This window comes from Lissotriton helveticus, chromosome 6, assembly GCF_964261635.1.
Source record: "Lissotriton helveticus chromosome 6, aLisHel1.1, whole genome shotgun sequence".
In the NCBI taxonomy this organism is placed as follows: Eukaryota; Metazoa; Chordata; class Amphibia; order Caudata; family Salamandridae; genus Lissotriton; species Lissotriton helveticus.
The window spans coordinates 1,957,696,195-1,957,840,373 of NC_136067.1; the positions used below are offsets into that span (position 1 = coordinate 1,957,696,195).

At 46.8% G+C, this 144,179-nt stretch overlaps 1 protein-coding gene across 1 annotated transcript; it reads right to left on the bottom strand.

The window, feature by feature from the left end:
* Positions 1-750: 750 nt before the first annotated feature.
* CIMIP2C (ciliary microtubule inner protein 2C) lies at positions 751-67,283 on the bottom strand. Its single transcript, XM_078649976.1, has 4 exons — positions 67,117-67,283; positions 21,510-21,783; positions 16,655-16,767; positions 751-3,817 (listed from the first exon to the last, which is right to left on the bottom strand). Exons 1-4 carry the CDS (start codon positions 67,188-67,190, stop codon positions 3,784-3,786), a joined length of 495 nt encoding a protein of 164 aa, XP_078506102.1. The 5' UTR covers positions 67,191-67,283; the 3' UTR covers positions 751-3,783.
* Between the last annotated feature and the right edge of the window lie 76,896 nt (positions 67,284-144,179).

A 144,179-nucleotide genomic window follows, 5' to 3' on the forward strand; every position in this document is an offset into this window, starting at 1 on the left:
CATCACAAATGTAGCAGATGGCCGTTACCATATTACGTGTGCATTATACCATATGGTACTTGTAATAAGACAGATGGGATTTCCATCCCGTGTTGACAGTTTTCGATCAATCAAACTCTAAATGCAGTCCTAAGTGTTACATTCTTTAAATGAACATAATTGGATGCTCAGTAAATTATTTACCAGTATCTTAATTCTGCTGCAATTTCATTGCTGAATACAACAATTTTATAAGTAGTGTTGGAATTTGCATGTTGTCCCATTACAGATTTAAGGAGCTATATGTATGTGCTGATCAGAATGAAATATGTTAAGTACTCTTTGCATCCCAGGCAGACAGGGACACCTATCTGCCATTTTTCGTGTAATGAGAGGTTCTAAACTTTTCTCCAAGGAGGGCGGACTACGCTCATTCACATCTAGGAGAGATACAAGCACATCATGATGATAGAGTTATTGACAACACTACTTTGGCTTTTAGCAGATGAACACTACAGAGATCAGGTACTCAGAGCTCTTATCTGACAGTGCTCAATTTAAGTCAGTTTCAGTCAATTATTGTATTTATCCGGTCCTTTCTGTGCTGAATGGAGCTGAAAGAAAGATGGTCACAAGCTGAAAAGGGCTGCAGTGAAAACTTGGGTATTGTCTCAGAAGTTCCAAATTAACACTTCAAAAAGAAACACTTCAAAATTATTAAATACCTCTCAAACAGGATAAGATCTGAAAATTTAATGAAATCAACAAAGGTTTGTGAATGGAATACTTTAATTTCTGAATAGGAACAACACTAGGTACATTGCAAAAGCCCCTTTCTAGGATGTGATCATCACCCTTCTAGACCAGGATTAACTGAAATATAGAGTAATCAAAATAAAAAAAAATGTAGAATACGGCTCAGAACACATTCTTCAGTCAACATTGTACCCAGGATGAGGAAGGAAAACACAACCACAATACAACAGAAAAGAAAGACTGGGGTAGAAATAGGGAAGGCAAATAACTACACAAAATTTCCTGTTTCAATGAGATGGAGTGCAGTTTTTTTCGGTACACTTTTCAAACATATCTTTACAGCAGGACATGTAAATCTAATATTTGTCCCAAGGTTGATAATGAATAAAGACATATTTAACTGACCACTCTTGCTATCTGCTTGGTGGCTTTGAGCGATAATGTTTCGGCGGAGGAATACTGAGAATATTCTGCAAATGCTGACCACATGCAGTGTTCTCCGTGAAGTAATGCTATATTAGTACCCCCAGGCATGTTCTTGAAAGCTTCCCACCTGCCCTTTTCGGTGCTGGAAATGGCAACATGTTGATATTTTGCTTGGAGTTTCCTGAACAACTCTATAGTAAGATGTATTAACATTAGGGGGTACAGAGAAATGGTAAGTAAAACTAAGCAGGCCACTCCCACATGCATTTTAGGTGAATATGAGTCCTGTGACTTTAGACTTTAAGTATCAGGGCTTTGGCAGACTGCTTTGGTAATCCTGTACCGTGTGTTTTTAACTTTAGCAATATATGCACATTTGTGTGATAATGTCTGCTTAAATTATTTGCCTGCTTAAGCATTTAATACTATCTAATAAAATGGATTGAGCAGTACTACTTTCCCCATTTATGAAAGAACACATTGTTTGATTTGTACTTCTCTGGGTGATTCCAAGTCACAAGAAGTCATTCTTAGAATTGCAGAGTTGACCTCTTTCTATACAGTACTTTATGCATATGTCCAATTAGCCTCATTCTGTAAATACTGTGTTGAATTGATCTGAGTAAACTGTGCTTTGCTTTGTGCATTATTGATAAGGATGTCGAACAGAATAACCCATTCTGTCTTTACTGCCACAAAAATGTCATGTCCATCATAATGTCATTGTGCTGGCCATAGCTGCCGGCCTAGAACTATGCCTCACTGGATGACCGAATGACAATGGGACCGATTTGCAGCGGATCGTGAATCTGCACGCCTACACGTACTATCCCTTCGAGGTGCAGATTTAAGCATTTCCCCAATTTACAAAATTCAGCTGCAGTGTGCCTGGAAAGCAGAGCCAGTTGCTGCTTTCCAGGTGTACTACTGAGTGGATTATGGGATCTTTTTAAAGGCTATAACTTTCAGAAATTTCAAACTTCCCCAAAAATATGTGATAGTCTCTGCCCATGAAGGTATGTGTCTTATAGAATGCTGTGCAGATACTCAATGTTTCTAGTAATTAAAAAAAAAGCCCATTTGAATACCATTGTTGAATAGAAAAATCACAGTGCGCAACACTTTTCCAGTGAAATATAAGTTCATGGTGCAAATAATGTCATATACCCTGCCAATGTAGGCTTACAAACTGAGGTGATGAGAGCATTAAACATCGCCATCAAGAGAGAGTTACACTCTAGTTAAATGCATGTTTCTTATACCGGTTCACACCAGGTTTTGAGTAAACCAACAGTAATATTGCTGGAACTTTCCATGCCCAGGCCAACAAAACAACTTCGGTAGACTTGACAACACCATAAGTGTTTGATTGAAATGTCTTTATACTTCTGATTCTAACAGATCCAGCGTTGTGCATATACAGTGACGTAGATTGATTAAGGAAATGTACTTTCCAGTGGATAAAGTAGTAACACATTCTAGTTAAGCTGACTATTCCTTCAGACTAGCCCCTAAAGTTTGAATAATGTCTGCAGCTTATCATGCATGATGACACGGTTTAGTTAAAATCATCAATCTATACATTATTTTCTTTAAGGCAGCAAGTAGGAAGTAAATAATGATGAAAGCACACCAAGCTATGTCAACAAAGCAAGCCTGCTTCAAAAAAGTCAATAATCTATGCGGGTCACAGTACTTGTAAAAAAGAGCTAGAACCATTTCGAAATATGCACCAAATATGAACAATTTCTAGGACAACTGGAAAGCTAAGGATTTCCAGATTTTGAGTAACAGTACTTGCGTAGACTTTCAGTGACAAAAATGCTACTCTAAGTGTGTGAACCATGTCAAAGTGGTAAACATCGTACATTCTGGCGAAGCGCAAAAAATTGATCTTCACAAAATTCAAGAAAACGACCAGTCCATATAGTTCATTTTCTTTAAAGTGAGGGTGTCCATTGTGCTGGTACTGAAGGCCAAAGTAAACATGAGTCACATATGATAAGTACAAAACAAGGGAAGCTGGGCACAGTGGAGTGTTGTAGACTATACAACATGCATTTGTTTTTCTTAACATGGATAAATCTTCATATGTTGAGTTTTCAAGAGAACTGAGGTTGCCAATCTTGATGTTTGGACTTCCTTTACTGCTATGCTATAATTTAGTTCCTGCTAACTGTATATTTATGAACGTCAAAAGAGTAAATATTCTAGTATGAAACATATCTCAATTGGTTTCAGAATTGACTATGTTGTTGAGAATGGAGTGGTACCATTACTTTTTTTAATGTTAGTGGTTGTGGCTTCTGCGGTACATTAACTCCCAATTAAATATAAGTATTCCTTTTTGCAATGATCAAGTGATTGATCGAATACATATTCTTCTATTCAAATAATGTCCCAAATCTCCAAACGAACTGACTGGGACAGCTCCCCGTGAGATTGATCTGGCCTTCACACCATCACCTGAACACTCTAGCTTTCCAAAGTGTCTGCGTTCCTGTAAAATCACAATACATTCCATCCACTGGGGGCGCCATGGAGACACTGCGAGTGGGGCAAATGCCGCTGTTCTCTTTGGGAGCCGCGGTCAGGGCTCTCCCTTGGATTCCAGTCTGAGCTTTACAAGTTTTGTGAGTGGTTTGAGTTTGATAACCTACATTAAACAAAATGTTAAAAAAAAACATTAAACAAAGGTTATAAAGATAATTTTAAAAAAAACAAGATTTAAATGGATAATTTAATACTTGCATTAAAAATAATAACAGCCAAATATGTGCAAAACAAGAATGGGCCAGAGTTAAAAATATGGCATAGCCCAGATAGTAAACACTTAAAAGCCACAGCTTGTCATTTGTTGATAGACAGTTAATTCAATAAGAATGGCAAAACAGGTATCCTGAATTTCTTTCTCCTCAAACATATGTTTGCTTCTCCATATCCATCTGTCAAACTTTTGTCATCCTGTATTAATCTTGTGTGACGAGTGCTCACTTCCTTTGGCTTCCCTTTTCCTTTCCGAGCAACAATATAAAGTTTGCTAACAGGTATCCTATTGTTAGGCTTCTTTTCTATGTTCTCCCAACTTATTATTACACCCCTACTTAGGACCCTGGTTCCATGTCCTTTGGTTTCCTTGTGCTCAAGCCCATTGGTTCCTTTTGGTTCATTGCCTGAATGAGACTGACAACTTTTCCCTGCCTGATTCAGGCGGGTTTGGGGGTTGGGTGAATGGGGATGGGGGGAGGGGGTTAGTGGGTGGGAAGTTTTACCCCATCCTTAAATATTTTTTATTTTTATTGCATAAAAACCAATTCCTTTGTGTTGTTTTTTGATGATGTTTAAGTTCTACATTGCATTTTAACAAGCTTGTACTTTGAGTCTTTGTGATATATACAGGGGCATAGCTACCAATAGTCCAGCAGATGCAGTGGAACCGGGGCATAGGTGTGGGAGATGCTCACCGTAGCCCAGTTTTAACAGTTTTTACTTCTCAACCAAATTGTGGGGCGGTCAATTTTTCTTCTTCGCATTAGGCGCTATGGCGGTCTTCCCATGACACTGCATACGGTGATGACAGAGCCGCCTTCCTGTGCATTGATTTTAGTAGGGATGAGGTCTTTGCCACATTGTTCAAAGTGCTCGCTCTGCATCCACCACCTACGATGCTCATGACAAAGATCCTGCCACCTGGACTTTCCCTTGGTGGAAGTAAACAAACTATTATCCTAAGAGAGGTGGACTTTTGAATTCACATCTAGGTATGTTACAAATAACTGTACATTCAACAGACTACAATAATTTGGATTTAATATTCTTATGAAGAAGACATTCACATCCTGGTGCATGGCACAGTCATGTTTCATTCTTTAGAAACTTGCACCACGTTTCTTCAGGCACATATTTGTGCAGAATTTAGATAGAAAGTAAATAGGAACAAAGTAATTCACTTGAAAGGTGCAAAACAAAAGTAGTCAAATTGTCATCATCATCAAAAACTAATGTATTTCTTACATTTTTCATGCCATTTTTCAGAGAATGTTGATGGGTTTAGACTATACCGCAGTGTTACATACTGTACATGTGATAATATCAGATGGAGGGTGCAATGGTCATACTAGGACGGAATTGCGGGGCTACATATATATTTGATCATGCTCAAGAAGTAAATACATCATATATGTGACTATACCAGAGAGAGATGAAGCAATGACCAGGCATTCATGGGCTGAACTGCAGTGCTAAATATTTGTCACTATACCAATCGAGGTACAAAAGTGAAGAAAAGAAGCCTGCACTGCTGTTTTACATACATGTGATCATTCTGAAGCGATGCCATGCAGAATATGCATTTCAGTGTGCTACATATAAGTGGTCATGCTAATAGGATGAAGGAATGACCATACCAACTGAGCTGCAATAGTACACCTAAGTGATGATTCCAAAGCGGCCAAGGATCTGATGTGGAGCAAGAAAGAATTGTCGGATCACGATCAAGAAGTGATCCTTTTGGGGAGAGGCTATGGATTGCGTGTGTGTTGACTGCTCTCCAAGGAGGTTAGCTGGATGCCGTCTTGTATGGTGGTGGGAGTAGGAGAAGTGACAGTTTCATGGTCAAATAAACTACAAATCTATACTTCCCCAGATCTACTTAACTTGAAGATGTTTTGGTAGTCCATACTGCAGGTGCATTATTTCTGTAGCCTGATTTTTTTTTTTGTAGAACATGTTTATTGGCATTTTATATTATTACATACATCACATCTTTCATTGCCGATGGTTTTAGCTTACAAGTGATCCTGCATGAGGACTTAATACTGTGACATACTAGCATAGGGGTTGAAGGTTGTTGAGCCATGTCACTCAGTCTATTAATTGGCGATGACCCTCACGGGTCTATGTCCATATACAGGTAAGCTTCACATATGTTACTCGCCTCGTCACACTGGGGATGTGAGGTGCATTGTCTCCCCGCACGTGAGCTAGTAGGGGCTTTGAAATATCAGCCTTATTCTAACTGGGAATAAACTTGGGGTGAAAAACTGGGGTGCACTGTGTCTTATATTATTTCTGTAGCCTGATATACTGACAGCAATATCGTGACATACCTATGTGTTCAAGGCTTTCATAGGAGTTTGGGGATGTCCCTCATGGGTCGATTTATTGTCATTTGGCCTCCTCACTTTGATTGGTCTTCCTCCATCTCCCTGTTCTTTATGCTTGAAGTTGGCTTTGATAAGTCGTTTAGGATATGGGACTGGAGGACCTGTGCTGACCGGGAGACAAGATGTTCGCGAGTCTTCAGAGCTCCTGAGACACTCAATTCCTGGCCCACACATGTGACCTGGGATGCAGAGAGATCGCCGCTGTTGGTGCCATTCATGGGAATTACAGAGCAGATACACAGGGTTTTATAGCAGCTTTTCAACGGTAGTGGTTTGATTGGCACGCGTTGGAAAGCCATGATGGAGGCAGCCAAACTTGGCTGGCTAGGTCAGAGACAGGGCCGCATGGGGCAGCATTTCAGTGGTGATATCAGGTTGCGTGCACTGCATTGCAACAGAGGAATTATAATGGAACAAGCCCCATAAGCCTGTCACCTATACCCGGGACAGGGCATGGTCCAGACTCTCAACAGAGGACTGGGCCAGAGCCCTGGAATCAACGACCCCCGCTCCCTCAGAGGATCCTGTCATAGCGGACAGCAATTTCAGGAAGTGGATCTCCAACTCTCTCGATTCTATCCTCCCTATAAAAACCCGAGAAGATAAAAACGGAAAGACAGGGTCAGCCCCCTGGTTCAGCCCAGAACTCAGAACCCTCCGCAAGGAATGTAAAAAAGCGGAGCGACTGTGGAGAAAGGACTAGCTCCATTCTAGTAAGGACGCCTACCGAAGGTCGGTGAGAGCATATAAATCTGCTCTGAAACTTACCAAAGCTTCTTACTACGACGAGAGGATAAAAAATGCCACCAACTCGGCGAGAGAATCCTATCTCATTGCCAAAGAGCTCCTAAAAATACCACAACCCCCTCACTTAACAGGACCCTTCCGGACAGGAGCAATGAACTTGCAAACTACTTTGACCCCAAAATCTCCCACATCCTAGCCTCACTCCCGCAGCCTAGCCAGCTAACCTACAGGGACAACGCTTCGCCTGACACCCGTCCAGGAGACACCTCTCACCCACAGCTGACCGCTTTTAGAGCGGTTTCACTGGACGAGGTTGGAAAGACTCTGGCCAAGGTGAAAAGCGGCTCCCCGTGTGACCCTGCCCCTATGAGATTCCTGAAAGCAGTTGCCCCTGCGATCGTGTCCCCTATCATGGAGCTGATCAACACCTCGCTGTCCCAAGGCTCCGTCCCTCCCAGCTGGAAGGGGGCGGTAGTTAAAGCCCTTCTTAAAAAACCTCAATTGGACCCCACCGATCTGGCCACCTACAGACCGATCTCGCTCCTCCCGGGCATCAGCAAAATGGCCGAAAAACTGGTCAACGTCCAGCTGTCCCAGTTCCTGGAATCTAATAACCTGCTGCGTCGGTCCCAAACTGGGTTCCGTCCTGGCCAAGGCACGGACACTGCCCTCCTCGCAGTCATCGAGGAGGCAAGGTGCATTCTAGATTCAGGGGGGTCAGTGGCAGTGATCCTCCTGGACCTTAGTGCAGCCTTTGACACGGTGAACCACCGTGTCTTGCTCCACCGGCTGGCCAGGGCGGGACTCAGGGGCACCGCGTTGGCCTGGATAGAGTCATTTCTGTCGGGCCGTTCGTTCCAGGTCTGGGATGGCAACTCCCGCTCTGATTCCCTGCCTCTGACTAGTGGGGTGCCCCAGGGGTCCTCACTTAGTCCCACCCTGTTTAACGCCTATATGGCTCCTTTAGAGGACATAGTTGCCCCCTTCGGCATCAAGATTGTGAGTTATGCGGACGACACGCAACTGGTCGTCTCGCTCTCACATCTTGACCACTGCCCAGACAATCTCTTGCACTGCCTCCAGGAAATCCACCTCTGGATGTGCGAGTCCTCACTCAAACTCAACGGGTCTAAAACTGAAGTCATGCTGATGGGTAAGAAATGGTCAGCAATTCCATCATCTGTTTGGCCCGTTGCTATGGGTGAGGTGCCCGCCCCGAAGAAGGAAATCAAGAGTCTGGGGGTCTGGCTCGAACCAGACCTGTCCATGAAAACCCAGGCAACCAAAACAGCGGGAACCTGCTTCGGACTCATGCAATCAGTCCGTAAGATCCTTCCGCTGCTCCCTCCTCCATCTAGGAAACTCCTGGTTCAAGGACTGATCCTTGCACGACTGGACTACAGCAATGCCGTCTATTTAGGAGCCCCCGAAACTACCCTGGCCAAGCTACAACGTACCCAAAATGCGGCTGCCTGGATGCTGATGAGTCTTCCCTCTAGAGCCTCTGCCAGACCAGCGCTTAAGGCTCTCCACTGGCTTCCAGTGCGAGAGAGGATAGAGTTTAAGGCAATGTGCATCGCCCACAAACTCCTCAACGGCCAAGGCCCCTCCATCCTGAGAGACATGGTCACCCCGTACAGAGCCTCGAAATCCCTGCGTTCGGACAATGAGCGTCTGGCTAATGTCCCTAAATTCAAGAGGGTTCGCACTGGAGGTCGGCGCTTTTCAGTAAAAGCATCCTCTAGCTGGAATTCGCTCCCCCGCTGTCTGCGGCTGGAACCCTGCTACTTACGCTTCCGCAAACAGCTTAAAACCCTTCTCTTTCCCAAATAAGCCCATTTCCTCTTTTGGCCAACGCAAGTTCCTACAGCGCGGGGATGCCTCCGGGTCACCAGGCACTCTAGAAATCGTTAAATAATAATAATAATAATAATAAGTCATGATCTGACAGAAGTGTACCCTTTAGGACTGTGCTCAGCCTGGGAGTGAGCTGGAGAAGTTAACCATGTGCCTGATGGCTGGCGACTGCCTGCTCTCAGGACATCAGGGGTAGGGCGGCAAAATTGCTATCCAATGGTGGATCTCAGAAAGCTGGCAGAAATGGGATATTGGTGAAAACTGGAGAGGATGTGCATTTACCAAGAAGCAAGGCAGACCCTGTGCTCCTCTCTATAGGCCCTCCACACAGATTTGAGTGATACAATATTTACTGTGGCCAATGGAGTGAAGAATGTAGAGGACAAACTGGAAAGTATGGCTGGCAGACTCTTAGTGCAGAGTATTCTGTGGAAATCGCAGAAGGAAAAATAAAGGCGGTGGACGGAGGGTCATTAGACAATGAGGAAGAGTTGAAAGAGATCCAGACCTTCAGAAGTGCAAAGGAGGCTATGAGAAAAGGTTAATGATAAAATGGAGAGGAGATGATGGACGACTTTGACTGCGAGTTCTCTGGGTACCTGCAGAAGTTACATTTAAGTCTTTATCATCTGCCCGGTCTGCAGTTGAGCCGGGGTTTGATGGGTCTGCAACATACAGAGACAGCCAGCGGAGCCACAGGTGGCACAGTGATGTTGTCTGGGAATTCAATGTAGAGTAGAGAAAAATCTATAAGAGTCAATCCGTAAAAATGTGTTGTTGCTATGGGAATAGCAATTTCTCCTCTTCCTGGACTTACACCATGCCGCAATGTCGGGAAAATGGAACAGCTGAACAAAAAACATGAGATGATTGCAAAGGAACTTGTAGCGCCTGTGGGAATCCAGTCAAATAGCATGTATGTTAAACATGATGGTAAAAGGTTTGTTGTTTAACAGTTTGAGTAGGTGAGAATCTTCTTGGACAATTTCATACCTGATAAGCGCTGACTTTCTTTTGAGTCAGCGCTTTTGAAAAAGCCTGGGTGTGCTCCTCTTAAAGGCAGGGTGGAGGAGAAGAGGACATTCATCCTATATGGTAAACAAGGTTGTGGGTTCAGTTTTGTCTTCACATTTCCCTGTTCTCCTAAAGCCTTTGAATATTAGTTTTACCTACAGAGATTATTGTGGTGTGAAGGAGTATACACACTAGGTATTTTTACTGATTCCTCTGGAGTTATACCACTAGCCTTGAAGTTTGTAGGTGGCAATTTGTGATTGTCTCACCTAGCGACACACATTTGAGTCTAGAATAGAAGACCAGAGATTGGTAATGGGAAACAAAGTTCTGCAGGGTTTCCAAGCATCTCCCCTACAATATGTGTCGTATATTGGAGTTTGACATTTACTCTTCTTCATCTAGAGGCCAGTGAGCTCTTTCAAGGTTGGGTTAAATGGCACAACTGCCTCGACTTACAACAAAGACTGGCACCCTGGTTTGGACCCTCTGGGGTTCCTTGATCTCCTTTCTAAACTAAAGCAGTCAATATGATACCAGATCCCCGATGACTAGAAATGAGTGTTATGTCTGGTGGCGTGAAAGGGCTCTCTATAGCATTTTCAGGTGAAAGTTGATTTTACTTAGTGACAGGTGTGTGTGTTGTTAGGAAAAGAGTTCTTGGTTACCCAGACTGCCATGTTTTCACCTTCTCTACTAGTATCTAAGAGGACTTTGTGGGTGGGTTGCAGATGGGCTACTAAACACCTGTGTCTTGGTTGTGGCACAGCTATGGCAAAGGTTATGTCTCATCTACTTGCAGATGGGCCTTATTCAGCTAGTGATTTACCTTTGCTATTCTTTTATGTATCCCATCCAAACATGGACCTTTTGTGCCTGCAAAATACATGTGGAATTGCAGCTGGTGTCGTGCAATAATGTCCTCTTAAGTATCACAACTCAAGGCTGAAGAGTGTAGGTGATTTAGAGGACACTTCATGACATTATGTAACAAATTCTACTTTGTTGCCTCTGGTCTGACAATAAGGAAGGGAGACAGAGATTCTGGTGCGTGCTCACCAGATCCTATGTTGCTGATGGGTTGATGCTGTCATGTATGGGTTGGGTCTCTGCTTCTAACATTCTATTGTAAACGTATATTATTGATTTACCTCGAAGTTCTATCACAGTCGGTTCCTGGTTGCTGCACAGGGCTGTCTGTGGTGAATAAACCAGTCTCCCCTTCATAATGGTTTCCTGGTGTTTATTTACTACAACAGTTTAGTGTTGAGTGGAAATTTACTCTGATCTCTGATAGAGTGGGCTGACAGCCCTGGACTAGTCTGCAGTCCAGTTGATGGAAATGAAGATGTTTCACGACTCAATGTGGTCTTGGAGGAGATGTACAGCATCGCCATTAACGATCTTGCTTAGAGAGCGGAGCCTGAATCTGGGGCTGTAGATCCCAATTTTGTCGGGGTTTGCTTTTGGCTTGTCAACAGTGTGGTTATCATTGCATTCCTAAGCACCATCAAGACTGTCTCCCACTGAGAGGAGGTGTTTCTTAGCTTCACAATCACCGGGGCCAGGAGATCGGTTTGGTCTTCCGCTATGGTTGCCAGGCATGGGTTAGTCGACAGGTTGAATGTTTTTATCTTGTCCTCTGCAGGAAATCCTTAAAGGAGGCTTACTAGCGTGCAGGTCAACAGGGATGTCTGATTTTTGGGGACGTAATCCCACCAAAGATTGTTTGTGGTTTTCTCAGCTGTCTTCCTGTATCCTCACGATCTTTCCTAGGAGAAGACCAAGAGATTAACACACTGTTGAGGAGAAGAGGGTGCAGCAGCTTTGGCAGGTTACAGTTTGGTCACTTCTTGTGCTGGTTTGCTTTTACATCTGGTCCAGTCACATGAAACTGCAGCCCTGCCTATCCACACAGACTGTCCAGTGATGTCCTCTCATGGGGAAGCCATTAGGTCATCTGATTCCAGGCCCATCGCTGCAGCAGTGGGCAGGAAATTGACAGCAGAGCGCCTAGAGATGGAAACTGTGTAAAGTGAGAGCAACTCCCTGTTCCACACCGTCAGGCATATCCATGCAAAAGATTATGTGCAGAAGCATTCAAGATGCAACCTTTCAACAGGAAAAGCTGCAAAGCTCAGCCTGATTTAGAGTTCGTTATAATGGGAAATTATCCAGATTCTGGAGGTAGATGCTAAATCTGCAGGGGGTCCTAAATTGCTGAACTTTTTTCACAGCAATCACTTGGGAAGAGCAGATGCGGCCAGTGGGTTCCCCTCAGGCCTGACATATTGAGAGAAAGCCTAACACACTGTGACACAAAGTGCTCTCCAAAAATGAAGGGTGAGTGCTGCTTTCCTGGAATATGCAGCCTCGGCTCCATGCAGCCCTCTCTGTGGCCTTTGCTGTTGCAAAGCAGTGTTGACGAATATCCCTGTGTAAGGCAAAAAGCTCCCAGGACAATACGATTAAAGATAGCTACACACACACAGCTCGGGCATAAAAGAATGCTGCAGCAACTGCAGGCCGAACCTGCGAGGATAGAGCGCGCATTGATCCGGCAGGGCACCGGAGCGCCGTGTGGGGCTCTGGGGGGCACGCGCAGACAGCATGTAATCAAACACCTCATTAAATCCTCTGTCCAGGTTTTCTGCTCGGGGAGCGAAAGGTCACACCGCGCAGTTCTGCATTAAAGTCGACAGGCAGCCCCACGGAATACCTGGGGCAGGTGGTGACGTCATTGGAGGGGGGGCAGCTGACATGGCTGCCTTGGAAGGAGGACCAGGCCTCACAGGCCTGGCAGCTGTTCCCCTTTCAGACACGAGGCTGCCTCGAATTTCAGGGAAAAGCGAACGGTCCAGGGATCATGGTCTGGATATGGATTCCTAAGGTACTGGAGGAACTTTACTCAAAGCTCTGCACCATTCCAGCCTCGTATTCACAAGTGGGGTTAAGGATGTGAGCATATGTTCCTCCCTTCCGAGCAATCTATTTTAACAGATAGGATAATTCCTTGTTATGACATAGCACAGTAGAACAGATGTATTTGAGTGAAAGTGGTTATTTTATTTTCATTCACCGCTTTGCTGATCCATTTCACTCTTTATAATGTATTTGATTAGAGGTGTTTAGAGAAAGGAGACAGCCGACACGTGTTTCGCCCTATGTGGCAGGTTGTGCCAGGGCTTTCTCAAGGCTAATCGTTATGTTCAATAATTTCACAGTCCTGGGATAAATCCGTAGTTGAAGTGCTCCCGCGGTGCACTTCAACTACGGATTTATCCCAGGACTTATCTGAAACCTTTAAAATTTTGGATGTTTCTACATGTTGCGTTGAAACAAATTGAAATGTATTCTACCCTCGTCAGACTGTAAGATTATTGAACATAATGATTAGCCTTGAGAAAGCCCTGGCACAACCTGCCACATAGGGTAAAACATTTGTCGGCTGTCTCCTTTCTCTAAACACCTCTAATCAAATAAATTATAAAGAGTGAAATGGATCAACAAAGCGGTGAATGAAAATAAAATAACCACTTTCACTCAAATACATCTGGACTACTGTGCTATGTCATAAGAAGGAATTATCCTATCTGTTAAAATAGATTGTTCGGAAAGGAGGAACATATGCTCACATCCTTAACCCCATGAGGCTGCCTCGAGCAGTGTTGAGACAACGGGCGCCATGTTGGAGTGTTTCATTTGTAGAGCACCTGTACAGATATTGATTCCTTCTACTGCGGCTCGATGCAGGGTACCGCTAGGCCAGATAATATTCCCTATTATCACTGACCAGTGGCAGAGAAGGTGTTGCTGATGTTGTGGCAGTAAAGGCTTGTCTCTAGCTATGGTTTTCTGCTTTACATATTAAAAAATAGCTCAACAATTCTGGGGCCAAATTACAGATAGGGCCCGCTTTTCCTGTTTGCGCCGTGGCATACCTATAAATAGGTGCGCAGTGTGCAAATAGGGAACGTGCGTGCGCCCTATTATGAAAAATGCGTTGCCCTGAGGCCAGTCATGAACCGGTGCTGCCTTGGAGGTAGCACATGTAAGTGAAACACGGAGTGGCTGCTTCAAAGCCGCTCCGTGTTTCACTGTGCACGTGGCAACCCACATGCACTTTTAAGAGGAGAGATCTTCAGCAGGCGGGGTGCAGTGAGATGTCCGAGGGGTCCATAAGAGGCTCTTGACCCCCTTCAGAGGGCTGCCATTAAGGGGTGATTTGGCGGTGCGCCACCTTTTTGTGGTACTCTTTCAGAGCTTCTCCTGACAGCTTCTTTGCCTTTGCATCCGCGTCCGTAATACAACGCTGGCTCAGAGGTAGGGATTCCTTCATTTGCATAGGACCACACCCCTACGCAAATGAGTAAACGCCCTTTTGAGATGGCGCTGGCGCTACATGTGCGCCAGCTCTATCTGTATTACAGAAGAGGCCACACCAGCTTCTGTGGTGCCTTCTGTGATTCCAAAGTGCCCCGGGGGCACACAAAGCAGCCATCCTAAGCAATGACCATATATAGGGAGGACCAAGTGTCTGCATTTGACTAGACAGGTATTGCGCAAGTACTGTCTTCTGATGCACAGGCAGCTGGCATGTAGAAATCACATGCCGCCATATTGTATCACGCCTGTGGCACGTATCACATCTTTCCTCTGCTTAGTTATATGCCTAATTTTGTCCTGTCTGGTCAACAAAGCCTATGTATTCGTTCATGACAATGAAGAAATCACCTTGTTACTGTATTCTGATTGGATGTGAGTGTGTTTAACCCGTCTTTTGTGGTTTTCTGGCACAAAAGACCCGGTGAAATTCTGTGCTTTGGGCATCTTGCTATTTTCGCTTGGGCTTCCGTGATCATGTATAAATGGCGGTCTATGAAATGTGACAAGTTGTCTGTGTTTCTTTTATTTAGCTTCCACATTTCCCATATGCCAGACACAACATCTAGAACAAAACACTGATGGATACGGGACTGTGCCAGAAGGATTAGGAACACCGCGTCATCATTGATTATCAGAGGAGGGATGTAGTATCCTGTTTGATTTTACATGGAGTCCATCTTGTATTGTTTACATCCTGTGATATTCAATGATGACAGGGCCTGAGAAATGTGATCAAAAGTCTAATATTAATATTAACCTCAGACACCAATGTACCCGGCTGAATATTTTGTAATTCAGGGTTCGCGCAAGGACACCTCTTGGGACATGCATTTGAACTCCTGGGCTTTAATAACTCCCTTATGGCCATTGTTTTAAACTGCCACACATTAACCCCTTGAGTGCTCGTGACGGAACCCCTCCGTCACAAGCCACGGACGCGCTGTGCTGGTGACGGAGTGGTTCCGTCACGGCGCGCCCGCCCACGCTGCCGTGATTCCGCGCCTGCGCGGCGGTTTTATTGAGCGGGCGGGGCCGTGACGGAACCACTCCGTAACAAGCACAGCGCGCCCGTGGCTCATGACGGAGTGGTTCTGTCACGAGCATGGCGGCACCGCACCGCCCCCCCGACACCCAGCGCCGCGGCGGAATTACCGCCGCTGCCAAGGGGTTAAATAGTTGAGCAATGATAGAGGGGCTGGGATGCGGAAAGCATCACTAACGTCACATTGCACAGTTATCGGTGCAACTTCCTTGTCTCCCATCGCACAGGCACCAACATTTTATCTTTTTAAGCGTTTTCAGACTTTTTTTTTAAATGGCTCAGATGTTTTACTTATTTTTAATTCATTTCTAAGAGCTTTTTCATAGAGCAGACAAGGCCCTTCCCGTCATCAGATTCTGAAATATACACCACAGCTGTCAAGTTGCCTGCTTTTTTTAATTCTATTCGCCGGCCTAACAGACAAAATGTATCTCTAGACTTTAATGGAGTCACCCGCTCTTCAAACCTACATCACCTTCCAAAACCTTGACCTTAAAGGGATCACAGTCAAACACCTCACTTCACCCGCATTTCTGAGGCAAGAGGCAGACAGGTGTAATATGCAGATCATTAAATATAGAGCAGATATACAAGTGAAAAACACTCTTTATGCAAAAAGCATGAATGATGAGGGGAGGTAGCGAGTTGGTGCAGTAGTTCAGAAACAGAAAACAAGTAGAGAGTAGCCTACTTGTTAGCCTGTTCCAAGAAGTAAAAGAATCAATGTGCAAGCCAAGAGAAAGTAAGGTGCCTTGGGTCCCAGTTGGGTGATCAAGAAAAGCACAGCCTAGGAAGGGGTGTTCAGTATGGTGTAGAGCAACCCACAGTACTCATAGAAGCGGGGCATTAAAGATGGTGGGAGAGGTAATATACCACTATAACTGGAGAAGACTTTGAATGTTCATCCAATGTCATTATTCGGCTATTAATCAAGCAATCAATCAGAGGTTTGTATAGCGCAGCTACTCACCCGTGAAGGTCTCAAGGCGCTATGATTCTCATGTTATCACTCCTTCAGTGCTTGTTACCCAGATCCGAGCACACCACTAAACACCAGTTTATTAAACAGAGTAACATCAGACATGTGATGTAACTTTAAGGATAAATGATGAAGACACTGCCCAGAGACTCTCAGCGCTTTAGAAGGGTGGGCTTAAGCAAGTCTACCAAATTAGTTGTTTTGTGAAATGTTTGAGGGAGTATATAAGAATCAGTGACCAAATCTTTTTTCTAATGGTGCGTAAACTTACAGAGAAATCTCACTAGGCGCAGTGATACTCACAGTTGTTGTGGTAGCGGATACCCCTCCCGATTTTTCACGGGTAGCACAAAGTATGGAACTTGGGGCACGGTGCCGGTCTTATCTCGGTAATACTCGCGGTGTTTTTGAGTGAGCTGCAACAGAAACAGAGTTGAAACACGTCAATCGTATAAGGACCTTTGGTGCTGACAAGCCGAGGCAAAATTGAGGACCTCCACCCTTAATGCTGGTCAAATATATTTGAGAACAATTCTTTAATATTGGTGGATAAGAGAACTTAGTAAATAGCTTCTATTCTTTATTTCTTAAAGACTAGGTAACAGGAAAGCCCTGTGTCACTGTTAATCCAATGTTTTTAGGTCGAGCAGACCTAAAAAGCATGCGAAGCATGCTTTTGTCTGAAAGATCTTTTGCTGGCGTGTCTGGGGGAATGTGAGACGGTGTACAAGCACGAGCCTCTGCCGTCTCCGATTTGCCCTCGAGGGCACGCACGTCGCCGTGCACATCCCCTGCCTGTGATTCTCACCTAAACACGCAGTCAGGCACACACGCAGGCAGGCACACACACAGACGCAGGCACATACAAGCGCACGCACACACAGCCACACACGCACACGCACATGCACCCCCCCCCACCACACACAGCCACGCACGCACCCCCACCACTCACGGGCGCGCACACACACACACACACACAGATACAACCCCCCCCTCCCACTCACCGTGCTCTTTCTGCCTCGTCCGTGTCCCTCTCTCCCTCGGCAGCCATAGGGTGTGTCTCGGCGTGGGAGCTCCACAGCGCTGGTGGTCACTCGGGACGGGACCCGGGACTTCAGCTGCCTTAGCACCGGGGCTCCCTCTCCAGCAAAAAGCGCGCATGCGCGGGCAGCCCCCGCCCTCAGTCGCAGCCCAGTCCTGAGAGCTGCTTTCGGTTTCGCTGTAACTCTGTCTGATAATATTACATTAAATCCACGTACACTGTACGGTTTACGTACGTGGTATTTTTGTACATAGATTTTCCGTTTGTTCTGTTGACAGACACCCGTAGACCCGTTAAGAACTTTTGGTTTCCATTTTCAGGACTGATAAAAATATGTTGGGTGTCCGAACTTTTTCTATATTTCTTTTCAAAGGAATGAGAAGATATCCGTGCATCTCCCAACCTCTGATGAGTCTGGCATTACCCAAGAACTTTGTTTTTCTTTTTTTTGCAGTTTTATATAGCACAAATTGCTTATTGGAGCACTTTAAAAGAGCACCAGTTACACTACCCAAGAGGCAAATCCATTTGGTTTCATTTTTTTAGGCACGGTGAGATTAAGTGACTTGCCCAGAATCACAGCATGTTGAACCAGGTGGGCGGGGTCATGCCGGTGCTCAGCAGCATTTGCAATGCAATAGGTCTCGAAATATTAAAGTTTGTGCTATTGGCATTGCTAAATAATGCAACACCAATAGCTTAAACTTTAATAATGCGAGACCTATTGCATTGCAAATGCTTGTTGTTTCATGTTCTCAAATTCTTTCTGAGCAGACCTGTCCACATCAGAGTATAGGTCGACCCTGAAGATAGGAATCCGAGTTCGAGTCTCGGCAGGGACGTTCAACATCCTGTGATTCTGGGCAAATTACTTAATCTACCCGTGCCTAACAAAATAAAACAAAAAATGAACGTGTGTGTCTGTAACGCGACTGGTGCTCATGTAAAGCTGGTTCAGGACAGCACATGCAGACAGGGAGGGGGCTATCTTATTTTAATAGCCAGCTGGGCCCAAAACAAAGGCCTGATTTAAAAGGCTGTTAACCTCCCTTTTGTTCAACTTTCATCCTGACTGGGAGCTATCTGGAGCCTAACACCTACACACCAATGCAATTTATGGAAACATAGGTACACAAGTTGTTATCATTTCACAAATACTTAAGCGAAGCTATTAGAGGCAGGTTTTTAATTTTGTTTAACTCCTTATGTACGAAGTGTGCTTGCACTGTAAAAATGCGAGCTGTATCTGTCTGTATGAGTAATTACACAAATATTGATTTAACTTGCACCTACGAAACGTATTTATGTAATTCTTTTGTGGCACCACTCATCCTAGTATTGGGTGTCAGAGCGCGCTACAGCACATACATGGACACAATAAATCATACAAGTGTGTAAATCAATGTACATGAACTAAAACATAACAAAATGACAGTTATAAGGTGTTGGAATCATGTCTTTCCATATTGTTAGACATTTAAAGTTAAGAGCTTCTGTTTGGGAGAAACACAAAGTCAGTATATGAAATGAAGCACAGCAGCCCATGACACACTGCTAGATTGCAGGCCAACCTGTCCCTTCACAGACAGTCACTGATGGGATGGCTAGGGACAAGCCGCTTGCAAATGAGATTCCAGTAGCCAATCAAAACGGTCAGCCAGAAACACCATTTCTAATTGGTTGAAAAGATGATGCATAATACACCACGCCTGATGTGTGATCATTGATGTTTGCGACTTGCAAATTGAATTAAATTGTGAGTCGCAATTTGCAAGTCGCAAACATCAATGCACAACAGTATCAGAGACACTGTTTGCGATTCCCAATGGGGTCGCAAATTGCTTGCCTCATGCATAATAATGAGGCTGTCGCAATTTGCGACCCCATTGAGAATGGTTAGCACTCCCAGGGATGGTGGCCTGCTGGGGTCAGCAGACCACCATGTCTGGAACTGCTTTGTCAATAAAGCAGGTTTTTTAAAAAAAATGCAACCCGTTTTCCTTAAACTTTTAAAAAACAAAAGAAATTAAACTTTTTTAATTTTTTAAGGGCAGGTAGTGGTCACTGGGACCACTGCCAACTCTTAAAAAAATGTTGCACACCCATTCACAAAGGGAAAGGGATCCGCTGGGGACCCCCTTCCCGTTTGCGAATAGTTTACCACCCTCTTAAAGAGGGTGGTACACTACGAGTGTTTTGCGACTGCAAATGAGGTTGCAAAACATCCTTACATAGGGTTCAAACTCGCAATTAGGAAGGGACTAAGCATGGGCGGATTTTGCGAATTGGCAATCCGCGAAATTTCGTATTTACGGATTCGCAATCCGCAAAATCCGCGAACTCTCGCGAATTTTGCAGGTTCCTTTTTTTTTTGTGTTCGCAAGTGTTTCTGCCATTTCGCAAGGGTTTTTTACCAGTTCGCAAATGCGAACTTACTTGTCGGGTAGCAAAGGTCGCGACCATGTTGTTTCTACGTCTTTTTCATCACAGCACCTCTGTTTCACCACTGCCACCCTCTGTTTCACCACTGCCACCCTCTGGCTCACCCATGCCACCCTCTGGCTCACCCATGCCACCCTCTAGTTCATCACTGTAGATTATGGGGGGAAAAGCACACCTGCCCTGCCTCAACTGACATGAATGAATTAGGGGCTGATTAATGTGTCACTGAATTTGAACTTCCAGGCTGGCACCTGCTTCCTTATCTGTAATTGCTTTCTGTTGCAGTGTAATTTTTTTAACAGGACCTTTGTTGTATACTTGTAGCTATTCTCTGAGCCTGCTGTGAGGGTCAGAGCAGGGTCATAGAATAGTTGCAAGTAGGCAACTGAACTCTGAAGGGGCCCCTCAGGAAGCACTACAGGGAATGGTTACTAATGATAAGATTGAACTTTTGCACCTGCTGAGTGCTTTCAGTTTTGCAAAAATCCAAATATCCAGCAGCATCTACAAAAAGTAATCCTTCCAGGCACTACAGGGAATGGTTACTAATGATAAGATTGAACTTTTGCACCTGCTGAGTGCTTTCAGTTTTTCAAAAATCCAAATATCCAGCAGCATCCACAAAAAGTAATCCTTCCAGGTCAAGATCCAAATCTAAGTGACCAGCACATGAAGAAAGCACTGGGAGGAGCCTGCTGGACAGGAACAGGAAGTTGGAGACTGTGGGGCACTTCCTTCCTCCCCCCTCCCCCCCAAAATGGAAATCCTTGCAAAAAAAAAGTGCAGGCAAATGTCAACCTGAGGAGTTATTCTGATAAAAATCATAATGTTCAAGGTTTATGCTGCCTGCTGGTGGATTTCTTGTGCGAAATTGTAAATTTTGCAATCTCGCAATTGCAAAATTGTCGCTGCCCGCCGCATCTACGTGTTCGCAAGTGTTTACTCCCGCAAAATTGTATAGTATTCTAGTTGGCAAGTGCGACCAAGCAAAAAATCCGCTTCGCACGGATTTACGAATTTTCGGCAAGTTCGCGAGAGTTCGCGGATTGCGAATTTGCCAAAAATCCGCAAAATCCGCAAGCGGAACGGATGTTACGCCCATCCTTAGCAGGGACGCCCTTGGAACGCTCCCTCCTAATAGCGAGTCGCTAACCCTATGTTGCGAGTGGCTATTTATTACATTAGCGACTCGCAAAATAGAGTTGGTACATTGGGCTCCCTTTTTTTGCGGTTGCAAAAGGGCAAAATGCCCCTCTGCGACCGCAAAAAGCGGTCATTCATCTGGCCCCATGTGTGTTGATATCATGCGTGCCGTGGGCCAGTAATACTGGGAGAGACGTAACATTCCTAGCGGGCTCAAACATCCCGAAAGCGGGTCAGATGTAATGCTGTATGCATAGCTGATGCCAAGGTAAGATACAGAGACTGTATCTCTCTCCATGCCTGTCCTATTGTTCTTGTGTTTCACCACTAATTCTTTCTGTCCTTTCCCTCATACATCTTTTTTTCTCTACAAAAATATAAAAATAAATAAACAATAGGGGCTAGCTATACATACATCAATGTATACACGACTATTATCCACTCTTGGCTAACCCTGTAAAAGCGGTTGTGATTGTATTCTTAATAAAATAATAACATTTTTAAAAAAGGAACAGAAAGTAAATATCTGACCTTGTTGAACTCGTTCAGCTCCTCCGTGCGGTTGTAATCCACGCTGAACCTGGTGACCGTCGGGGCGTGACGCCATCTCTCCCAGGTGCGTGACCTGCTCCCCAAAACAAGGTCAGGGTCGTTGGAGTACACGGTGGGGAACTGCCCCCCAGTGGAATAGGGGCTCTGGCTGTTGCTCAAGGCGCTGGACCGGAAGTCCTGGAAGTACTTTGCTGTGGTGTTGCCATAGGTGTCACCAAACGAATACACTTTGGTTGGGACATGCCCTTGATACCTAGAAACACACAAAAATATGTGATCGGTGCCACTCTCAACAAAGTGGCGCTCATTGCTGTGTTTTTACCACAAATGAATACGTCTCGTTTTTTAAAATATTTAGAAACACAAAAAAATAAGAGAACAGTCTATTTTTTTCCATTGAGAAAATAAGAAGCAGACATTACAAACACTTTTTAATAAAACAATAATAAACGAGAGAAAGGGACAACGCCCGAAATTTCCGCCAAGAAACAGCCAATCACTTCCAAGTTCATAGTCATAGCTCAAGGCGTGCCTCTCAAAATTCACTCCCCTAATCAGAAAACTTTAAAACTCTTTGCTGCTCAAGAGTACTTATCCCATCAGGGTACCCACTCGATTACCCAGGAAGCTGCACACTCCTGGTGTGATCCTCTACCTATGTAAAACACCCGTCCCCCTTCCTCATTGCCAGAGTCATCGTAGTCAACCAGACTTCTGGTGAAGGTCATTCGGATGGACACTACTGTTGCGTTATTAGTGTATGTACAATTAAGGAACAAAAAAAATCTAATTAGCCTTCGAACTAAGGTGACCAAAATGGCCCAATGAACATATTTTTCTAATATTAAGGAAAGCCAAAGTGATGGAAAAATCACATTATATGCAGCCAGTGTTAAAAGGGCTGGTAATGTGATTCGCACAATAGTTATATAGATTTATAACAATTGGGGAACTGGGTGAAAGTTAATGGCAGTTTGACAAGGAATCTTGTGTCACTTAGGGCATTTATTGTTATTATTTTGAATGTTGAAACAACAGAGTGTACAGCTCCTAGGAGCAGAGGTGCACAGTCAGCAGTGCGACCTTCCTGGTCCAGGTGGCCTCAGAGCATCAGGGGTGGAGGCTTGGGGTGGTAAGATGTTGAGGAGAGGCGCACAGTCAATAGTGCCAGCAGGTGCAGGTGGCCTCAGAGCATCAGGGGTAGGGGCTTCGGCTGGTAAGAGGTTGAGGAGGAGAGGCGCACAGTCAATAGTGCCAGCAGGTGCAGGTGGCCTCAGACCATCAGGGGTAGTAGGGGCTTCGGGTGGTAAGAGGTTGAGGAGAGGCGGTGTGCGCACACTTCAAGAGGATTGCGTGAAGGGCAGTTATCTAAGCAAAAAGAGTGATGGATAATCAAGAGGCATGAGGATGCTTTCGAAAGGGGCAAGAAGCTCGAGCTGGCATCCTTGTGGTCTGTAGAGGAGTTCTGGAAGCTTTTTCTTCAAGGTGGCAACTCTGCTCTTGAGGGCAAAGAGATCCCGCGTATTGGTAAACGGCATAAGACTCACCAGGAAGAGTGACTGGATACATTGAGTTTAACTGACCAATTCACAATATAATATTTTTTGCCAGATTACCTTAGTAAGAGACACATATTATGACTGTCGCACATTTGAAATCCTCCTTATAACCTGTAAATGCCTTCATCACATGGGTCCTCGCTACACGACCAGGAAAATCAGACCCTGTTCACCTGCGCGAGATCCACGCAGCGGGACACGGTAGAAGCTTGCTGTCTCACGATACAATCTCAGTTCACGAGGTGGGGCGCGTCTCTCCACTTCAGTTCAGGTACCGGTTCCATGGACGCCTTGCCTATTGGTACCAGGTTCACACCTACTCATGTGGGCTTCAGAAACAAAAGGTGAAGACCCACTTATTTGGCTCTACAGTACCTCGGCCAGCACCACCAAAACTTCTTGGGCTTTTAGGCGCTTTACAAATGCTGCCGCTCTCACTCACTCACTCACCCACTCACTCACTCACTCACTCACTCACTCTTAATATGTGCACAAAGTTGTGCTCCTGTTAGGAAAATCCACGGCACAGGAAGGCTCTGGGAAATGTTGGTAATTGCAGCGAGTGGCCACAAATACAAATAAACACTATTTTTCAAAGGTGGAAAACATGTGGCATCATGAATATTATTGTGTTTCTGTTCTGAATCCCAAATATAGAGCATTGCATACTGGTATTAGACTTGGTAAATCACCAGGGCCCTTAGCTAAGTTACTTTCTAAACTATATCCTCAAGGCATGGTGTTACACAGTTGGCAATAGCTGCACAAGTTGAAATATATTGGGATGAAACTGGGGAGTGGAGACATAGGCGGTACATAACGGAGTAAGGGAAGAGGTGAGAGCCAGGAGAGTTTGTGAGACCTTCTTTTAGAAGGCGGGCGAGGGACCTATCATTTTTGGAAAGCACCTGGCTCCCTGTGGTGTATTCAGCTGGTTCCAGAGGAAGGCCATCTCTAGTTTGGAGGTGACACGTGTCGGTTCTGCTCAGAAGAAGGAGGGTACCCTTCACAAACGGCAGGAGAAAGCGAATGCCTGCCTTGGGGATACTGTGTTAGATCGAATGGGTGAGGTCTTTCCTCTGGACATTGATGGATCATTGAGAGTGAGCAGGGATACTTAGCTAGGCTAGCCTTTATGTACCTCGTTGACAAATTCCCGTGCCTAAAATCCGGACCAATGTAAGATTCAGGAGGCTGTAGGTGCACGGAGAGACAACTGAGCTCTAGCGTTCATCGTTACACTCAGTTGGGATGGAGGAGGCCTTAGGGAGGTCATCGCTGCTGGTCTCAGCCTCACCTATAGGGGGTGGTATGTTTGACCGGGTTGGAAAGTTCCTGCTTTCCTTTGCGTAGGCTTGACCGGGTTGGAAAGTTCCTGCTAAACCTTTGCGTAGGCTTGACCGGGTTGGAAAGTTCCTGCTAAACCTTTGCGTAGGCTTGACCGGGTTGGAAAGTTCCTGCTTACCTTTGCGTAGGCTTGACCGGGTTGGAAAGTTCCTGCTAAACCTTTGCGTAGGCTTGACCGGGTTGGAAAGTTCCTGCTAAACCTTAGCGTAGGCTTGACCGGGTTGGAAAGTTCCTGCTTACCTTTGCGTAGGCTTGACCGGGTTGGAAAGTTCCTGCTAAACCTTTGCGTAGGCTTGACCGGGTTGGAAAGTTCCTGCTAAACCTTTGCGTAGGCTTGACCGGGTTGGAAAGTTCCTGCTAAACCTTTGCGTAGGCTTGACCGGGTTGGAAAGTTCTTGCTAAACCTTTGCGTAGGCTTGACCGGGTTGGAAAGTTCCTGCTTACCTTTGCGTAGGCTTGACCGGGTTGGAAAGTTCCTGCTTACCTTTGCGTAGGCTTGACCGGGTTGGAAAGTTCCTGCTTACCTTTGCGTAGGCTTGACTGGGCAGTGTGCCATTGACCAAGATATTGTTGTAAAGACATTTGAGAATAAGGTTAATGGGCCTGAGGGTTAGTTCACCACTAACTAAGATCTTTAAGAGGTATTTTAGAATCAGGTGACTTACATTCTTGTCTGTCTACAGTGAGTATTACCGGGCCACTCCCTTCCCTCGTCTCAGGGTTTACAGACTGAGGGTGAATCGTGCTCAAGAAATAGAAAACCACACTAGCCCTTTAAATATGAAAGACATATTAGCCCCTCCTCTTTACAAGGAGATCCGAATGCCTGACCTGTCATCTGGAAGTCCTGTTTGTCTGTTTCCTGTTTCCAGCATCCGGTGCAGCTCTGAATCCAGGCCTTTTCCTTACTTACTTTGTTGCTTGCTGTACAGTTTTTCTTTAGTTCAGGGTGTACTGGGGAAAGGTTCTCTTACTCTGCAGTCTTTTTTCAATCGCATCCAAAAATTAATTTCATTTCTTTATTCTATGACAGCCAGGAAGTTTATATCCTGTAGATCTAGCGTTCCCCTGGCCCTTGAAGGGGATGGGCACACTGTACTGGTCTGTGCCAGTGTGGGATTTTTCTAGCTGTGTGCACTTGTGTTTTGTCTTTGTAAATGTATGAACCTAGATATCTACCTGGTGTAGCATTTGTCTGGTACAACCTTTTGTTCTCCATGCCTGTTTATTGTTCTCAGGATGCGAACATGTGTGATCTTGTTCATCTGTTGTCAGTTGTTTGTACTGGTGCCTTTGCTTGCTTATCTCTGACTACATGTTCCTTCGTTTGAACATGGCCTGGCAAGGAGGATGAATGGCAGTGGCCAGACCTCCAGTTTTTAGACTGCGGTACCCCTCCAGCCCTTCACAAACCTGCCAACCCTCCGGATTTAACCAGGAGTCTCCTAACAAATGTTTCAGTCAATAACAGTGTCTTTTTATCCTTCTTCAGCATAAAGCATCCTTGGGCACAACACCATGGGGGAAACCAGTGTCTTCTATTTTTTACTTCTAATTTCCCTCTTTTGTGTTCTCAGATGTAGGCCTGTATGAAGGGGCCCCCTCTAGGGGGCTAGGGTACCCCCCAGCATCCTCCCTAGCCTGTGCGTCATGTTGTGGGGAATCACTGAAGACGCTGAGCTCCGGGAAGGGGAGGCAGCACCAGTGCAGGCGTGAGAATCCCTGACCCGTACCTTGCATGAAAGACGTATAGGTTGTGCCAGGGAGCCCTCAGGATACCTACCCCTGCCCCACCATTCCCCACTATGGGTTTCCATCCCTTTAATTAAGGTGCAAAACTGCCAGTGGCCCTGGCGGAGCCTGGCAGGTGAGAGTTAGGGAGTAGCCCTGGATGTAAGGGGTGGGAAAACACTCAAGTATGGTGTGTGGAGTGTGGGGAAAATACGTTTCTACACCTGGAAAACCATTTCAAGTTGGATGAAAATAAGAAAAACTTGAAATAAGCTAATGCCCATTTCTGCCACACTTACACTGATGAATTACAGGCAGGAGTAAGTACTGGGAGGATGCAGGAGTCCATAATTTATGAGTACGCCTATAGATTTCTTAGAATCCCCTGCAAGGCAGAGGTCTACACACTTCGGAGAAGTCGTACAATGCACAGATTTCTGAATCTCACTCGTTTTCTTTCAGATAAACCCCATTCTAATAAAGAATTGTTATTTAAAAACAATATTTTTTGCAAGCCTGACAGCAGAGCATCAGAGAGAAGTCTCTTAAGTCATTAAAGTTCTTCTGTTCCTGAAATGAAAGTATCCACCCAGGGCACATTGGGAGAACACAGCAATAAAGGATTGATTGTGCTGCAGGCGCTGTTCCCTCCACTTGCTGCTCTCTGCTGCCTGGCCATGCATGAGGATGAAAGTAAGAGGAATGCAAGAGCAGGTAGGCAGCAGGCACAGCAGGAGCTGGAGTAAGTGTTTCAAAAGGTAGGAGATGGCCTGAAATGTTTACTGGTACTCAGCTATATCTATTAACGGCATGAATGCCAGTCTTGATCACTGGGCATGACAACGTAGCCGTATCGAAGGCGGTACAGCCGTGAACCTCCGCCCTACCTGGGACACTGGGTACTCGCCGCAGTGGAATGTTGGACTCCCAAGTCTCTGTGATTCTGCAGCTAAACATATATGAACCTCAAGGAGTGTGTACAACATGGATGCCAGACTTCTTCAATGGACATGACAACCTAGCCGTATCGAAGGCGGTACAGCCGTACACCTCCTCCCTAATTGGGACACTGGGTACTCACCGCAGTGGAATGTTGGCCTCCTAGGTCACTGTGATTCTCCAGCTACATGTATATGAACCTCAAAAGTAGTGTGTAAGACATGGATGTCACTCTTGATCACTGGACCGTGTCATTGCAAGCACTACCTAGCCGTATCGAAGGTGGTACATCTGTGAGCATCCTCCCTACCTGGGACACTGGGTGCTCACCACAACGAAATGTTGGCGCCTAGGTCTCTATGATTCTCCAAGTAGACGTATAAGAGTCTCAAAGGAGTGTTTACGACATGGATGTCATTCTTGATCACTGGACCTTGTCATCGCAAGGACTACCTAGCAGTATCGAAGGTGTCCCAGACGTGAACCACCTCCCTACCTGGGACACTGGGTACTCACCGCAATGAATTGTTGGCCTCCTAGGTCTCTGTGATTCTCCAGCTAGACATAGATGAGCCTCAAACCAGTGTGTACGAGATAGATGTCGATTTTGATCACTGGACATTACGTTCACAGGGACAACCTATGTTCGAATGTGGACAACTGTGAACCTCCTCCCTTCCGGGAACACTGGGTACTCACCACAATGAAATGTTGGCCTCCGAGGTCGCTGTGATTCTCCAGCTAGACATACATGAACCTCAAGGAGTGTGTACGACATGGAGGCGAATCTTGATCACTGGATCTTGTCATCGCAGGGACTACCTAGCAGTATGGAAGGTGGTACATCTGTGAACATCTTCCCTACCTCGGACACTGGGTACTAGCTGCAATGAAATGTTGGCTTCCTAGGTCTCTGTGATTCTCCGGCTAGACATATATGAACCTCAAAGGAGTGTGTTAATTGAGTTGATGTACACTAACTACTAAGAGCTGGAAAATGTTGTTGAGCAGGCATGGTTATTTACATTATTCAAGGTGCATAGGATTGTCTTGTCTTGGTGAGAGCTTCAGGCTTTAGAAGATACTTCCTGGTCCCACCTCACTATGCATCTCTCCCTTAGTTGTTTAAGTAAGTACGGGAGAGAATTCCTTTCAGTGTTATGCCTTTTAAAGGGACCATCCAGTGAGAAGAAAGAATCGTCTTTTCTTAACCAATCCGCTCTCGTCAACGGTCACCTGCATTAAGGGTTCCGGAATGTGACTTTATTTGGTGACATCTGTTCGAGTTATTAAACCTATTGTGCCACCATTCATTAGAGGGCCCCTTTAAACATAACAAAATTGATTCACCTATCCGAGAATACTACGGTGGATCACCAGAAGACACGGAGAGCCGTCAATCCAATGCATTCCTGCTATAGATTATGGCTTTATTTCTGTATGTAAATATTGAAACATTGATTGCTGAGGAAACATTTGGTACCACTTAGGGGAGAGAGTGCAGTTCTACTCACTGCATTGTGGCACATTTGCATATTCAAATGTATAGCATGAAATCGGATATAGAGCGCACACTAAGGCCAGAAGCTAGAAGGAGTTAAAACTCAAACAGACCCTTTTTTTAAAGATTTCTAGTAAAGGGAATCCCAGTGAAGCGCAGAACCATCCCGGGCCCAATGGTTCTCAAGTGTGACTTTCAATCTTCTGGATGGTCAGAGGTTGTAAGGCGCCGCGTGAGCTTCCAGGCTCTCAGCCTCATCTTTAATGCATGACTTGATTCCTGCTTCTCTCCACCAACCTGTGAAATGCTTCTTTACAATGATAAGCAATGCCACGCGTATCAACGGGTCCATCAGCGGCACAGCGGTGAGCCGACCATCTCAAGAAGACCTTTCCCACACGTCAACACAATGCACAAACGCATTACCGGGGAGGACACCAGGAGCGGTGCATTATGGGAGGCGTCCTTTTCAAATGGAAGTAGTGAGTTGCAGGAGTGAAACTGACACTCCAGCAAAATAGATTCCACCACTTCTGTTATGGCCGCCATACAGAATTGTACGTCCACTGACAGCATCTCACACGCAAGATGGTTTTAGAAGGTTACGTTGACAGTTTCCTCACAGTAGTGACTTACTGAAATTCTACCATGTCAGGGTTCATTGAATATATGAGGATGAGCTCTTAGTATATTAGCAAAGTAATGTTTATGGTATGATCCACTGGGAAAAGATTGCCACAATCCAAATAAACACTTACATATTTGTGTGTATATGTATGTATAGGCGCCTTTGTTGACTTCAATATTATATACTCTCAAGAGCAAAGATAATTAACAAAATATTAAAGCAAAAACCTACATTTATAAAAGGAAGGCAAATACCACTCTTTTCAGAAATGTATACCAGCTGAGCTCCTGTCAATGCATTGATGATGTTACACATGAATGTGAGTGGTGCTCAGAGCAGGATTTATTTAGTGTACGCAGAACACAGAAGCAGACTTGTATAAGGTCTTGCCATTTTTAGGATATGCAAAGTGAAAAAAGAGGGTCCAGACCCCCCACTTTGGGGTGTAGACTGTGATGGATTCCTGTGTGCCACAAAGGACTCCCCATAGTCTTTTTTTATTGCAGGTATAATACAGGGGAGCTTGCAATTTTTGTATAAAACCCCATCTCTAATTTTCCTGTTGCAGTCTGCTATCACAAGTCAAGTAATCTGTAATAAGAAAATTGTTTAGCTGCTCATTGTAATAAAGTGTTACAGTTGAGTTCTGGCATCACATTGCCTGCTGCCAAAGCCTGCAGACTGTGTGGAAGGAGCAGAATTACATTTCCCTCTTAAAGCTTACATTCTTGGTATTATGCTCCTCCATGTGAAAAAGCACGGGTGCAAATATGTAAAGTAAATTTGGAATCAGTATTGTGAAATTTACCACTTCAACATACAGCTGATAAAATGTTGCTAAAACAAATTGTATGCAACAATTTAACGTAATTCTCTTTGAAGATGAGCTATAGTTTTTCCTGTGTTGTAACATGCAGAGAGATTCCTGTTTTGTGTAATGAACTATATGTGCCAACGTTGAACATGCTACCAGATGTATTTCCTTTCTGCTTCGCTGCTCACAACCGTTCATTTCAGGAAAGAGAAAAGCAGGAAAACGAGTTCTTGTTTCTATTGTTTGAACAACAGGTGCAATTGTGCCACTACTGTGGAAGGGGGGTGGCGCAGTGGCCAGGGCGACTGACTCCTAACCCGGGGGCTCATGGTTTGATCCTTGGGGCCGGAGGCAGATCAGTCCAGCACCATGTGACTCTGGGCAATAGCTAGCTCAATCTTCCTGACGGCCCCCAGCACCTTGTGACACCTTCGGGTAATTGTTTGTGCTTTACAAATACTGGACATTTACATATATTATGAGGAATAAAATACCCTCTTACGTATGTTAGTCACGCTAGTCTCCTTAGAGTTCTATGACAGTGTGAAGGAACTCAGCTATATCGTCTTGGAGCTCCACAGTGATCTACAAAATCCTTATAATGTAAGTGTTGCCCCACATTTATGGCTTTTGGTTTGTTCAAAAACATACATTACACAAATCTCTCATAAACGATTTTTTCTCTTAGAGTTTAGCTGGTATATATGATTTAATTTACAATCATCTGGACACTCAGTTCTAAACCTATTGCTATTTTAACCCAGGTTTTTGGTACGGAATATGTAAACCTCTTTCTTACTTTTACGTTTTCTCTGTTTTACGGTTATTAATCAGGCCTCAAGTTTTACAGTATTTTACAGGCCTCCACTCACTTTTTTAATAAGGACAAAAGGGAACCTCATTATCTGTGAACAGGCCTAAGCAAAGCCTTAAGTTAACAAGAGAAGACTAATAGATGTGAATAAATCCCAAAACTTCATCTAAAAAAAGGATTTGTTATCTATGTTAAAACTGAATAATGAGACTCCTCTCTCCTGTCTCAGGGAGGGGCAGGCCAGTAGGGCAGGCGAGGGTACCTCGACGGCATCTCCTGAGGGGGGCTCCTAGACATGCGTTGGTTTCCAATACAAATATAGCCCTCTACAGACTTAAAGGCCTCCTGGGGAATAACAGAGTGACCAGTCCCGCTGGAAACCATCAGCAGGGCGGGCTGCCTGCTCTTATCCCCGGGCATTTCCCCGGTGGGCTGGAGCCTTTGGAGGCCGGATCTTTAGGGCAGGGGGTCCTCTTATCACCTTTGTCACTTTCATGGGTAATTACAGCAGGGGGTTCTTCAGGAAAGACAGAGAGGAAAGGGAGAGGAGAGAGAAAAGAGAGAAAAAAGAGAGAAGAAAAGCGAGAGATGAGAGAGATGAGAGAGGGAGGAGAAAGGGGTGGGGGGGGGATAATGGGGGGCTGTTTTGCCCATTTTTGTCAGAGCTGCTTTTGGCCTCACTGTGCCAAAGTGGGACCAGCTGACTCTTAGCTCAAAACACACCAGGTGTCCATGGCAGGCGTGTTTGTTAAGAGTTAGCAATTTTTGTGAACTTGTCGAAATGAAGCGGGCTGGTTCCTGAGCATCCATTTTCCTATAAACAAGAGCAGCGAGCATGCGGCAAAAAAGCGTGCCCCAGTGTCCAATGGTGGAAAGGTTGTTTTGAACACCTGCCTTTGCTAGAGCCGCCTCGCTTGTCCTTTATGAAAGACACGCGCGCAGACAAAGCCCATCTGGGGCCCGTGTTTGCCCACTGTGGGCCTCAGCCCTCACACAAAGGACCAGTGTTGTGCTGCACACAGGTGGGACCTCTGGCCATTTGTCAAGAATAAATAGAAAGGTCTGCGGAGCACGAACCCGTCTGCCTGGCGCGGGATACCTGCTCGCAAAGGCCGTCTTGAGCCTTAAATGGAGGCTGAGCATCAGGACAGCAGCTGCCCACTGACTCCAGCCAAAGATGGAAGACAAGCACTGGCACCCAGTGTGACTGACAGCTCCCAGGAGGCAGTCACAAGGCTGGGCTAGGGGCCACAGGACCAGTGAGAGGACACATTTATCAGAATACTAGGATCCCTCTGGAGCATGGGTGCAAGCGCTCTTCAGAGGCTTCGAGGAACTGCACTTGACAGAATGGGAGTGGCAAATATTAAAACTGGAGTTTAAAGTGGGGTGGGGAGGACACTGACATCATGGGCTCATGGAGGGGGAAATGCTTCTAATGAACATTGGCAAATATTGGCTAAAGGGTTTGAGGTTTCCCTTTTCTGTGGTCACTGTAAATTGTGCGTGCTGCTGCATTTTGCACTAAATTGAGGAGGAGACATTTGATCCATGTAGCATCAGCTAACTGCACTGTACTGGGTATCATGAGAGAAGGGAATAGCCTCAAAGTCATTCCTGCCTATCACACCATACGTGGTATTTTAACGAGTTCGGTCAAAGTCTGTGGCATAGTCCTGGTTTTTTGGCTACTGAACAAGAGGCATGAGATCATCCTCTGTGCTGGTCTCAGGCCAGAGGAAGAAAATTCCTCCCTTCCAGTGGTTCAGAACAAAAACAATCTGTAATGGTTCCCTTTTCCATTTAAGTTTGAGGAAGTCTGTGGAGCGATGTCTCTGGCTAACACCATCCAACCCTTTTATGCATGTATTTTTGGAGAAACCGCATATACTACTATAATATAGTGCTCAAAGCCTAGGCAAAGGCTAGCTTTGGGAGGAGGAATATTGCTTCCTGGGGGAAACCAGTTCTATGCTACAAGTACACTTTATATCTCCAAATGTAAAGAATGACCACGCCTATCCACCCACCCTTCTCCTCGTCGGCAGTAGCAATTTGATTTTTTGAACCCCTATCAATAAACGTGTATATCTTTCAGAAAATATTTATGGGTGTCATCTTTCTTAAAGGGTACCATGATGATAGCTACACTTAATGGATATATGGTGTTCACTCTGATCTTTTACTGCAGGCAGATATCCCCTTACAAGACTATTTCATGGCAAACACTTGAACCCAGAACCATTCCAACCCAACCCGTCCCCCTCTTTATTTATTAGCTCTGTGTGCTGAGCTGTCCATGACAAAGAACCTCTTCATCTCAAGACTCCAGCCCTATTTACAGATAAAAAGGTATTATCATGGCTGCCACATTTACCCCTAGCTTTGAGAGTATGTGATTACTTTTGAAAATACAAAAATCGCCTCTGAAACAAAACCACACAAATTCGATTTAATAACTTTGAAACATTAAATAGATGAAGTCTTCCTTCTATTATGAGTGACAACGTTTACCAACCCGAATTCCAACAACGGTCTATTACACAGGAGCCAATCTTAATATTTTCTGTAGAGTATGTAGAGAGCCTCTGTTAGAACCGGGTTATTAACACATTCTGGTTTAGAGAGTCTCTGCTCAATCCCTGGTAGATATGGCACAGCAGCAGGTGGTTCCCAAAGAAGTGTGTCTCAAATTCAAGACCTAAAAAGACATTTAAAATGAAGAGTGCAACAAAATAAAATAGCCGTAGTCTTTTATAAAAAAAAATAGAGAAAATATAGGAGCTAAAAGACACCAAATCGTTTGCGTTTAATGGCAAAGACCACGTAGAAAAATTAATGCGTTACTAAAAAAAACAGTTCTGGGACCTAGTCACGATTTCACGCCTGCCATTGTGATGCAACAAGGGTCAAATACATAAAGCAGCTCATCCTGGGCTAAGTTTTTACCTTTGATTTTGGTCTCTGAAATAGAAGTGAAATCCTTCGGTGGAGCAAGGCCCAAGGCTGAGGTTGGAAAGAGTTTCTTTGACATGCCACCCTCGAGGTCCCACTGAAGCCCTTTGGTTTTGGTACCAAAAGCTCTGAGCGGAACAAAACAAAACTGAATTTCGCCTCTCTGCAAGGTTTTAAATTCCGACTTCTTCTTCCAGCTTGGCAAGAGTGGAAGCTTTAGCTTGGCGTTGACCCCCTGTATTTGATGCTCTCCTCCCCCCAGGTCTCATATTAAAAATGTTTAACATAATAAAAAGGTTTTTTTCCTGGCTGAGGTGCTTTTTTAGGTCAAACCTAGAGCCAGCACGCAAGCGCTTCTCTGCGAGGCTTATTGTAGAGGAGTAGGTGAATAGAAGCTCCGCCCACTCTCCGCCCATATTTGCAATTGGCTTGTGTCATTGTCTGTCCTAAATGCTGGCTTCTGATTCGGCGATAGGCTTGTTAGTCCCTCCTTAGTACCACCTCCTCTTCATTTGTCACCTCCCATGGCGACTGGCCCCTTAACTTCGAGTGTTGCACAGTACTGTTATTTATACTGTGAGCACTATTTTCGTCAATGAGGTTCTCCTACTGCAGGCACAACGTGCTTTGTTGCCCTCTTCCCCTGCCCGCCAACCCTCCCTCCCGTAGTCTGTGCCTTCTCCCCCACCTCACCCCGCCCTCCCGATCTCACTGCTGCTGACAGAATACAAACATGCAGCTTAGCCAATTAAAATATTATATATCCATGTTCATCTATACTACTATTATAAAGCAAGAACTTTGAACCTTTGAGGCGGGTAAACTCGGGAATCACAGCACCAATCCACACACCCGATACATCATTGTAATCGTCAGGGTGTGCAGATGGACATAGGCTATATAAACTATAAAAATATGCGTTATTTAAAAAATGTACCTTAAAAAAAAAAAGTAGTCCCTTCGAAGTAGTGCCGGCCGCGAGCTGCGTGCTGACGTCAGGAGCGCGGGGAGGAGCGGCGTCCAGGAGCGGCGGACATGGCACGGGGGAGGAGCGGTGACGAGCGGCGGACAGGCGGTGAGGACCGGCGGACAGGCGGGAGGAGCGGTGACGAGCGGCGAGGAGCGGCGGAGCGGTGAACTGAGGAGCGCGGGGGAGGAGCGGCGGCTGAGGTAAGGCTCCGGGGGACCCATGGACAATGTCGGGGCAGGCGGGGGTCGGGCAGACGGGGCGGGCGGGGGCCCAGGCTGCTGGACAATGTCGGGGCGGGCGGGGTCCCGGGCTGCTGGACAATGTAGGGGCGGGCGGGGGTTGGGGAAGCCTGATTGCTCCCGGGCAAGGGCGGGACGGGCTGCTAGTTGTATTATAATTGTGAACCATTTCTAAAGCTACAGGCATATTTCTATGGATGTCATTTATGGGTCACCATGGGTCGCAGCAGCGACCACTGGTTTGCCCCTTGCAACACTGACACTGCCTTTGCGACCCTGGCCTCAGAGGTGGCAAAATCAGTGCCCGAACTCAAGGCCAGCTCCTGCTTATGAATGTCAGTTGGGGCTCCACTTTCCTTGTTTTCTGTCAATTTTCTATTACACTAATTGTGAATAAATGTATTATCCACTAATAATTTAATAAAGAATGGATTACAATTCGCTGATATGACTCTCCATGGCAGCTGAGGCAAGTAAAAAAGCTTTTAAATGCATGTTGTCTGTGTGCTTGCGGGTTAGAGTGTGTTTTGTGAGAGCAAGTGTGTTGGTTTTTTTTGGTTTTTTTTCTCCTTTATATAGCGCTCGAATCACCGGGGGGGCATCTCGGCGCTTTACTCAGAGTACTCCAGGTAGGTGGACGGCACAAGAAAGAGAAGGGAACCTAGTACAAGAAGGCTTTTAGCATTTTCCTGAAATTTAAGTAGGAGGGTATATCTCGTAGATGAGCTGGAAGACTATTCCAGTACTTGGGAGCCAGGAAGGAAAAGGCCAGGCCCCCAGATCTATGGCGCCTAATGCGGGGCACCTGGAGAAGCTGGAGTGTAGTAGATCTCAGGGAGCGACTCGGGATATACTTTTTTAGTTTAATTTGGAGATACAGGGGACCCTGTCCCTGGAGAGCACAGTAGGTCAGGCAGCAGATTTTAAAGAAGGCTCTCTGTTTAATCGGAAGCCAGTGCAGCTTTCTTAGTAGAGGACGTGATGGTGATCCTGACGGCATATTCAGGACCAACCTGGCTGCCGTGTTCTGAACTACCTGAAGTTTTTTCAGGGAAGTAATTCCAACCTCCGCCAGTAAGGCATTCCCATAGTCCATACGACTAAGGACTAAGGCTTGGGTCAGAGTTTTGCGGTGTTCCGTCGGGACAAAAGGTAACATTTTCCTCAGGAGCCTAAGCCTATAATAGCAGGATCCAGAAACTGAGGCTACGTGATCTTGCATAGATAGAGCGTGGTTAAGTTTAATGCCCAAGTTGTTCACACACTGTTTGGGTGTTGGTGATATGCCCAGTTGTTGTGGCCACCAGTCCTCCTCCGAAGTGTGTGTATTCGTAAGTATGGGTGTGTGAGTGAAAGTAAAGTTTAAATGGATTGCGATGTCACTTCCGCTACCCCATGCATGTTGGTGAACTGAGGTTCATGCATATATCTAGGGCTGGACTGGGAACTACCCTGGCTGATTGCTGCTCGTCCGGCCCTGGGAGCAGGGGGCGGGGGATGCTAGTAAAAAGCACTGCTCCTGCTTTTGTTACAAAACAGGCCCCCACGGCCAGAAAACCAGCCCACTGGGGAAACGCCTGGTGCCTGCGATGCCCAGTCCGGCCCTGCCTGCGTATATCTAAATATCCTGTAACCTGGCTACAGACGCGTGCTCTGGTGTCCTTGGAATCCGCTGCTCCCTGTAAATGTGAGAGCAGGAGCACTTCTTGCGTGTAATGATTAAAGCACCAAATGCACATTAAGAAGAATGACGGCATCATCATGTAAGTGGAAATTAAATCTCTCTGAAGGGGCCGCGTTCACTTGAAGTTGTCGAAGCTTTGCGCAGAAAAGAAAACGCGCATTCGATTTCAGCAGAGCTGTGAAGGGCCCACTTGGGGTTTCTTATCCAAAGTAGGGCCCTTTAAAATGCTGGCCATGGGTTGGCTTATGGGAAGCCCCAATGGCATTCCTGAACTACTTTCCTTTAACTTGCATCATGAAGGGAGCCCCATGTGTTGCTAAATCAAGGGTGTCGGGTTGTTGGGGGATTATTGTCAACCCTGCTGTTTTATAATACTGCAGCGAGGTTAAATCTATGTCGTGGAGAGAAGCAGAGGAGAGGAACCCACAAACACGGACACAGTAATTATTTTTTGCTTTTGAAGTAATGCATACTAGAGAGCAGAAATAATGAGCCAGTGACGTCTTAGTCTCTGGATTACAAACAAGTCGCCGCACTGCACAATGTCCACACTAATAAGTAACTGCTGAGCATATTAATGCAGTAAGATATGAGGCAGTTTTTAATGAGTTTAAATATTTCAACACTACACATTCATAATTACTTTATAAAAATTCTTGCTTTCGCACATTAGCTTTAAATTGCGCCATTTCTTCACTGGGTCGGGAAGGTTTAATTCCATGCAAGTCTGGTTTGGAATTGTGCTCCTCTTGCTAAGGGCTAATGTAGGTTTTGAGGTTTAAATTCTTGTTAAACATGAAGGTGCAGTCATTGTTGAAGGGTGATATTGTAAGATATTGAATGCATTCAGTCAGGCTCAGACTGAGGTCGAGCAATGTAAAGGGAGGAGGGCAAAATAACAACATCTGCATTTGAGTGGGATAATGAGAGGTGATGGTGTCTTACTAAGATTGAATTCTTTCTAGAATTTTGGAGAGGAAAACAATGTCCTGAGGGTGGTTACTCTCAAGTGCATTTTTGTCTCATCAGTGTTGAAGCAAAGCAGTTATAGGAGATGATGGAATGTTTTTATAAAACTACCAAGGGGTGCAAAGAAGACATTCAATGAGAAGGGGTAGAGTATAGAGGTACACCCCGTTGGAGAGGAGAAGGGTTGGTGCGGGAGGTCAATATCTTTAAAGACTGTCTGTGGTTGTTGCAGTATGAGGTGAGCCAGCTTATTACCAACACTCTGAGTCAATTATTTCACCGTGGACCATTGCGTACTTAGAATGTCTGACCATATTGAAAGCCACAAGAAGATCCGGCTGATGATGAATCTTGACCCAACTTTATTTTCCCCTGCTGTCTGCATAGTGTTCCTGAACAGATTACTTGGGTGACACAACACCACTGCAGCCCAAGAAAAGTTTCATAATAAGATCTATGTTAAATTCCAAAACCCAAGACAGATGCGGAGGCATCGAGTTCAATTTAGGCAAGAAGAAAGCTTGAGGGTGGTCAAGTTAACAAACAGCATGAAGGGATCCATAAAGTAATCTTGTGAGAGGGCGAGCGGGCAAATTTTGAATGTGATGCAAGGGAAAGGGAAACTATCTTTTACAATTAAGCTCCCTTACTTGCTTAACATCCATTAGTATGTGCTATAGTCTGAGCTGCTAGAAATTAGACCCTACTCATAACAAAACTATAAAAACATGGCCACCTAGGGACAATCTACACCAGACCAAAGGAAGTTGTAGCCGTGGCACGAGGGTCTCGCTCCAGCCAGGGCAAAATCATTCAGGCTGAGAATCGCCCCTTCGTCTAACCTGCAACCTTCATGCCCTCACTGACTGCCCGGATATCATCTGGGAGCGTTTCCCAACAGGTCTACGTGAACCATGTTTGAGAGATGATCTCCTCCTTGACAGACATGGCCGCCGTGTAGCCATCTTGCCCAAAGTGAGCGCTGTTTATTCTCCCTGAAATCACAGCCAGAGGTTGGATTGTGGGTCAGGGACAAAGTATCTTTTGGCAGTGAACCTTTCCTTTATACCGCTGACACCATTAACTCGCAATAGCGTTTTCTGGCTGCCTTCACACTTTGCCCTAGGGATACAGAACATCATGTCTCTGAAAGAAAATTATTGACTAAAATTTGAAATTGTGGGATGCATCTGAGATCTAGAGGCATGCCCTTCTTCCCTCATCAATGCCGGCCACAGCAGGAGCAAGGAAATGTGGAGCGATGAGTGTAAGAGATGGACCTTCTCATCACTTCAGTCCAGCCTCAGCCTGCACTTCTTGTTATCACTGGCACCTTGTAGCACAGATAGAAAGTGATGTGCGATCAGGCACCATCTGACAGGGCATCTGCACCTACAGGCTGCACAGCACCATTCCTGGCAGTCGCCGGAGCATTGAAGAGATACTTTTACTCTTTCTTTTTTCCAAGATGTCCAAATGCATTTGCAGTAAATTAGCTCTTCTGTAGTTGAGCCATCTCTGATGGAAGCTGAATTTAGACACTGGTTTGGAGCTTTGAACAGAATGACTGAACTTTCAAAAATGATCCTAAAAATGCAGGGTTGCAACACCTATAAAACAATGCAACGTGTGGCCAATCACAGTGGCTATTAATAAAGAGGTTTGACAAAGTCCAGGCAGGGCCTGGAGCCAGCTAGAGATGGGAGTTTGTTTCTTTCCATGGTAAGTGGAAGTCAGTCTGGTACATTTTAGCATGATTTGTTTCTGGTTAGTCAGAAACAAAAGTCTGCACCGCAGCACGCCACAGACTACTGGTTGAGTATCAGTCCACATGCAACTCTTGGACTGTTTGTCTCACAGTGATTCTGATTGGCAGCCAGCAGCCAATCAGAACAATCCCAATAGAGGTCGCTATTCTGCATGTCTGAAAGGACGGCCAGTCTGGTTCTTGACCACACTTATAGCCAATTAGAAGAGGTCAAAGTGCTAAGAACATTCTGAGTTGCTGAATGCAGACCCTCTCCGGCACGACTCCCAGCCTGTTTGTGGATCACGCTGAAGACCACTATCGTACAGTCATGGATGATGCCCTCCTGACCAAGATGAAGGTGACCCCTACCTCCTAATATTGCCAAACTGCTCATCTGTCTTCACCACAGTTGCCCATCGCCGCCACCTATGCACCTTGCATCCAGACCTGCGTGTCCAGCACCTACTCTGAAGCACAATCGCACCAAGACAGAGTTCCTGTCATTTGCCAAGAACAGCACCAGAAGCAGTGTTGACCTGGGTCAATGACATGAACCTAGACAGCACTGAACCTCAACTTTCACCGAATGCCAAGTCACTTAGATTAACCCTGGACACCAACCTCCTCGCCCTCAAGGAACACACTGAAAACACCAAAGATGGCCTGGTACCAGCTCTCTCTGTCAAAGAAAGTGAAACTGTTTCTTCCATAAAATGAATACAGAACTGTTGTCAACCCGTTGGCTGCGTCGAACGTTCAGCTCCAGTGCTGAACGTTCGAAAAACAGGCGGGGCAGCGTCGGACAACGGACGTGCGCAGCACTACCAAGGTAGTGCTCGCGATGACCGTTGGCCGATGGTAGCAGCCAACGGGTTAAAGCCCTTGTACTTTTTGCATCTGGGTGGTAGTAGCGCCCTCCTCCGTTATCACCCAGACTCCACAGTGGCACCACTTAAAGGGTTTCCACAAACCACTGCACGCCTGTTCCAGGGCCTGAAGAAAAACTGATCCCCTCACCCACAGGCTGATGAAACTCCACTGGCTCCATTTGCCGTCCCAAGCTATCTTCAAAACCCTCTGTATCCTTTACAAAGCCAATACACCCAGCAACCCTGCTTATCTTGCAGACAGGCTCACCATCTCTAGAGGTTCTTAGCATGCCCACAGCCAGGACACCATCAGCCTGCAAACACAGAAATAACAAAACAGCAGGCCTTTTCTATCTATGTACCAAGGATCTGGAACAACTTCCTGTATCCATCAGGACCGCTCCAACGCTTTTTAGAGCACATTACATTAACAGTCCATAAACCAGCTACCATTCCTATTACTCATTGGCTTTAAGCTTGTCTTTGACCCTGTGCAGTGCTCTGATGCCCTTAGGCAAGGTTTGCGTTACAGAAATACCACATAAATGCTGCTGCCAGACAGGAGGAATCGCAGGGGGTAGAGAGAGACTGCACTGGCTATATGTGGTGGTCTACGGAGGTGAGGAAAAGCCAAAACACAGATGGTTCTGTTCAGGCATGAAATCCACACTTTTCTCTAATCCACCTTCGGAAGGTTTCTTTAACCAAATTCATTCCATAGGCAGATTAGAAAAGGGTGGTTTAGCCAATTTCAGCATTTTGGTAAAATTATTTGCCTTACCCTATTGGAAATACTTTCATTAGTTCAGCCATCCTCTGACTGACTGACTGACTGAAATATTTATAAAGCGCTTGAATGCCGCGGCGTCTTGGCGCTATAGTACAGAGAAAGCGGTGAGGGCAAGTTTTAATGCAGAGAGAAAAGCCAAGTTTTCAGTGCCTTTCTAAAGCACATTTTGGATTTTTGTGAACGCAGTGCGGGGGGCAGAGAGTTCCATGATCTGGAGGCTTGGTAGGAAAAGGATTTTCCACCCCATCGAGCTCTCCTTATTCTTGGTTGACATACTAAGTCTTGGCCATCTGTCTCAACTGATTGTCCTCGCCAGGCCCTTCCATACATCACCCATGCTGCTGACATCTTCTGGCGCTGCGGTACAGTCCCGTTTACAAGTGCTAGTGCTCCTTGAAAGCGGCATTGTTTACCCACTCTACTTTAAATGCTATCACTCCCGGTACAAAAAGGACTTCACACAGTTGCTTACATGTACATTGGTCTCGGGTGACCACGCGTCCCGGATTTGCCCAGACGGTCCCGGTTTTTCACCAGCTGTCCCGGCAGATTTCAGGAAATTTAGCTTCTGTCCCGGTTTTTAGAGAGGGTCGACTGAAAACGGCAGGAGGTCTTTTTTATATTTTACAAAGCTGGGATAGTTATCTGTTGTAGTTATCTGTCGTTTCAAGTAAACAATTTAATTAACAGGTCAGGGTTTAAAAAAAAAATAATTGTATATATGTTCTAACTACTATAATCACAACCTAAAGCGCATGAGAAAGAGATAGATTGGAGTACAAAACCAACTAGGTTTGTATAAAAAGCCCTCACTCACCACCAGTTGGTGACATGCTTCATCATAGGGCCCCACCGGGAGAGGCCGAGTGCCTCCCCGGTGTGCTTCAACGCCAGATTTACTGCGGAGCTGGTTGTGTTTGTGGGGTGAGTTGGTGATAATGTTCTTACAATTAAAAGTGTCAGAATTGTGTCGTGCAAAAAGAAATTTTAACTTGGCGACCAATCGGACACGTTAAAAACAAGGTGTTGGAAGTGGGCCAAATACATTGTTTGGCTACTTCCTCTTAGTGGGGTTAGGTCAACATGTTTCTGCCAAAAATGGTGTATATTAACCTGGCATTCGTCAGGACCAAGAAAGCAACTAAACCTCTAAACCCTCCCTCTCCTTTTGATTATTTATATGTTCTAACTGCCTGTTATGTAATTCTCTACTGAGGAGCGCTGTCAATCTATCCGCTCGCTTGAACTAAAATGGTAGTCCTTCTTCTATTTTCATGAAATGTCCCGGTTTTTGGCTTTAAAATTCTGGTCACCCTACATTGGTCCCTTGTGCATGCATGAGAGATGCTTCAGATTAACTTATCACATCTTTAGCCTTTCAGGGCCTCTATCTTTGGCGAGCCAGTTCTGCAGGGATTGGGAACCCCAGGAGCAACAAGGCCAGCCCTGTAACAAGCACTGTCAGTTGTGTCTGGAATCCCTTGAACAAGGACCCCTGCAGGCTGCAGCCAGGAACCAATTCTTTAGGCCTTGACTTTTAGGTGGTCGTGTGGTGGAACAGTCAGTGCTTACTCTTGGAGAGGGGGTGCAGTTTTAGGATCGCAAATACACCATACACAAATAATACACAGTGAATGGATTTTCCACTGAGTTCTAATTTGTGGAAATGACATCACTGCAACAAGTTTAATAGTTTAGTGCCAATGCAGCAGATTAATTGTTCAATAATTTCTACCTAAATACAGGGAGCCGGTGAGTTCTTCTATGATGTAGACTTCTGCTTGCTTCTTAGTGTAGCACAGGACACACCTGAATGTGTGAGAACAGTAGTCATGGCCTACATACACACTGTGTATCTGATCTACAGAGACACTTCAGGGAATTCTGCATGCTTACTGTTGCCTTAGGATCAACGCGGCAAACTCTGGGCAGAAGAAACTGCTGTAGTCAGTCGGCATGCTTAGGCTGCAATGTCTTGGTTCATTGTCTCCCACAGGGTACAGACTGGAATGCTGCGGACACACTGGTTGGGCAGGCAACAACAGGCAGTCTCAACCAATGTGGACCAGGATGGGTCAACCTTTGTGGTAAGGCTGGTGACAGGGGCTTTGGGGGTAACAGAAACATTGGCATGCTTAGCCTGAGCACCAGCTTCTCTTCAACACAATCAAAACACATCGTTAGCCATAACTGACCACGTTCAATCCATATAGGAAACATAAGGAACGTCAACCCCTCCAACACTTGCAAGTTCCCGCTTGCAAAGTCTCTGGACAAGATAAAGGCAACATAAATAACATCTGTGTACAATACAAAGGATGACAATGTCATTGACAGAATGTAAATCCAGTAGAGCTCGGTGTGTCGATAGAGTGGCGAGGTGGCGTGGGGGAAGGGGTTACGGATGGACAGACCGACGGATAATGAGACAGTTTTTAAAAAACACACTTACCTGTTGCATCGCGCTCCTCACTACTGCAGGCACAGGCTCCCAGAGTCCACTGTGGCCAATCCATAAGCTGTTTTAATGCTACTGAAAGCAGCATCAGGATTGGCTGGAGCGCCAATGATTTGCACTCCCAGTTAGACTGGAGCCTGTGCCTGCTCTCTCCAAACCGGCGATGCAGCTCGCATTGGAGAGAGCTTTAGTGCGCATGACAGTTTGGCTGTCCTATACGGCCGGCCAGACCGTCATGACCACTGAATAGCAGAGCAACCACTCCCCCTCAGTGCCTGTTATCCCCCGGCCTCGCCCCAAGCCTTGCCTCCGAGAGCAAAAATAAAACGATAATACACAAGAGTTTATTATCGTTTTATTTTAATTTTTTTGGCCTGATGGCAGGTAGGGCAAAGCTTCTCCGCCATAGTGAGGAGCCGCCACTGTGTAATTCCCATATAGATGATGCACCCCAGGCTGCGGGCCTTTTGTTGTCCTTGTAATGCAATCATGATGAATGATTTGTGTTTACCATGGATCACTGTCACCAATGCAAACTGGCCGAGCACGGAGCCTGTAGCTAGTTACACTGCTGGTGACTTAGCTGCAGAAAGTATTGGCTGTGTGCACAGTACCTAATTTATTAATTCATGTTTTATATGGGAAAAGAGCACAATCAAGCCATATTAAATCTTGTACAAAATTCCTCTTCACCAGTTTCTCCTGGATCCAGTTGAGACTTCTGGGTTTGTGCAATGAGTTACAGGTGGTTTTAGCTGCGCCTTGTGACTTGCACCCAGTGGTGCCCCTTTTAGGGCACCACTGGGTGTACTTCTTTTTCTTTTTCATAGGAACTCTTCTCAGTAGGCACCGCCCTATATACCGGTGGGGGTTTGGGGGGTGACCCCACTTATGGCTGTATTCAGGTACACAAGTACCTCCTCCCAGTACCCCCACAAACTGGGGCAATCCCAAATCATGATTATGAATTTCCACATCTAAATGTTTGCGTCTGCGGCATGCAGAGGCCCTGTATGGCTGAATAGAACATAATGTGGTCTGGGTTAGGTACACTTGATGGATAATGTTAAATTGCGTCAGCTTGAACCAGGCATTAGAGGACGCATGTATGGCCGCCCAGGGCTCGAGTCGGGGGTACACGCAGGTGCACGGCGTCCCCCCACTCTTTTCACAGGGTGGACGCCGTCCCCCCTGCCAAAAAGCTGGGCCCCATAGAAATATGCTGAACGTGTCCCGGTGTAATTTTCAGACAACGGGACACGTTCAGCACGTGACATCGTGAGGTCATTTGCATATTGTCAGTCGCCCCACTTCTTTTGATAGGACTTGTGCCCTGCTTAGACTGTAGAGGAAAGTTCAACTTGACCCGCAACCAAGATGGCCGCTTGGTAGGAGCTCCCGTTAAGAGCTCCCAGTGCTCGGGATCCCATTTAGGGCTTTATCCCTGTCAGCACCCATCAGCCCTCACGAAAAGTAACTGGAAAAAACCATAAAAGTAACTGGAATAATACAAAAGTAACTGGATTGCCCCGGACTGCCTGTTTACCTGATCGATGGAAGCTTGAACATGCAAAGCCCAGAGATCGGCTGCTGAACACTCGCCTTCAGGTACCCACATCGCGCTGCTGGACTGTGCGCCTGAAAATCCTGGAGCCTGTTGAGCCTACACCTCCCCACGGATCATCGCTGCAGCAGAGGAACATCGGTGGAATCGGAGGGTTTAGAGAGACACCCCCTCCTGGCCGTTCCCATGGCAGAAGACGCCGGTAGAAGACGCCGGTAGAAGACGCCGGTAGCTAAGCCGGAACTGCAAAAAGGAGGAGACCACGAGAACGGACCCGCCCGCCCGTCCATTCCAAGAAATCCGGAGCACAAGCGGTCGGATACTGAACTGAGCCGGCCGGCACTGGCTCCTATCCAGTGGATCACCACTGCGACTGGACACGACAGACCCCCAACGCGCTGCCGGGACTGAGCGGCTGAGGCTCCGGGAGCCTGCATGCACTGGTGCGCGGAGCCTCGCAGGAGAAGAGCAGACGAGCCATCTCCACTGCCTACAGGTACAGCCGAGACCCCTGGTGTCCCGTACACGGCGGGAGCCTGCTGTCCTGCAGGCTGGTCGCCTGACTTCTGCTCCTGCCTGCCTGCAGCTACCACTGCTCAATCACGCTCACCGCCGCAAGCAGCGCTGGTGCCCCCGCTCAAGCAGGGTGCCGGGCTGTCCTGCGCGGCGCCTAAATCCTGCCCCGGGCTGAATCTGCACAACGCGGCGACATTTGGAGGAAGGTGAGCTGTATATTGTATAGAGGGGAGGCAAAGCGAGGGGAGGCAAAGTGAAGAGAAGGGAGAGCGACCCCATTCCCGGGGGCACTCTCGGGGTCAACGCGGAATTTAGCTCGCGAACCCCTCAGCTGGATGCACCCCGTCACCCTCTCCCCCCCCTCCAATGTAGGCAGTGAAAACTCGACAGTGAGAACTCCAATGTAGGCATGACGAACTCGAGACTCGTGAAGGTTTTTGCACGCAAACAATTATATTGAATGTGCAAAACCGACCACTACAGGGGTCCTTTACATGCAAGTTTCTATGCCTGCAAGATCTTATCTCTCCGGACAAAGCGTTCCTGCTCTCTTCACCAACTAAAATGGCGGGGGCCATAAAGAAGAGCTATAAATCGCCTCCTCTGCCCACCAGACGTCCATGAGGCTACATTCCAAAGGGGCAAGGGTTACCAAAAAAAGAGATAAGACGCTCTCCTCTCCTCCCTGCAACACTGGAGATGTTCTCTCCCCTCCCCACCAACGAACATAGATGAGGGACTAACCAGATCGGCCCCAGAGGAGAGAAAGGGAAACAAAACTCTCAAAAAGACATCCACAACAGACAAAGGACTACTACAAGGGAAGCTTGTCTCCATATAGGATACTCGGACGACCATCTTTGACTAGTCATCCACTGAGGTGGCCTGCTTAGTCTAAGGGCTACTTGTAGCTAATGCACCGATTGGTACTTCCTATTTTCCTGGCCGCAGTGATATGTATTACTATATTCCTAATTGTTTCCAGCACACTTCACTTTTTCTGCACCAATTGCAATCGCAATTGCTACCCATATATTACTGCCTCGTACAGTAGCATTATATTCTATATATTCCTAACTGTAGCTTGCACGTCCCACTTTATCGTCAACGGTAATGCACCGTTTGCTACCTCATACATTTTTCTTTTTCTTTTGCTGCTCGCTAATGCCACCTGCTGTGCCATTTAATCTGTGTCATCTAATCTATGTGTGCAATTGTATTCTGTCACTGTACCTTACTTATTTTTGACTACTCACTATTGGCACCCTCGATTGAGTTATTCTTTATGGTCTGCACAGTTAGTTTATTTTATTCATGTACTTTTCTCAGTGCTACATTTCATATTTTATATCTCATATATTTTTCGTTGCTGCTCACTAATGTCACTTGCTGGTTCATATAAGTTGTACGTGCAAGGGTACCCTGGCGCAGACTCACTGTACCTTCATATTATTTTTGATTTTTGACTAACTCACTATTGGCACCTTCGATTTAGATATTCTTTATGGTCTGCACAGCTAGTTTACTTTATTCAAGTATTTTTCTCAGTGCTACATTTCACATTTTATACCTCATATATTTTTCGTTGCTGCTCACTAATGTCACTTGTTGGTACATATAAGTTGTGTGTGCAATGATATTCTGCCACAGACTCCTGTACCGTGCGCAGTTTTTGACTACTCAATATTGTCACTCCTCACTCCTATACCTAAAATGTATTATCGTTGTTCTCACATAGACCTGTCACTGATGTAACCTGCACTTACATTGTCCCTTCCCGTATACACTGACTACTACCGCATATGTGTTATCTGCCTGCATTTTTCTGCACCCTTATATCCTTATTGCGCACCCTATACTTGTGCAACTCGCACCCATCTCAAGTGTTAACCTTGTATGCACCGAGTACTACCTCAAATACCTTGGCAACGCACTAGTGTCAGTCAATCCTGTATGCACCAATTACTACCTCAAATACGCGCACTAGTGTCGCTCCCAATTATCTCACTATTATTGTCTGCAGCGGTACTCTGCGCATAACATTACTGTGCACGCACTAGTATCACTTTAGGCCCTTGCAACTGTTTAGGACAGTGCACCCTCCCCCCTACACCCTCCCTCCTACACCTACCTAGATTGTCCTCCCATTATGGAACCTATCGGCAACCACACATACAAAATCAACTACCCACCGTCACTCCCTAAAAAAGCCGCTAAACGTTTTAAACACAACCTCCTGAGGTCCCACCCGGAAACTCCTTGTGCAGACACCTACTTCTCACCAGTCAATGGTTCACTGAACATTGATATTATCTTCCACACCACACGCAGAGCCCAATGGAGAAACACGTTCCGCACCTTACTCACCGTCGCCACCTCCAGGAATTTCGCGCATGGCCTAAAACTCTCCATCACTCCATCACAACTCTTCCCGGGCAGAACAACCATAACTATATACAATAACGGAATTATCCTAATTCAATCCACTGACAAGAACCTGGGACTACTAGACAACCTGTTCCCCACGTTCAAACAGCACCTCGCCAGTCATCGGACCCCCACTCATAGCACCCGCAGGCCTATCACCCCTGAATTCACAGCCCCCAACCACAACACTTCTAACCTAGCTCAACCACAAATCGACACGCACCTTCTCTCCACCCCCTGCACCTTAGACATTCACCCACCTAATGTAGCTACCTCGCACTCCACATTTACAGACATAGATCCCTCACACACACATTCCAGCGGCACCCTCTCCCCCTCCTACAACCTCACCTTGTCACCCTCCCATACCACACCCACTCCCGTCACCCCTGACACCACAGCCTCAAACCACATTCATTCTAACCCAGCCCAACCCCAAAACAACATGCACCTCTCCTTTACTCCCGACACCCCAGTCACTCACCCATCTACCCTCTCCCCCCTTACAACATCACCTTGTCACCCTCCCATACCACACCCATTCCCGTCACCCCTGACACCACAGCCCCAAACCACATTCATTCTAACCCAGCCCAACCCCAAAACAACATGCACCTCTTCTCTACTCCCGACACCCCAGTGTCTCACACATCTACCGTATCTACCTTCCTCCCGTCGAGCACAGACATAGATTACTTACCCTCTTACACCAACCGCCTCACCCCTTCTCCCCACACACTAGCCCTCATCCCCTTCACCGCCCCTGATACCACAGCCCCCACCCAAAAAGACATGCACCACCCCTTTACTCCCGGCACCTTAGTCATTCTCCCACCTACCGTAGATACCCCACATCCCTCAAGCACAGACATAGATCTCTCTCCCTCTTACAACAACCACCCCACCCCTTCCACCTACACACCAGCCCTCATCCCCGTTCCCCTCATCCCCGTCCCTCTCACCCCTGATGCCACAGCTCCCTCCCGCAACAGGCCTATTCTAGATCAACATCAGACCGACACACACAAAGGCAAACCCCACCCTTTACCCCCACCCATTCTCAGCCCCCACTTCCTCCCACTAACCAATCACACAGAACACGCCACCTCCATCAACTCAACTCGACCCCATCTACAATCCCACTCCCCTCCCAGGCTCACCCCCCACTACCCAACCTCCACCCCCGCCACCACTAATAAACGCCCATCCTCCACCCTGCACTCTACGCCCACCACCAATACTCTCATCCGCACCACCAACCTCTCCCCTATGTCATCCACGCCTGACCCTCCCATCCCCACCTCCACACATGTCCCACTGCGGACCACATTACGGCCTCACTCCTTCAACTCAAAGAAGACATGCACATCATCAAACAACAACTACTCTGTCTATCACACTCCAGTCACCCCCACCCAACACCCTCCACCAGATCAAACAAGACATTCACATCATCAAACAACTGCTCAGAACACACCCCAGACATCACTCACGCGTCTCCACCATCACTTCCCCTCCCAACTGGTCCCCCACCCGGGCGGCGAACTCTCGCACTCGACCCCCACCGCACTGGACCTCAATCCCTGCTCTCAATCGTGAAAACCGCCCCCATCGCTCCTGCAACCCTCTCTCGGACCTAGACACAATCATCCTCCTCCGCTCCTATGACTCAGCTCCCCTTAGCAACACACCCGACACTCTCACTGCCATACCTACGATTCACTCCAATCCCCTTAGACCCCCCACACTGAACAACAGAGTCGCTATCCACAGTAACCTGAGTAAAGTCCCCCTCGCTCTAGAACACCCTTCCAACCTTGACACACCCCGTCTCAAATGCACTCTCCTAAACTGCAGATCAGCCGCTAGACACTCCGCTGCTATCGCCGATCTCATCCTAAAATTGGATCTTGACTTAATCATCCTGACTGAAACTTGGCTAACAGAATCTTCTACACCTATAATGGACATTCTGGTTCCCCCCAACTACCACATCACTAGACTTGACAGGTCTGGCAATAAAAAAGGTGGCGGAATCGCAGTTATATACAGGAGCAACCTCTCTGTCCTGAAAGTACCTTCCCCTCCCCTACCCTCCCCAACGTCCTGTGAATACATCAGCCTAGATATTATCAGTGAGGGCAAACCGATCTGCACTCTTCACGGCGTTTACCACCCACCCGGTGACAACCTCACCTTCTCCCAACAAATCATGGACATGATCTCAACCAACTCAGGGCGGCAACTCACACAAATATACCTTGGGGACTTCAACCTCCACTGGAACGATCATAATGATGCGGTGGTAAAAGGCCTGAAGAATTTCCTTAACGCCCTAGACCTTACACAAATTTGCAACAGTCCAACACACAAGAAAGGCTCTACCCTCGACCTTATCATCTCCAAAGAGGCCTCTATCCAACTCGAATCTATCCAACCCTGTGACTGGTCGGACCATCATATTATCACGTTCTTCATCAATGAAAAAGTTAAATTTAACCCTATTCAATCCGCCGGGCCCAAAGTCTGGAAAAGAGACATGAAAAAACTAAACTCAAACTCTCTGCCCCCAAACAGCTGCAACTTACTACTTCCTCCGGCTGGTGTTAAGGACGTCCAATCCCTGACTGATCACTATCTTAACAATATGACCGCAATAATTGATGAAGTCGCACCCTTGCAGCTAAAAAAAGCCACCACAAAAATCTCCAATCCCTGGTACGACGGGAGTCTCAATGACGATAGACGCGCCATGCGAATGGCAGAGCGCTCCTGGAGATCAGCTCCCTCTGCACTGAACTTAAAAAACCTGAAGAAAAAGAGAAATGCCTACTTCAGGAAAATAAAACGATCAAAATCAGACTTCTTCAGCCGTCAGCTCGACCAAGCCAAAAATCGTCCGAGAAAGCTGTTTGAGCTTATCCGAACACAAACCAAAGAACAACCCCAACCTCTCAACACTATATGCAAAGCTCCCTCCTGCGAAGACTTCGCCTCTTTCTTTAACCAAAAAACTGACAACATAAAGAATGATCTCCTCATGGACGCAAGCCTCTATCCCAAACCCCACCGCATAACACCCACTAAACCAAAAAACAATGCAACCTGGTCAACCTTTGTCACCTACACGGAAGAAGAAATTGGCAAACTGCTCAGCACTCTGAAACCATCCAATCACCTCACGGACCCCCTTCCTGCTAACGCTGTCAAGGTCCTTACCCCGGCGCTCCTTCCACTCTGGACCAAAATTATCAACAGCTCACTTCAACAAGGGATCATTCCCGACTCCCTCAAAGTTGGACAAGTAACACCTTTGCTAAAGAAACCTACAGCCGACCCCTCTGACCTAAACAACTACCGTCCCATTACCAACATTCCGACTCTGGCCAAACTGCTGGAAAAATGCGCACAAATACAATTGACTAAACACATTACTCAATTTGATCTTCTCAACTCTCATCAATCAGGCTTCCGAGCTAATCACAGTACGGAAACTGCCATGATTCACATAATCGACGACGCCCTCCAAATCCTAGATCATAACGATACCTGCCTCCTCATCCTCCTTGATCTCTCCTCCGCATTTGACACCGTCAAACATGAGAGCTTACTCAAACTATTAAACACAAGAATGGGCCTATCTGGAACTGTGCTCAAATGGTTCACTTCCTTTTTGCAAAACAGATCGCAGAAATTCAAGAGCAACAACTTGATGTCCGCACCAAGACCCGTATCGCTAGGCGTACCACAAGGATCCTCCCTATCCCCAACTTTGTTCAACCTAGTTATGGAACCTCTCACAACCTTGCTGCAAGAATCTAATGTACACTTCCACATGTATGCTGATGACACCCAACTTTATATCAAACTACAATCACCCAAAGACATCACACTCTTGAACTCAACGATCAGAAGCACCCAATCTTGGTTGGCCACTAATCATCTCAAACTCAATGCCCTAAAAACAGAGTTCCTTCTGATCTCACCTCCAGCGAAGATCACTACCGCACAAATGTGGCTTAAAGACCTAACGGCGCTCAATGTCCAACCCACCATCGTGGACTCAGCGAAATCTTTGGGCATAACACTTGACACCAATCTCAGCATGCAGGAACACATCAACAAAGCAACTAAGGGAGCAAACTACCAAATCAACACCCTTAGGAAACTTAAACCTTTCCTTCCAGCCAAAGACTTCCAGACTGCGGTACAATCACTAGTCATACCTCGGATAGAATATGGCAGCACCGCCCTCTGCGGCCTCCCCCTAGCGACTACGGCACCCATAAGAGCCTCTCTAAACGCCGCAGCGAGACTTATCACTGGATCAAAAAAACACTCACACATTTCCCCTGACTTCAAATCATTGAACTGGCTGCCGTTTGAAGCCAGAATACACCTGAAAATAGCTTGTTTGACCCACAAGGCTGTCCACCTGAGCTCACCTAGATACCTCGCTCAGAAGCTGACGATTTCTGGAGGCTCCAGAAACACTAGAGGCACAAACAACCTTTTGCTAAAGCCTAAAAGATTCCGCAAGGAAAAAACCTTTAAACGCTCTTTCTCAGGAATGGCTCCCAGGATTTGGAACTCGCTCCCCCCTGAAACAAGGCTTATCACCTCTACCATACTTTTCAAGAGAGAAGTAAAAGCGATCCTCATGGCCAAATACACTTGAACGACTACTGAGGAATAACTACAAAGACTCGATACTCATCTGTACTAATTGTTCGAACCCTTATATTTTTATTCTTGACTTTGAAATTGACTTACTTGATTGTTTTATGATATCACTTCAATGTACTGTTAACATGATTGATGTATCTGCGTATACATGCTCCCCTCCTCTGTAAAGCGCTCTGATATCTGCGAAGATCTTGTTCGCGCTATACAAAACTTTCAAAATAAATAAATACATGTAGTAAAAATGGGCAACTGGGATTTCAAGCAGAAGAAAAGCAGAGTCCGAATGATGTTAAAAACTCTCAGCCACATGCATCAAGTGATTTAGGAATCGCAAACGGTGCGAATCGCAAAAATCGGCCGTTTGCGATTCCTAAATCACTATTTGGGATGCATCAATCAAAAACTACAAGAAATCGCTATTTTTTGCGAATTCTGAAAATGCGATTGCATTTAAGGAATCGCAATTTGCGATTCCTTAAATGCAATGCATGACACTTAAAAAAATTGCGAATTCGCAATTAGGAGGAAAAAATTACCATGAGGTTGGACCTCATGGTAATTTGCGCAAAAATTAAAAAAATGCATTTTTGTGCATTTTTCAAACTGTCATGTTGTGCACACACATGCCCTTAGGGCATGTGTGTGCACAACATATGTGCATAGATTGATTTCAGGGGTGCAACAGGGTGTCCTTTGGACACCCCTGCACCCTTGAAATCGCAATCTCAATTTGCAATTAGCTAATTGCGAATCGCAAATTGAGATTGTCTTCCCATTCATTCCTATGGGCCTTTTGGCCCATAGGAATCAATGGGAAAGGATTCCTTAATTGCGATTCGCAAATTGTGAATTGCAATTAAGGAAAATTAAGGAATCGCTATAACCATTGCGATTTTTTGATGCATTGCCGTTTGCGATTCCTTAATTGCGATTCCTTAATTTTCGCAATTAAGGAATCGCAAACGGCAACAATGATGCATGTACCTGAAAGTCTTGCCAGGAAGGGTTTGCAGAGGAGTGGCAATGAATGGTCCGCACTTGGAGCACATCCTGGCTGGCCTCATCACTCGAGGTGCGGGTGCAATGCAGCCGAAGTTCAGAATGTTCCACCAGGCACAGAGTTGACCAACCGAATCCTTGCTCTCAGGGCTACAGCGTCGCACGCGAGCACGTAACGTGATCCCGGATTGGGCGCGCCATGTATTATTCAGCACCCTTGTTAAATTTTCATTCAAGATTAAAAAAGATTGTCCCTCTGTTCTGATCCGAAAACATGAGCCCTGCTGAGTTGCCCGGGCAGCGTTTCTAAACAATGCCTCTTGCTGACAGTGTACCTGCTGGGCTGATGTATTGATGACAGTGCCGAGACAGGCAGATGGACCAATGCTTGTTTGTCCTCCATCCACCTGACCTCACCTGTAGCCTTCTGTCCCATCCTAAGATTTCACGCGTTTCACCTGCAGACCCTTTGCCAAGGCAGCCATTTATACACCATTTAGAGGCATATCAGGCTTCAGCTGTGGAGACAGCGGTGTGAAATGCAACACTGCTGGCCACGTGACTCTCAGTACAGCCCAGGCTGTGCCCTCTTTTCTTCCTGGCTTTCCTCTCTCTGTGCAGCACAAACTTGCAGCTGGGACTCTGCCCATCAAGATGCCAGCGAAAGGTTCAGCTCAGGACAGAGCTTCTCACAGTTTTCGGCTTGCCACGCCTATAGTAATTCGGTTGATGCCGCATATCTCAATGTATGCATGCCGCATATCTCAATGTATGCATGCCACATATCTCAATGTATGCATGCCGCATATCTCAATGAATGCATGCCACATATCTCAATGAATGCATGCCGCATATCTCAATGTATGCATGCCGCATATCTCAATGAATGCATGCCGCATATCTCAATAAATGCATGCCGCATATCTCAATGTATGCATGCCGCATATCTCAATGAATGCATGCCACATATCTCAATGTATGCATGCCGCATATCTCAATGAATGCATGCCGCATATCTCAATAAATGCATGCCGCATATCTCAATGTATGCATGCCGCATATTTCAATGTATGCATGCCACATATCTCAATGTATGCATGCCGCATATCTCAATGAATGCATGCCCCATATCTCAATAAATGCATGCCGCATATCTCAATGTATGCATGCCGCATATCTCAATGAATGCATGCCACATATCTCAATGTATGCATGCCGCATATCTCAATGAATGCATGCCGCATATCTCGATGAATGCATGCCGCATATCTCAATGTATGCATGCCACATATCTCAATGTATGCATGCCGCATATCTCAATGTATGCATGCCGCATACCTCAATGAATGCATGCCGCATATCTCAATGTATGCATGCCGTATATCTCAATGGATGCAAGCCGCATATTTCAATGTATGCATGTTCAATTACAGAAACAAGAGTCTGCCTCGAATGTCTTTGTCACTATCACAGCCTGACCTCCAAGCGACAAGCCCATTTAAGCTTTTAATAGCCAAACTCTGGTAGGTGTCTCCACAGTTTCAAACTCACAAAAAAGGAATGTTCCATTTGCAACAGTTGAGAGTGGGGTTCCTAGGGCTGGACACCTCTTCTGACCTATCAGGAGAATGACATGTGCCACTATCCTGCAACACTTCTGTGGTGTAAATATATTTTATTTTATTTGGAAAATTGAATACCCACAAGCACCTCGGGTATCCCTATCTGGGTCCTTATTCTCAGACGGTAGAGCAGTCAAGAGACTTTTCCGTGTCTAGGCTCCACGTCACCGCCACACACAGGGCGCAAACTAACAACCATCAATAAATGTAACTTTCCTATCAGAGCTATAGCTTTAAAAAGATTATGTGTATTTAGAAATAGTAAAAATATAACAGTTGAAAGAGGTAGCTAAAAGTAATATTTATGGAGAAAGTCAAACGATTCCACCTCCATCTGGGGTCACGATTTGAACACAAGCGTATTTGTAAAGTTTGCACGTACAGCGTTAAAATTATGAGCGTCAATTCACAAAAATGCCTGGGGTAGTGTATCGGATGTGACATCACATGCCATTTGACTTTAACTTTGACTCACACTCATGCTCACGTTTGCACATACTAACACGTTCACGCACTCTCGCACACATAAACACACTCTCACCCACAAGCATGCACACAATATACACATTTAACAGCATTTTCTACTTACCTCAGCTTCCAGAGAGGGTCATATTCCAGCTAATGTACTGCATTTTTTGATTTCACTAATATTGGATAATATTATACGCTATTTGTGTAATAAAACATTTACCAGAAAACCAGGCAAGTGGAGCTCCAACCAGCGGCAGCGCCCATTAGGACGGGCTGCCACTGGGTTCCAGGCATGCATTTTGCCACCTCTGAGGCCAGGGATTGCAAGAGGCAAGCCAGGGGTCGCAGCTGGGACCCCTAGCGACCCATAAATGACGTCCATGGTTATAATGCAGAATCACATATACTCAGTGGGCCTGAGGTTATGCGCGGGTATCCTTGAGCTTTAACAGCCCCTGGTTCCCAGGCTCAATAAAGTGAAACTAAGAAGTCCAAGCATGCTAAACCAGGAGCCTCATTGAGGGACGACATGCTTACCCTCTGTCTTAGTATTGTAACAGATGTGGGCTTAAGAAGCATCACTCAGAAGACTTGAGACATTTCTACACGAAAACCACAGCCCAAAACCGATCTTCTCAACTGTAAAGGGGTGCTGGTCTGGGCAGAGGTAACTGGAAGTGGCTCTAGTCTCTGGATTTCGTGTTTGAGGGCTCCGTCCTTCGGTGCTCATACAAGAGTGTTTCTGGACACGGTATATGCAACAATATTTGTGCCAATAGGTATCACCTATTTCAACAACGAAGAATGGTGGATTTGCTTTGTTTGATCAGCACATCCTAACAGCATATTTCGCTTGTCATGATTTCATATGGTATAAATTTAGTACACCTTGTGGGAGTGTTCGTCCGGTATCGTGCTCATCCACCTTGTAGCACCAATCCACAATATCCTGCTCACTCAGGGTGAGACAGAGTATCATATACACATTACAACAGAGATACCAGTGCACATCCCTTCTTGTTGCTATTATCCAATTGGCAATCAGCCACGACAGTTCAATATTTTCACTCTCCTCGTTGTCCTCAAACAAACAAGTACAATGTTCATTAATGTTCAATTTCCATTTATTATTGATTTCTTTCTTTTGCCACACCGTCACAGCCGACGCGCGTTTCGCCCTCCGCGGGCTTTTTCAAGGCCAGAATATAATGTGGTGCGCAGAATTTACGTCAATAATTCAAGTGCTTAAGTCCAATTCACAAGAGTTAGTAAGTCGTAGAGACCATTCATATGTCAAAATGCGAATTACTGAGCGCTATCTGGAGCCTTGATAAGTTCCATCGCCATAGCGCATTACTTTGGCGTTCGTATGGAGTCCTTCTTTCGCGTTCGCCTTCCCAGAAGCCCCTTCTGGGAATGCGCACCACATTATATTCTGGCCTTGAAAAAGCCCGCGGAGGGCGAAACGCGCATCGGCTGTGACGGTGTGGCAAAAGAAAGAAATCAATAATAAATGGAAATTGAACATTAATGAACATTGTACTTGTTTGTTTGAGGACAACGAGGAGAGTGAAAATATTGAACTGTCGTGGCTGATTGCCAATTGGATAATAGCAACAAGAAGGGATGTGCACTGGTATCTCTGTTGTAAGGTATCACCTATTGGTTGGGAACCCAACAAACTCCCACAAATTTAAGGCACCATTTCAGATATGAGTTGGTTGTGATCATGACTTTAAAGTGGTTCTAGGGAATAGAAGCACAAAGTCCTGGTCTGGTGAGATGTCTTCATGGCTGTGGCAGCTCCCACCACCCATAGTTCTAGATACAAGCTGCCTCCTTGAGTCACTAGTCTGTCCATATCAGACTTTGTAAAGAGCCATGCCACTGGATTCAGGCTATCCTGACTGATGAGGGGTGATACCCCGAAACCGGTCCTAGGATACTTGTTTCTGGTACTGGGAGGACCTGGCCTGGCAGTGCCTGGCTGGACTGTTCAGAGGGGGAGCAGGGTCAAGACTGATTTGCATATATCTCGACCCAAACTGTGGTGCCCCTGTGAGCAAAAAACAATGGATTTAGAAGCAGATCATTCTACTGGGGGTGAGTGTTTGACATTGTTCAGCATTCGATCCTCAATTATTCTTTTTACAACTTTCTAAAAGTGCTATTTTTAAAATTGTGATCAAAACCCGACTTTACCATTAAATTGGGCTCTTCACACCAATTCCAAAGACACCAAACATGAGCTAGGTCCCTGATAACATTTGGAAATTACAGCTCATTGAATGCAATAAGGAATCTCCAATGTTTTCTTACGGGAAGAGTAGGCCTCACAGTAGTGAATTTTAGGAGTTTTTCATTGCCAGGACATGTAAAAGTTAAAAGTACCTGTCCAACCTTTTAATTGCACAGCACCCTGCCGTAGGAGCTACCTACAGAGTGGCCTACATGCAATTAAAGTGGATTTGGGCTTGGCTTAGTAAGGGGTCTAAATGCCAAGTCAACATAGTTGTTTAAAACTGCATTCAGGTAGTAATGGCAGGTCTGGGACTTGTTTTAAAGTGCTACTTAAGTGGGTGTCACAGTAAGTGCTGCAGACCCACTGGGAGCATTTAATTTACAGGCCCTGTGTAAATAGTATACCACTTTTTGAAGGACTTACAAATAAAGTAAATATGCCAATTGCGTATGAGCCAATGTAACCATGTTTAGGGGAGTGAGCACAAACACTTTAGCACTGTTTGGCAGTGGTAAAGTGCAGAGTCCTAAGGCCAACATTAATAAGTGCAGGAAACAAGGAGGTGAGGCAAAATGTTTGAGGGAAGACCACCGTAAGGCTGACAGGTCTAATAGGTGGAATCTGACTCCCCACCCACAGGACACTGTTACCCTTTGTTTTAAGGTAATGGACTAGAAAATGGAATTAATGCAAGAGTACAGGCTTCCAGGTTTGAAAAGACCTGGCCAAGCCTACACCAAGCCTTCCTCCATTTTGTGCTGCTATACAGAAAACACAGAGAATTTAAATGTGATGTTCTGGGGCAGCTAGGCAAGCATGCAAATAGTTTCCTCATTCATCCTGGACCACACACAAGTTTGAAATATATCTTTAACTCTTAACCCACTCAGGTAATTGTGAAAGAACCGATTGATAGAGCCTGGGTGAGCTTTTAGATAGGGGAGGCCATTAGATGTCACTCTCTGAAGAAGACAGAAAAAAGGCCTGTCCTTTCACTATATATTACACTGTGGCATAAACCCCAGTAGAGAGGGCACACATCCTCCTTTTAAAGAGGGCTGTACTTGTGGTTGCTTTCCAACATCAGAACCATGCTTTGGGGTCTCCATCCTTGTAAACAAGAGGTCCCACAGTAAGCATGGAGAATTGATGGGATCTACGGGGAGGTGGCAGGGGTAGGAGGTTATTTAAAACCTACTAAGACTTTCAGGGAAGGGAATCACATAGGGCGGGGGTGCACACTTCCAGAGCCATGCAGGAAACATTACTGTTCCAAAACAATTACATTTGTTCGTGTGTTACATTACTGGTATTTGTATAGCCCATGTCTGCCAATTATGTGGCATCTTAGTTTTTGTGTGTTTTCTGGAATCTGTTATTGCTTGTAGTCTGGGCTGTACATTACAAAATGCCTCTGGACTGTCTGGAGTAGGAGCTGCCACATACCCCGAGTTGGTTGGAACATACATTACCGCATGACTCTGAGAGATGGTTTGAATGTGCATTACTGACCTGCTCTGGGTTGTCTTGATTGTACATTACTATGTGGCTTTGGATTATCAGGAACTGGAAGGTGTGTTGCTACACGTTTCTGAACATCATGCAGACTGTGGTCTCTGGAGGTAAGTGAGGTATGGAGTGTGCATGCATTGTTATTCTAGTGTTACTGTATTATAGTAGTTATATTATGTGTGAATGTTTGTGGCATTGTCTGGCATAGTCAGGCTTGGATATAGCTGGCTTCCCGGTGACAGGTGCGGCGGCGTTCATGCACTCTTGCTCTTGGCAAAGGTTACATTTCTGAAATTTAAACTGGCATTTGAGTGATAAAGTGTTTTGTGTTTGGGAGGCATAGTGTTGTGGTTACTTCCTTGATGGCGGAGGCCGCCTATTGAAGTTAAGGTTATTTCTTCTCATGTGTATACGTATTTCTGCATATACATTATTATTTTTTTTTTTTTTTTAAATGCAAGATTTTATTGAAGTTCCAACAACATACATATTTGCGCCTACAACCCTGAGGCCGGCTGTTACTGTTAGATGGTTCACGGATTCTGCGGGTATTAATACTTATTGGGCTGTGATTCATTTTATTACATACATTTGTTATCATATTGCTTTTCTGTTTTATATTAACAACAACTCAATTTGTGACTCAGTAAAATAACACACGGCTTTCCTTGTTTCATAGATCTTTCAGTTTATCCTGCTAGGCATCACATTAGTGCACCTAATCCCCACCCGGAAGGTCCACAATCCTAACCTGAACAGTGATCAAGTAATCCTAAAGTTCTAACAATATCCCCGGTTAGTTAGGGCAATCAATTAGCTCTCCTCTGTCTCATCCTCAGAGCTATCCACTTCGTCCTCTGATAATGGGTCACAAATGTCCCCCCTGTATGTATTCCACGGCTGCCAGATTTTGTTCCACTTGCGTGGGTTGGCTCTTGTTTTGTATACCGCCCTTTCTGTTACCATAAGTGCGTCTACATTTCTGCACCATTGCGCCGCATATACATTATTTAAAATTAAGATATTATCACCACTGCACTTGAAGCCTAGCATGGAAAATGGGTCTCACCTGTCTGTTTTTTGATTCTGTATTGTTTATGGAAATAGAGGGTATTATTTATGAGCCAGTATGACTTGCCTATTCTGCTGTCTATGACTCGATTTTGTAAAATATATATAACATTTTATGTTTTCACTCTGACCCTCCACGTAGATATTTATCCCTAAATAAGTAAATGAAAATCTACAAGGAAAGGTTATGGGAAACAATGAAAGGAAGCTTACTAAGAGAAAAAAGATGTCATATGAAATGAAATGAAATGGAAAGAGAATTTATAAAGCGCGGTAGCTGCCCTGAGGCGTCCTAGTGCTAAAATGAGTGATGCTTTCAGGTAAAACTGCTAACAAGAGATTTTATTCAGGTTTCTTAAAACGGATGGTTTTTAGGTGTTTGCGGAACAGGAATAAGTTAGGCTCGGATCTCAGATGAAGAGGGAGGGAGTTCCACAGTTTGGCCGCATTGTACGAGAATAGCCGGCCCCCGCATCTGGATCTCTTGATCCTGGGGAATGTGACGAGGAAGGAGTGTGCTAAGCGGAGCTGTTTGGTGGGGTGGTAGGGGGTGATCAGGGGATGATTAATGGCAGCCCCAGTTTTCCAGAAAGCTCAATGGGAGATGCAGAGAGTCTTGAAATTAATTCTCTCCCTGACAGGAAGCCAATGACGGCTTTTCAGACTAGGCCTGGCTGAGAGACGGCTGGGAATCTGAAGCAGAGTTCGAGCGGCACAGTTTTGTATAATCTGGAGCTTCCGTAGGGTTTTTTGGGGGACTCCCAGGTAAAGGGTGTTACCAAAATCGAGACGGGACAGAATTAGGCCCTGGACTATGGGCTGTCTTGCCCCAAAGGGCAGGAGGGGGAGGATCTTCCAAAGTAATCTGAGAAGCCCAAAGCAAGTGGCTGAAAGTTTGGCTGCCTGACAGTTGAAGCTAAGTGATTTGTCCAGCCAAATGCCGAGGCTCTTTATAGTGTCTTTGGATGTAGGGAGTAGGGGGCCAAGGCAGGCGGGCCAGAGTGAGTTAATCGTAGAGGCAGGGGGGTTGTCAAGGTGCATTAGCTCAGTTTTGTCTCCATTTAATTTAAGGCATGAGGAGGTCATCTAGTTCTTAACTTCTTCTAGACAGCCCCTCAGGTGGACCTGTGCTTTGTGTGTATCTGACTGATTGAGGGATACCACTAGCTGAGTGTCGTCGGCATATGTGATGATTTTTATCCCGAGCGGATGGACTATCTCAGCTAGTGGACTCATGTAAATATTAAATAGCGTAGGGCTCAAGGAAGAGCCCTGCGGCACCCCACAACCCAGGGGTTTACTGGGGGAGATGATGTCAGCCTCGAAGACCTGGAATGAACGGTCATCCAGAAAGGATACAAGTAAGGCAATCGCTGTCCCTGAGACTCCTAAGCTAAGGAGTCGATGCAGTAGAATTTTGTGGTTCACCGTGTCGAAGGCAGCACTTAGATCGAGGAGGATGACTGCCACCGATCCTCACCGATCCATGATCCTCCTGGCTGCTTCCGTCACTGCAACCAGGGCGGTTTCGGTCCCATGCATGGGACAGAAACCCGTCTTATTCATTTTAAAAAGAGGTAGGCCATGTAGCTAATGAGAGTAAAGGAATATTTAGTGCTCGCTCAATGAAAGGGTAAAAATAAACATCTACTATTCAGCACCACGATTTCCCATGTCACCACCGACCATGGGGCTGACTTTATCTTTTTGTCATTAAAAGGCATATTCACAAAAATAAATCTACACCTGTGTATTTACTACAAGTAAATGTACTCTTAAACTTTTGAGTAACTTTACTACTTTTGGCTATTCACTTCTTATGAGTGTAAAATTACTCAAAAGTATAGACTCACACTTGTCCCCACCCAGTCAAATATTGTGTAGCGTCAGAACAAATGTCAAATACAATTGTAAAGTTACTACTAGTGACTATACGACTTTATGTGACATTCCGCACTCTTGACAGAGACCTCCGTATTCAAGGTAGAGATCTTACCTTGGTAAACAATAAGGAAAACTTTTTTTTAAATTGAGTGTTCATGTTGAATATCAATGATAATTCATTTGATATATTTATGTTAAATGTTGAACAATATTAAAACTACTACAGCATTGCAAACTTCATTTTAAATTAAAATAAGTATTATTTTGAATATATTACATTAAAAAATATATTTTTCTGACATTTAAATCAAAGAAATTCCCAACTAAAGTAAAAAAATTAAATGTTATTTATTAAAATGATTTAAACTTATGTGTAAAATTAATGTAATTATTTTTCAAACATACTAGTACATTCGTTTGTAAATTGAAAAAAGGTTAACAAAATATTTTGAAATAAAATGATGGCTGTTTTATTCATGGACACGTTTTTTTACGTGAAGTATTTATATTTATGTTTTAAATAGATTAAATGATTTATTTTAACATTATTTCCTATGGGCTTTTATTTCACGTCCCTCCGTCCATTATTTTGTATAAGAGGATGTTACAGTACTGGTGGTTGGCCATGTGTGGTGCTGAAGTACATTTACTACTATTTCGGTGCCTTTTAGGTTGCACTGACAATAGAAGGCGAGCTTGTGAATAGCAATGGTCTTGCTCTTTTGTGGGTGGGTGCAAGCATCTTCGTAAACCCTCCCTAACCTCGCTTGACCCCTCCATACTCATCATTTAAACCCTACCATTACTAGTAAGCATTCCTCATTTTCCAGCAACTACCAGTGGGACTAAACGTTGGTGAAATGTCAGCACAAGACTGCACTGTAGCAGGGGCAATATGTGTAATCTGAAACGGTCTGTTGAATCTCCCCTGCACCATCTGTGTAATTGAGGAGAGGATGTGGTTCGTCGGCTAGACTGCCGACTCTGGTGCTGGAAAACAGTGTTCAAGCCTTGGGGTCGAGTCCACATCCTGTGATTCTGGGCAAATCACTTAATCTCCCGTGCCTGAAGGTGTAATGTAAATACGGTGCTCATGTAAAGTGCTCCAATAGCTTCGGGTCGAGTTTGCGCTATGTAAATATGCAACAACATTACAGCTCATGGGAGATGTGTATGAAACACATGACTTGGTCATTCTCCAGTTCTGTTGAGTTTACGAAAAACACCACTCTCGAACAGCAGCCAAGCTTACATACCTATATGCTTCTCTCTACAACCACTTTATCAAACCGTTCTCCTTGGAGATTTTTCTGAATTACAATGCTTTGGTGGGAGTTGGCACTTAGTTTTCAAGGTATTTCTTGACGGAAGTTATGAGTAGGCTTCAATGCTGCGACCAACATAGAAGAACACCTACCACTGTAAACATCTACCCCATGATGACGCAGGTGTCAACTTTCCGCACCATCGCTACTGAGGACATAACATAGCATCAGGGCTGGACTGGCCGTTGCGGCACTGGGCATTTCCCCAGTGGGCTGGAAGGCTCTGGACGTTTTTTGAGTGGTGGGGGGCGTTTTAGTTACTGGGGGACGGTTGTGCTGCAGTGCCTCAATATCGGCCCCCAATAGCAAAAGCAGCAGCAATGCCTTTCACTAGCACCCCCCCTCCACCCAAGGGGCCAATCCAAGTGAATTGCCAGGGCTGGTTTGTGCTCCCAGTCACGCCCTCTGCCCTCTAATGTGAAAGAGGAAGCTCTCCAATGGGTTAGCTTTAGAGTGTCCACTTCACTTGATGTCATTGAGTACATTGTGTTTACAGTCTGACACATTCACTTACAAATCATTGCTATCTGATTTGATCATATAATTGGTTCAATGGACGCAAAACAGGACTACAACTCCCAGAATGCTTTAGAGTGCCACAAGAAACCCCAGAGATGGGGAAAGGTAATCCATAATAAAATGAAATGAGCTTTTCACACTCGTTTTGGTTTAAGATCCACCCTAAAAACCTTTTCTTACAAAGGCAAAAGGTGAGCTGCAGATCAAATATGCTACATTCACTTTCTCTCTCTTCCTCGCTCTGTTTCCCTGCACATCAGCAGAGATAGATTCAATTGCCTGTCAGATCTTATGAAATCAAAACATATTACCTAGAAGGGAGAGAGAGGTTTGGAGCCTCCCCTTCAGTCATTGGTTATTCCATTTTTCATTCACATTTTGGCTCAGCTCACATTACAACCTTTCGATGTTGGGACTGTCAGTCATGAGGTATGGAGTTTTGTTACTTTACAGAGAGAAAGTGTTATTGGTAGGCCTGTATGAGTGCACAAAAGAACAGTCAAACGGGGCCTCCAACCAGCAAGTCCGGTCCAATGTTACACGTGCTTGAGGGGAACAGGTCCCAGCATGCTATAGGGAAGCGGGGCACCAGCAGACGTTTGAACGCTCGACCAATGCCGCAGAATACATCACGCCCAATGGGAGAGCAAGGTGGGTGTGCCCTCAGACAGCCCTAGGCTGCTTTACAGTCGTGGCCGGCATGGCAAACGGGGGTTGGGGGCTGGGTGTCGCACGGGGGAGTGGAAAGGGGGAAATCAGAAATAATGCTAATTAAAATCTTACTTTGAGGCCGGGTTCCGTGTCTTCTCTGCTCCTGCTCTCCTGCCTCCGGCAGGAGCAGGAAGCAGGCAGCCAGGCTTCCTACCCTAAGCAATGCAGCGTTGTGATTGGTCTGAGCACTGTGACACGGCGCTCAGCCAGGGGCTGGAGGGGTGGGCTGTAATGCAGCCTGCTTGGAGAACAGGGAAGTGCACATGGCTGGTTTGGGCAGACAACTCCTCCCCTGCCCTGCTCTGAGAGCAGAGCAGCCCCACCCACCCGCCCGCCGAAAAGCAGCAGGACACAAATCATAAAATGACAATAACTCTAAGTTATTGTTATTTTATGTTTCTCACTGCTTAAAAGCAGTGGGGCGCGTTCCTACGCCATAGCGGATAAGCCGCCCCTGCTACTATAAGCCGAGCAACTGATAAGGCATCATCTGCACAGAGGCATAAGCTAAGAGCGGCTCCTGTGAGACATTTTCTTCTCCAACCAATCTCCTGTGGGCAAACAATATACAAAAGTCCTAAATACCAGAGGAAAATAATTATGTGACATAATACATGGAAAAATGAACTGTGCACGTGTAGCAACAACAACAACAAAAATGTATGAGGTCCACCATACAACTAGCTGCAAGTGTCTGCTATTAAAAACAGATAATGTTAGGCTAGCTACTGAAACACAATATTTATAAGAATGACTGAGTGGTGGGGCAAATATGAGCATGTGCCAAGAAGCACAGTGGAAAAACTCAATATGCACTACGGATTGATAACTGATGCCATAAGTCTGGGTAGTTAGTAAGAATTTCTGAGCAATTGTGTAAATCTCAGCATCAGTTAAAGATTATAGAGAGTTAGTGCAAATATCAGGATGGATTGATTATTACTGCGTGAGTGTGGAAAGCATTGCAGTTAGCATATCTAGGAAGGGTTAACGAGTGACCATGCACTAATGAAACTAGAATGACAGTACATTTTAACATGCACTAAGATTACTGAGCGATGGTGCAAATCTGAACTCGCGCTACAGCCTTGAGTGATGGGGCATATTTAAATATGCAGTAATGGTTACTGGGTAATGTGGCAAACCCAAGTATGCAGTTAAGGTCAATGAGAGATTGAGCAAATCAGTACATGTCCCTAGGATAACTGAGTGGTGACAATCTGAACACCCATAATGGACTGGTATAATAGTGGTAATACTTGACACAGGCTTCGCAGTGTTGGGACAAGGGTACCCAGCCCTGGTGTAATGGTGCCCTGGTCTTCTTATTAAATCCTTGCAGTCACCCATTCATCAATGCAATCAAACATTCATCCATGAACTCACTTGGCTATGCATTATCCATGGACTCAGTCACATATTCATCAAACTTTGACTCATTCATATATTCGCCCATCCTTACAGCTACACACAAAAATTCACCGGTCAATAAAGCACTTTCACATCTAAATTAGCCAAACACACTGATCTGTCAGTGCTTGTTTTAAGAGCGGTTCGCCAGACCCATTTTGCTAAATAAAGTGCAATCAGAGCTTTAAAGTAAGGGTCACTTTTGGGGATTATGCGGCAACCCTCGGAGCAATGTAGCTTTAAAACAATATAGTTAAAATGCCTGAACAGTCTAAGGCGGAAGTGAAGATTTTACAAGCTAAATAATTTTCTTTTCCGGTAATCGTGCATTGGAGATGTGGTTTAGGGAATGGAATAAAGGCGCTGCAAAAAAAAAAAGTTAGAACATCTGTTTTTGTTTCCACTAAAAAGCTGTCTTCAAAATGACCTAGTCAGAAGTTATTCTAGAGTGAAGTCAAACACGTGGTATTGCATGATTAAACCTTGTGAACTTCAGTTCGCATGAAAGTTCACTTGTGAGGTAAATGAGGCTTTGAACAAAATGCTGCATCTTGTTATGTGTTTGGGGTGTATGTGATTGGGGTGCGGTGCCCACAGCCCCCTCGCTTACCCGGGCATGAGCGCAGGCGGGATGTAGGTGGCATTGTTGTGGGTGACGAGGGTGCCAGCGCTCCTGGAGGCCATCTACGGCTGCCTGTGGTGCACTGCGACCCCTGCTGCGGCTGCCTGTGGTGCACTGCGACCCCTACTGCCTCTGCTGGCCTCGACGAGTCCGCCCGGGCTGCTGCTGAGGCGCTGGAGAGGGTCTCGCGCTGATCCAGGTGATGATGCCAGCTGCACGCGCGGCGTCCGTGGCAACGTAACAGTAACCAGGGGCCGTCGCCAGGCAACGGCCCTTACGGCTTCACATCTCCTGCAGCCACGAACTTGGAAACGGAGAAAGGACTACAGCACCGTGCAGAAGCAATCAAAGGCAATTACAAAGCACAGAAAGCGAAATAAAAAGTGAAAAATAGCTGCACGCGCTCCACTGCACATTGCTGGAGTCGTGTAGCAATAGTGCAATTATTGACACTGATGCAACATCAGCAGAGTTCCACCTAGTGCTCCAACAAGTGAATAGAATGTTCTCTAGAAAGGTTGATTATAGGAAGTGATAGTCATTTTATCGACCCACAAGGAAGTAAAAGACCTGAGTAGACCCTTCGAGGATTTAATCGCACGAACTGCAAGCAAAGAACAACCGAGGACTTATGCTCAGGCACATTGATCCACTGAGCTACCTTCCTGAGATAATAACTTCCAATTATTTAGGAATGTTATAATCAGGACCACTCAAATTATGTTGCAGGAGAAGGCCACATTATGCGGCAGGGTCGAGTAAAATATGCGGCAAGAAAAGGCAAATTATGCGGCATAATGGGGCACATTTATAATAGTATTATTTCATCAATTTTACACTTGGTAACACTGCCTGCCTGTGCGTTGGTTGCACTTCACTAATACTAGTATAACACCCCAATATAGCAATAAGAAGCAGAAAGGTGACTGGTGATGCTTTGTAAAGGGCATTCCACTGCGCAGCAACAACTCTCGGCGCATTTTTAGTAACTTTTGAACAGTTTGAGCTAGAAACAAAACTTTGTTTTGTTAAAATCTGCAGAATAGGTGACAGATGATGGATTTTGTGGCAAATGCAGCAAATCTATAATCATGCAAACATTTCCACGGCAACACATCGTATAATTCCAGTGGCCCTGGTTATAATACTAACACGGTGCTGCAGTCAGGTAGGAAATGGAAAACATTACTCTGGTCGAGTCCTACAAGTTGGTAGTCTGTCTGGTGAAAAAGGAGAGAGGAGTGGGGAAAGGGCCCGGAGCTTGGGGTGGACTAAGAAAAGTTGTTGTACTTTGAATAGGATAGATGCAAGAGTTCTATGCTTATCAACTATACCTTAAATAGGACAGTTTATATTTTTTTATTTATTTAAGGAGTTTTATATAGCGCTAGCCTGACCGGAGGGTATCGGAGCACTTCACATCGGTTACATAATAGAGGAAAAAATAGCAGCACAAAGTACAGTAAGGCAAGACAGTTCAGCAATAAAAGTCACAGTGCCAAAGCGGTGGAGGGCCCATATCAAGATCCTGTAATTAAACAGTTTCAGAGATGCTCAGTATGGCTGCTGTGCTTTTAAAATGACAGTGTCAGAACCCATCAGCAGTATCAGAATGTCTCAGTAAAACTACTATGTTTTTAAAGTGACTGTGCCAACACTACTTGGAAATATTTTCTTCATGGCACATTACAATAACTTCTCACCACAGCTGTATTTTTTCAATCAACTTCTGAGCAAGGATGGTATATTTTTACTAGTGTACTGATGGCTGTTTGCAGTCTCAGCAAAGTCACCAATAATTGAATGATCACTGAGCGTAGACTCCCCATGCACACTCCTGAACAGGTTTGGTTGAAAATGTTGAAAATACACAAAGAACTTTCTGTCCGAGCCTTTCTAACACACAGAATAGTTATAGAGTCACAAACACAAAACAGATACAGCAGACACATCAGCATTGCAAGCTTCTCTGACAATAAGCACGAGGCAGGACAATACGGGGAGCAGCAACATTTCATTCAGGTATTTCATTTCTGTACACACAGCAGCAAAATACTTTTACGTCCATTTCTGGTGTGAGTGATTTAAGCTGTCATGTTCCTGTTTGCACTTGCCTTGCACTTCCAGTTTTAGTTATGCGTTAATTAGCAAAGGTACCAGAATGTACAGAAAAAGACAAGCTCCTGTGCCATGTGCAGTCTGTTGCACATGCTACAGCTCATACAGCTCAAAATGGTAAAACGTGTCACAGCATTAAATATCCAAAAATGTCATTGCACCTATCTGTTTTGTACCAGCCTTTTATTTCTTTGCATGCTAGTACTTTAAGTTGTATTTTTCTATTACAATGCAGAGGTAAAATAATGGAATGGAAACAAGGGATATTAATAATGAAAGTACTCGGCATGAATAAACACACTGTTATTGTCAAAAGTTGATTGTATACAGTATGCATTTCACAAATTTGTGTTAAAATTGAGAGATCAGAAAGTAAAGCTTTTGTAGTTTAGTTTAGCATTTGTCTCACTGTTTTATGAAGGTTGAATAGACTAAAAATAGCATCCTTTGGGACTTTGGTTCTGTTGGAACCGGCAGTGTCTGGTTGGCTGAAGGGATGCCCCCAGCAAGGCAGAACTACAGCTTCGGCCAAGGGCAGGAGATTACACTCACTGTACAACCCGTGCTCCCCCTTGGGTAGCTTTGCACTGAACAGTCAGGCTTTCCACTGAAGCAATGTGTAAAGCAAAGGCACAGCAGCCACTTGCGATAAATACACGGAGCATATAAAAAGAGACTTCACACAGGATGTATGTCAAAACGTTTATATTCAACACACATATTCACAATCATTATATCATGAACATCAGGTACATTTGGGCATAAAACACATTTGGAAATATTACTAGCAGTAGTAGGCCCACTCATATTGTTATGTCAAGATTATGCACATTGTGGACAATTCCTAATCTAACCTCTCCTCCCCAAGTGAGAGCGAGCACCCTTATGCGGTGTACAATATCAACATTATACACATACACGATATTAAAACACTTTTTAGCACCACCGCGAGCCGGATCCTTGCGGGAAAACCCAATGTCTAAAGGTATTGTGCTTTTGGCAGCAATCAACGTCTAATGCAGCACCGCCAGTCACTGTCTGGTGATAAGCGTGGCTAATTCCACCCGAGTGACTTACCTCACTCACCTATAGTTACCCAAGAATAAGTCAGCCGGACAGTGGAGAAGAATAACCAAAGCAAGTTTATTAGGCCACAAACTCCCATATGAGAGGGCCCTATATCGACCTCACCCCTAAGAGTGTGTCGAGAAGGACTGACTCACATCATCATGGTGATACATTATAATAAGAGAAGGCAGAGTAAAACACGCCCATAATGGAAAAGTACTGGTCCCACAAGAGTGTAGACAATGGCCTCATACAAGAGGCATCTGCACCTGCAATAGCAACACTTGTTATCATCTCCCAAGGACACAGAGCCAGGCCGCTACATCTCCAACACATGAGAACGGCCTGATAAGGAGTTTCGTTAGCAGGAGTTTCAGCTACAGTAAACCAAGAAATGAAAATATGCTGACATGAGGAATTATTCCTATTCCTACGGGAGGGGGAATGAGCGAGTGCAGTTTGCACGCACATAGAGAAATGATTCAAAATGGTGGCACACAAGCTAAGCTAAGAACACCCAATGATGTCACACGCATAAGTGAATAACTGAATAATGAGAACATAAATGTAAATGCGTAAACACAAGTAATTAGTTAGACACATTCCGCTAACTCATAAGCATAATGCACAAAGGGGCGGGACTTGAAATTGACGCCTATCAGACCCTCCTGTTAGCGGACTGTGGCTAACACGTTTGTTTCCATTTATTAACCAAAAGGAGGGCCTTTACAGCAAAATCTATGGGCTGGAAAGTCGTACCTAAACTAGAGCATCATCATGAATAAACATCAGCCAATTAGTATCAGCAAGCTCAACATCATTGGATACCGGATACTGTGTCGTTGGTCTCTTAGACTTTTTTATATTGCTGGCACACATAGAGCAACAAGGGGGAAGACAGTAAACACAGAGGCAGCATGACAGTAGGAAACCTATTACACCTACAATGACCATGAATATTTTCCAACCCCAGGAAGAGAAAAGACCCCACAACCATGACTGTAAGGACCAAGTACCAGTATCTTGATGAAGTTCGGCGGCTAACCTATGGAGTTTCTGCACAGCCAAATTAACTGTCGGGGCGGAGTCAGGAATATACACGCAACAAGACGTCCCGATGACGCGACAGGCTCCACCCCTATCCGCCAGGATGACGTCAAGCACCATTCTATTCTGGATCGTAAATAATCTCATAGCCTGCATCTCCAGGGACATATTTGCTGCAATGTCAGCTTCAGTATTCACTACCCTTTCCATTACCCTCGAAAGGCGTCTGATGGCCCTACTATTAAAGATAGGACCCCAGAATGGCAACAGGCCCTTAGAGAAATCCGTAAACTGCTGTCCAGCGGTGTCTGTTTGATCTACGTCATCAACTTGAATTTCCCTCCTTTTCCGCTGTCCTTGTACCATGTCAAACCTCCTATGTGTCTTATGGTAATCCGAAGGTGCCACGTAAACGGGAGGAAGTAGATACGCCAAGTAGCATGTCCCGCCCCAACCCTCAGGCAACCACAAATACCCATTATCTCCATATACAAAATAGACATTTGGGGGAGTGACGAGTGAAGGACTAAGGGTCAGGCGAATCGAGGCAGTTACATTACAAAGACTGTCACCCACCTTTATCGGACCTCTACCCCGAATACAAAAATAAGGCGAAGGCCCCACTACTGCTAGGGGCACCAGGGAATGACCACTACTATTTGTTGCAGGAGGGCGTCTGCATACTAGAGAAGAGTTCAACTGTAAGAAACTCTCTCGTACTTTGTCAGTGTCATTGGGTATCAGAAACCTGTCCACTTTCTTCGAACAAGTTTCTAAGAATGTTTGGTCAAAACGTCCATCAGTAAATAATCGTCCAAGGAATGAGGGGGGCAAAGGGCGTACTCGCATGGTCAGTGTTGACTTACTGCTGGGGAATCGCGGGGTGAGAGAGTCTGGCTGCTGAAAGAACTTTACCATACCTAACAGGGTGTACCAGCCCACGCAGCTATTCACAGGAGTCAATTGCAGTGCCAATAACCTATCCTTCTTATATGCTGCAGAAGGAAGCAACCCACAGACCCAGCAATCTGTCACATTGTATACGGCATGTGCATGATGCAGTGTTTTTATGAAAACATTATCACGATAGCCTTTTCTTATACATTGTTCACCATAATCAACAGTAACCATATTGTGTTCCGGTAAGGGAGAAAGGGTAGGAACCAGTTTGTGGACGGGGTAAGCTTCATCCAGAAAAAACAGTATTCCAAGCATTATCAAGAACACAATAATGAGCACCACAATAACCACTATTTTACTTTTACGTGATAGGGCACGCCATGGTGAATCTTGTTCTGGTCTGCGAGGAGCAGCAAAAGGCTGTTCCTCCTCTGGGATCGGACGGCCAAAAGGGTACATGTCTCCTACAGAGAGGGGCAAGGGATATCCTAAAAGTTCAAAAACTAGGGGCACTACTGAAAGTTCAGACACTCCAAAACCGGCCAGAGGGGTTCTTCACCCTTCAAATGGGCTCTTCTCCCTATGTCCGTTAAAGCCTCATAGGCAGGCTTTCAATCTCGTAAACCCTAATCCCTCGACGGAGTCACACAACTGCAGCGACTCAGGAGCACAGAACTTGGGCTCGCATACAACTCTAATGTTCCATTCAGCAATGTCTCAGAAGTGCACCAGGGCTCCTTTTAGCAGTCCATCCCTATTGCTATGCTAACCTATCGAATATAGTCCACTCCTAGTCCCTACCTCAGCCCTTCTTCCAGTGCTCAGTTCATTTGCCTCCCTTTCCTGGGCCGCAAGTTATAGCGAGTGCTCCCTCGCACTTCGGGGTCTGAGAACAGAATTGGTGGGTCGTTTTGGAAAGAGGTGGCTTCGGTCGTTTGGGCACTGTGACCAAAGGAAGCCTCGTTACTCGTACTCAGGGCTGGCTTCTGTGCGTTCTCGTCGTGCTCCTCCCCGATCAGCAAAGCATCAGAGAAGGGGAGATACTGAGGCACTGACTCTGTTTCGTGATCTGCAATGCCACCTCTCACCCATGCATCATAGGGTAAAGGTAGTGGAACCTTCTTGACGTGGGAAGCATGTGTCCACGCCTTTTGACCCTCCACTCGAAGTGCGGTGCGGGTGGTGAGCAGCACCAACCGCGGCTCAGACCATCTAGGCTCCAAACAGGACTTCCGCTGGTACTTCTTGACGACTACCCAGTCCCCTGGGTTGATGCCGTGGCCGGGCCCCTCAGGCAGCGGCTTCAGTGTGTCTGCTACCTGCTGGTGAACAGAATGGAGATCTTTAGTCAAAGCATACAAGTAGTCTGTCAACATAGGATATTCTATCTCTGAGAAACATTTAGGTCTAGGAACACCCCACACATTGGCGGGCCTGCCAAATACAACTTCGTGGGGAGAAACACCTGTCTTAGAATTCACTGTGACTCGTGTGGAAAGTAAGGCAAGGGGGAGAGCGTCTGGCCAGTGTAGCCCTGTACTTTCCCGTATCTTGGCCATTTTCAGTTTCAATGTACCGTTAAATCTTTCAACTAAACCCGCAGCCTGTGGATGTAGGGCTGCGTGGAATTTTTGAGAGACTTGCAATCCCTTACATATTTGTTTCATCAGCTCAGCATTGAAGGATGTACCGTTATCACTCCAGATCACTCTAGGTAACCCGTACCTACTGAAATATTCCTTAATCAACATCTTAGCTGTCGACATGGCTGTACAGTCTTTTGTTGGAAAAGCCTCCACCTATCTACTGAATGCGCACACCACCACGAGTACGTATTTAAGGTTGTTCACTCTTTCCATTTCAATGTAATCCATCTGTATTACTTCAAAGGGATATGTTGGGGGTGCGAAATTGCCCACAGGGACGGGTGTTCCCTTCCCAGGATTGTGTCGTAAGCAAATCATGCACTGTTGTACCAAACGTGTGGCCACCCTGGAAATGTTCTTATTACTCCACACTGGATCTAATAATTTACATATTCCCTTGGCACTTATGTGAGCTGGTCCGTGAGCCATTGTCACCACTGGGAGAACATATGCATTTGGGAGCAACCATCGTCTTTTGTCCGTTACATCCGTCCAACATTCATCCGAGTCCAACTGCCCCTTTTCATTCTTCCATTCTTTCAGCTCCTCCTTAGTCACTTTCTCTTGTATGTTCCGCACACTCTGTACAGTGTCTGCAAACATGTTAACGTCCGGTACCCATCTAGCTGGTCCAGCCACAAACATTCATGGGAGTCTTGTCCTAGCAGTTTCCTTAGCTGTTTGGTCTGCAAACGCGTTTCCCCGCCCTACGCCATCCACCACCGCTTTATGTGCACTACACTTTATTACTGCTAACCGTTTGGGAAGCGTTAGGGCTGTCAGCAGTCGTAATATCAATGGGCCATGTTGAATTCGTTGTCCATGTGATGTCAAAAATCCCCTCTCCGCCCACAGTCTCCCATAACTATGAGCCACGCCAAAAGCGTATTGGCTGTCAGTGTAAATGTTCACGTCCAACCCTTCACTCAATTCACATGCACGCATCAACGCTATTATCTCTGCAGCTTGAGCTGAGTTGTACGGGACTCTAGAAGTCTCCACCACTGTTTGTAAGGTCGTGACTGCATATGCTGCTGTTGTGGTACTGTCTGCTAATTTAAAACAAGACCCATCAACATACAGCTCCCCATCAGGGTCATCTAAGGGCTTATCCGTCAAATCTACTCTTCCTTTTGTTTCCTCTTCTGTTCGGAACAGGCAATCATGCACTTCATCATCTTTCTCATCCGAAGGGAGAGGCAGTAGCGTGGCTGGGTTCAGGGTAGCACATCTTTTTATCGTTACATGTGGGGCAAATAGTGTCATCTCATAACCAGTCAGGCGAGCACTAGTTAAATGCTGCGTCTGTGTTCTATTTAGCAAAATGTCCACCGCATGTGGTACCATTACCGTAAGAGCTGAACCCAGTACGAGCCCTGCCGATTGTCTTATCGAGACTGCAGCAGCCGCTGTAGCCTTTAGACAGCTCGGGAGCCAGTGCTTAATTTGTAAAAAATGAAGTGCAGGTGCTCAAATGTTTGTCAGAGGCCACACCTACTTTCTCTGGCTCCGCCCACTTCATCCACTGGCTCCACCCACTTACTATATTGGCTCCACCCACAACCACTCCATCCACACACACACACAAAAAAGTTAATCTGTAGGCCTCACCTGCGCAGATTTATTATCCATTGCTATTTGCTTCAAAAAAAAAAAACAGCCCTTAATGTAGTAGTGTAACTTAAGTCAGTCAGAACATTTGCGCATGTTGCAGCTTGCCTGGCACAGCCCCAGGCCGAACCCCCACAGATTTTATGATATTTGAAAAGGAAGCCGAATCCTGCCCTGGGCCTGTAACCTGTACTGATTTCACCCAGGCAGCCCGCAACTGCGCAACAAATAGCCAGTGAGTGCACACACAACAAACCTGATCGTGCATCGAATCGATTCGTGATGATTAAACAACTAGCCTATGCCAGGCAGGGCATTAGAAACAACAACATTTAAGCAGTGTGTGACGTGACGTCCGAACATAAAAAACTTAATCTGCAGGCCTCACCTGCGCAGATTTATTATCCAGATTGCTTAAAACCAGCCCTTTAATGTAGTGTAACTGACTGCAACAACTAACAAGTAAGAGGTAGAAGATTTGCGCACCACACGCTGCAGCTTGCCTGGCACAGCCAAGCCCCAACCCGAACCCCCACAATTTTATGAGCGTGCCCGGCCTGAAAACGAAACCGAATCCTGCCCTGGGCCTGCATCTCATCCTCTACTGCTTACAGGCAGCCCACGGCACAACTGCGTAACAAATAGCCAGGCAGACTTGACTGAGTGCACAGTTGCACACTAAACATGATCGTGGTGGTAAGTGGTCCGTGGGCTGCCTACAGAGGTGATGCGCTGGAGTTAGGGTGGGGACGTGGTATCTATGTCGGGTGAGATAGGAGGATGCGCAGACTTGGGCAGGGTGGGTGAGGTTTCACCTGGAGGACGGCGTTTGAAGGCAGAGCCTTTGAGGTGATGGTCAGTGGACAGGGTGGGGTGTAGATGGTGAATGTTGAGACAGCCTTTGACATGCTGGACTGTGAGTAGGGTGGGTGTGGTGGGGAGTGGCTCTGCTGGGTGTGTGGGAATGCCGCCTTCGAGATGCTGGACTGACTGTGAGATTGGCTAAAGAGCTGGGGGGGGGTCTGTGCGCCTCTGAGGTGCTGGTCTGTGGTCAAGGTGGCGTAGATGATGGTCTATGTAGTGGGGTGGGCTGTGGTGCTGAGGGCACAGTCCTTAAGATGGTGGTCTGTAGACTGGGTGGGTTCAGAAAACGTGCACACTGACTGGAGGCGTGGGACCGCACCTTTGAGAAGTTGATCTGTGGGCAGGGTGGCTGCGGGGAATGGTCTGTGGGGAAGGTGAGCTATGAAGCTCTGAACTGCGGGACGATCTGATAGGGTGTGCATGGCGTCTGTGTGAGACATGCATTCGGTCAGCCTTAGGTGCAAAGGGTGTCTGTGAGAGGGGGGGCGGTCTTCAAGATTCGGGGGTGTGTAGCTGCGCTGTGCTGCCAGGGTGGACTCCCGTTTGGTGCCGGTGTGATGGCTTGAGTGCCCTGCTCTGACGCGGGTTTGCTGGGGGTGGTGGGGGGAGGATGGGGTGGGGCTGTTCGGGGCACTGATGTACAATGTGTGCTGGTAACGCGCCTCGTGATGGAGGGGGCACTGCCTTAGGGTTGGGTTGGTTGGCTGACCTCCTTCGGGGGCATTCGCGGACATTCACTCATTGAGAGTGGCACACGGACGGAACATCTTTGTGTGCGTGCGTTGGGAATTAGAAGGTGTGTGTGGGGATGTGCAGAAGGAGGGACGTGCAGGGGGGGTCTATGACTCAGACAGGAAGGCATGGGGAGGGCCGTGGAGCCAGGGTCTGAGGCGTTGTGCCAGCCCATGCCAGCACACCCGGTTCACCGCTGCCCACCTTCCTCCTTCTCTGCCACTTCAGGCAGTATCTGTCTATCCTCACCCCACCCCTGTGGGTTCGGTAATCAGAGCCTGGTGATACCACCTCAGAATGGAAGGGTGGGGTGTTGGAATCTGCGACCAACTCTTCCCGCCACCGGGCAGTGCCCGCGCCCTCCACACCCCCAGAAGGCACAGCAGGGCAGGCACAAAGTGTTGCCAGGACAGGAGCCAAAGTATTGTGCCAAGCAACGAGTACAAAAGATGGGGCTGAAACACCGCTCCGGGCACTCCCCCCGCCCAACCCCGTTTGGTAACCAGTGCCCGCCGCCCGGTCAGACTCCAGGCAGAGCAGGCCAATCATCTACTTCTTCATGTGATAATGTTGTGTAATCAATCATGTAATGATAACATGTTACATAACGGTAACCTTACCCTCCCAACCACAATGATAATTTAAAAAAAACGTAATCCTTCCTGCGCGCCTGCGGCCCCCGGCCCCGCCGCCCCAGCCCAGGCCCTGCCCAGCCCTGCCTCGCCTCGCCTCGCCTCACCTCACCTGCCTGAGCTGCCTGCTGCAGCCAGGCCATCTTGTCCCTGCCTGAGGCACTGTGTAGCAGTGGTACTAGGTAGACGGTTGGGTCGACCAATAAGTATTAAAACCCTGGCTGACTCACTGGTCTGGCCACCACCAGTAAATTAATGATAATTTTAAAAAAAAAACGTAATCCTGCGCCTGCGGCCCCCGCCGCCCCCAGGCCCTGCCTCGCCTCGCCTCACCTCACCTCACTCACCTGCAGTGCCGCCTCAGCTGCTGCCCTGCCTGCCTTATTTCAAATTCGGCCGGCGCCGGCCTACCCCCAGGCCAGGGCCAGGCCCCACCGCCCCAGGCCATCTTGTCCCTGCCTCCAGGGCAGCGCTGCTGTAGCAGTGGTAGGTAGAGTCGGTCGGTCGGTCGGGTCGACCAATCACCAATCACACACAGTGTTAAAAAACCCGACTCAAGTCACTGGTCTTCTGGCCACCACCACCAGTAAATTAATCACGCTCACTCACTTCACGCCACGGTTCATTGTTCATTCAATCAAAATGTATTTCTCACCCCACTGCCAGCAGGCCTCTGGCCCCCGCCCTGCCCTGCCTCGCTCGCCTCGCACCCAGGTCCGGTCGCCCTCACCTGCTTAGCAGTGACGGTGAGCACTCGCAGTCGCCGGCCGCTCCCAACTCCGAGTCGAGTCTCAGTCCCCCGACTGACTCCCCCACCAGCAACTTTGGAGTTTGGGCGGGCGAGGGTCGGGAAGAGGTGCGGAGTGCGGACGTGCGGTTATGCAGGGGCGGGCAGAGAGAAAATGCGCGTGCAATGCATTTGCATGCAATCATCTGCGCACGCGTCACTTCCTCTGGCGCGCACAGCCCCAACCCCCGCAGCAAAGCCCTGCCCAGTGCCTGCCCCTGGCCCCTGCAAGGCTGCAAAAAGTAACAAAGTTACAATTTCCAACGGCAAGTCCCGGACTCTCCCGCCCAGGCGGCGCCGACTGGGGCCCTGATCCGCGCCGCGCCTGGGGAAGTGGAATTCATTTGAGTTGACTTCTTCTGTCTTCTTTAACTAAGTAACTCCAGTCAGTGCCACTGCCTGCCTGACAGTAATAGTAATACACAGCAGCGCCACACTCTCTGTGCCTGCCAGAGAGTCATCACCACGCACCAGTCAGTGCGCACGCAAACAGAGACACGCACGAGTCTAAAAAATGAAAATGAGGCAGAGAACAGGTGCACTTTAATGCCGAGTGATAGACCCGGCCCCCATAATTAAGTGCCGGTGCTGAGCACCGGCAAGCTCCGGCTCAAATTAAGCCCTGTCGGGAGCGCTCTTTCCACGTTGTCAAGCATTGCGGAGAAGTAAGCACACGGTCTCTGTTTCCCTCCAAAATCCTGTGTTAAAACAGACAACGCGCAACCTTCCGCCTCGTGCACATAGAGTACAAAAGGCTTCTGGTAATTAGGTGTTCCCAAAACAGGTGCAGAACATAGAGCAGTTTTCAGTAACTCAAATGCTTCTTGACATGCAGGGGTCCAAGGTAGGGGCTCGCGCACTTCTTTGGTAGTCAGATACAGAAGGGGTTTTGTTAGTAAAGCATAATTAGGTATCCACTGGCGACAGTACGATGTTATGCCCAGAAATGTGCGCACCTCACGCTGTGTGTTAGGTACTGCCATGTTAGTTATCGCCCTGACGCGCTCCGGTGTCAGCCTTCTCCCGTCCTTCGATAGGAGATGACCGAGGTAGGTGACCTCCTGTCGACAATATTGGAATTTAGGGAGAGACACCTTGTGTCCCTTACAAGCCAAATGGTGTAACAATTTAACAGTAGACTCACGGCATCCTTCCTCATTGTCGGATGCAATGAGAATATCATCCACATATTGCAACAAGACATTGCCCTGTGGGAGCTCCAAGTCATCCAATTGTGCTTTCAATGCTTGGCTGTAAATACTGGGACTCTCTGTATAACCTTGAGGAATTCTACAAAATCTAAAACTTCGTCCAGCCAATGAGAATCCGAAGAGGTAACGGCTATCCGGATGCACAGGTATACTAAAGAACGCATTCTTAAGGTCCAGCACAGAAAAATATTTAGCTGAGGGAGGTATCATAGTCAAAATGGTAGTAATATCAGAAACCACTGGGTACTGGGGCTCAACAACCTTGTTAATGTGACGTAAATCAATCACAAAGCGATAGACATCTGGTGTACCCTCACCTGCCTCACCCGAGGCACCGGAGGGTCTTTTAAGTATTGGAAGAATTGGACTATTACAAGTATTTGAGTCCGTTTCCTCTACTACCCCTGACCCAATCAAATCCTGTATAATCTGCAACAAAGCCTTCTCTCCATCCCGGGATATCTTGTATTGGGGTATGCGAGGTAGCTTCGCCCCCACCTTAACATTTATGGACACCGGTGCAATGTCCATTTTTCCCACATCGGTATCGCTGCTGGCCCACAGACTCGCAGGGACATCCCTGAACTCAACCGGGAGGGGCTCTTCCTTCGAAAAACATTGCTGCGCACGCGCCACGGAAGGGCCCAACGTGAGATACACACCATCTGGGGAACAGTAAATCGTAGCATTCAGCCTTTTCAACAAGTCCAAACCCAGTAAATTCTCACCACAATTCGAAGTCAAAAAGAAGGAGGAGTCAATAGTGAAGGGGCCAATCGTAAGTGCTAGGGGCTTAGAGATGGGGCTAACCACTGGGGTACCAGAGAACCCCACTGAAATATTAGTCTTGCCAGACAGAGCCGCCCCTGGAACCTGGGAACGTGCTACAGACCTTTTCGTAGCACCTGTATCCAATAAAAATTTCTGATGGGATCCCGACAAGTCTGCCGTTACATAAGGCCCACGTTGGTCAACATCCACAGAAACAGGTCCCACACTCTGCCCTACGCTGTCCTAGTTATAGGAAAATCCGGTCAAATCATCCATAGCGTATGCATCGCTGTAGAACTGTCGATCCCTGCAGTCATCGCCTTCCCTCTGAAAATGCTGTCTATCCTTTCCCCCGTCAAAATAATTTCCTCCCGGTCTCCTGCCCTCCTCGGACTGTCTAGTATCCTTATTCACATCTCCCCGACCCCGTCCTCTGCCAGGTCCAGCATGGGACCGTAGCAGTGGACAGTCTTTCCACCAGTGCCCTTCCTGTTTACAGTTAGCGCACTGATTGGGTCCCAAACGCTCTCTCCTCTCTCCCCTTCCGTAGCTACTTCCTCGACCAACCGACACGGGCGGGGCACCCCGTCCTCTGCCCTTCGCCACCTGCTGCAACAAAACCTTTGTCTTTAAATCTTTCGCCTTCTTTTCTTGCCTGTCCTTATTCTCATTTTCTCTATGTTCATAATACTGGGCCATGCTCAAAATCCCTGAGGGGGTAGATGTCGTCCATGTACTCTCTGATGCTTGCAGTCGGGCCGATATTTCTGGCAGCAGATTCGTAACAAATCTGTTAACAAAAAGACGTAGCCCTCCATCTTGAGATATATCTTGTCCGCTAAAATCCATAAACGTTTCTTCAAAACGGGTGAAGAAATCTGAAACTGCCTCATCCTTCTTCTGTCTGCAAGCCGTTAACTTATCCCAATCTACCTTTTTAGGAGGGATGAGTGAGTGCATATATTTAATTATGCGCCCTGGTAACGCTAATATCTCAGCCTTCGGCTTCTCACCTGGCTTTCGTTCCTTATCCAAATCCGTAAATTCTTCCCAAGTACCGCCCAACTCCTCTCTATGTTCTGAACCCTTCACCTGTCTCCACACGTCCACAGGAACCAATAATCCAAAAAATAATTAAATATCTGCTAAAGTCATTACTGTTGAGGAAGCTGCCTCCGTTAGTTCTTTGTAATAAGCCGTTGGATTTTTTCTCGAGTCGGGTAACTGCGCCTTCAAAGCTAACACCTCGCTCCTTTTCCAGGGCGTATACACCCATTGTTCTTGAAAATGAGCATCTATACGAGCTCTAGTCACTACCTGTGTTGACGGGTCTACTATTTCAGGTACCTCAGGGTGAAATATAGGGTGCACTTCACGCATCGGATGTATCCCAGGGAAATGGGTCTCACCTGCCGCTGTTAACTCATTCCTGTACTCCAACAAGTACCTCAAACTACGGAGCACCTCTGTTACTCCAGTGTTAGCCCTATAAACATGAGTCTTGTTGGACAGGCCACATGAAGGGCTCGCTCCCTCCCCGCAGGACAGGGCCCGGGCCACCGTCAGCACCATTGCCCGGCCCAGCCGCCATCTTGGACACGGCACCACGCGGCCGCGCGGCCTCAGCCCGACCCCAACCCTGGGCCTGGCCAGGCCCCGACATCCCGGCACCACCCTCCACCCGGGAGGTGAACGGCCCACTTGGCAGGTCAATGGGAGTACGAAGTGTCGATGGCTCTCCCCCGCCAGGTGCCGAGCACCCCCAGCCTCCTCGGGCGCTGGCTCCACCCCCCTGCTGGGTGTCTGGACTCCCTCATCCCAGACCTCCCGACCTCCAAGAGCGAGGGTCCGGACATCAAAGGGGGCCAGACCTATAACTGAGGCAGCCCCAGGACAGGAAGGCAGTTGTATCCTGGAAGTCGAGAGACACCGCGACGAACTCATCCTTGACGGACTGTTGGCGCTGCCACAGCCCTGCCTTGTGAACTATTGTCCTGCCTGCTGGCGCTGCCGCGGCCCTCTGCAACCTTCATCCTCGTGGGACCTGCTGGCGCTGCCGCGGCCCTCTGCAACCTGCATTCTCGTGGGACCTGCTGGCGCTGCCGCGGCCCGTAGTAACCTTCATCTTCGGGGGACCTGCTGGCGCTGCCGCGGCCCTCTGCAACCTGCATTCTCGTGGGACCTGCTGGCGCTGCCGCGGCCCGTAGTAACCTTCATCCTCGTGGGACCTGCTGGCGCTGCCGCGGCCCGTGCAACCTGCATTCTCGTGGGACCTGCTGGCGCTGCCGCGGCCCGTTGTAACCTTCATCCTCGTTGGGACCTGCTGGCGCTGCCGCGGCCCGTTGCCACCTACGACCCCTTCGGGACCTGCCGGCGCTGCCGCGGTCTGACCCATCCGAACACCGAGCTCGAGGATTGTGAGCTATCACCGTTACACACCCGTACCCGTGGGTACCAAGACTGTCCCGCTACCTCCTTCCCTTACTAGAGACTAGAATTGAGAGGATCATCGTGTCCTGATCGCCTTGTATCGTACCACTCTACTACCAGAAGTGCCTATAAAAGGTGTTACCCTAATCTTTGTGTGGTGTCCATCTGGGTAAACACACATTACAACGCATTTTTTACAACGCACTACCATTACAACGGAACTTTTACAACGCAAATACCATTACAACGCATTTATTTACAACGCATGTTTTTACAACGCAGGTACTTTTACAACGCATACCATTACAACGTAAGTATTGGTAAGTATATAATTATATTTAAAATGTTATATGTTAGGTTTTTTTTAAAGGGGTATTTTTAGGGTTTAGGGTCAGTTTTGGGTTTTTGGGTAAAGGGGTATTTTTAGGGTTTAGGGTCAGTTTTGGGTTTTTGGGTAAAGGGGTATTTTTAGGGTTCAGGGTCAGTTTTAGGTTTTTGGGTAAAGGGGTATTTTTAGGGTTCAGGGTCAGTTATGGGTTTTTGGGTAAAGGGGTATTTTTAGGGTTCAGGGTCAGTTTTCAGTTTTTGGGTAAAGGGGTATTTTTAGGGTTCAGGGTCAGTTTTCAGTTTTTGGGTAAAGGGGTATTTTTAGGGTTCAGGGTCAGTTTTCAGTTTTTGGGTAAAGGGGTATTTTTAGGGTTCAGGGTCAGTTTTCAGTTTTTGGGTAAAGGGGTATTTTTAGGGTTCAGGGTCAGTTTTCAGTTTTTGGGTAAAGGGGTATTTTTAGGGTTTAGGGTCAGTTTTGGGTTTTTGGGTAAAGGGGTATTTTTAGGGTTCAGGGTCAGTTTTAGGTTTTTGGGTAAAGGGGTATTTTTAGGGTTCAGGGTCAGTTATGGGTTTTTGGGTAAAGGGGTATTTTTAGGGTTCAGGGTCAGTTTTCAGTTTTTGGGTAAAGGGGTATTTTTAGGGTTCAGGGTCAGTTTTCAGTTTTTGGGTAAAGGGGTATTTTTAGGGTTCAGGGTCAGTTTTCAGTTTTTGGGTAAAGGGGTATTTTTAGGGTTCAGGGTCAGTTTTCAGTTTTTTGGTAAAGGGGTATTTTTAGGGTTCAGGGTCAGTTTTCAGTTTTTGGGTAAAGGGGTATTTTTAGGGTTCAGGGTCAGTTTTCAGTTTTTGGGTAAAGGGGTATTTTTAGGGTTCAGGGTCAGTTTTCAGTTTTTGGGTAAAGGGGTATTTTTAGGGTTTAGGGTCAGTTTTCAGTTTTTGGGTAAAGGGGTATTTTTAGGGTTTAGGGTCAGTTTTGGGTTTTTGGGTAAAGGGGTATTTTTAGGGTTCAGGGTCAGTTTTGGGTTTTTGGGTAAAGGGGTATTTTTAGGGTTCAGGGTCAGTTTTGGGTTTTTGGGTAAAGGGGTACAGGGTAAAAATAAAATAAAATTAAATTTAAATTAAATTAAATTAAATACAATTACATTACATTATATTAATTTTAAATAATATACAATTTAAAAAAAAATATATACTTACCAATACTTACGTTGTAATGGTATGCGTTGTAAAGGTACCTGCGTTGTAAAAAAATGCGTTGTAAATACATGCGTGGTAATAGTATTGGCGTTGTAAAAGTCCCGTTGTAACGGTATGCGTTGTAAAAACATGCGTTTTAACGTCATATATCCGTCCATCTGTGGGGGGGAAGTTACCTGTCTGTGCGATCACTGTGCTCGGCCGACCCTCCAGGTCCCCGTCTAACATTGGTGGCTAGCGGCGCGATCCGAACCAACGCGTACCGTACAGACAGTAACTCACCCTACGACTAAAACCACAATGACGACCAAAGAGAGCGGATCGGCGGAGAAGATCCAGATGGAAAAGCTGGAAGAATACAACCACCGAGAGCTCAAACAATTTTGCATGGACTTAGGCATTGCTACCACCGGGCTAAGCACAAAAGAAGACTTCAAAAACGCCCTAGAGGCCTGGACAGAGACAAATACCGCAACCCCCCGGGACCCCGCAGCCCCGGAAGTCAACACCACCCGGACGGAGGAACGGAGAACAGGCCCCTCCCATGAAGAGATCCAAGAGCGGGAAAAAAATAGATTACACGAGTTAGACTTGGCACGACTCAGATTAGACGGAGAATTGAAACTGGCGGAACAAAAAATAAACTTAGAACACTTACGGCTCAGAGAAGAGCGAGAGGAAAAACAGAGACAGAGAGACCTCGAAGAAAAAAGACTGGCATACGAGCACGAGTGCAAACTAGCGGAGATAGAAATACGCAAACTGAACAAAAACCTAGGGGTGCCCGAGCAACCGCACTCCCCGGGTCCTACCGAGCAGAAGGTCCACATCCCCAAGGATGTGGTCCGAGAATATCACCGGAACGACGACATACAGCAGTGGTTCAAGGCCTATGAGATTGCCATGACCGCCCACCGGGTCGCTCGAAGCGACTGGGGAGCCGGTCTATGGGGGAGATTCGTCAACGAGGGTCGTGATGCCCTGCTGCAGCTTCCGGACCATCAAATGACGTCCTATGACCACATGAAGGCCGCCCTCCTCAGTCGATATGGACTTACACCCGAAATGTACCGCCAGAGGTTCCGCAACTGCACCCGGATCCCAGGTACGACGTGGTTAGAATACGTGAACTATTTCAGCCGAGCCTTCGAGGGGTGGATCAAGGGTAACAACGTAACCACTTACGAACAACTCTTCAATCTCATTGTGTGGGAGCACCTCTCCAACAACTGCTTTGTCGAGCTCAGGCAGCACCTCCTCGACAGTAAATTGACTGAACCCCGGCAGCTCGCCACCGAGGCTGACCGGTGGGAGAGCACCCGAGTGGCCCGGAGTGGGCCAAATGAGCAGAACAGAACCAACCAAGGTCACCATCGTCCCCGAGGAGGAGGAGGAGGCCCGGGCCGGGGCAGAGACGCCGCCCCGGCCGCACCCACTAACGCCACCCCGGCCCCAGCAGGCCGGGGAAACCCCCCGATGCGCCCGGGGTTCTGAGCTAACGTGACGTGCCATCGATGCCAGCGAGTCGGCCACTATGCCAGTGACCCGACCTGCCCGAAGAACCAGGCCCCCGGGCCCCGCCAGATGGCGGCCGCCGCCCTGGGAGAAGAACAAGTCTCCGAAGACACGGAGACCTATGAGTCGGAGCAGTTCGAGTGGGAACCCGCCGCCATGACCCTGGCATGCCTAGGAGGAAGAGACATGGTCCCGCGGACTCCCCTGCCCGCCAACACTCGGAAGTACAGCCAATGGGTGAGCATCAATGGGCGCAAGGCCGAGGCCCTGCGTGACACCGGGGCCAGTGTGACGGCCGTCCGCTGTCACCTGGTGACCCCAGAACAAATCCTACCAAACGTACTTTGCCCCGTCCGATCGGCAGATAACTCGGAGAGCCTGTGTCGGATGGCCTGCGTCCCCTTCGAATGGGAAGGAGTGTCCGGCATGCTGAAAGTAACTGTCCGTGACGATGCCCCCGTAGACTGCCTCCTGGGGAACGATCTCGAGAGCTCCCCGTGGGCCGCTGTGGAAAGAAGAGAGCATCTGGGGATGTTGGGTCTCCCGGACTGGGCGTGCGTAACCACCCGGTCCATGGCCACCCGCACCATCCCTAGACCAGAAGGACCAGAATGGGCAGCACCTCCGCCCTCGATCACTCCAGAAGAAGACTTCCTCCAGACCGACCACCCGGACCCCACCCCGGAGGGGTCCACACAGCCCCCCGAGCTTCCCGACCTGGCTCAGTGGCGTCAAGAAGGGGGGCCCACCCAGGAACAATTCCGGCAGGAGCAAAAGACCTGCCCCTCCCTCGAGGGATTGCGACAGCAAGCGCTCGCCCAGAGCCAAGGAGACGCCACCGGGGCCCACTGGGTTTATTGGGACAATGATCTCTTGTACAGCGAACAGAAAATCGCAGAACTGGGGGCCGGACGAGTGCTGGTGGTGCCCCTCCACTTCAGAGACTTCCTGTTGAACCTAGCCCATGATGTCCCCCTGGCCAAGACAAGACCTACCACCGCCTGGTGACTCACTTTTTTTGGCCCAAAATGAGAAATGACGTATCCAACCATTGCCGGTCCTGCCCGACCTGCCAGGCCAGTGGGAAGAGCGGCCGCAAACTCAAGGCACCCCTACAACCATTCCCCGTGGTGACCACCCCGTTCGAAAGGGTGGGAATAGACATTGTGGGGCCCCTGGACCCCCGAACAGCACAGGGACATCGCTTCATCCTGGTCCTGGTGGATCACGCTACCCGCTATCCTGAGGCGGTCCCCCTTCGTACGATAACAGCCCCAGTAGTGGGTCGAGCCTTGATGGGGATCTTCTCTCGAGTGGGCTTCCCCCGGGAAGTCGTCAGCGACAGGGGTACGAACTTTATTTCAAAGTATATGAAATCCCTCTGGCAGCAGTGCGGAGTCACTTACCGATTCACCACCCCCTATCACCCCCAGGGGAACGGACTGGTCGAGCGGTTCAACCGCACCCTCAAGGGGATGATCATGGGGCTGGAAGAACCCCTACGCCGCCAGTGGGACGTGCTACTACCGTGCCTCCTCTTCGCCTACCGAGAAGTCCCCCAGAAGTCCCTCGGCTTCAGCCCCTTCGAACTCCTGTACGGACACCCCGTTCGCGGGCCTCTCAGCCTAGTGAAGGAGGAATGGGAAATGGCCCCCCTAAAGACCCCTCCGGACGTCTACAAATACCTCCTGACCCTCCGTAATCAGACCCGGAAATTCAGGGAGATCGCTAAAGCCAATCTGGAGGCCAGTCAAGAGGACATGAAGAAGTGGTACGACCAACATGTCTCCTCCATCGAGTTTGAACCGGGTCAGCAGGTATGGGTGATGTCTCCCATCGAACCGTGTGCCTTGCAGGACAAATGGACGGGGCCGAGCGCAAGGTGATCGAGCGCAGGAGCCCCGTCACCTATCTCGTCGACCTGGAGTCCCCCCGGAACCCCCTCCGGGTCCTCCACGCCAACCGACTCAAACCCCACTTCGTGCGCTCAGAGCTCAGCCTGCTGATGGCTACCGACAGTGGCGCAGAAGGAGACTCCGAGCCCCTCCCTGACCTACTGAGGACCCGGGAAAGAGATGGTTCGGTGGACGGGGTCCGACTCTCCGAGGCCCTGACCCCAGAGCAGCGTCAAGATTGCCGGGCCCTCCTGCTGCCGTTCGCAAACCTGTTCTCTCTCGCACCCGGAGTCACCTCCTGGTGCCTGCACGACGTGGACACGGGGGACAGTCCTCCTGTTCGACACCGGGCGTACCGAGTACCGGATCGGGTACGTACATGCATCCAAGAAGAAGTCTCCAAGATGCTCGCCCTCGGAGTCATCGAACCTTCGGACAGTCCCTGGGCCAGCCCGGTCGTCCTGGTCCCCAAGGCCGCAGCCCCGGGCACCACCCCTGAACTCCGGTTCTGCATTGACTATCGGGGTCTGAACGCGGTCACCCGAACCGACGCTCACCCTATCCCCCGAGCAGATGAACTAGTCGACCGCATGGGGGCAGCCCGCTACCTAAGCATCTTCGACCTGACAGCGGGCTACTGGCAGATCGGCCTCACCCCCAGGGCCCAAGAACGTTCCGCTTTCTCCACCCCGGACGGACACTACCATTTCAGAGTGATGCCCTTCGGCATGAAGAACGCTCCAGCCACTTTTCAAAGACTAGTGAACCAGGTATTGGCGGGCCTCGAAGAATTCAGCGCCGCCTACCTGGACGACATCGCGGTATACAGCCGCCACTGGACGGATCACCTCCACCACCTCAGAGAGGTCCTGCAGGCCCTCCAACAGGCCGGCCTCACCATAAAGGCCAGCAAGTGCCAAATCGGCCAGGGGTCCGTGACCTACCTCGGACACCAAGTGGGGAGCGGTCTGGTGGCCCCCCTCCAACTCAAGGTAGCTGCCATTCAGTCCTGGCAACCCCCCGAGACACAAACCGAGGTCCGAGCCTTCCTGGGGCTCACCGGATACTACCGGCGGTTTGTAAGGGACTATGGCAGCATTGTGGGGCCCCTCACGGAGCTCACGTCTAAGAACCACCCAAAAAGAGTCAACTGGACTCCCGACTGTCAAGCAGCCTTCGAGACGCTGAAGGCCGCCATGTGCACCGCTCCTGTGCTCCAGGCCCCCGACTACAGCCGCGAGTTCATCGTGCAGACCGATGCCTCTGACCATGGTATTGGGGCCGTCCTCTCCCAACTGAACCCCGAAGGAGTGGACCAACCAGTGGCCTTCATCAGCAGACGCCTACTGCCCCGAGAACAGCGCTGGAGCACCATTGAGCGAGAGGCCTTCGCAGTGGTATGGGCCCTCAAGAAGCTCCGGCCGTACCTCTTCGGAACCCATTTTCGGGTACAGACGGACCATCGGCCCCTGCAATGGCTCATGCAGATGCGGGGGGAGAACCCCAAACTATTGCGATGGTCCATCTCCCTGCAGGGGATGGACTTCACTGTGGAACATCGCCCTGGCCAAGACCACGCCAACGCGGATGGCCTGTCCCGCTTTTTCCGCCTCGACGAGGAAAGTCCCCAAGAAGATGGTTGACTCTCCCCGCCTTCAGCTGGGGGGGACGCATGTTGGACAGGCCACATGAAGGGCTCGCTCCCTCCCCGCAGGACAGGGCCCGGGCCACCGTCAGCACCATTGCCCGGCCCAGCCGCCATCTTGGACACGGCACCACGCGGCCGCGCGGCCTCAGCCCGACCCCAACCCTGGGCCTGGCCAGGCCCCGACATCCCGGCACCACCCTCCACCCGGGAGGTGAACGGCCCACTTGGCAGGTCAATGGGAGTACGAAGTGTCAATGGCTCTCCCCCGCCAGGTGCCGAGCACCCCCAGCCTCCTCGGGCGCTGGCACCACCCCCCTGCTGGGTGTCTGGACTCCCTCATCCCAGACCTCCCGACCTCCAAGAGCGAGGGTCCGGACATCAAAGGGGGCCAGACCTATAACTGAGGCAGCCCCAGGACAGGAAGGCAGTTGTATCCTGGAGTCGAGAGACACCGCGACGAACTCATCCTTGACGGACTGTTGGCGCTGCCACAGCCCTGCCTTGTGAACTATTGTCCTGCCTGCTGGCGCTGCCGCGGCCCTCTGCAACCTTCATCCTCGTGGGACCTGCTGGCGCTGCCGCGGCCCTCTGCAACCTGCATTCTCGTGGGACCTGCTGGCGCTGCCGCGGCCCGTAGTAACCTTCATCCTCGTGGGACCTGCTGGCGCTGCCGCGGCCCGTGCAACCTGCATTCTCGTGGGACCTGCTGGCGCTGCCGCGGCCCGTTGTAACCTTCATCCTCGTTGGGACCTGCTGGCGCTGCCGCGGCCCGTTGCCACCTACGACCCCTTCGGGACCTGCCGGCGCTGCCGCGGTCTGACCCATCCGAACACCGAGCTCGAGGATTGTGAGCTATCACCGTTACACACCCGTACCCGTGGGTACCAAGACTGTCCCGCTACCTCCTTCCCTTACTAGAGACTAGAATTGAGAGGATCATCGTGTCCTGATCGCCTTGTATCGTACCACTCTACTACCAGAAGTGCCTATAAAAGGTGTTACCCTAATCTTTGTGTGGTGTCCATCTGTGGGGGGGAAGTTACCTGTCTGTGCGATCACTGTGCTCGGCCGACCCTCCAGGTCCCCGTCTAACAAGTCTTAATATCACGAAGAATCGCTGGTGCCTCCCCACCATATCTGCTCCCACAACGCTATTAGTGTCGTTGACATGTGCCACAAAGCATGCTGTTGCATCAAAGGCTCATAATCTTTCATAGTAGACCAAATATCCTCTAGTGAATAAATATTATTCCTGGCCCATTGACAAGCTTGATTAGCTACCATAGTCTTCTCATCCAATCCAACATTAGCACGCGTAAGTAACTTCCGTACCTGAGTAAATAGTCCGCCTCCCGCTCCTCTAATGGGTGTTAGCAACGTGCTCTGGGGGGTGGCACTGGCAGAAACAGTGGGGATAGCGGGACCAGCGGAGAGCACCGGGGATAGCGCAGCAGACGCAGGGCTCGTCACCGAGAAAGGGAGCAAGGGTGCAGTGGTAGAGGGGGAAGTTTGTCCCGCTGCAGCGGAAGCAGGTGCACCGGACAAGGGAGGGGCACTTACTTGGGGAACTGAAACCACCACTTGTGAGGCGGAATCTCCGAGCACGGGGTACAGGGGTGGTGGAGCATATGGGGGAGGGGGTCGGGTGTTCAAAATATCCTCCATCTCATCTATGTCCTCTTCCTTCACCACATAACACTTGTTATCCAATAGCCTAAGACGCCTATCTGTGCGCTCAATCCGCAGCTCGTTCTCTTTCTTAGTATGTTCCCTAGCCTTCTGCGCCATGGTCTGTGCCGATCTCTTCAGAGTCACCTTCTCCTCCCTCATCTGCCGTTCTCGTGCCTCCTTCTGCCACATCCGCAAAGAATCAAACATACTCTGACGGCTGCGCCTAGCAAACAATTTGTCTTGTAAATAATCTAATTTTGCTCCGTCAAAAGAGCCCAGTAAAGGCCACTGTAAATCCACATTATCCTTTGTATACTTATGCCACAAAGTGGAAAACAAAATGGGAGGTAAGCCATGTTTGACATACATGTCGAAACTCGGAGAGCCCTCCTTCGGAGCGGGTTGGCTCTCAGCCAATCTAACATCTGAAACCTCATCGCAACACCCGAAACACCGCAATTTACTAAAACACGGCATTTTGTTCTCCTACAATCACACAACGGCACAAAGACCCACACTCATATACTCAGTTACCGACAGGTCACACTCACAGTTTCGATATACATATATTTATTACATAGAATCCTGCACCAAAACACGTGTTACCAAAATGGGACAAGGCCCGTCGACCAAGTCCTGGGGAACCTGGACCCTACCGCAGACCGAACAGCGCACACCCGCTGTTCCGAGACTGGGGAACCAATCCGTCACCTGGGCAGCACTACAAAACCGGCACGCACCACACCACGCGGGACCCGGCACTCTCCCGCAAACCACCGTCTTAGGTGTTCGGGTGAGCCCAAAATCCTCACGTAGCAAGCCGCTCACCAACCTGCAGTATTATCCAGTCGGATTTTTACAAACCAACGTTCCCCAATCTCCATCAAGTCTGTCAGAGCGCCATTGGCACTCTGAGTTCCCCGGAGCACACTAGCCCCAGGAGCACACCGGCTCCTCCAATCACCAGAGACACACCGGTCTCACAGAGCTCTCCGGCTCCTCCAATCACCAGTCGGACCACTTACCTTCTGTGCGCGGTACCGACCTCTACGGTTCTCCACTTCCGGCTGCCTGGACCAACACGGTCAGCTCCAAAGTTCCGCCTTCTGGACTCCGGCGTAGGATCATGGACCGAGACCTCCTCCGATCAGCAGGGCGGGGCAGCGCTGCGAGAACCAAGCTCGGCATCAAGTGGGTACCCGGGCCCACCGTGCCAACCAGAGGGTCTCCGGCCTTCTGCTACCCGCTTATGGGTGAGAAAGGTCCTAATCGCGGAGTCCCTGTTCGGGCGCCATCTGATAAGCGTGGCTAATTCCACCGGAGTGACTTACCTCACTCACCTATAGTTACCCAAGAATAAGTCAGCCGGACAGTGGAGAAGAATAACCAAAGCAAGTTTATTAGGCCACAAACTCCCATATGAGAGGGCCCTATATCGACCTCACCCCTAAGAGTGTGTCGAGAAGGACTGACTCACATCATCATGGTGATACATTATAATAAGAGAAGGCAGAGTAAAACACGCCCATAATGGAAAAGTACTGGTCCCACAAGAGTGTAGACAATGGCCTCATACAAGAGGCATCTGCACCTGCAATAGCAACACTTGTTATCATCTCCCAAGGACACAGAGCCAGGCCGCTACATCTCCAACACATGAGAACGGCCTGATAAGGAGTTTCGTTAGCAGGAGTTTCAGCTACAGTAAACCAAGAAATGAAAATATGCTGACATGAGGAATTATTCCTATTCCTACGGGAGGGGGAATGAGCGAGTGCAGTTTGCACGCACATAGAGAAATGATTCAAAATGGTGGCACACAAGCTAAGCTAAGAACACCCAATGATGTCACACGCATAAGTGAATAACTGAATAATGAGAACATAAATGTAAATGCGTAAACACAAGTAATTAGTTAGACACATTCCGCTAACTCATAAGCATAATGCACAAAGGGGCGGGACTTGAAATTGACGCCTATCACTGGAATCACAGGCAGTCCACACACGACCCCTCCCACACACACACACTCACTCCTCTTCACTATGCGGTGCAACAGGGTTTAAACGCAGACCACAGGACATATTTGTTTATCTACAGGACTCGGGTCCTGAGCAGGGGCATGAATTGAGGTCCTTACACTATTTATGGAGGAAATGAATAATACTCTGTGATATGATGACTGCCAAAAATCACAAAATATAAATATTGTGAATATGATGCACTACATGCTAAGCCCTGGTGAAGTTCCTAGGCATCCAGGAACGAAACACGTTGGCTGATTTTTAGAAAATAATTTTTTTCTCGTGCAAATTGTTTTGGATAAATAAAGGAAGATGATGGACTAAAATATTGCAAATTTGAAATACTCTTCTTTTCCTGGTGCACCTTCCCATTGAAGATTCAACAGGGTTCAACCAGACCGCATTTAATGCTCTTATACATACATACGTACTCAGCACCCTAATGTGGTGCCACTGGTACCCAGCAGGTCAATGGTTCACCCTTCGTAGACTCTGTGGCCCCAGCCACCCCACATCCTCTAGTTCACCCTGATTGTTTTATACACCCAAACCGCCTCCTGGACACTGGAATGCACGTTCCCGAAGTCACACTTAGTTTGGGTCCTCTGGAAGGAGGTGGGAATATGTAGCAGTTTTATTTAGGAGGTAGACATAAACAAGGGGAGTTTAGCAACCACTTGGGAAGTTCAAACACAGTCTTGAAACACAAAGGAGTCTCTTCACCTGATTCAGATCTGCCTCAGAAGTGTTTCTTCAACCCATTGAATTTCTCTCGTTACTACCTGGCACCAAGATGTCTTCATGAGAGGCCAGGTGTGGAGAGGGTAGTTAGTCCACCGCGATGAGGGTCAACAAGGGAACAACTGATGAATGGGGAGTAACACAGTGGAGCCTCTCAATAGGATGAGGTGCCCCGATCAGTACATGATAATCCGGATCGTGCCCCAGGCAATCCGGGCACAGCACCTGGTGCGCATTGGTATGAGTCGCACCATGCACTTCAGATTTCAAATACAATGAGTTGCAAATTCCCCACCTCCTGGGAAAGTATGCACAAGACCGGTGCACGTTGAGATGGATCACACCAGGCAATTCTGGTCAGACACAGCGAAGAGATGCAATTCCGTACCTACCTGCAAAGGAGGCACCACATCCAGTGCCTCACCAGATCAATGCAGTCACACACTTAGGCAAAGTTCAGCAGATAGTATACACAAAGGAGGACCGGAGGAAATTTTAAGGCTAGCAGAGGCTGATTCCCCACTCAAATAGCTAAACAACACAAGATGGGCCACTGGGTCTAGAAGCAAGTTGTTGGGGTGCTGGAGTGTCCCTTTCTTAGGACGATTCCCTCACCCACCCATGGGTGGCATGCTTCATCATCGGGGATCTCCTTGCACTACGAACCTAGTTGTAGTGCGCGATGCAACCCCCTCTCTTAGAGGGAGGAGATCAGGGATGTTTTGATGGAGAAGCTGAGGTGTACTAAACCTCTTGAGCTGGGTGTAGTGAGACAGGAGTGAAATAAAGATATGAGTGATTAACACTGACTCAGTGGTATGCTAATCAACTTTAATCTGGCATCTTAAGGTCAGGATTAAAACGTGGAGCTGGGACAGAGGGAGATTCGATCTGTCACATCAATGAAATGGTCGACATGTTTCAGCCTAATACTCCCCTAAGGGATGTAGAGGCTTTCATCAGGACCGAGGTGAGTGAAAAAAGAAATGAAGTGCAAAATCCACTGGAACTAATTTAGTAAGGCGGAGGAAGTGTATATTAATACATATATACATATACAACCAGGCGTTGGAGTGGATATTCTCTCTACCATAGACTATACTGGTCAGGAAACTCACTAGAAAGAGAAACAGAATTGTGACTTGTCAAGATTATAAGCACAGCCCCACATATGCTTGCCTCTAAAAAGAGTACATATTCTAACATCAAATTGCATTATGATGCAAAAAATCCCCTACCCAAATCGTCGGGCAAGCGAACGGACACCTATAACCTCGGCATTGCAAACTCAAGGCGGTATCCAATTCCTGCTCTAAAAGCATAAAGGTGGTGACAGAATATATATGACCATCAGACGTATTCATAAACACACAGAATATACAGTTGAGAATATCAAGTTAAAAGGAAATCCGTTGTGTGCCTGTTCCAAAATCTCGCATGGAGTATATCATCTAGTATGCAAACATGTACATAAAAGTGTAACTCATGGTCAGAATATCACAGCAGTAAAGACAGTACTAAGAACCAACAGCGCTCGCTCAAACCATTTGGAATGTAACAGCGAGTGCCCGAGCAAGCACTTGCTTAATAAAACCACCCACTGGTTGTGACAGCCACCAGGGAGAGGGGGACGGCTGAAGTTATCAAGACACAGTGACCCTCAGAGAAGGCGTAGGAGCGTGGGCCCAGTTGTGTCAGTTAACGGGAAGCCTGATGCTGACACGGACATAAGGTCTTGGCCAAAGGGCCATCACATAAGGCCGGAAAAATTACTAACGGAAATGCCTGTGTTTCGGTTACCACATACCAACTTCACGAACCTTGTAAACAGGGAAACCGTGGCACGTCTGGTCCCCCCCTAGACCTGCCCTGCAATCGCCGACACGGCACATACCGCGTCATGGAGAGCCGGTCTCACGTTCGCTGCGCAAGCGTGAAATATCCCTCGGAAGTGTAGTGCCAGAGAATGGCCTATATGTAGACTCTATAACCCGAATGGTGAAATACGCCAGCTACTGTATTATGCATAAGTAAACCTACGTACATTGTTGTAAACATCTCAGAATATAAGAGTGCAGGCAAAATCAGCCTTAGGGATGTAAATGTACAAATGCTATTGCATATTCCTATGTTCCCTAGTCTCTTGAAGTTCAAAAGAAATGTCTTCAGGTAGAGGATATGACCCGAATGGTGAAAATGTACCTGCTTCTATGTTGTAAATGAGTGAACACTTGTGCAATGATGTGAACAACTCAGAGTGTTGGTACAGTTAGAAAAGGCTTTTGCATAATGTAATTGTATGTGTAGGGAACTCATATCGCGAATGTGGTACATGCGTCCAAAATCTGGATGGCGAAGCGAACAAGCTCAGAGGAGCCGGCCTTAGAGTACTAGTAGGTGGTTTATGGGCGCAACAGAGAAAACCAAGGGATATCATCATTGAGGCCTGTACAGTCACTCTTTTTTTAAAAAAAATAACATTTTTATTTGCATTTTATCATAACTCAACAATACAATCATGTAATCAGCAGTTCGCACACCCATGTCTCCCACCCACCACCCTCCCCACTTTACAGCTCTAATAAGTTCCATTTCGATCCAGCCCAAAGTCCAAAATACCAAGATGCAAGTCGTATCAGTGGCCCCAAGCAGCTCTAGCAAGCATTAATGACGCCCCATGTTTTAGCACATATCAATGGCCGCAGGCAGCCCTAGCAAGCATTAATGACCCCCATGTTTTAGCACATATCAATGGCCCCAAGCAGCTCTAGCAAGCATTAATGACGCCCCATGTTTTAGCACATATCAATGGCCGCAGGCAGCTCTAGCAAGCATTAATGACGCCCCATGTTTTTGCACATATCAATGGCCGCAGGCAGCTCTAGCAAGCAATAATGACCCCTATGTTTAAGCATATATCAGTGGCCCCAAGCAGCTCTAGCAAGCATTATTGACCCCCATGTTTTAGCACATATCAATGGCTGCAGGCAGCTCTAGCAAGCATTAATGACGCCCATGTTTTAGCACATATCAATGGCCGCAGGCAGCTCTAGCAAGCATTAATGATCCCCCATGTTTTAGCACATATCAATGGCCGCAGGCAGCTCTAGCAAGCAATAATGACCCCCATGTTTAAGCATATATCAGTGGCCCCAAGCAGCTCTAGCAAGCATTAATGACGCCCCATGTTTTAGCACATATCAATGGCCGCAGGCAGCTCTAGCAAGTATTAATGACGCCCCATGTTTTTGCACATATCAATGGCCGCAGGCAGCTCTAGCAAGCAATAATGACCCCCATGTTTAAGCATATATCAGTGGCCCCAAGCAGCTCTAGCAAGCATTATTGACCCCCATGTTTTAGCACATATCAATGGCCGCAGGCAGCTCTAGCAAGTGTTAATGATCCCCCATGTTTTAGCACATATCAATGGTCGCAGGCAGCTCTAGCAAGCATTAATGACGCCCATGTTTTTGCACATATCAATGGCCCCAAGCAGCTCTAGCAAGCATTAATGACGCCCCATGTTTTTGCACATATCAATGGTCGCAGGCAGCTCTAGCAAGCATTAATGACGCCCATGTTTTAGCACATATCAATGGCTGCAGGCAGCTCTAGCAAGCATTAATGATCCCCCATGTTTTAGCACATATCAATGGCCGCAGGCAGCCCTAGCAAGCATTAATGACCCCCATGTTTTAGCACATATCAATGGTCGCAGGCAGCTCTAGCAAGCATTAATGATCCCCCATGTTTAAGCACATATCAATGGCCCCAAGCAGCTCTAGCAAGCATTAATGACGCCCCATGTTTTAGCACATATCAATGGCCGCAGGCAGCTCTAGCAAGCATTAATGACCCCCATGTTTAAGCACATATCAATGGCCGCAGGCAGCTCTAGCAAGCAATAATGACCCCCATGTTTAAGCATATATCAATGGCTCAAGCAGCTCTAGCAAGCATTAATGACCCCCGTGTTTTAGCACATATCAATGGCCGCAGGCAGCTCTAGCAAGCATTAATGATCCCCCATGTTTTAGCACATATCAATGGCCGCAGGCAGCCCTAGCAAGCATTAATGACCCCCATGTTTTAGCACATATCAATGGCCGCAGGCAGCTCTAGCAAGCATTAATGACCCCCATGTTTTAGCACATATCAATGGCCGCAGGCAGCTCTAGCAAGCATTAATGACGCCCCATGTTTTTGCACATATCAATGGCCGCAGGCAGCTCTAGCAAGCAATAATGACCCCCATGTTTAAGCATATATCAGTGGCCCCAAGCAGCTCTAGCAAGCATTATTGACCCCCATGTTTTAGCACATATCAATGGCTGCAGGCAGCTCTAGCAAGCATTAATGACGCCCATGTTTTTGCACATATCAATGGCCGCAGGCAGCTCTAGCAAGCAATAATGACCCCCATGTTTAAGCATATATCAGTGGCCCCAAGCAGCTCTAGCAAGCATTATTGACCCCCATGTTTTAGCACATATCAATGGCCGCAGGCAGCTCTAGCAAGCATTAATGACGCCCCATGTTTTTGCACATATCAATGGCCGCAGGCAGCTCTAGCAAGCAATAATGACCCCCATGTTTAAGCATATATCAGTGGCCCCAAGCAGCTCTAGCAAGCATTATTGACCCCCATGTTTTAGCACATATCAATGGCCGCAGGCAGCTCTAGCAAGCATTAATGACGCCCCATGTTTTTGCACATATCAATGGCCGCAGGCAGCTCTAGCAAGCAATAATGACCCCCATGTTTAAGCATATATCAGTGGCCCCAAGCAGCTCTAGCAAGCATTATTGACCCCCATGTTTTAGCACATATCAATGGCTGCAGGCAGCTCTAGCAAGCATTAATGACGCCCATGTTTTAGCACATATCAATGGCCGCAGGCAGCTCTAGCAAGCATTAATGATCCCCCATGTTTTAGCACATATCAATGGCCGCAGGCAGCTCTAGCAAGCAATAATGACCCCCATGTTTAAGCATATATCAATGGCTCAAGCAGCTCTAGCAAGCATTAATGACCCCCATGTTTTAGCACATATCAATGGCCGCAGGCAGCTCTAGCAAGCATTAATGATCCCCCATGTTTTAGCACATATCAATGGCCGCAGGCAGCCCTAGCAAGCATTAATGACCCCCATGTTTTAGCACATATCAATGGCCCCAGGCAGCTCTAGCAAGCATTAATGACGCCCCATGTTTTAGCACATATCAATGGCCGCAGGCAGCTCTAGCAAGCAATAATGACCCCCATGTTTAAGCATATATCAGTGGCCCCAAGCAGCTCTAGCAAGCATTAATGACGCCCCATGTTTTAGCACATATCAATGGCCGCAGGCAGCTCTAGCAAGCATTAATGACGCCCCATGTTTTTGCACATATCAATGGCCGCAGGCAGCTCTAGCAAGCAATAATGACCCCCATGTTTAAGCATATATCAGTGGCCCCAAACAGCTCTAGCAAGCATTATTGACCCCCATGTTTTAGCACATATCAATGGCTGCAGGCAGCTCTAGCAAGTGTTAATGATCCCCCATGTTTTTGCACATATCAATGGTCGCAGGCAGCTCTAGCAAGCATTAATGACGCCTATGTTTTAGCACATATCAATGGCTGCAGGCAGCTCTAGCAAGCATTAATGACGCCCATGTTTTAGCACATATCAATGGCTGCAGGCAGCTCTAGCAAGTATTAATGACGCCCATGTTTTAGCACATATCAATGGCTGCAGGCAGCTCTAGCAAGCATTAATGACGCCCCATGTTTTAGCACATATCAATGGTCGCAGGCAGCTCTAGCAAGCATTAATGACGCCCCATGTTTTAGCACATATTAATGGTCGCAGGCAGCTCTAGCAAGCATTAATGACGCCCCATGTTTTAGCACATATCAATGGTCGCAGGCAGCTCTAGCAAGCATTAATGACGCCCCATGTTTTAGCACATATCAATGGTCGCAGGCAGCTCTAGCAAGCATTAATGATCCCCCATGTTTTAGCACATATCAATGGCCGCAGGCAGCTCTAGCAAGTGTTAATGATCCCCCATGTTTTAGCACATATCAATGGCCGCAGGCAGCTCTAGCAAGTGTTAATGATCCCCCATGTTTTAGCACATATCAATGGCTGCAGGCAGCTCTAGCAAGCAATAATGACCCCCATGTTTAAGCACATATCAATGGCCGCAGGCAGCCCTAGCAAGAATTAATGACCCCCATGTTTTAGCACATATCAATGGCCACAGGCAGCCCTAGCAAGTGTTAATGACCCCCATGTTTAAGCATATATCAGTGGCCCCAAGCAGCTCTAGCAAGCATTAATGACCCCCATGTTTTTCCACATATCAATGGCCGCAGGCAGCTCTAGCAAGCAATAATGGCCCCCATGGTTCCGGCTAAATCAATGACCCTAAGCAGCTCTAGCAAGTATTAATGACGCCCCATGTTTTAGCACATATCAATGGTCGCAGGCAGCTCTAGCAAGCATTAATGATCCCCCATGTTTAAGCACATATCAATGGCCGCAGGCAGCTCTAGCAAGCATTAATGACCCCCATGTTTAAGCACATATCAATGGCCGCAGGCAGCTCTAGCAAGCAATAATGACCCCCATGTTTAAGCACATATCAATGGCCGCAGGCAGCTCTAGCAAGCATTAATGACGCCCCATGTTTTAGCACATATCAATGGCCGCAGGCAGCTCTAGCAAGCAATAATGACCCCCATGTTTAAGCACATATCAATGGCCCCAAGCAGCTCTAGCAAGCATTAATGATCCCCCATGTTTTAGCACATATCAATGGCCGCAGGCAGCTCTAGCAAGCAATAATGACTCCCATGTTTAAGCATATATCAGTGGCCCCAAGCAGCTCTAGCAAGCATTAATGACGCCCCATGTTTTAGCACATATCAATGGCCGCAGGCAGCTCTAGCAAGCATTAATGACCCCCATGTTTAAGCACATATCAATGGCCGCAGGCAGCTCTAGCAAGTGTTAATGATCCCCCATGTTTTAGCACATATCAATGGCCGCAGGCAGCTCTAGCAAGTATTAATGACCCCCGTGTTTTAGCACATATCAATGGCCGCAGGCAGCTCTAGCAAGCATTAATGACCCCCATGTTTTAGCACATATCAATGGCCGCAGGCAGCTCTAGCAAGCATTAATGATCCCCCATGTTTTAGCACATATCAATGGCCGCAGGCAGCTCTAGCAAGCAATAATGACCCCCATGTTTAAGCATATATCAATGGCTCAAGCAGCTCTAGCAAGCATTAATGACCCCCATGTTTTAGCACATATCAATGGCCGCAGGCAGCTCTAGCAAGCATTAATGATCCCCCATGTTTTAGCACATATCAATGGCCGCAGGCAGCCCTAGCAAGCATTAATGACCCCCATGTTTTAGCACATATCAATGGCCCCAGGCAGCTCTAGCAAGCATTAATGACGCCCCATGTTTTAGCACATATCAATGGCCGCAGGCAGCTCTAGCAAGCAATAATGACCCCCATGTTTAAGCATATATCAGTGGCCCCAAGCAGCTCTAGCAAGCATTAATGACGCCCCATGTTTTAGCACATATCAATGGCCGCAGGCAGCTCTAGCAAGCATTAATGACGCCCCATGTTTTTGCACATATCAATGGCCGCAGGCAGCTCTAGCAAGCAATAATGACCCCCATGTTTAAGCATATATCAGTGGCCCCAAGCAGCTCTAGCAAGCATTATTGACCCCCATGTTTTAGCACATATCAATGGCTGCAGGCAGCTCTAGCAAGTGTTAATGATCCCCCATGTTTTTGCACATATCAATGGCTGCAGGCAGCTCTAGCAAGCATTAATGACCCCCGTGTTTTAGCACATATCAATGGCTGCAGGCAGCTCTAGCAAGCATTAATGACGCCCATGTTTTAGCACATATCAATGGCTGCAGGCAGCTCTAGCAAGTATTAATGACGCCCATGTTTTAGCACATATCAATGGCTGCAGGCAGCTCTAGCAAGCATTAATGACGCCCCATGTTTTAGCACATATCAATGGTCGCAGGCAGCTCTAGCAAGCATTAATGACGCCCCATGTTTTAGCACATATTAATGGTCGCAGGCAGCTCTAGCAAGCATTAATGACGCCCCATGTTTTAGCACATATCAATGGTCGAAGGCAGCTCTAGCAAGCATTAATGACGCCCCATGTTTTAGCACATATCAATGGTCGCAGGCAGCTCTAGCAAGCATTAATGATCCCCCATGTTTTAGCACATATCAATGGCCGCAGGCAGCTCTAGCAAGCATTAATGATCCCCCATGTTTTAGCACATATCAATGGCCGCAGGCAGCTCTAGCAAGTGTTAATGATCCCCCATGTTTTAGCACATATCAATGGCTGCAGGCAGCTCTAGCAAGCATTAATGACCCCCATGTTTTAGCACATATCAATGGCTCAAGCAGCTCTAGCAAGCATTAATGACCCCCATGTTTTTCCACATATCAATGGCCGCAGGCAGCTCTAGCAAGCAATAATGGCCCCCATGGTTCCGGCTAAATCAATGACCCTAAGCAGCTCTAGCAAGTATTAATGACGCCCCATGTTTTAGCACATATCAATGGTCGCAGGCAGCTCTAGCAAGCATTAATGATCCCCCATGTTTAAGCACATATCAATGGCCGCAGGCAGCTCTAGCAAGCATTAATGACCCCCATGTTTAAGCACATATCAATGGCCGCAGGCAGCTCTAGCAAGCAATAATGACCCCCATGTTTAAGCACATATCAATGGCCGCAGGCAGCTCTAGCAAGCATTAATGACGCCCCATGTTTTAGCACATATCAATGGTCGCAGGCAGCTCTAGCAAGCATTAATGATCCCCCATGTTTTAGCACATATCAATGGCCGCAGGCAGCTCTAGCAAGCAATAATGACCCCCATGTTTAAGCACATATCAATGGCCCCAAGCAGCTCTAGCAAGCATTAATGATCCCCCATGTTTTAGCACATATCAATGGCCGCAGGCAGCTCTAGCAAGCAATAATGACCCCCATGTTTAAGCATATATCAGTGGCCCCAAGCAGCTCTAGCAAGCATTAATGACGCCCCATGTTTTAGCACATATCAATGGCCGCAGGCAGCTCTAGCAAGCATTAATGACCCCCATGTTTAAGCACATATCAATGGCCGCAGGCAGCTCTAGCAAGTGTTAATGATCCCCCATGTTTTAGCACATATCAATGGCCGCAGGCAGCTCTAGCAAGTATTAATGACCCCCGTGTTTTAGCACATATCAATGGCCGCAGGCAGCTCTAGCAAGCATTAATGACCCCCATGTTTTAGCACATATCAAAGCTCAAGCAGCTCTAGCAAGCATTAATGACCCCCATGTTTTTCCACATATCAATGGCCGCAGGCAGCTCTAGCAAGCAATAATGGCCCCCATGGTTCCGGCTAAATCAATGACCCTAAGCAGCTCTAGCAAGTATTAATGACGCCCCATGTTTTAGCACATATCAATGGTCGCAGGCAGCTCTAGCAAGCATTAATGACGCCCCATGTTTTAGCACATATCAATGGCCGCAGGCAGCTCTAGCAAGCATTAATGACGCCCCATGTTTTTCCACATATCAATGGCCGCAGGCAGCTCTAGCAAGCATTAATGACGCCCCATGTTTTTCCACATATCAATGGCCGCAGGCAGCTCTAGCAAGCATTAATGACGCCCCATGTTTTTGCACATATCAATGGCTGCAGGCGGCTCTAGCAAGCATTAATGACGCCCCATGTTTTTGCACATATCAATGGCTGCAGGCTGCTCTAGCAAGCATTAATGACCCCATGTTTTAGCACATATCAATGGCCCCAGCCATCTCTAGCAAGCATTAATGACCCCCATGTTTTTGCACATATCAATGGCCGCAGGCAGCTCTAGCAAGCATTAATGACCCCCATGTTTTAGCACATATCAATGGCCGCAGGCAGCTCTAGCAAGCATTAATGACCCCCATGTTTTAGCACATATCAATGGCCCAGCCATCTCTAGCAAGCATTAATGACCCCCATGTTTTAGCACATATCAATGGCCCCAGGCGGCTCTAGCAACCTTTGGCGTTCTCGGTCCCAAACTTTGGAACGATCTTCCTCTCAGTATACGCTCCATAGATACTCTCTCGGTCTTTCGCAAGGCAATCAAAACTTTCCTTTTCCCTGCCCCCTAGGGTATCTCTTCTTTCCCCCCTTCCCCCGTCCAGTAAAGTGTGCGCCTGTCTTTCAGCGCCGGGACGCCCCATTGCTGGGGTAGCTGTTGCGCTTCACCAAACACATAGAATAGAATAGAATAGAATTAATGACCCCCATGTTTTTGCACATATCAATGGCCCCAGGCAGCTCTAGCAAGCATTAATGACGCCCCATGTTTTAGCACATATCAATGGCCGCAGGCAGCTCTAGCAAGCATTAATGACCCCCATGTTTTAGCACATATCAATGGCCCCAAGCAGCTCTAGCAAGCATTAATGACCCCCATGTTTTAGCACATATCAGTGGCCCCAGGCAGCCCTAGCAAGCATTAATGATCCCCATGTTTTAGCACATATCAATGGCCCCAAGCAGCTCTAGCAAGCATTAATGATCCCCCATGTTTTAGCACATATCAATGGCCGCAGGCAGCTCTAGCAAGTGTTAATGATCCCCCATGTTTTAGCACATATCAATGGCTGCAGGCAGCTCTAGCAAGCAATAATGACCCCCATGTTTAAGCACAAATCAATGGCCGCAGGCAGCCCTAGCAAGCATTAATGACCCCCATGTTTTAGCACATATCAATGGCCGCAGGCAGCCCTAGCAAGCATTAATGATCCCCCATGTTTTAGCACATATCAATGGCCGCAGGCAGCTCTAGCAAGTGTTAATGATCCCCCATGTTTTAGCACATATCAATGGCTGCAGGCAGCTCTAGCAAGCAATAATGACCCCCATGTTTAAGCACAAATCAATGGCCGCAGGCAGCCCTAGCAAGCATTAATGACCCCCATGTTTTAGCACATATCAATGGCCGCAGGCAGCCCTAGCAAGCATTAATGACGCCCCATGTTTTAGCACATATCAATGGCCGCAGGCAGCTCTAGCAAGTATTAATGATCCCCCATGTTTTAGCATATATCAATGGCCACAGTCAGCTCTAGCAAGCATTAATGGCCCCCATGTTTTAGCACATATCAATGGCTCAAGCAGCTCTAGCAAGCATTAATGACCCCCATGTTTTAGCACATATCAATGGCCGCAGGCAGCTCTAGCAAGCATTAATGACCCCTATGTTTTAGCACATATCAATGGCTCAAGCAGCTCTAGCAAGCATTAATGACCCCCATGTTTTTCCACATATCAATGGCCGCAGGCAGCTCTAGCAAGCAATAATGGCCCCCATGGTTCCGGCTAAATCAATGACCCTAAGCAGCTCTAGCAAGTATTAATGACGCCCCATGTTTTAGCACATATCAATGGTCGCAGGCAGCTCTAGCAAGCATTAATGATCCCCCATGTTTAAGCACATATCAATGGCCGCAGGCAGCTCTAGCAAGCATTAATGACCCCCATGTTTAAGCACATATCAATGGCCGCAGGCAGCTCTAGCAAGCAATAATGACCCCCATGTTTAAGCACATATCAATGGCCGCAGGCAGCTCTAGCAAGCATTAATGACGCCCCATGTTTTAGCACATATCAATGGTCGCAGGCAGCTCTAGCAAGCATTAATGATCCCCCATGTTTTAGCACATATCAATGGCCGCAGGCAGCTCTAGCAAGCAATAATGACCCCCATGTTTAAGCACATATCAATGGCCCCAAGCAGCTCTAGCAAGCATTAATGATCCCCCATGTTTTAGCACATATCAATGGCCGCAGGCAGCTCTAGCAAGCAATAATGACCCCCATGTTTAAGCATATATCAGTGGCCCCAAGCAGCTCTAGCAAGCATTAATGACGCCCCATGTTTAAGCACATATCAATGGCCGCAGGCAGCTCTAGCAAGTATTAATGACGCCCCATGTTTTAGCACATATCAATGGCCCCAAGCAGCTCTAGCAAGCATTAATGACCCCCATGTTTTAGCACATATCAATGGCCCCAAGCAGCTCTAGCAAGCATTAATGACCCCCATGTTTAAGCACATATCAATGGCCGCAGGCAGCTCTAGCAAGTGTTAATGATCCCCCATGTTTTAGCACATATCAATGGCCGCAGGCAGCTCTAGCAAGTATTAATGACCCCCGTGTTTTAGCACATATCAATGGCCGCAGGCAGCTCTAGCAAGCATTAATGACCCCCATGTTTTAGCACATATCAATGGTCGCAGGCAGCTCTAGCAAGTATTAATGACCCCCGTGTTTTAGCACATATCAATGGCCGCAGGCAGCTCTAGCAAGTATTAATGACGCCCCATGTTTTAGCACATATCAATGGCCGCAGGCAGCTCTAGCAAGTATTAATGACCCCCGTGTTTTAGCACATATCAATGGCCGCAGGCAGCTCTAGCAAGTATTAATGACCCCCGTGTTTTAGCACATATCAATGGCCGCAGGCAGCTCTAGCAAGTATTAATGACCCCCGTGTTTTAGCACATATCAATGGCCGCAGGCAGCTCTAGCAAGTATTAATGACGCCCCATGTTTTAGCACATATCAATGGCCGCAGGCAGCTCTAGCAAGTATTAATGACCCCCGTGTTTTAGCACATATCAATGGCCGCAGGCAGCTCTAGCAAGCATTAATGACCCCCATGTTTTAGCACATATCAATGGTCGCAGGCAGCTCTAGCAAGTATTAATGACCCCCGTGTTTTAGCACATATCAATGGCCGCAGGCAGCTCTAGCAAGTATTAATGACGCCCCATGTTTTAGCACATATCAATGGTCGCAGGCAGCTCTAGCAAGCATTAATGATCCCCCATGTTTAAGCACATATCAATGGCCGCAGGCAGCTCTAGCAAGCATTAATGACCCCCATGTTTAAGCACATATCAATGGCCGCAGGCAGCTCTAGCAAGCAATAATGACCCCCATGTTTAAGCACATATCAATGGCCGCAGGCAGCTCTAGCAAGCATTAATGACGCCCCATGTTTTAGCACATATCAATGGTCGCAGGCAGCTCTAGCAAGCATTAATGATCCCCCATGTTTTAGCACATATCAATGGCCGCAGGCAGCTCTAGCAAGCAATAATGACCCCCATGTTTAAGCACATATCAATGGCCCCAAGCAGCTCTAGCAAGCATTAATGATCCCCCATGTTTTAGCACATATCAATGGCCGCAGGCAGCTCTAGCAAGCAATAATGACCCCCATGTTTAAGCATATATCAGTGGCCCCAAGCAGCTCTAGCAAGCATTAATGACGCCCCATGTTTAAGCACATATCAATGGCCGCAGGCAGCTCTAGCAAGTATTAATGACGCCCCATGTTTTAGCACATATCAATGGCCGCAGGCAGCTCTAGCAAGCATTAATGACCCCCATGTTTTAGCACATATCAATGGCCCCAAGCAGCTCTAGCAAGCATTAATGACCCCCATGTTTAAGCACATATCAATGGCCGCAGGCAGCTCTAGCAAGTGTTAATGATCCCCCATGTTTTAGCACATATCAATGGCCGCAGGCAGCTCTAGCAAGTATTAATGACCCCCGTGTTTTAGCACATATCAATGGCCGCAGGCAGCTCTAGCAAGCATTAATGACCCCCATGTTTTAGCACATATCAAAGCTCAAGCAGCTCTAGCAAGCATTAATGACCCCCATGTTTTTCCACATATCAATGGCCGCAGGCAGCTCTAGCAAGCAATAATGGCCCCCATGGTTCCGGCTAAATCAATGACCCTAAGCAGCTCTAGCAAGTATTAATGACGCCCCATGTTTTAGCACATATCAATGGTCGCAGGCAGCTCTAGCAAGCATTAATGACGCCCCATGTTTTAGCACATATCAATGGCCGCAGGCAGCTCTAGCAAGCATTAATGACGCCCCATGTTTTTCCACATATCAATGGCCGCAGGCAGCTCTAGCAAGCATTAATGACGCCCCATGTTTTTCCACATATCAATGGCCGCAGGCAGCTCTAGCAAGCATTAATGACGCCCCATGTTTTTGCACATATCAATGGCTGCAGGCGGCTCTAGCAAGCATTAATGACGCCCCATGTTTTTGCACATATCAATGGCTGCAGGCTGCTCTAGCAAGCATTAATGACCCCATGTTTTAGCACATATCAATGGCCCCAGCCATCTCTAGCAAGCATTAATGACCCCCATGTTTTTGCACATATCAATGGCCGCAGGCAGCTCTAGCAAGCATTAATGACCCCCATGTTTTAGCACATATCAATGGCCGCAGGCAGCTCTAGCAAGCATTAATGACCCCCATGTTTTAGCACATATCAATGGCCCAGCCATCTCTAGCAAGCATTAATGACCCCCATGTTTTAGCACATATCAATGGCCCCAGGGGGCTCTAGCAACCTTTGGCGTTCTCGGTCCCAAACTTTGGAACGATCTTCCTCTCAGTATACGCTCCATAGATACTCTCTCGGTCTTTCGCAAGGCAATCAAAACTTTCCTTTTCCCTGCCCCCTAGGGTATCTCTTCTTTCCCCCCTTCCCCCGTCCAGTAAAGTGTGCGCCTGTCTTTCAGCGCCGGGACGCCCCATTGCTGGGGTAGCTGTTGCGCTTCACCAAACACATAGAATAGAATAGAATAGAATTAATGACCCCCATGTTTTTGCACATATCAATGGCCCCAGGCAGCTCTAGCAAGCATTAATGACGCCCCATGTTTTAGCACATATCAATGGCCGCAGGCAGCTCTAGCAAGCATTAATGACCCCCATGTTTTAGCACATATCAATGGCCCCAAGCAGCTCTAGCAAGCATTAATGACCCCCATGTTTTAGCACATATCAGTGGCCCCAGGCAGCCCTAGCAAGCATTAATGACCCCCATGTTTTAGCACATATCAATGGTCGCAGGCAGCTCTAGCAAGCATTAATGACCCCCATGTTTTAGCACATATCAATGGTCGCAGGCAGCTCTAGCAAGCATTAATGACCCCCATGTTTTAGCACATATCAATGGCCGCAGGCAGCTCTAGCAAGCATTAATGACGCCCATGTTTAAGCACATATCAATGGCCGCAGGCAGCTCTTGCAAGCATTAATGACCCCCATGTTTTAGCACATATCAATGGCCGCAGGCAGCTCTAGCAAGCATTAATGACCCCCATGTTTTTGCACATATCAATGGCCCCAGGCAGCTCTAGCAAGCATTAATGATCCCCCATGTTTTAGCACATATCAATGGCCGCAGGCAGCTCTAGCAAGCAATAATGACCCCCATGTTTTTGCACATATCAATGGCCGCAGGCAGCTCTAGCAAGCAATAATGACCCCCATGTTTTTGCACATATCAATGGCCCCAGGCAGCTCTAGCAATAATGGCCCCCATGTTTCCGGCTAAATCAATGACCCTAAGCAGCTCTAGCAAGTATTAATGACGCCCCATGTTTTAGCACATATCAATGGCCGCAGGCAGCTCTAGCAAGCATTAATGACGCCCCATGTTTTTCCACATATCAATGGCCGCAGGCAGCTCTAGCAAGCATTAATGACGCCCCATGTTTTTGCACATATCAATGGCCGCAGGCAGCTCTAGCAAGCATTAATGACCCCCATGTTTTAGCACATATCAATGGCTGCAGGCGGCTCTAGCAAGCATTAATGACCCCATGTTTTAGCACATATCAATGGCCCCAGCCATCTCTAGCAAGCATTAATGACCCCCATGTTTTTGCACATATCAATGGCCGCAGGCAGCTCTAGCAAGCATTAATGACCCCCATGTTTTAGCACATATCAATGGCCCCAGGCGGCTCTAGCAAGCATTAATGACCCCCATGTTTTTGCACATATCAATGGCCCCAGGCAGCTCTAGCAAGTATTAATGACGCCCCATGTTTTAGCACATATCAATGGCCGCAGGCAGCTCTAGCAAGCATTAATGACGCCCCATGTTTTTGCACATATCAATGGCCGCAGGCAGCTCTAGCAAGCATTAATGACCCCCATGTTTTAGCACATATCAATGGCCCCAAGCAGCTCTAGCAAGCATTAATGACCCCCATGTTTTAGCACATATCAATGGCCGCAGGCAGCTCTAGCAAGCATTAATGACCCCCATGTTTAAGCACATATCAATGGCCGCAGGCAGCTCTAGCAAGCATTAATGACCCCCATGTTTTAGCAGATATCAATGGGCCAAGGCAGCTCTAGCAAGCATTAATGACGCCCCATGTTTTTGCACATATCAATGGCCGCAGGCAGCTCTAGCAAGCATTAATGACCCCCATGTTTTAGCACATATCAGTGGCCCAGGCAGCTCTAGCAAGCATTAATGGCCCGCATGTTTTAGCACATATCAGTGGCCCCAGGCAGCTCTAGCAAGCATTAATGACCCCCGTGTTTTAGCACATATCAATGGCCCCAGGCGGCTCTAGCAAGCATTAATGATCCCCCATGTTTTAGCACATATCAATGGCCGCAGGCAGCTCTAGCAAGCATTAATGACCCCCATGTTTTTGCACATATCAATGGCCCCAGGCAGCTCTAGCAAGCATTAATGATCCCCCATGTTTTAGCACATATCAATGGCCGCAGGCAGCTCTAGCAAGCATTAATGATCCCCCATGTTTTAGCACATATCAGTGGCCCAGGCAGCTCTAGCAAGCATTAATGGCCCGCATGTTTTAGCACATATCAGTGGCCCCAGGCAGCTCTAGCAAGCATTAATGACCCCCGTGTTTTAGCACATATCAATGGCCCCAGGCGGCTCTAGCAAGCAATAATGACCCCCGTGTTTTAGCACATATCAATGGCCCCAGGCAGCTTTAGCAAGCATTAATGACCCCGTGTTTTAGCACATATCAATGGCCCCAAGCAGCTCTAGCAAGCATTAATGACCCCCATGTTTTTGCACATATCAATGGCTGCAGGCAGCTCTAGCAAGCATTAATGACCCCCATGTTTAAGCACATATCAATGGCCCCAAGCAGCTCTAGCAAGCATTAATGACCCCCATGTTTTAGCACATATCAATGGCCGCAGGCGGCTCTAGCAAGCATTAATGACCCCCATGTTCTAGCACATATCAATGGCCCTAAGCAGCTCTAGCAAGCATTAATGATCCCCCATGTTTTAGCACATATCAGTGGCCCAGGCAGCTCTAGCAAGCATTAATGGCCCGCATGTTTTAGCACATATCAGTGGCCCCAGGCAGCTCTAGCAAGCATTAATGACCCCCGTGTTTTAGCACATATCAATGGCCCCAGGCGGCTCTAGCAAGCATTAATGACCCCCGTGTTTTAACACATATCAATGGCCCCAGGCAGCTCTAGCAAGCATTAATGGCCCCCATGTTTTAGCACATATCAGTGGCCCCAGGCAGCCCTAGCAAGCATTAATGACCCCCATGTTTTAGCACATATCAATGGCCCCAGGCAGCTCTAGCAAGCATTAATGGCCCCCATGTTTTAGCACATATCAATGGCCCCAGGTGGCTCTAGCAAGCATTAATGACCCCCGTGTTTTAGCACATTTCAATGGGCCCAGGCAGCTCTAGCAAGTATTAATGGCCCCCATGTTTTAGCACATATCAGTGGCCCCAGGCAGCTCTAGCAAGCATTAATGACCCCCGTGTTTTAGCACATATCAATGGCCGCAGGCAGCTCTAGCAAGCATTAATGATCCCCCATGTTTTAGCACATATCAATGGCCGCAGGCAGCTCTAGCAAGCAATAATGACCCCCATGTTTAAGCACATATCAATGGCCGCAGGCAGCTCTAGCAAGCAATAATGACCCCCATGTTTAAGCACATATCAATGGCCGCAGGCAGCTCTAGCAAGCATTAATGACCCCCATGTTTAAGCATATATCAGTGGCCCCAAGCAGCTCTAGCAAGTGTTAATGATCCCCCATGTTTTAGCACATATCAATGGCTGCAGGCAGCTCTAGCAAGCATTAATGACCCCCGTGTTTAAGCACATATCAATGGCCGCAGGCAGCTCTAGCAAGCATTAATGACGCCATGTTTAAGCACATATCAATGGCCGCAGGCAGCTCTAGCAAGCATTAATGACGCCATGTTTTAGCACATATCAATGGCCCCAGGCAGCTCTAGCAAGCATTAATGACCCCCGTGTTTTAGCACATATCAATGGCCCCAAGCAGCTCTAGCAAGCATTAATGATCCCCCATGTTTTAGCACATATCAATGGCCGCAGGCAGCTCTAGCAAGTATTAATGACCCCAGTGTTTTTGCACATATCAATGGCCGCAGGCAGCTCTAGCAAGCATTAATGACCCCCATGTTTTAGCACATATCAATGGCTCAAGCAGCTCTAGCAAGCATTAATGACCCCCATGTTTTTGCACATATCAATGGCCGCAGGCAGCTCTAGCAAGCATTAATGACCCCCATGTTTTAGCACATATCAATGGCTCAAGCAGCTCTAGCAAGCATTAATGACCCCCATGTTTTAGCAGATATCAATGGGCCAAGGCAGCTCTAGCAAGCATTAATGACCCCCATGTTTTAGCACATATCAATGGCCGCAGGCAGCTCTAGCAAGCATTAATGACCCCCATGTTTTTGCACATATCAATGGCCCCAGGCAGCTCTAGCAAGCATTAATGATCCCCCATGTTTTAGCACATATCAATGGCCCAGCCATCTCTAGCAAGCATTAATGACCCCCATGTTTTTGCACATATCAATGGCCCCAGGCAGCTCTAGCAAGCATTAATGACCCCCATGTTTTAGCACATAATAATGGCCCCAGGCGGCTCTAGCAAGCATTAATGACCCCCATGTTTTAGCACATATCAATGGCTCAAGCAGCTCTAGCAAGCATTAATGACCCCCATGTTTTTGCACATATCAATGGCCGCAGGCAGCTCTAGCAAGCATTAATGACCCCCATGTTTTAGCACATATCAATGGCTCAAGCAGCTCTAGCAAGCATTAATGACCCCCATGTTTTAGCAGATATCAATGGGCCAAGGCAGCTCTAGCAAGCATTAATGACCCCCATGTTTTAGCACATATCAATGGCCGCAGGCAGCTCTAGCAAGCATTAATGACCCCCATGTTTTTGCACATATCAATGGCCCCAGGCAGCTCTAGCAAGCATTAATGATCCCCCATGTTTTAGCACATATCAATGGCCCAGCCATCTCTAGCAAGCATTAATGACCCCCATGTTTTTGCACATATCAATGGCCCCAGGCAGCTCTAGCAAGCATTAATGACCCCCATGTTTTAGCACATAATAATGGCCCCAGGCAGCTCTAGCAAGCATTAATGACCCCCATGTTTTAGCACATATCAATGGCCGCAGGCAGCTCTAGCAAGCATTAATGACCCCCATGTTTTTGCACATATCAATGGCCCCAGGCAGCTCTAGCAAGCATTAATGATCCCCCATGTTTTAGCACATATCAATGGCCCAGCCATCTCTAGCAAGCATTAATGACCCCCATGTTTTTGCACATATCAATGGCCCCAGGCAGCTCTAGCAAGCATTAATGACCCCCATGTTTTTGCACATATCAATGGCCCCAGGCAGCTCTAGCAAGCATTAATGACCCCCATGTTTTAGCACATAATAATGGCCCCAGGCGGCTCTAGCAAGCATTAATGACCACCATGTTTTAGCACATACCAATGTCCCCAGGCGGCTCTAGCAAGCATTATTGGGCCCCCATGTTTTAGCACATACCAATGGCCGCAGGCGGCTCTAGCAAGCATTAATGACCCCCATGTTTTAGCACATATCAATGGCCGCAGGCAGCTCTAGCAAGCATTAATGACCCCCATGTTTTTGCACATATCAATGGCCCCAGGCAGCTCTAGCAAGCATTAATGATCCCCCATGTTTTAGCACATATCAATGGCCGCAGGCAGCTCTAGCAAGCATTAATGACCCCCATGTTTTAGCACATATCAATGGCCCAGCCATCTCTAGCAAGCATTAATGACCCCCATGTTTTTGCACATATCAATGGCCCCAGGCAGCTCTAGCAAGCATTAATGACCCCCATGTTTTAGCACATAATAATGGCCCCAGGCGGCTCTAGCAAGCATTAATGACCACCATGTTTTAGCACATACCAATGTCCCCAGGCGGCTCTAGCAAGCATTATTGGGCCCCCATGTTTTAGCACATACCAATGGCCGCAGGCGGCTCTAGCAAGCATTATTGGGCCCCCATGTTTTAGCACAAATCAATGGCCCCAGGCAGCTCTAGCAAGCATTAATGACCTCCATGTTTTAGCACATATCAATGGCCCCAGGCAGTTCTAGCAAGCATTAATGACCCTATGTTTTAGCACATATCAATGGCCCCAGGCAGCTCTAGCAAGCATTAATGAACCCCATGTTTTAGCACATAATAATTGCCCCAGGCGGCTCTAGCAAGCATTATTGACCCCCATGTTTTAGCGCATATCAATGGCTCCAGGCGGCTCTAGCAAGCATTAATGACCCCCATGTTTTTGCTCATATCAATGGCCCCAGGCAGCTCTAGCAAGCATTAATGGGCCCGATGCTATAACGAGCATGTAAGGACCTCAAGGTTTATTAGGCATCAAAGGACCCCCCAGAAGCTGTAAGTCCCAGGCTAGAATAAGCATCGATGGACTCACACACTGCCACCCACTGCCCCCTCGCATATGCAGAACCACTTCCAGGGAGTCCAACCTCGCGTCTAAAGCCTGGAACGACCTGTTAAACCTAAAAGCTTTTAAACAAGTAGAGAGGCTGTCCTTAAGCACAGGTAATGGGCCTTCCCCTCTTCATGCAGCTAGTGCCACCCAAGAGTAAGTCATGCATTTCTGTCTAGATGTAGGCTTAACCATTCCCAACGCGTCGAGAGTCAACATGTAAGTACTGACTGATTCTGGTTACTTTTTTGAAACACTTTAACAGTAAGGTTTTACATTCCTTGTAGGACCAATACACACCTTGAAACAGTTCAAGCCATGGACAGAAAACTTTTATTATAGGTCTTATCAGAGGACACAGGCTCCCTTTGGTAATGCAGAATATGTTAGGCGGGGGTGTATACTGTTAATATGTCATTCCAGTGCCATTGAAGCCCATACTTTGGGGCAACTTTAACCACGCCATGGTTTATGAGGCGTAATCCCAACACTCGCCTGCACAATCTTTTGGATTTACCTTTTCTTTCTTTTGATAAGAACGCTTCCACACGTCTGTCAAATTGCCGGATTTGTTGCTCCCACTTGATATTCACTCTGACAACCCAGTCCATGTTCATGCATAGCTACAGTGGATGAAATGTGTATTGTTTGCCTAGTCAGTACTCAAATTTTGAAGATGCGTTTTGTGTGGTGTCAGGAATGTAAGGAAACAACGAGAAACAAGCCCGCGTTGTGCAGTGCATACTGGCAGGCATGCACCGTGGGGCAAATTCTCTCACCACCATATAAATTAGGTCCTAGTCAGATAAATGCTAACTCTCTAAGAAAGCCTTGTCTACCCCATAGTAGCGTGCAGCTGAGATTGAAGGCTACCTCAGAGAATGTGCTTATGGATCAGCAGTACCAACACAAAACTTGAATCAAGAAATCCCATAGTAAAGGCTGCCACACCAGTAAGGTGAACACCATTAATTCACTGTGAGCAGTATGAACTGCCTCGAATACGTTGATTTGCATATGGCCATGTCTGTACTGGGGTGGTGGAGTGAGCTAAAGAATGGTGATGGATTAAACCCAGATCAGTTGACTGGGGGTGAGTGTCTGATTTGCTCAAACGCTCCGTCCATCATCCCCTTTGGTATCGCTTTGTTCACCCTAAGTTGGCAGGGTATGCCCAGACGTGGGTCCCTTGCTCACTTTGCCACTGGATTCAAGTTAGCCTGGCTGATGAGGGTTATGAACCCGAAACCGGTCCCTGGATGCTTGTTCCAGGGAAGACATGGCTTGGCAGTTCGGGCTGGATTGTTCCCATGAAGCACATGGTCAGACTGATTTGCATATGGCCATGCCTGAACTGGGGTGGTGGAGTGAGCTAAAGAATGGTGATGGATTAAATCCAGATCATTTGACTGGGGGTGAGTGTTTGATTTGCTCAAACGCTCCATCCATCATCCCCTTTGGTATCGAATAAGTTCAGCAGACGTCTGGCATGGAGTTTATGGAATACAAGAATATTTAAATCCTCATGGAAGGTAGAGTAGGTGCACATCTGGGTTAGGGCGGAATTTTTGGGGGCAGGTAAGGCAGTGTTACTATATATGAAACTCACAGGCTCATGGCAACCTCTCTAGTGGTTTTGGCTTTCTCCTTCCCAGCCAGTTCGTCTCTCAAACTTGTGTTCCTATACTTTATTGTTTTGCTCCTTTCTGGATCCTTTTACCCCATCCTTACAGAACTTTAGTTGTTTTGTTGATCTGCGAGTACCTACCCCATAAAACTCTACTTTCTCAGCCTCCCATCTCACATGGGATGTATGACGTTACAACGCATACTTTTACAACGCATACCTTTACAACACATTTTTTACAACGCAACATCCATTACAACGCATTCCATTACAGCGCATGCCATTACAACGAATTTTTAAAATCTACCTTTACAACGCATTCCATTACAACGCATACTACCTTTACAACGCAAACCATTACAACGCATAACATTACATTGCATGTATGGTAAGTATTGGATAGTGTAGGGGTAAAAATTACTATTCTAACTCCAGGGGGGTGCAAAAGTAGGGTAAGTGTTGGATAGTGTAGGGGTAAAAAATTACTATTCTAACTCCAGGGGGGTGCAACAGTAGGGTAAGTGTTGGATAGTGTAGGGGTAAAAATTACTATTCTAATTCCAGGGGGTGCAACAGTAGGGTAAGTGTTGGATAGTGTAGGGGTAAAAATTACTATTCTAATTCCAGGGGGTGCAACAGTAGGGTAAGTGTTGGATAGTGAAAGGGTACTATACGTTGTAATGTTATGCGTTGTAATGGTTGCGTTGTAATGGCATGCGATGTAATGGATGTTGCGTTGTAAAAGTTTAGTTGTAAAGGTAGTGCGTTGTAAAAGTTGCGTTGTAAAGGTTGTTTCCCTCTCACATGAGCTCTGGAAGTCCTGCCGCTGTTCCTCTGATGGCGTCCGGCGTCTTCATTCTCGCCCTGGAGCTGCTAATTTCTCCTTGGCATCCTTTGGGCTCTGGATCTCGGTAGGATCCTGGCTAATTGCAGTCTCCCTCAACCGAGTAAGAAGTACGCTTATATCTATTTCGCTGTTTGTTTTGTCACAACAATTTATAAGGTCTTTATCATATATTTTCTTTTGTTAAGATTACTGAGTGGTGATCCTGTGACAACCTGAGGCTGCTGTTAGCCCCATTCCAAATGAATGTTTCCAGGGGCGGCCTTAGGCATGTGCAAGCTGCGCACCTGCACAGGGCCACCAAATCCCAGGGGCCTCCACTCCAATATATATCCTTAATATAATAATCCTCTGAGGATGGATACATATTTGCGTGGCGGCCCCTGGCAGGGATTTGGCAGCCTCCGGCTCTGTTCCACTTCCAAACTCCCTGACACCCCCCTCTTCACTGACCTCCGCGCCTTCGTTCCTCCTGGTTCCTGATTGGCTTTTTTTTCTCCCTACCCACTGCTGGCCTGCTGGTACCTTCATGAGCTCCGGGGGGCTGCGCCCTGCCCGGACCCCTCTTCCGGGGCCCTCTACCTATGCTCCCTGCCCAGGGCCGCCATGAGCCTACAGCCACCCCAGATGTTTCTTTCTGGTATATCATCATTTCCCCTATGTTTCCACTTGTTCCTTAATGAGGTATTAGTATTCAGTAACTTGGTTGGATCAGGTGGAAGACTGGGACAGTCGGCTCCATCCGTTTGGGTTCTAATTCATGCTACAGGTCCTGACATGTGGAAGAGACAGAAGTCTTACCACTAAATCATCCTTGGATTATTCAATTCTTGAACTGGAGGGATGTTTCATGCAACTGGATTTGCTGATTAATGAAAGTGACAACAAACATCTGGGGGGAACTTAGGTTGCCACTTGTCTAGTATGTTCATTAAACCATCAGACATGGTTTGGGCTCTGGGCATCATTTAAAGTTTGGTGGTGCGGGGGCAGTGCGCAAGTGAGTGGGGCGTTTGCCGTGCTAAACTCGGGGTTCCATTTAGAATTGGAGGGGGGCACTGTGTTTACACCAGCCGAGCGTCCACTGGCCCGTACGTTTAAACCTGTGACCTGCCAGCCAGTGCTTAATTTGTCAAAGAAAGAGTGCCGGTGCCCAAAGCTCTGGTCAAAGGCCGCGGCCGGCGTTATTAAATGTCAGCGCACCGAATACCAAGGCAAGTAGTTTTAAATCCACCTCATGCCCCTTTAGTCCACCACCAGACACCCCCTTCCTCTTCACTCCTGCAGGATCATGCTTTCTCCCGTTGTGACTGTTTTTCCGTCTTTCTCTTCTTCCATTTTCCGATTTGTATGTTTTTCTATCTCTTGCTCTGTGTCAAAATCTGATGCAGAAAAATAAGTGCTGGTTCCTAAAAATAAGTGCTTGTGTCCCCCACCTTCCTCCACCAGCTCAAATTAAGCACTGATGGCAGCCCATCCACCAAGAGACTGCCAAGTTACAAGGGACTGCTGCTACAGACCTCCACCTCTGTATTGCAATTCGGGAGAGCATTAAAGACTGTTTGATTGAGTCACCTGAACCATCTTGACCCTCCAGTACCTGAATACCCTCTTGGATGATTAGTCGCGCTTTATAAATCTACTGATTGATTGATTGATGGTCGTCCGGCCCAATTGATTGCTGGGAAAAGCATGGTGGACACAGGAAGGGAATATGTGGGAAACTCCCTGCACAATGGGTCATTTGTTTTTTGTATTGAGAAAAGAAGCTCCTGTTTTGCTAGTTTATTTTCCAAAACAAAAACATTTGCTAAGTGGCCAGTTTAATCACAGTGCTCACTCGGCAATCCTTCAGTGCTGTGAAGGGAGCCACTAAATACGGCGATGACAGGCATGGAGGAGGGCCATCTTTAGCACTGGTGACGCCCGGTGCGAGAACCATTTTTGGCGCCCCACACCCCATGACTGCCTCCTCGATTCTCTCACTTCCACCAGGCATAAGAGCCCCTCATCTCTCCAATCATAAGTTATTGCTAAACAAATGCCCCCTCCCATGAGGTCGGTGCCCAGTGCGGCTGCACCAGTCGCACTGCCCTAAAGCCGGCCCTGGTATCACTGCTACAAGTGTGCATGTGGGTCTGGCCAGCTGTCTTAGGATGGCCAAACCGACATGTGCCCTGAGATGTCTCCAACCTGAGCTCCGTTGCTAGGTTGGAGAGAGCAGGGACAGGATCCCAGTCTCTCTGGGAGTGCAAATCCAGGGCGCTCAGGCCAATCCTGGCGCTTCTCTAATGCTGCCAGCAGCATAAGAGCAACATATGGATTGGCCATTGGGCATTCTAGGAGCCTCAGCCTGTGCGTGATGCCAGAAGAGCGGCGAGGCAGCGGGTGGGAAGTAAGTTATAATTTGCTGTATTGGTATGGTCCACCCCCACTTGTTGTCCAACCCTGCGCTGCCCCCTCCGATGCACCCCCCGCGCTGCCACACCACATTTCCCTGACACCACCACTACTGTTTGGGAATCCTGAACAGTCACTGCTAAGAGGGAGTGCAAGCTTCGCGTCATACCTGTAGATGTGAAAACTGACCTTCCCCGGGGAACCAGCAAATCACGAAGAGGTTTCATGTAAATGTTGAAGAGCGCTGGAGACTGTGGAGAGCCGCATGTGTCACCGTTGCCAGGGCCACTTAAATTATGTGATTTTGCAATCGCTGTGTCTTCCGCACACACATGGGTTGTCCACATAATCCATCATCTGCTGCTCATTCTGTAGATTTTAATAAAGGAACATTTATTTCTAAGTCAAACGGATCATAACTCACGAAAAATGCAGCAGAAAGTGTTGACACGCAGTGGACGGCCCTTTTTGATTTATGATTTTTTTCCTTTTTTTGTTGCTTATTGCTATATTTAGGCTTTAAACTGGTACAAATGAGGTGATATATTTGTTCAGACAGCGCTAGCTAGTGTAAAAATGGCAAAGGAAGCAACATTATCACAAAATGTACCCCATTACACTGCATAATTTAGCTTTTCTAGCAGCATAATTCAGTCAATCCTTCCACATAATTTGCCCCCCCCTGAAGCATAATTCTAGTGGCCCGGACCATAACTAATAACCTTGCTAATGGCATAGGATCTGCTCTTTACCACTCTGGATATTCAAATAGGATCTTTTATTTACCACTCTGGATATTCAAATATACAGAAGTGAACTTAACTAGCACCCTGGAGTTCGGAAACACCTGCTGTGGTACAGACAGATGTAATAGGGTGCAGTGATCAATGCTATTGAAGAAACACCGCCGCAACTGTCCCCTCATTCGCAATCTCAATTGCATGCAGAGCTGATTCTGTATAACAGGGATGCAGTGCTGGACTGACCCTCTTACCATGGTTCTTTTCTTCATCGACTCAGAGGTAAAGGGAGTAAGATATTCATCAATCAACATTAACAGTGTAACTCGTTTGGCTACACAACAAGGACCAAGAATCAGTGACTATAGTTTATTTATTTATTTAAACTTCTAAAGCGCGTAGCTACCCGCAGTGGGTTTCCCGGCGCTCAGTTAAGAAGGTTTATTACAAGTTAGCAGTCAGCCTAAGATAAACAAATCTCAGAAACATGCTGTAAAGTTACAGAATAACAACTGGAAAACCCAAACTGCTAAAGAAGTTTAGGCATACCAATATATGGCATTGAAGAAGCTCAGTCACAGCAATAAAAAAGATTAATAGTAGAATTTGATGCTCAGAGAAGAGCTTCTGGTTCCCTCTTTTATACGTGTGATGTCTAGACTTGTCTAAATTCAAGTCCAAACTAAGGAGGGTGGTTTTGAAACCCTAAAAGATCTCAAATGTCAGGGAAAAGAGGAAAAAGGCAGAAAAGTGTGGTGTGGGAAGGTATCAGCTTTTCTTAAGTTTGATCAATAGTCTTCTCAGGGCAGGGAAATAAGTGTGAGCCTAAGCCACACTCAGCAAAGGGCCAACGGATGAGCTTAGGGGTTTGCAACTCTCAAAGTTCAAAGGAAAGTGGCTAGTCATCGGACAGTGTGAACACTAGTTATCTCTACCAAATTCTTCAAATTAATACCCTTCTGTTCACATCATCAGGGGCTCTATTGTCCTTTCCATTCTCACATTGTGAGCTGAAACATCAGCGCTTCCTCCCAGCCTGAATATGGGAGCGGTATTGTCCTGGAGTAGCCATGACTCCTTGTTGCAATAATAAATGGACACTTTCAGATGACACTCTGGCTGTCCATGTTCCTTGTCAAGGTCCTTTTCTCAGGCTCTCTCTCTATCACTAGAACCATATTGTATCTATTCTCAAACTAATAAACCATGTAAATTTACCTGTAAAGAAAATACCCACAAGCAGCACTATTTTATGCAGAAAGAAATACAGGCCTAGCAATGTCAAGTTAGCCTATTAAATCAATGGTGCACCTTTATATACGTGTGCACATCCAACCACACATGAATAAAAATGTCAGTACGTTACATTCCTGTTACATTTCATAAAGTGAAAGAACTCTGAGCACACGTCTCTAAATGTGACTAAGAACTACATTTTAAATGCGAATAAGAATCATTAGTGCATACATTACATTATCATTCCCATTTCTAAAGTAAATACATTCTAATAGTTTGAAGAGAGAAACAAGCTTTACAACGCAGTCATTAGATCGCACTACATTTACAACGCAGTCATTACATTGCAACATCCTTTACATTGCATGTTATTACAACGCAGCCATTACATCGCATGTCACTACAACTCATGTCATTACAACGCATGTCACTACGATGCAGGCATTACATTGCATACCAACACTTACCCTACCGTTGCACTCACTGGAGTTAGAATAGTACTTTTTACCCCTGCACTATCCAACACTTACCCTACTGTTGCACCCACTGGAGTTAGAATAGTAAATTTTATCCCTACACTATCCAACACTTACCTTAAATGCAATGTAATGGTATGCGTTGTAATGGTATAATGCGATGTAATGGAGGAATGCCTTGTAAATGTGTTGTAATGGCATGCGATGTAAAATAATGCGTTGTAACATCATACATTCGTTTGAAGGTGGTTTTTATCACATTGCTAATCAATAAATGTTGTTTAATACAGTTAAGACACACAATGCATATGTGAATCTTTAATCCTACAGTGAATGCACTTTAATAGTGATGTCAAGTGCAACACTTTACATTAATATTGTTAGGACACACAGAGCACATGTGCTAAGTCTGCGTGTTTATTGTGCATTAGTGCCAGTGTAAGGGTGGTGTAGTGTAGTTCCTATATTCCCAATAGGCTCTGCGCATTGGAATAATATATTCAGCAGTGTAGACGTAGGACTGAGGTTATCTAGGTCTCTACTGACTATATTAGACTTAAGGTTTGCCAGCTAGCTCAGAGGTCACTAGAAACTTTCTCGAATAAACGAGGAGGAGTTTAACCTCCCTGGATAGACAAGAAGGGATTAGCTTCTGACAACCATAAAACATGACAACTTTGCTCTCCCTGAATAAGAGTGTATCTCTAGAGTTGTGTGAAAACAATAGACAGCTATTTCAGTTAAATGTGCGTACTTAGTTTCACCAGAATGCAGAGAAAAGAGAGACGGGCGTTTTCAATAAAAGGTGTTATTTATTGAGCAGTCTTCTTCCTCATACAAGAGAAATGAATTGCCACGATTGTAATGCTCATGGTAAAGTAAAGTGCGTACAGTAAAAGGAGGATTATAAAATAATACTGTAAAAGCATTGATATGGTTTCTTAGCCATATGATACTTTAAAATAGATAAAATATATACATACATATATACATTGACTAATCGTACTCAACTGGTGCTTCTAAATACGCCTACCCTGGTGTACCTGACCTAAGCCTAATACGTGGGAAGGAGTAGTAAGTAGCAGTTTAAGTTAAGTTTGTTTTGCCAAGAATCTGACTCAAGAATTCTCTGTAAGGGTTTAGTCAGTTCCGTATCTGGGTAATAGAAAGCAGGAGGTCTGGTATCTCTCTCTCAGGACTCGATATCCCAGCAACCCGCAAGGGTTGGCTGGAAACGCCGGAGCTGAATTTCTCGGCAGGAGAAAATACAGCGTCTTTCTCAGCACGTCAAAGAGGAGGGGCAGCGTCCGTGGGCTCTCGCATCAGCTGGGCTTTTGGGCAAGTAGATAGCTGCTCTGCTCCAGATTCACCACCGTGTGTTTGCTTAAGGCAACGTTGGTATATTTATACCTGAAAGGTGCCTGGGTTTGACGTAAGGTTGGACATAAGACGTCAATAAAGATGTCACTAAGAACTGGCCGTTCTTTCAGTGCTTTACAGGAGTTCGAGGATGAAATCAAAACTAAAGCAAGGGGGATTTCCCAGGTTGCTGGAGGCTTGGTTTTGTTTAGAGAACTCGGTGTGCTTACTAGGGGGCCGGAGAAGTAGCCTTGCTTAATGTGACAGCATGTGCTACGACTGAATTATGGATATGGTTATTATGCCGTTGTATGGATATTATTGATTATAACCGGAAAAGGGCATAAAATAGGAATATCGATTCAGGTTTCCTAGATAAAACACTACACCCACTCCACGAATTAATGTCCCTCATTACTAAAACTTAAGCAATAGTAAACATAAAAGGTGCATGTGTATACCAACCCACCCCAAAATACATTTTTGTATTTGAAATGGTGTATGTGAAATACATGAAAATGATTATAGGTACTGTACGCTTTTTTAAGCAGTGCAATCATTCATTAAAAAAGGATGCATATATATATCGGCATGAATGATTTGCAAAATTTACACATGAAATGGCTCTTAATACAGAAAAAAAAGGTCGAGACCATTCCATCACATATAAATACAGTTGCTGTAAATGTGCGAGAGGCTGACGTGATATATTGTCTTTAGAGTTCCTAAAATACAAGCTCTGTTCTCTAAGAATAGTTCTACTTCAAGCAGAGTACATGTGCCAAAAAAAAGGTAAATATTTTGGAATCGGAAAAAAAAAAAATTCGCTTTCAGGGGAGAGAGAAAAAATATAGTTCCAAATATGTTCAGTAGCTTTTGTTTATCAAAGCCGAAGGCCGAATTCAGAGTTCAGGGAACGCTGTGTACTAGTTTGCTTAAAAGTTATTCTTTTTGTTCGGGGGAAAACATCATTTCAGACAGACTTTCAAAAAAGTGGTTTACCGCTTCAGGTGAAAGTTCGACCAAGTTGGAAAATGCCGCAACTGTGCAGTCATGAGCATGATTGCTATCATCGATGACAGGATCAGCAGTGCTCACAGAAGGTTGTACCTGGGTGATGTTGCTCTCATCTCGTACTTCACTACCCTTTAGTCGCAGTGGTGAAGTCTCAACGAATGCTGTCATCAGGATCGGTAACCGCTGGGGACAACACGATGCATGAGCCGTTACAGGACTTAGCAAAGTATATGTATCCAATGGTACTGCTGATTGTAGTGTAAGACAGACGTCCAACACGCATTCTTCTCCGCATAGCATACATCGAAGCACAGGTAAGATACAATTCTGCCAGATGGGTCTGAATGAAAGAAACCAGGTCATATTCAGATCTCTTAGCCGGGCTAATCCAAGGACTTTAGTTATGCGGTCCCGATAGCGTATAGCTAGGATCGTTTCATCCATTGTTGCAGGTGTCTTGTCTGCGTTTTGGCTTGCCATAACGAAGCAGAAGTATCAAAAATAAAATGCCTGCTACGAGTCCCAACAGGAGTGGTAGGCCGCCAAAGACAGAATGGACAAAATTAGGAAAAATGCCCAGAACTGTTGTGAAGGGTGTTAACAGTCCCCAAAAAATTGTCTTAAATATATGTGGGATACCGCCAGTATCGGACATATTTAGGATTTGGCTTAACATTTCTGCGAAATGTAGGGGGCAATTTGCTGATAAAAGGCTATGTGTCTCTGCCGTTGTCCTTGCGACTTGCAGATCATACGTTTCTTTTGATGACGTCAAGGGCACAGTTGTCTGCAAAAGGACAGACTTCATTCTGCTTAAAGTATCAATTCGAATAGAAGAGATATTCAAAAATGGCCAAATGTTTTCCTCCCTGTCTGGAGTGCTGTTTGGAGACAATACTTGCATACAGCAAGTGACCATGGAACTAACGCTAACTAGATAAGCTTTTCCTGGCACCATGCCACAACATCTGTGGTCCACTATTAGAATATAGCTCCCGTTAGAAAGCCGTCTAAAGAATGGCTCTATTCGAGTTGCAGGTGTGCCATGCTGGTGACATGAAAGGTTATTTGAAGTCCCCTCACAGGCCCCATGCAAGTTAATACCTTGACACAGAAGTATACCACTTAGTGATCTTTTACAATTATTACCACTAAGAAATACATTTTGTTCTTTTTCACTATAACATGTGTGTGTGTAAGGTAATTTCCATGATGACTTAATGTACCCTTTACCCAACCTTTCATACTGGCCTGCTGGTATATATTCTTGACAGAATTTATATTTGAAAGTTGTTATCGGAATAGTTATTATTCCGTGTATTATCCATTCAACGACAGGTCGTTCTGACATTGTCAATGGTAATCTCTCAAGTGTTTCAATGCTCAGAATTGTATATTCTGCTCCTTTCTGAGCCAAGCTGATTTGTGTATCAGTAAGGTTAAAGATAGAGAATAATGACGTTGTGTTGATTAAACGCCAAGGCACGTAGCCTGAACGCAGATTTTGTAACGTCCAGCCAAGCTGTACAATAGAACGTAATTGGGACTGACCGTGTTGTAACATAAGCAAGTCCTGTTCTATTATATCTATAGCAGATGATACAATGCTGTCCAGTGAATATATTCTGGAAGACAGAGTCATTAACCCATTGTCCACAACAGAAAGTGATTTTTCCAAATTAATACGGTCAATTTCCCATATTTTTCTGCTGTTTTAATTTGCGTTTCTTTCCAAGCTTCGTTGTAAGCTGCATATATACCGGCCGCTATGAAACGTTTTTGACGCTGTTTGCGTGCTCCCATTATGAAATCACGCAAGTCAGCACCGTCTTTAAGTAAAGTCAAGTGTTGCTTAATTTCTGCCAGTGTGGATTTCTGTAGCCATTCGAGGCAGAGTTTTCCTACACTGTATGTAGTAACCATCCCTGGATGTTGTCTCTGGGAGTATCTAGGGTCTGGCCTGGTCAATTTGAACCCCTGTATTTTGTTCAGGAATCTATCTTGACAGTTATTTGTGTCTGTGGGCCAGATCAACCATTTCTTCCAATCAGGATGTGTTCTGTTTTGGTCAAAAATATGGGATACGTCTATCTCAACATCTGTAGTGCTATTATTTATTTATTTTTTTATTTATTTATTTTTTTGTAGAGCGCGTAGTCACCCGGAGGTATCCCAGCGCTAAAAAATCTTATCTCCTGAGTACAGTGGACCAGGGGAGGGGGAGAGGGAAGGAGAGACAAGGAAGAGGACGGGGAGGGCGGAACAAGGAACAAGATAAGGGCCAGGAGTGATTCACTGTGGGAAGAGGTGGGTTTTGAGCTGTTTCCTAAACCGGAGGTATTGAGGTTCGAGACGCAGGGCTCGGGGGAGAGCGTTCCAAAGTCGTGCAGTCTGGACTGAGAAACGCCTTCCTCCCGATCGAGCTCTCTTGAATTTGGGGGCAACAATGAGGTTTTCGGTGTCAGAACGGAGAGGTCTTGAGGATTTGTAAGGGGCGATGAATTTCTTGAGAGCAGGGGGGCCTTGATTTCGTCGTAGTTTGTGGGCCAGACACAGGGCCTTGAATTTGACCCGCTCTCTTATGGGGAGCCAGTGGAGGAGTTTTAAGGCCGGTTTGGCCGACGCTCTGGCAGGGGTATTCGTGAGGATACGGGCCGCGGTATTCTGAATTCTTTGAAGTTTATTCAGGGTCATCTCTGGGGCGCCCAGGTATATCACGTTGCTATAGTCAAGCCTCGAGATTATTAGGCCTTGAATAAGCAACTTTTGGGAGTTGGGGGGCAGGATGGGCAGGACTTTCCTCAATGACTTCAACAGACCAAAGCAGGTCCCGGCCACTTTCTTTGCCTGCACGTTGAACGAGAGGTCGGTGTCAAGCCACACTCCCAGGCTCTTTACTTCCTCTCTGGGTTCTGGAGGAGGGCCCAGACAGGCTGGCCAGATGTTTGGGGACAGTGTGAGTCCTTTTGGGCCCAGGAGCAGAACCTCCGTTTTTGACCCATTTAATTTTAGGGCAGAGGTGTTCATCCACTGATGGACCTCCACAAGGCAATTAAATAGATCTGCTGGTTGTTGTTTGGGGTGGGATAGTGACACAACCAGTTGTGTGTCGTCAGCATAACTGACGACACTCACTCCGAATGGAATGATGACCTCCTCCAATGTGGACATATAGATATTAAATAAAGTGGGGCTCAGGGAGGAGCCCTGAGGCATGCCACATTGGAGGGGAATTTCGGAGGAGCGGGCGTTGTTCTCCCAGATTTGGTAGGTCCTTTGAGCCAGGAAAGATGTAAGCCAGGCTAAGGCGGAGCCCTCTACACCGGCTCCCTTGAGTCTTTTGATAAGGAGTCGGTGGTCGACGGTGTCGAAGGCCGCGCTTAGGTCGAGGAGGATCACTGCCACTGATCCTCCTCCGTCCAATAGCGTTCTGGCCTCTTCAACCGCTGCTAGGAGGGCGATGTCTGTGCCCTGCCCTGGGCGAAAGCCCGTCTGGGAGCTTTTTAGTATGTTATTGCCCTCCAGGAACTGGGAAAGTTTTCTATTCACCAGTTTTTCAGCAATCTTGCTGATTCCTGGGAGTAGGGAGATGGGCCTATAGTTTGCCAGGTTTTCGGGGTCGAGGGAGGGTTTTTTTAACAAAGCTTTCACGACCGCCGCCTTCCAGCTTGGGGGTACGACTCCCTTTTGGAGTGAGGTGTTAATCAGGTGAGTCACGGGGGGGATGATCGTGGAGGCTACCTTTTTGAGAATTCGGAGTGGGGCGGGATCCTTAGGAGAGCCGCTTTTTATGGATGTTAACGTGTCTTCTACTTCTTCAGTCGTGACTTGGCCCCATGAAGAAAGACGGCAGGGTGTTGACGGTTGCGGGAGATCGTGTTCCTCACCCAGAATCGCGGAGGGAATAGCCTCGAGGATTTTTAGGATTTTCCCGTGAAAGAAATCCGCCAATTGTTGGCATTTGGTCTGGTCAGCTGTAGGGTCGGTGGGATGTTTAGGTCCGGGTGCTGGGGTTTTCAGAAGGTCTTTTAGGATAGCATAGGATTCCTTGCTGGAGCATACTGCTTTCTCTATTCGCTCCTGAAAAAACACGATTTTGGTTTTACGGATGGTGGTTTTGTAATTAAGGAGAGAAGCAGAATAGATCTCTTTATTTGTTTCTGATTTGACTTTCCTCCAGGATCGTTCCGTTCTCTTACACTCTTGACGCAGGGCTTTAAGCTCTGGTGTGTACCATGGAGCCGAGGCTACTCTTTTGGGGTGTTTGAGAGAGGAGGTTTTAGGGATGAGTGCATCAAGAGAGGAGGTGATCCATTCAGTGACCTGCTCGTCAGCCATAGCTGGATCGCTGGAGAGCTCGGGAGTGGACTCTGCTAGAACGGCGGCCCATTCCTCAGGTGCAAGTTTGTGCCACCGTCTGTCAGTGGTCTGAATTTTAGGGGTTTGAGGGTTGGTGAGGGGTGTTTCCCAAGAGATTGGGACAAGAAAGTGGTCTGTCCAAGGGAGGATCAGGGGAGGCTTAGTAGTGATGGCTGTGGCATTGGTGAGGACGGGATCCAATAAGTGTCCCTTCTCATGGGTGGGTTCATTGTTTACCAGTCGGATATTGAGTGACGACAGGTCTTGGAGAAGGTCAACGGCTATCCGATCTGTAGGGTCTTTCAAATGTAAGTTAAGATCGCCTAAAATGAGAAAATTGCTGACAGAGGATGCTAGTTGTGCGACTGATTCAATAAGGGCGTTAAGGAATTTTCCCGGGGGGCCCGGGGGGCGGTAGATCAGTAAGCCCGACAGGGAGTGGGCTGGGGAGAATTGAATGGAGAATTGGCAGCTTTCGCAGTCCTCGATTTGAGCATCAGTGGTTCTACAGGTGAGATGATCCTTAAAAATTACTGTCAGGTGTTGGCTTTGGAATAGACAGTTTGTTTAAGTCTTTAATTTTGGCTAGGCCAAGACAGGTTGTCTGTTGAATTTTATCATTCAAGAATATAATTTGTTCTGGGATCATGCAGGCTCTAAATAATGATTCTATACCTTGGACCTGCCAATCTTTGGTACCCCAGATGGTTTTTGTTTCAATATTGTTTTTCCAAAAATCAAAACCAAATGTTGTCATTTGTTCATAAAATGCTTCTGAATTGATTAATTTAGTGTTTGTCAGCATTGTTTTCATTCCTGTCTTATTTAACATTTTGAAATAAAAGGCTTCTGCTTCACTTGTGTTAAACCCTGAGAAGTATGGGAATTTTTCATAAAATGTTTTTGAACTGCCTTTTGGTGGAGTTGCACAATATTCCCATTGATTATATTTTAAAACATTTCTAGGTTGAGCAGATTTATGCAAATAGTGATGTGCAAAATGGTTGTAGCAGTACATGTCTTCATAATTAGATGAACCCTGTAAGTAATCATGTTCTGTAACTTTTGCTAACATTACTAAGTCTGACATCATATCATTAATACTTTCAAAGTTCCAATCATCAGAGAATGTGCTCGATTTTACAAAGTCACTCAATGAAATCTTAAACTGGTGTGGATACTTCAGGAGCTCGACCGGGCCATAAATATCGTAATCTGTTTTGTCCCAAGCTACCCCACCGGGTATTGGATTGGCTGTGACATTCACGGATGATAGTTCTCTTTTCTCGATGTGAGATGACTTGTGTGGCTTTAGGACCAAGTTGATGTTCTGACTTGCTGTGTCCATTGTACTATATTTTCCCTCAATGAATTTTCCCAAACAAAGAACCATGATGAGCCAAAGCAGGAGGAAAAGTACACCTAACACAATCCAAAATTCAATCCATGGAGAAATCAGATAGGTTTCTTTGAGTTGATGAAAGAGTTCTGTTACTTTGTTTTTAAAAGATTTCGTTGTTGGCTGTTCTTCAGGCTCGCTTGGATCCTCAGAAAAGTCATCGAAATTGATGAAGTAGCCAGATGCAGTTCTGTCAATTGTTGGAATCGCTTCCGGATTTTTATTTGCTTTTGGAATTTTCTTTGTTTCATTAGCACAGTCTGTGGCTACATCGTTGTAGACAGGTGTTTCTTGATGAACTGTTTCAATTTGGGCTTCAGGAGGCACAAGTTCCATGGCATTATTGCATAGTCCCTTTTTAATCACTGCAGGTTTATCAAATGTGATTAGTCTTTCAGTTTGAACCTCTTGGATTGTAGCAAGATTTGGTGTTCTGCTGTTTCTTGGGAGTCCACTGGGCCTACTACTTATTATCGGCCACATGATTGTGGTTTTACCAGGTCGATGGATACAACTCGGTTCTCCTTTTGACCAGACGGGGCGGTAGTACAACTGATCTTGTTCCGTTGACAGCTAAGACAGGTACTGCTTTTCTGTAAGAAGGCCCAAATTCCTTCTTCACCGCGATCTTCTCTCTGACCAGATCCCCAATCTTTGGAATCCAGACAGGCCTTGCTGGGACAGGTGGTTTCTCTTCAGTGGATGTTGGCTGGTGTTTTAGCTTTACGTTGCTCAGGTCTTTTCTTGTTTCATTTAAGTCCTGTAAAATAGCCAAACAATCTTTGATATCAAAGCATTTTTCTTCTACCACTGAAGTCTGACTATCGAGGTCCTAAATGTTCATTCTAGTCCCGAACAATAGTTCATACGGACTGAAACCTTTTAGAGAATTTCTTGGCAGATTATTAAGACTACCTTGGACACTTGTTAAATATTGGACCCACCCAGTACCCGTACCTAATACCCTCGCCGTTATAGATTGCTTTATGTCTCAGTTTTTTCTTTCCACAATCCCGTTTCCCTCAGGATGGAAGGGACAAGAGTACCGCAATGCAATGCCCATGCTGGTCATGGCCTCCTTATACGCTCGAGAGCTAAAAGCAGGACCCTGGTCAGAATGTAGCATGCCAATTGCGTATGTGCCGATATAGACTTGCAAATCTTTTATAACAGTTCTGGCATCAGCCGAGCGCTAGGGCCACATCCAAATGAATCTCGTGCAGGAATCCACTGCTACCATGATATATTTATAATTGCCATCCCTTTGTAAGGGACCACAGTGGTCCAGGTAAACACATGCTAAGGGTTTATCTGAGATTAGAAGGGGCGTCTGTTCTGGTCGTTTCAATGTTGATACTTTCATTCTTTGGCATATTTCACATTCTAGAACATACTTCCTAGTTTGTTTTCTCATGCGTGGCCACCAATATCTTTGTTTTAATAACGATACTGTGGCGGAAACACCAGCGTGTGCAGTAGCAAGCCCTTCGTGTGCCGCTGTAATTAGTCCTAACCTGTGTTCCATGTTTGGAATTGCCCTATCCCCCACTCCAGGGATTCGAGCAAATGGAACATTATTTGCATCAGTTATGTATGAGTACTTTACTGGAAAGCCTTTCGGGAGTGATATTATATCATCTTTTACCGTAGCACTGACAGCTTGCAATATATCGCTGTCTATTTTTGTTTTTGACCGGGTTATAGCAGCTACGGAAGCCGTTTGCACAGCTGCCTTCGCGGCTTCATCAGCCAATGAATTCCCCGCAACGTGAACGCCATCACGTTGATGACTCAGTGTATGGATCACGTGAGTCTTTTGTAGTTCTTTCTGTAAAAGAACTACTTGTTCCCAAAGCGTTTTATGCTTGATTGTGCCACCTTTTGTGTCTTTGAAACCGTTTTGAACCCAGTTCTGCAAGTATTCATTACTGCACGCAGTAATATGAATCGGACACTATTAGTGTGGGGAATTCGCGATCGGTATTTTCAAGCGCCATGTTAAATGCTAGTAGTTCAGCTCGCTGAGCTGTACAATCTCCTAGAGATTGTGTTTTAGTGACAAGTGGTCTAAATTTTCCTTCGTGCCAACGACCTTTAACAATCGCGCACGCAGCACTGTAAGCCTGCTTACCCCCAACTGCGGGTTGTGCTGATCCGTCTGTATATATTATACAGCCGTAGTGCTCTAGAGGCAGGATTTCGGTCTGCAGAGGACATTCATATTCATATTGTAGAAATTCTTGTGTTTTCAAATTAGGATCAAATTCGTAAACTACGTCTGTTGCAACAAGAGAATTAACCCATTGGATCCATCTCGGATGTAGCGCTTTAGCATTCGGAATGCTTGCCTTTGTTACCGCTTCTAGGGCTGGTACTGGTGTAATGATTATTATTCGTTTACCTTGTGCTAGAGTTCTTTCTGTTGTTACGGCAGTCTGAACCGCAGTTAGAATTTTTTCTGTTGAACTAAATTTCATTTCAGCTTTTGTGTACAAATGTGATTTGTATGCTATTGGTACCTTTTCTCCCTCTTTAGAGGTCAGGTACGTGAATCCGCATCTTCCTGGGATGACTCGGATTACAAGGTTGCGTGTATTATCGCGAGTTTGCAATTTTGTTTTTGCTAACATGTCTGTTTGCAATTATCTCAAAATTTCTGTGTGTTTTTGAGTCCAATTAATTGGTTTAAAATCTGGTTTTATTAATTCATAGAGAGGTTTAACCCTCTCTGCATAATTTAGAATGTATGTTCTTCCGAAATTCAGGAAACCTACTATTGATTGTAAGTTCCTCAGCGTTTTTGGTGCTTGGAGTACAGCATACTTCTCTAAGAAATTGTCTGCTAGGCTTTTGCCTTCATTTGATAATTCATATCCTAAAAACAGGACAGTTAGATGGGCAATTCGCGACTTTTTAAAGTTGAATTTGTAACCCTCTGCTGCGAACCCAAGTATTATGGTGTTCACTCTTTTCAAGTGAGTATCCAAATCATCATCTGTTAGATAGATGTCATTGACATAAGATAATGCCTCATCATCATACATTTGTAGTAACTCTGTTACTCTTGCTGAGAATAATCCTGGGCTATTCTTGAACCCCTGTGGGAGTCAACAGAAATTTTCTGGGAGCCCATTATTGAGAAAGCGGTCAAATACCTGCTTTCAGGTGCAATGTTTTGACAAAAGAATCCATTAGAGATGTCTAATGTTGTTTTGTATTTTTTGCGCACAATGTTATTCATTAGTGCTGCACTGTGTGAGTTTTGTACTGCAAATGTCTTGCAACATGAGTTAAGGTGTCTGTAGTCCAAAACTAGACGATATGAATCGTCTGTCTTGGAGACAGGAAACAAAGGATTGTTCATTTGTGAGGTGCATGTTTCAATCACCCCCTGGTATTCAAGTTGATCTAAGATCTCCCTGACCTGTTCTTTTAGCTTCTTGCTTAATTGGGTACTGCCTTTGTGCAGTTGGTTGACATTTTAATTGGATTTTGTGAGGAGGAGAGTCCTCATCCCATCCTACATGATTTTTATATAATGAAGGAGCTTGGGCTACTGCCCACTTTCTTGCAAGTGTATATTTTTTATGAATTGGAATGTGATTTGAGAAGGCAGGCATAATCATTTCTTCGCCATGAGGGCACTCCCTGACAAACTCTGGTGGCCAGTCCTTTTCAGCTAAAAGGATGTCATAGCCTTTGGAAAGGTTATCCGAAAATAGACCCCTTATTTTCCTAGTCTTATCTCCCTCTATACGTAATGTTATCTCGTATATTTTATGAGGTTTGCTAACTCTGCTGTCTGCAGTTTCCACTTGAATGTATTCATTTGTGTCCACTGTCTCCAGATGATTCATCAGGATCTTGCGAGCTATGGTCACTTCTGCTGCGCTGTCTAGCACTGTCTGGGCCCACTCTCCGTTTTTCAGCTGTGTCCTCAGTATCCTCGGCATGTTTGACTATTTTAATGCTGGCTACCTTCTTTCTTGGAAATTGTAATTTTTTACTTTGATGAGCAGGTTCTTTGTCTTTGGACTTGACGTGCTCTTCCCTTTGTTCTGACCGTCCTCTTCTTTCCGATTTCTGCGAGGAAGTCTGAAAAGATCGAGAGGGACGTGTATCAATATCTTGATATCTATCAGGTTTCTTTAGATTATCCCTATTTCTAAGGTTGTATCTTTTCTCAGAGGGCTCCCTCTGGGGAGACTTGTGTCCTTGGTCCGGAGATCTTTCTCTCCGCCGAGGAGACCTTCCTCTGGACTGGAATCTTTTTTCTTTGGGAGTGGATTGTTTATTTCCATCCCAGCTCTTTTTTGGAGTGTTTAGATTATTTTTAATAAATATTTTTTCAGGATTTTCAGTTAGTTGGGGTTTTACTGGTTTCCCACCCAAACTATCTCTTCCTAGTTCTTCATAGGATTTTTCTATGATTCTGGCAAGTTCAAATGGTTGTTCTGCTATATCTGTTTCTTTCAATTTCTGGCGGATCGCCACAGATGCTGCTTCCCCTTTTATGTTGGCTAATAATATAGCCGAGACCTGCTTGAAGTCTTTTAGTAATTTCATACCCAGAGTTAAAGCAGGTTCTGGACCGTATTCATTTTGAATCTGTCTTAGCACATCGGGTATTACCGCCATGGACGGAAAACCATGTGTTTTTGTGTAAATAGAATGTGCCCCAAGTGTCACAGTCCTCCACATGTGGTGCGATCCCCATTGGAAGGCAGATAGTCAGAATTGCGTCTTTCTCAGTAGGGGTAGTATCCGAAACTACTGCCTCTATTTGTGTGATTTTTTGTGCTAACCAGAATGGAATTTGTTCCCGTTTTATTGGTACTTTACCCAGACATGATTGTATGTTCTGTGGTGTAATTTTGTTTGTGTTCCCCTGATGAGGGGTCAGCTGTGGAATGTTAATAGCAGCTTGGACTGTTGGTGTCCGCATTACATATTGGACTAATTGTCTATGAATTTTAATCAGTTGTTTTAGCTGTGCTAAAAGTTCTGGTATTGACATTTTTTCAATGTCTGGATGTGGTGTGTAGCTGGCTAGAACCGGCCACGTTGCTCCTGGTCTACCTAGTGGACCGAGCCTGGTGATGTGATTATTATGTTTTAGGGCGCCTTTAAACCAGAGCAGGTGCTCTTGGTATTTTAATGGGATTTCCACCTCCTCGAAAGGAGTGTATCCATCCGGTGGTTCCTCTATTTTGTAATAGTGGAACTCGTGTGTGACAGCATTTGCTGCTGGAAAGTTTATCCATGAATAGAATAACTCTGTCTGCCGATATTCATGTGCCTCAATTACGAATACGACTATACCATCTCTCGATGTTAGTCCATTCTCTATAAGTTTAAGAGTTATGGTTTTTCTTATGTTGACCGGAATGAGTATAGCATTCGGGTCGGTCTGCAGGAGACTAGTGTCATCCTCTAGGAGTTGAGCTGCTATTCTAGCTGTCTCCCTTTCTTCTTCACTTCCTGTCATTTTTACTGACAGAAAGGTTTTTGTTGCAGATCAGGTTTCAAGGAAACAAAGATTAGGTGCACAATATTTTTGGAACACTGTATCCTTCAAAGTTGACTAAACCAAAACTATACATAGAAATCTCTTCCTACTAAGTTCCGGTGGATTTTTAACCTTTTACCCACTCCAGACGTCTTTTGGAGTATTTACGGGAAAAAGGGTCTGTGTGAAAAAGCACGACTGAGTTACTCTAACGTCTTGCGTTAGATTTATCGCCTTACCAAACGTTGGGAGCCATGTAGTGTAGTTCCTATATTCCCAATAGGCTCTGCGCATTGGAATAATATATTCAGCAGTGTAGACGTTGGACTGAGGTTATCTAGGTCTCTACTGACTATATTAGACTTAAGGTTTGCCAGCTAGCTCAGAGGTCACTAGAAACTTTCTTGAATAAACGAGGAGGAGTTTAACCTCCCTGGATAGACAAGAAGGGATTAGCTTCTGACAACCATAAAACATGACAACTTTGCTCTCCCTGAATAAGAGTGTATCTCTAGAGTCGTGTGAAAACAATAGACAGCTATTTCACTCAGTCAAATGTGCGTACTTAGTTTCACCAGAATGCAGAGAAAAGAGAGACGGGCGTTTTCAATAAAAGGTGTTATTTATTGAGCAGTCTTCTTCCTCATACAAGAGAAATGAATTGCCACGATTGTAATGCTCATGGTAAAGTAAAGTGCGTACAGTAAAAGGAGGATTATAAAATAATACTGTAAAAGCATTGATATGGTTTCTTAGCCATATGATACTTTAAAATAGATAAAATATATACATACATATATACATTGACTAATCGTACTCAACTGGTGCTTCTAAATACGCCTACCCCGGTGTACCTGACCTAAGCCTAAAACGTGGGAAGGAGTAAGTAAGTAGCAGTTTAAGTTAAGTTTGTTTTGCCAAGAATCTGACTCAAGAATTCTCTGTAAAGGTTTAGTCAGTTCCGTACCTGACCGTCCTGACCTTCCGAGCGACCGTCCTGACTCTCGCAGAAGCGGTCGCTCCCGACGCTCCCTGGCCTGGGTATCGTAGTGCTTTGCCTGCATTGCTTTGAAGGAATTGGTGCCTGCTATTGCTCACTGCTGCCAAGTATTGATCTGTACTTTGCTTGCATTTTTATTTGTGCCAGTTTATGCATTGCTCGCATTTTCATCTGTGCCTGATTAGTATCGTGACGCTCGCATTGCCTAATTTAAATAGATAGTTGCTGCCTGATTGTGCCGGTGCCACTGCCCATAGCGATATTCAACTTTGTGCTCCAATCTGTTTCGGTTTTACTTTTGCTGCCATTTTGTTGTTGTTGTGCCTCGTAGCCCGTCTCTCCACCCTGCTCCCGCCTCCCAGCTGCTCCTCCCTCGCTCCGCCCCCTCCACTATCTACTTATGTCAAGGCAATATACGTGCAGCGTCCACGCGCAGCGGACGCGCCCTATGCGTGCCAAAGGCGTGCCAAAGGTAAGCCCGTCTACGCCCGTCCGTGCCTGGACCGCGCCCGGCGCCAGATCCCCTGGCCCCCGCAAAACCCACTCCACCCACATAACGTACGACGCCGCTACCCTCTCAGCACTCAACCCCGGCCGACTCCCTAACTGCTACCAAGCCGCCCCAGGACCCACCCATGGACCCTTCACCTGCCACTCCTGCAAGTTCGACTGCATCAGGACCCACACCAAATCCACAAACTCCAAACAGAACTCCGACAACAACCACCTGAAGTGCATCCTGCTCAACACCCGCTCGGTCCACAGACACGCCATTGAACTTTGGAACCTACTCGACACCACATCGCCGGACGTCGCCTTTCTTACAGAAACCTGGATGAACGCCTCATCAGCACCCGACATCGCCATAGCCATCCCGGACGGCTTCAAGATCATCCGAAAAGACCGCACCAACCAAACAGGAGGAGGCATCGCCATTGTCCACAAGAACTCCATCCGCATCACGACCAGTTCCGACGATAACCTCGCAGCCGTCGAACACCTTCACTTCCAGATCCACACCGACCCCAAGACCACACTCAGAGGCACCCTCATCTACAGACCACCAGGACCCCGCACACATTTCAGCGAAGACATCACGGACTTCATCAGACCACACGCCCTCCCCTCCGAGGACTACATTCTACTGGGAGACCTCAACTTCCACCTGGAAAAGAACAACGACAGCAACACCACCACCCTTCTGGACAACCTCGCCAATCTCGGACTCAAACAACTTGTTGACACCCCCACCCACTATGCCGGGCACACGCTCGACCCAATCTTCACCTCCAGCAAGCACATCTCCTTCAATCACACCACAGCTCTCCATTGGACGGACGACAGCTGCGTTCACTTCAACTACAAAAAGACTACGACATACAACCACCCACAACCAATTCCCCGCAGAAACTGGAACAAAATCACCACCGACCAGCTCTTCACATCGCTCCACCAAAACCCTCCTGCCGAATCATCGGACCCAAACCAAGCAGCCACCAACCTCACACAATGGATCTCCACGAATTAGCACCCTTGAAAAACAATCAAACCAAACAAGGTAGCAAAAAGCCCCCTGGTTCAATGATGACCTTAAGAAATCCAAGAAGATCTGTCGCACCCTCGAGAAAGCCTGGCGAAAAAACCCAACCACTGACAACCTAACCACCCTCAAGAACGCCACCCAAAAACACCACCAACTGATCCGATCCACCAAGAAATCAGCATTCAAGGATCGACAACAACGCCCACAACAGCAAAGAACTATTCAACATCGTCAAAGAGTTTACCAACCCCACGGCCGGCACCAACGACATCACTCCCTCCCAAGACCTCTGCGACTCTCTAGCCTCGTTCTTCCACAACAAAATCGCTGACATACATAACAGCTTTGGAGACCAGTCCACCCCACCCACCTCCGAACTAAAATCCTCCTCCAACAACCTTTGCGCCTGAAACCCAATCACCACTGAAGACACCATCCGCCTAATGAACACCATCCACTCAGGATCGCCAACCGACCCATGCATCCACCACATTTTCAACAAAGCAGACTCCATTATCGCACCCCATCTCCGAGACGTCATCAACTGCTCCCTCAACTCCGCTACCTTCCTGGAAAGCTGGAAACATGCCGAACTCAGCGCCCTCCTGAAGAAACCCACAGCAGACCCCACTGAACTTAAGAACTACCGCCCCATTTCGCTCCTCCCATTCCCTGCAAAAGTCATCGAAAAAGCCGTCAACAATCAGCTTGCCGCCTTCCTCGAATCCAACAAAGCCCTCGACCCTTCTCAGTCCGGCTTAAGAGCCAAACACAGCACCGAGACCGCCCTCATCGCAGCAACTGACGACATTCGAACTCTACTGGACAACGGAGAAACAGCTGCCCTCATCCTACTTGACCTCTCCGCAGCCTTCGACACAGTCTTATAGCACCCTTATACAACGCCTCAGCAACATCGGAATACAAGGAAAAGCACTGGACTGGATCATCTCGTTCCTCGCTGGAAGAACGCAGAGAGTCCGACTCCCCCTTTTAGATCAGAGGCCACCGAAGTCACCTGCGGCGTACCACAAGGATCATCACTGATCCCACCCTCTTGTGGTATATAAATAAATAATACCGGATCTAGGTTTGACTGGACATAGCAATAACAGATAGCTCAATAAATAAGAGTCAAGATTCGAGGTAGTAGGAGTTTGCAGGTTTAATACAGCATAAAGGACAGGAACAGGACAACCTGCACTGGAACAGGATGGCAGCGCTGCCGGGGGCAGGATCAAGGAAAAGGATAACTTTTAATAACAATGCACAAGCATATATACTAAAACAGTTGCATTACAGTGAATACAGTAGGCGGAGCAGTGGGTGTGGTCAATAGCAGTCGCGAAAGATAAGGGTGAAAATAGGTGTAACAGGAGGCGTATACATAGACATGTGATGTAAACGTAACAGAATATGTCATAAATGGGGCGGAAACATGGAGGGGGCTACCTAAGGAGCCGGGACCTCTAACCTAATGGTGCGCGCAAACTGACAATGACGTGTTACTAGGAGAAGCTGGGGGCTATGAACTCTGTGCTAGGAGTAGAGACTGAAGTCTGGAGAGTCAGGGCGACATGTACCTAAACCCTATCTAGTATCTAATGTTTAGAGGACATGTTGATATAAACTAAGAGTCAGGAGGGGAGAGGCTAACAGACTCTAAGACTGGAGCATGCATTATTCTACATGTAGTGCGTGTTGAAGAATATTAAATGACCATTAAATGCAGTATTTCTCTTACATGGAGACGTAAAGGCTAGACAATGACGGAAACTATTGATGCGATTCAGTAGCTTAGGAATGCAGAGAAGGAGGGCTGAACTGATAACTAGAATCATAACATACTCTTGGCAGACTCGTAGGCAGAGCCAGGCCGAGCCGGGCACTGTGAGGCAGGAAGTAAGTGAAGGGTCGAGGATACAGGTGGGGGCTGTATCGCTCCTCAGCGAGGGCTCAGGAGACAGGAGCTGAATCTGGTGTCCGGGCCCTTTTGAGGCCTAGAAACGGGGACTTTACAATGAAATAACGTGCACACTGGGAAACGTGGCAACGTAACTTTACATAGGCCTGATACTCGTAGCTTTCACGAGAACTGGGAACTGGCATACTAGAGATGGACACAACTGTAATTGCGTCTTTAATCGAACATGGGGGATACATATGCATATTAATCATGCACACATAACATAAGATGGGGAACACGTAGGGACACAGAACATGGCAAAATTTACTTTTCCACACTCTTCAACGTATACATGAGTACCCTCGCATCCATCGCGCGCCAACACAACCTCAACATCATCTCCTACGCAGACGACACCCAGTTGATCCTCTCCCTCACCAAAGACCCAAACACCGCCAAAACCAACCTACACGAAGGGATGAAAGAAGTAGCCGAATTGATGAAGAACAGCCGTTTAAAACTGAACTCGGACAAAACGGAAGTCCTCATCTTAGGACCATCCCCCTCCGCCTGGGACGACTCATGGTGGCCACCGGCCCTGGGAACCGCACCCATACCGACAGACCACACACGTAACCTGGGCTTCATCCTGGACTCCTCCCTCTCAATGACCAGACAAGTCAACGCCGTCTCATCATCTTGCTTCAACATCCTACGTATGCTCAAAAAAATCTTCCGTTGGATCCCCATCGAAACAAGAAAGACGGTCACCCATGCACTGGTCACAAGCCGACTGGACTACGGAAACACCCTTTACGCCGGAACCACAGCCAAACTACAAAAAAAACTCCAACGCATCCAAAACGCCTCGGCCAGACTCATCCTAGACATCCCCCGCCAAGCTCACATTTCCGGTCACCTGAAAGACCTCCACTGGCTCCCCGTCAACAAGAGAATAACGTTCCGCCTCCTCACCCACGCACACAAAGCCCTCTACGACCTAGGACCAGAATTCCTCAACACGCGCCTGTCCTTTTACACCGCCAACTACGATCGGCCAATCATACCTGATAGGTATTGCTGCTTAGCACTCGCGCTGCTGCTAGCGCTACCTCATTTTAAAACTCACCTTTCTTGATATTTGTTTTGGTATTAATTTTCGTTTTTCCCCTGTTTTTAGGCGGGGTCAGGCTGGGCTCAACATCTCTCCCTCCCTCACACCGCATATAAAGGAAAGCGCATCGCCGTTTTCGGCGAGTCCGGGTCCCGGGGTTTGCCCTGTTTGGGGGCCATCTTAGTTTGGGATCACTACCACAACTACGGGCGCCATTTTGGAACGCCCTTGTGACCGAGCTGGGCCTGGAGTGCCTATTTAAGGTGATTAATCCTCCATCTCTGCCCTGATAGGTATTGCTGCTTAGCGCTCGCGCTGCTGCTAGCGCTACCTCATTTTAAAACTCACCTTTCTTGATATTTGTTTTGGTATTAATTTTCGTTTTTCCCCTGTTTTTAGGCGGGGTCAGGCTGGGCTCAACATCTCTCCCTCCCTCACACCGCATATAAAGGAAAGCGCATCGCCGTTTTCGGCGAGTCCGGGTCCCGGGGTTTGCCCTGTTTGGGGGCCATCTTAGTTTGGGATCACTACCACAACTACGGGCGCCATTTTGGAACGCCCTTGTGACCGAGCTGGGCCTGGAGTGCCTATTTAAGGCGATTAATCCTCCATCTCTGCCCTGATAGGTATTGCTGCTTAGCGCTCGCGCTGCTGCTAGCGCTACCTCATTTTAAAACTCACCTTTCTTGATATTTGTTTTGGTATTAATTTTCGTTTTTCCCCTGTTTTTAGGCGGGGTCAGGCTGGGCTCAACATCTCTCCCTCCCTCACACCGCATATAAAGGAAAGCGCATCGCCGTTTTCGGCGAGTCCGGGTCCCGGGGTTTGCCCTGCTTGGGGGCCATCTTAGTTTGGGATCACTACCACAACTACGGGCGCCATTTTGGAACGCCCTTGTGACCGAGCTGGGCCTGGAGTGCCTATTTAAGGCGATTAATCCTCCATCTCTGCCCTGATAGGTATTGCTGCTTAGCGCTCGCGCTGCTGCTAGCGCTACCTCATTTTAAAACTCCCCTTTCTTGATATTTGTTTTGGTATTAATTTTCGTTTTTCCCCTGTTTTTAGGCGGGGTCAGGCTGGGCTCAACATCTCTCCCTCCCTCACACCGCATATAAAGGAAAGCGCATCGCCGTTTTCGGCGAGTCCGGGTCCCGGGGTTTGCCCTGTTTGGGGGCCATCTTAGTTTGGGATCACTACCACAACTACGGGCGCCATTTTGGAACGCCCTTGTGACCGAGCTGGGCCTGGAGTGCCTATTTAAGGCGATTAATCCTCCATCTCTGCCCTGATAGGTATTGCTGCTTAGCGCTCGCGCTGCTGCTAGCGCTACCTCATTTTAAAACTCACCTTTCTTGATATTTGTTTTGGTATTAATTTTCGTTTTTCCCCTGTTTTTAGGCGGGGTCAGGCTGGGCTCAACATCTCTCCCTCCCTCACACCGCATATAAAGGAAAGCGCATCGCCGTTTTCGGCGAGTCCGGGTCCCGGGGTTTGCCCTGTTTGGGGGCCATCTTAGTTTGGGATCACTACCACAACTACGGGCGCCATTTTGGAACGCCCTTGTGACCGAGCTGGGCCTGGAGTGCCTATTTAAAGCTCTTCTCTACCGCGCAGCGGGACGTGCAGATGGGTCGCCTTCGCTTAGCCGGAGTCGTGCCTGAGTCCTGCCCGTCTGCGCCCGTCCGCGCTGAGGACGGGCTGCAGGACGGGCTGTCTACTACCAATGTGACTTCAGCTACGTTAACTCAGGGCAGTCGCGTTTATTATTCATCTGCGGCACTCCATTCTCTGCGACCTTCTGTCTCTTCTCGTTGCGTTACCTGCACTCTGCCATGTCACTACTTTTTATGCCCCGGCTGCGGTTTTACTACTGGCAAAATGCAGCTCTCTAAAACCCAACAGTATACTAAGCACTGTAGGGGGAAACGGAAGCCTACGAAGGGTGGTACCCCTCCTCCCGCCCCGCTCCATTTTTGGAGCCTAAACTGTAGATCGCTCCCTAAGAATAATTTAAACATCCATGATTTCATAATCGAGGAATCCCCTGATGTTTTATTCCTGACCGAGACCTGGATTCACGCCAGCTCGGGTCCGGATATCGCTACTGCGATCCCTTCTAACTATGTTATGCTACATCAGGATAGACCCTCAGGTAAAGGGGGTGGAATTGCCATTATTTTTAAATCCACCTACCAATGCAAACTGGAGGCATTACATCTTCCAGGTAGTGAAGCTGCATTGTTTAAACTCACGATTAATCCCCGTTTGACACTTTCGGGTCTGCTAATCTATCGGCCCCCGGGGAATGCTGCTTCTTGGATTCCCTTACTTGTTGATTGTCTATCAGAAATACTCCTGAAATCAAATAATTTCACCATACTTGGTGATTTAAATATTCATCTAGATGATGTTAATAATTCCCTTACAAAATCTCTTCTTTCTGATTTAGAGGTTTTTAATCTTAAACTATGTAATACTGGAGCTACTCATATTGCCGGTCACCTTTTGGACCCAGTTATTTCCACTCTTCCACTTGAGTGCTCTCATTTGGCACGTCCGCTGGTGTGGTCCGATCATTATGCCGTACACTTTGTGTTACCGCCCGGTCTTTACATAGCCAATGCTTATGTAGAGGAAACTAAACCCTCTTATAGATGGGACAAAATCGATATAGTCACTTTTAATCTGCATCTGACAAAGACTATTCCTTCTCTCAATAACACTGAGCAGAATTTGAATGCCCCTATTAATAAGTGGCTAACAGATGCAGTATCTGTGCATGCCCCCTGTTCGGGCAGTAAATTTCGATCTTTGCGTCCCCCAGCACCTTGGTACTCGGATGAGTTAAAAATCCAACGTGCTAAATGTAAAGCCTTGGAGAGGAAGTGGAGAAGATTTTACTCCATTCCCTCTAAACAGATTTAC

What these genes read in the sequence shown, in the direction of transcription:
- CIMIP2C (XM_078649976.1), bottom strand. Translation starts at nt 67,190, where the DNA reads ATGGCCTCCAGGAGCGCTGGCACCCTCGTCACCCACAACAATGCCACC. An exon ending in CCGCCTGCGCTCATGCCCGG is followed by an intron (nt 21,784 to 67,116) that starts GTAAGCGAGGGG and finishes GTGTGTTTCTAG; the next exon opens with GTATCAAGGGCATGTCCCAA. An exon ending in TATCCGCTACCACAACAACT is followed by an intron (nt 3,818 to 16,654) that starts GTGAGTATCACT and finishes TGTTTAATGTAG; the next exon opens with GTTATCAAACTCAAACCACT.